This window comes from Thermobia domestica, chromosome 2 (genome assembly GCF_964235325.1).
Source record: "Thermobia domestica chromosome 2, izTheDome1.hap1.1, whole genome shotgun sequence".
Classification (NCBI taxonomy): Eukaryota; Metazoa; Arthropoda; class Insecta; order Zygentoma; family Lepismatidae; genus Thermobia; species Thermobia domestica.
In genome coordinates, this window is record NC_137455.1 from 68,219,791 (window position 1) to 68,363,969 (window position 144,179).

Below are 144,179 nucleotides of genomic sequence, written 5' to 3' on the forward strand. Positions count from 1 at the left end.
TTTTTTTAAAAAAGGCTTTTATTGTTTTGATTTTTACTGAGTTTTTGAAACCAGTTATTATTCTTTTAAAAAGTTTTTATTTTGTGTTTTTTATCGCTCTTTTGAATTCAATTATTTTTCTTTTAAGTTTTTGGTATTTTTTCATGTTTTCGTTACCTCAGTAATTTAGTTACGTGCTTCGACTAAAGGTAGGACACTAATTCCCTATAGAATGGTCTCCTTATGAAACATACGTGAAGAAATGCATAATAATTAATTATCAAAATTATTGATATCTTTTATTGTATGTAAGAACCTTCCTTGGGAATAGCTCATTACATTAGTGAAAACCGCACAAAATTTCTTGTAGTTTCAGAAGTGTTTGACTTTCCTTTTATGCACGAGATGGCGTTAGGGTTCCAAATTGAAACATGTATAAGTCGCAGGGGTTCTAGCCTAACATCATTTAACAGCTGGCAGTTCATGATTTTAGATGTACAGAAAGTTTGGGGATTAAGCATAAGAAACTGTACCATGAAGTTGAGTAAAGTCTTCACAAAACTGTGCTACATTTTACAGTCTTATCTCGATAAAGGTGTATGTGCTGCGCAGATCCGTGTAGAAATTTGTATTGTTTTTGCGCAAAATACTTTATCAAAAGCAACAACCAAAAGAGTTATAATTCGCTTTCGTTTTGCAAATTTCGATGTGCAAGGTGCTCCTTGCAGTGGGCATCCAATCACCGAAAATATGGATGCTATTCTGGCAAAAGTTGAGCTAGTCATAACATCGCCCATAACCTAAAGCTTGCGCCATCCTTACTCGCTCTTCGCATTCCCCACGGAGATGTTCCCCAGTTTTGGAACCACTTTGGCAATTAGTTTACTCACAACATTTCTGGTCACCTAATACAGTAATGGGCAAATCGTTATTCGAACCAGTGGTTCGTGGTTCAGATGGAGCCCTGTGAAAGCTTCTATCTGTCCCACAAAATGATTCCTAATCTGGCGAATGAAAAGAAGAATACTGCGAAAGGGCTGTATTAGATAAGCATGTACTGACTAATAAACACTAACTTCACTTTTCGGAATCAGTGTATCTCATTTCAAACGAGATTATGGGAAACTTCAATTACTAATAGGGCTTAACATTGCAAGAATGTAGTAAAATGTACAATTGTTGTTATTACTAAATAATATTGGCTCTCCTAAACTTTTCTTTGGCCGTCTTCTAGAAAAGTTTGTCCATCACTGGGCTAATGTGTTTGAAAGAGTCCTTATTTCTGTGTTTTCTTATTGTCAAGAAATCACCAGTATCTTAATTATCCCATAAAATTTCTACGAAACTAAGAAAGAACGTATATTTAGATCAGATTTGAGAAGCTTCATCCTTAAAACAGAATCTGATATACCTCGTACGTATAAATAGAAGGATACCTTTAATGAAAAACACCGTTATTCTAGTAGCGTTGTCATGTAATATGATTCAATTTTCCACTTTGTACCACTTTTTTCTTCTTTTTCATCAACTGACTTTTAGAAGCACAATCACTCAGCCTTGGAGCGAAATGAAACTATCTTGTTAAAATATTTAATGTCGGTTGAATAAACTCCTTCTTTAGTTCTTCCTCGAGGTCCTTTTTTCCTTGACGAGAAGTGATTTTAATTAACTCGTAGCGATGCGGCAAAATTGAGTTTGCAATCATGTCAAAAGAGATGCTCAACATTTTTTTTATCCACCCTTATATACGCCTACAAGTAAAACTCTCTCACTGATGTGTTCTTTTCGCCAGTACATCAACCTAAAAGCCAACATTTATTTGATCTTTTCTTGGATGGTCTCTTGAATGGAAGTTTAAAGAGGTTTGTATCTTCTACACAGATATCTGATTACGTACATATACAAAGGACACACTAATATTGACTGTGGTATCGGAAATGCTTCATAAATTTACAAAAAAATCAAAAATTGTCGTATCAAATGGGTTACGGTAGAGAACACAGGAATACCATGCATAACAATGTTAATTAATCAAGAAACGTCTGTAATATGCAAAAGATTGTGTTCCTCGAGGTCTATTTTGAATGGGTTGAAATTGAATTTGTTTGTCACAAACAATTTTTGAATAATAAATATGTTCAAAAATGAAAAAAATGAACTCAATAAAACAGAAAAACTTGTTAAATATATAGAAGTTGTTAAAAATACAAAGTAGAAATATTTTAATCGACTTTAGAAAGGTGGTTCTAAGTGAGGTCTATACTTGTGTATGTATGTATGGTTGTATGCGATCGTCTCGAAAATCATTGGTCATGTTTCGATGCGGTTTTCACTGATCGAATAAGCAATTTCCAAGCAAGGTTTGTACATATGAAACTTTCGAAAAATTAATTAATCAATTGGGGGCCGCGGTGGCTCAGTGGTAGAGCGTTCACCTCTGGTGCTAGGGGTTTCGGGTTCAAACCCTGCTCCCGCCAAGTGAACTTTGTGGTGGACAAACACCGTGTGCGTGGGTTTTCTCGGGGTTCTCCCGTTTCCTCCCACTTTCTTCATTCCACCATTTCATTCATTACTCATTATCACCGTCTCCTTTAGCATAACCGGCATAGATTTCATTTTAATTAATTAATTAATTTTTTTTAATAAATCATAATTTCTGCAACATCTGAGAAAAGCATATCCTAAAATATACTGCAACTACAAATCCAACACAGTAATGCGGGTTGCATACAACCAGCAGGTAGTAGAACTTTTCAGCCACCTTTCTCCGAATGTTTAATACTGGTAACGGATATATGGGTCATTGGCGATATCATGACTGCATGCTTGTCTTGCTCAACAATTGCCAGCGAAGACTATTTTACTGACTTTTGTGTCTATATTTTTTTGTTTGAACAGCCTAAATATCCACAGCCTAATCTTGTATTTCTGGACAATTTTTCCGCCGTTTGAATGCTATTACTACTGTATTTTAAAATTTGAATTTTGCATACATCCTTTTAGTTATTACGCCCAAGCCGCTATTGTCACAATTTAACTCTGCAAAATGTCTGCACGCTATAATCATCTAGTGGCATCAGGAAAGCTGTTCAAGTAACGTCATTAGGCATTAGCGTTATGACATGTTATGCTTTTATATCAAGAATAAATGATACGAGCGATCAAGTTTTGGAAAATATGACACTATTTCCATACCACTCCTGCACATTTATCATTTTTCTCTCTTCATCTAAGTGTGAAGTGTTGATGAGAAAAATGTTTTAAATTCTTACCTCTTGAGAGCAGTTGCTGCGCTCATATGTTCTCTCTTACCCTCCTCCTACTTTCCTATGCGTCCAGTACATTTAGAGTAGAGTGCGTATGAGCGTGGCGTGTGTGAAGGGCTAATTAGAAGTTTTTGTTAGAAGCAGGTCACTGCTCTGTGTGTGTGACGTTGAGTTGGTTTTCTCTCTCCATGAGGCCGCTTGTCGTATTCATCTCCCATCTAAACTCTAAACCTCTCTCCTCATGTCCTTCTGTCTCATGAGTGTTGACCAGTATGTGATGAAAATTACTGCTAAAATTGTTTCTCTCTATTACATAAGGGAAATGACACTTAAAAAAAATAAACGAACAGGAAAAAAATAAAGGAATATATTTCTAAAGTTGTTATAAAATAAACAAGTAACAGTGTTACATGTGCATTACGTGAAGGCGATTAGTTTGTATGTGTGATATTTTCTAAATTACTAATGAAACCGTAAGTCGTAGTAGGTTTCTGCTAATTCTGATTTTATTAGAGAGTTAGTGGAGAAAATGGTACCTATTCTTAGAACACTTGTCGTTTGTTATCGTTTTTGCACTATGTATATTGCAATGAAAATTATAGTAGAGTCTAACGAAAGTCCGGAATATAAATCCTTTCACTTAATTTATTTATAAGATAAATATAACAGTTTTACAAAGTTAACAAGTCCTTGACACACACAAGGAAACTCCTTCGCTCATTGCAGCCTCCGGAGTAGGTAATTAAAAGGAGTATCCTTCGCTCTTTGTGACCTGAAGAGACTATTATAGGATTTCTCCGTAGCTCATTGCAGCCCTGGGAGAAAGGTGATTATAAGATATTTCTTTCGCTCATTGCAACCTCCAGCGATAGGTTTATAGGAACTCCATAACCCGTTGCGGCCCCAAGAGAAAGGTGTTGATAGATTATTGATCAGCTGTTGACTGATGTCCCCGTCCTCTTGAAGTCTTCTTTTACAGGCGTTCACTTGAAGGGGAAGTCCGTGAGGGGAGGTCGGTCAACTTCGGTTTTCTTACAATTCTTCTTCGTGCCCGACTTATGCCGTCTGCTGGTGTTTCTGTTCTGAATATAATAACACGCTTTCGTGATTGAAGCATGTGTTTATAGTAGTTGCTTACACGTGAGGGCATAGAACCTCACACTATCAATATTGCTCCCGCCGAGTGAGCTTTGTCATGGACAAACACTGTGTGCATGGGTTTTCTATAGGTTCTTCCGTTTCCTCCATTTTCATCTTTCCGCCATTATCATCCATCTCGATGTCACCGCCTCCCTTAGCCTCCGTGCATAATCGGTGGGTTATTAAAGTCAAAAAAAAATTATCAATATTGGAACCGGAAGTAGCAGTGGATTTCTATTACTTGTTGTTTTAGTAGATATTTAAGAATGGAGATGAAATTTATTCTTAGGATGTTTAAAAAATTGCAGCAAAACGCTTTTCGCTACCTATTATCATTTTTGCTCTATAGTAATCAACGTAAAACCCGGAAATTGTTGATTTCTACTACTTCCGGTTTGAATATTGCTTTCAGGAACGAACTCGATTCGTAATGTGTGACCCTCAACATCCTAGCTAAAATTGTAGAAATCACCCGCGCGCTTTCTCACAGTACGCCTTCGGAATGAGGCGACACCAGTTACAGTCGTAGGCGACACCAGTTAGCGTCAGTGTGTATGGTTAAGCGTGGGCAGTTGAAATGTTTCGTCAAATTGAGCATCCGGCAAGTGTGAGATAAAGTCCGTGATTCGATTTTTGACAGCAAGGACCGTGTCAGCAATGGATACCAACACTCAAAAGAACCGTGTCACTTTTTAACACCGGTAAAAAAGTGAAAACAACTAGTGATAGTAACTAGTATCACATTAAAAAATAAATTAATTCATTACAGAGTACTAGTATATCACAATAATGGAACGGGTAGTATCGGTAGTATAGTTATAGTGTATTGCCTGTCACCTTGGAAACCAATACTCAAATGATCCATGACATTTCATTCAGATGTGACAGATACTAGAATAAAAGATATTAAATAAAAATAAGAATGGATAATGTAAATAATTAATTTTCAGAATAAAAGAAACAATTACATATAAGTCAAATTCAAAGAAGAAACACACACATATACTGTAAAAATGTGAGAATGCCAATTGGATATACAAGTTGTCATACTTTACCCATACAATGCCATTATATTTATTCTTTTCTTTCTGAATTTATAATTAAAGTCCTGATTGTTATTCATAAGCTCCTAGATTGTCATTTCGAAGCTCTGACGAATGATCAAATGAGTCTGAATGGACTCTGGAAGAAGAATGATGGAAGTCTAATGATGCCTTGTTTTTTTTTTTTGTTGTTTTTTTTAACTGTCTTTTTATATACGTTAATGTCCTGGTTTGTTACAACTAGTTTTGCTTTTTGAAAATTATATATTTTTGAATTTTTGAAGTACAAATATTTGTCCCTGATAAATATTGTTGTTGTTAGGTTTAAAAATATAAAATATTGATTATTTTTGTTTTTCTGTCCAGTTTCGGAAAATCCAATCTGTTATTTATCAGATCAGAACGTCACCAGGTATTCTTATGTTTTTAATTTTTCTTGAAGACAACAGATCACAGAAGCACAGATCGAGGTCAGATAGATGTTATGTTATAGTTTTAGTAGTTGTTGAAAAGTTTATTTTTCAATTTCCACAACCTTGGCCTCAGGTTACTCTCACTTTTGCCTGCTTCGATTATTGTACGCAAATACTTGTATTGAAAATATGATTTTAACTGTTCCCTTTTAATTATATAGGGAAAAAATACCCTTATGCATTATTATAATAAATCCCTTATTATATGTCACTAGCTAACTCGATTGTCTATGGAACCTGAAGGTTCAATGCCAGTTTAAAGCTCCTCACTGACTTTTGTTCTTAGCCAACTGGATTAAGTTTCTACTTTGTATTCCTGTTTCTGGGACATCCATCTTGATATTGTCCTCCCATCTGTACCGAGGTTTTCCTAATGGTCTTTGTCCATTGAGTTTCCAGTTAAAATTTTGAAAGTGTTCTTACTTTCTTTCATTCTTGCTACCTGCCCTGCTCACCTGAGCCTCCTAAACTTGATGAACCTCACAATATTTGGTAAACGGTTTAAAGTATGCAGTTCCTCATTATATTCCCGTTCCTCTTGAGTTCGAATTTTCGTCTCAGGATGCTATTCTCAAATACTTTCAATCTGTGTTCTTCCCTCAGATTAAGCGACCATATTTCTCAACCATACATTACAACATAATTATCATTTTATATATTTTAAGCTTCTTTGACAGAATTCGCGAAGACAAACAAGTTTGGGCTGAATATTAACACGAGTCTCTTCCGTTCAGATGGCGTTTAATTTCTTTGTGGGTAAGGTTTTGGTCTGTTAATGCTGATCCTATTCCTAAGATCTTACCTTATTGTGCTCCCACCTCATTCTCTTCTCAGCTCATCTGAAGGTCCTTAACCAGAGACTGTAAAACCTTCACATGTATTTTTCTAATGTGAGCATATCCCATCGCGTTATATTCAGTGATACGTTAAAAAAAAAGCAATGACATAGAGAATGTTACTAGCTCCTATATTCGGAATAATCTGTGTGCGCTGTATAGCCTTAATTCTTACGGCATGATCACAACCCTTGTCAGTTGTGGCTGATCGGTGATAGAGCAACGAGAAAGCAAACCAATAAGTTATCCACGTGTGTTTGCAGGCTGATTGCCAGGGTGTGTCGAATAGACACCCTACTAGCGAAGGAGCTATTGTTTTATAATTTTCTCGGGTAATAGTTGAAAGAGTATACTAAGAATACGTAATCACTGTCGGACAATTGCGGTACACATTATTTGGATGTGCACCCATATCAGATGCAAGAACATAATCGCCTGTGGCCAATTGGGACGCACGAAGACAAACTCTTAGGCAAATAACAGTGGAATAGAATGCGACAATCAGCGTACTAGGCAAGTCACACAGAACTGCTTGTGGTTAGGTCGGACATCGAAATTGGATAATGAAGGACTGACAACTCTTTACTAGTCTGATTAATATTTTTTCGTATCTTTGAACAGATGGCGACCACATGAGGCTATGGATCAATCGTGTCAGGAAGGTGTGATATCTTGTAATAGGGTGGGGTGTATTTAATTGGAGAGAACAGGTTTCATAATGAGAATAGTTTATCTTGATAAGTGTGGTTTACAGAAATCCTCTGGCTGACATTCCGCAACCCTTTATGCTCCTATATTCTCCTGTGGCGATAGTTTTTACCAGCAGGATAACACCCGGGATAACACCACACTTCATAAGACACTAATTATACTAACGTGCTTATAGGAAACCTCGACAGAGTTTCAGGTACTATTATGGTGCCCTCAGTCGCCAGAAGTAAACCCCATGGAGTGAATGCTACAAGAGCGAATAGGGAACAAGCACAATTAGTAAGGATACTCGGTGCGGAAATGCCTTGTTTACCCGCTACGTATAATACATGTACCAAGCAGTGACCGAGTGAGACTGTACCAAGTTATACCCCAAAAACACCGAAAAAACAGAAACTAAAAAAAATGTGTTAAGGAAACCTGATACCTACGAGAGAGGGAAAAATGGCAATATGTTGGTTTTTGCAATCGACCAGACAATAAGTCGCGACTGAACAGATTGCAATCTAGAATAAAGCCCCCACTTAAATTTTATTGCCCCCTTTTGTACAAAAGTCTGAATTCAATACTAAGTTCAGCTTTCATCAAGTACTATACTGAATCATTAGAATTGCAATATTCGTACTATACATGTGTGGATTCACAATGTGATCAATATGCACATATACACAAATAATTGGACAGACAGATAAATAGGTAGATTGATGGAGAGGTAGAGAGCTAAGTAGATAGGTAGATAATACTGAAATTGAGAAATTTCATTCAATACTAAAAAGTGTCCCATATAACAGCAATAACTCAAGAGAGGCTTTTTAAATATATAAAATTGAAGTGAACCCTTCACTCTCCCTACATTTCTCTTACATAAGTAGATTTTATTTCCCGCTATATAGCCTCGGAAGAAGCATCTTGGGGACGAGATGGAATTTTCACCGATGTCAACTAGACCTTACATCACGACACACCCTCTTTCCCCACCACGCACGTACACACCTATCTTCTTCTTCATATAAGAGGGATCAATCACCACAAAATCGCCCTCTAACACTTATCTACAGCGATAGAGTGGAATACACCTCTAGAAATGTAGAAGATGGTACATCGGAATGTCAAATGAAAAAGAACTGTTGAAAAAGTGCTTTGAATGTAATATTCAAACAGTCATTTAATACACATATATATAAAGCACCTTCAATACTACAATTGACTGAAGAAGAAAGAATTTTTTTCGGTTATCGAGAATATCATAGGTAATGTAGAAAAGAGCTACAGAAAATTAAATTCCTTCAGAAATCAATATGGAGCTTTTGCTTTTGGAACGCGAAGGGGAGTTTAAAGCAGTTGCCCAGTTTTAAGTTTTTGTTCTGTTGGAATTTGAAAAGAGAGTTGCTGTAAATTCAAGCAAAATTGAATATTTAACAAAAAGACTTTTCTATATTGTGTAACATGTTTCCAGTTTCATAACAAATGGACATTGTTAAAAATTACCTTAATAAATAGTTCAACCTGATTCTCCACATACCAACGTTATATCAAGTGTAGGCGTTTCAGATAGAATAGATAAAGAATGGATTAAAAGTATGATTGATGTAGCTCTATGAATAGAGTATTACGAAAACAGAATTCCTAGGAATTCTCCGAGCAAACTAGAGAAATACCTTGACGTTCATAGAAAATTCGAGTCATCAGAATTCAGTCTGTTCCATACATACATAATTTTAATATGAAATACCGATGGTAGTGTTATATATATATATATATATATATATATATATATATATATATATATATATATATATATATATATATATATATATATATAGTTAATAAATACATTATAGGTAGTTTTAGGATTTTAGAACAGAAGTACGTGAAACCTCAATGTTAGTCGCATTGAGTCAAATATTATAAATACAAGCACACACAATATTATTGTTTTACTCCTTTTAACTCGCGGTTTATTTTTAAAGGAAATTGTTAACTTTCAATTAAGTTGTTCTTACTTCAGAACTATTAATACAAAATTCTTTGTTCAGAACAGAACCAGGTTTCAGATGGTATAATACCCATGCAAACCATTTAACACAGGGTGATTTAAAAAAGACGAGTCGTTGACCTGGCGAAGTGAAACCGTAAACTATTTTTTTTTTGTTCTTGGCACATTCTTTTACACAATAGAAGAGGAAAAAAGAATTTGATTGGAAAATTGTAGTCTATAAAAGGTGCTAATTAAGTGTAATAATTGATGACGCACAAAATGCGTCAACTGAGTAGAAAGGGTTAATAATAATAATCAGTGTGCGAATTAGACAATTTATATTGGGGGGATAAAATTAGGCCAACTTGAAGTAGAGTCTAAAGGTGCAATAATTCAAAATGAGACAATAATACCTTAACCCACCCGACACACATAAATATGATATGACATCTGTAATAAACAATTGATTTATTAATTCAATAAATATACCGACAATAACTATGTATATATTGTTTGACATGCATACAAATACCTAACCTTTCTGAACGTGTTTAAATATTATACTGACTTTTGCGCTCGTAGCTCTCTAGGGTTTATTTACTTAATAATTCGCCCGAGCGATAGCCATGATCACAAGCATATGTTAATTTTCCACTTAATATTGAAATCTTCCACTTTGCGTTATTACACACAGCCTTGCGAAAGAAAAACTACTTCAGTGTTACGAAAACCACTAAAATTATCAGTTAAACCGGGCATACTTAAAAAAAAAAAAAAAAAGTATTAGCCTACCATACGTGAAATGGATTGTTGCTGGTCCCGATTTCTGGCTTCAAGGTCAATTGAAAGCCAAATACTTAAAAACTCTAAATTCAAATTTCAAGCTTGCGCTTCTACTCCTCGCTAATACTGCACTCTCCATTTTTTTTTAAATATCGATTCCATGACGAAGCTTAGGAAATAAACACTTATAATTACTTAACTGTTAGGTTACAGTTGAGTTGATTCTCTATGTGCTACGTTATCAAATGAAGTGCAAACATTACATTGAAGTTTTCCAGACAGCATTATTGGCGTTGATAGCAAACTGTACAGGAAAAAGAAAGATATTAAGTGAAGGGTTACCTTTAAACAGCCCGCTCCAGTTGATAGAGACACTGACAATGAATGAATGGAGAATCAGTAGTATTAGCAAATGCTGAAACAAATCTTATGCGCTTACTCACCTTCACTAACATGTCTGCTCACTACGAACGCATTCAGAATTTGAATACAGTTTCAAAAGTTAATTTCCGTAAACTGTTAAAGGCAATGATGTTCAGGCAATAATAGTCCAGTTATGTTCTATTAAGTCCACTTGTTCTATTTATTGGATATTACAAATATTATGCAAACTTGCAAACTAAAATGAAATATAACAAAAATTAAAACAAGATGATAGTCGATACAAATGTAGATGATGGATATGACATGTCCGAGTATGATGGAAGAAGCTATTTGTTTACTTCTTGGCCAACCGTTAAGAACGTTTGTAAATCAATATGCTACTTTGTTATGCGCAATTAGTACATTCAAATTCTCGAACGACGACGAACTGAACGGTATGAGGATACCGTTGGAAGTAACAACTGTAGTCATAATAATACGTATAGTTCAACTAAGCAACGGTGAAAATAATGGGGAAATTAGAAATGATCAAAACTGAACAGTTACGTACATCGCTCATTTCTTTTTTGGGGAGGAACAGAATGTGATTGAGGGGGGAAATCTCCCTCATCCCCCGGTAATTCGCACCCTGATTATAATTATAATAATAATACACGCAATGCGTATCGTTTTAGCTACGTAACAGAACCTTTCTTAGACGATTATATCACCCTCTATCTTTCATATAGCAGAGAAAGAGAGGAACGGACGTCAAAAACTAGAGACACATACATTGATTTGTTTTTACGATTACAAAAATGTAGAAGAGAAATAAGAAAATGAAGAAGAAAAATAAGAATTGCTTAAAATATCCTATACGAGAAATAACTATCTTAATTTGCGTAGTTGCAATACTTTTATTTTAAAAAAATGTTCGTCACTTTCAGCCGAATTGTATTGTTGAGAATCCGGCCTTGGGTTCAACTCCTGTTGAACCCACACCAAAGAAAAACTCTGTTGTTTTTTTTAATTACATCAATGTAGTATCAAGGCTCTTAGAGCATTTTTGTATAATTTTCTTTCTTCTATCATTAAACTTGGCACATAAAGCAAACGTCCTATAAGTTCCTTACCTTTTCCCATTTAATTTCCGCTTATGCTTTACTTTGCCGTTCATTGACAAGCATAAAAAATGCTAAATTCTGTCTGAAGACGATTGCTTCCGTAATCAACAACGAAAAAAAAAAAACATTTTACTTAGGTATGTATCTTCCGTGTTTTCTTCAAAAATAAGAGGTTTTCATTAAGCAAAACATAGGTTATACACAACAGCTAAAGGTAATGTACCTTTTCGGCAAAACAAAACTTAAACACCAAACAACATAAGCGCATCCCTTATTACCTTTGTATTTAGCTCTACCCATCCCTTTTCTAAAGTTTGCTGAGCTATTCTAAATTACAAGTTTGTATTTTATTTCAAAATAAAAAGATAATTAATTAAAATTAATTAAAACATTAGCTAATGTTATAAAATCACTGTTAGCATAAAATTTATCTAATATAAGTAATGTGCATAACTATTAACACAAATTGTTTAAACTTAATATACCTTCCCGACATTCATCCCGTAACAATTTTAAAAATTCGGCCACAAAACCTAGCTAAAAATGTCCGAATTCCAGTCACGTTTGAGTATATAGTCGCGTACCTGTATCAATGATTTTCAATCACGGTCCATATTAGTGAGTGGTCAACTTTAGCCTATGATATAAGCGGAGCCAGAGTTTTACATATGGGTGTGCACAAAGATAACTAAAACATAACTTTTAATATAGTTGTGGACAAAGATAAATAAAACACAACTTTTAATATTGATGTGGACAAAGATAACTAAAACATAACTTTTAATACGGGTGTTCACAAAGATAATTAAAACATAACTTTTAATATGGGTGTGCACAAAGATAATTAAAACATTACTTTTAATCTGGGTGTGGGCAAAGATAATTAAATGTTAACTTTTAAAGTAGGTGTGGACAACGGGAACCAAAACATACACACCCTTTTATTATAACGTTCTTACAGGCTCATATTATTGGTTTTTAAGTGAATTAAAGCTTCAGATAAGATATTTTCTTCAGTGCATTGAAAAAAAATACATATAACATAGTTTTAGAATGCACGACAATTGAACAGAAAAGTACAATTAAATAATTTTATTAGGACATGCACACGTGCACTTGTTAGCCTCTCTTCTTCGTTGGTCTTCTTCTGTGGTCTTTAATATAGTGCCATGTCACCCATGAAACTTTTTACTAATGCAACTCTCAACCGCAGATTCAGAAACAAGTCACTAAATCAGTTCTACCAGTAGTTATCTGCGAATGAACAGTATCCCGATATTAACACTTTCTTGGGTTACAATATGTGAAATTATGCCGAAACCTTATTGAAATTTTTAGTGACTTTTTAAAATTACGTAGCTATGTAAAACAACTTATTCTGCTGTCTGTGCAATTAAGGAAAAATACATAAATGGACTGGACTCTTGCGTCGCTCTACTTTTTCTAGTTTCAACATTGAGTTAACGAATCGAGATGATCGAAGAGACCCGGTAACTTAGACAGACCCGTAATTAGTGCTCTCAAACGGGTCGGGTTGTCGGGTCGGGTCAGTCGGATCAACTCGGGTCAGGTTGTCGGGTCGGGTCAGTCGGGTCAGCTCGGGTCGGGTCGGGTTATTCGGGACGGGTTGTGGGTCGGGTCAATCGGGTCAGTTCACTTTGGTCAACTGAGTTTAGGTTGAGCTTAAACTTGGCTGGAGTCGAAAGCTGCTGTTTTTCACTAGCTGCCTAATTAAAAATAGCAATTTTCAATTGATTTTATAGAAACCATAAATCTATTTTGAACACTTACAGCTAGTGTTTTATGGTAAATGCTTATTTTTGTACTTGCGTGTACTTTAATTTGTAAATGTGGAAGATTGATTTTACCAATCGACTGTAATATTAATATCTACCCCAATATGAAGTCTGGGTTTAGAACAAAACTAGAAGTTGTTTAAGCAAGGCAAAAAGAAAGATTGGATATGGACGACCAAGCCGAAGCAGAGCTGCGGTGGCTCAGTGGTAGAGAATTCATCTCTGGTGCATGGTGTCCATGGTTCTATCCCAGCTTGTGCTAAGTAGGCTTTGTGGTGGAGAAACGCCGTGTAGTGGGTTTTCTCGGGGTTCTCCTGTTTCCTCCCACTTTCTTCATTCCACCATTTCATTCATTTCTCATGGTCACTATATCACTTAGTCTCGGTGCAGAATCGAGGGACCTTAAACTGAATATTTCATTTTATTTCACCAAGCCCAAGGACATCGATACAGGAACAAGATAAAGATTGGATATGCAAGACGAATTGCATAGTAATCTTGCTCTTGGCCTTGTTTTGGTGATCACCAAGTAGCGATGAGCATATTTTCTTGCTTTCCGTATAGTATGAAAGACCATAATCAAAATCACACTTTTTCTTCATTTATACCGATGAGTCGAGCATTCTTGGCTTTTGTATAGCATGAAAGACCACTAAGATTACGAAATGCAGGACCCAGACTTGACTGCAAGACAAAGAATAAGACGCAGTATTGATGACCAAGACCCAGGGAGCGAATTGTTTGAATTTCATTTGTTGGGCTGAAAGTGATGAAATAAAATTAGTACTTTATAATCAAATATCATACTGTAATTTAAATTTTAAATTACAAAATTGATATTATGTGTCTTCTTAGGTGCAACTATATATACTGTAAAATACGTTTTAATTACCGAGAAAGAAAAATCAAAGTGGCACGGGTCCCGGAATCATAAGAACCTATTTTGGAATGAAAGTTGAAGGGTTGGAAAAAATCACAGGTGTTCTCCTGTTTCCTCAACCCTTATCATTGTAGTTAAACGATTTCCTTTTGTCTCCGCCAAAATACTCTTGCTACTGCCTTCCGAGAAAACCCCCTGCCGTCCGAGCAGGTGAGAACACTGACCTTGAATAAAAAATTCGTCACATAGGACTAAAGCAAGAAAAAAAATAAATTTCTCCCACGTCGGACATTGGTATCAGTTATAAAAAGAAATAACCAAACCTCAAAAGTGCCAAATATTCATTAAGATGCATATACAAATCCCCCACTTGATCTAGCTAGTGGTTAACGTGTAAGACTTCGGTACACGTGGTCAGGGTTTAATTCCCAATGGGAGTGCATTTTGACGTTCACCCAGTGTCGTGACCACACTGCTCTCAAACAGATCGGGTTGATCCGACCCGACACGTGACCCGACTCGGGTCGGGTCGGGTTCTCGGGTCGGGTCAATCGGGTTGTCGGGTTGGGCTATTCGGGTCAGGTTCTCGGGTGGGGTCAACCGGGTGAGCTCGGGTCGGGTTGTCGGGTCAGGTCAATCAGGTCGGATCACGGTTCGGGTCACGGGTCGGGTCGGGTCGGTCTTCAACCCGACCCGACCAGACCCTTTGAAAGCACTACCCGTAATACTTAAGGATCCGGTCGAAGCCGTAACCCGGCCAGATTTGGAGACGAAGAAATGCCGTGAACCACATGAAGAGTACATATAAGCTTCTAATGCAATTCTAACAAATACGACTATCTAGTATCAGCCTTCTCTAGTGGCTAGTACACAGTCTCAGTCGATTCCTGGAAAGAGAACTTTAAAATTTGGACGCATTATGAAGGTTCGGATTCCATCCTAAACTGTAGGTCCGCGTATCATGTAGTCTTCGTGCTAAAAGGGGATGCAAAACTACAACCAATTAAATCCTCTCTCTCTCTCTCTCTCCCATCTCACTAAATTTGTAACTTTCTCTCTTGTTATGTGTATCTCTGTGTGTGTATTTGAAAACATTGGAGTGAAAGATAACTACAAGATCTGTCAGCATATAAACAGGTCATAATCACAGAAAATAAAAACTACATGTTTTCCTTATGAGAGATTGTCAAAATTTAATCGAGTGAGCTTGTAATATTAATCATGTAGAATGTAAGAAATGTCGTCGACATCAAACAGTGTTTTGTTAAATATGTGCTTTGTAAAGCATATGTTCAAAGACAGGGGATTATTATTCAGTACGGGAAGGCGAATAAACATGAAATTATATTTGGACAAGACGTGGAAGCTGGATTATGAAATATCACACCCCGGGAGAGAAAGTCGTGAATATTCGAGTTTGAGTAATGGAAATCATTAATCCACTCTATAAAATGCTTTAGAAATTCTATAGACCTAATATTTTGTCGGCTTTCGGGTCTATCCGGCCACCAAGTCAGACCAGGTCTGAGGTATGAGACCTAAACACGGGTACCCATGCTAGAAGTCGTGATCCAAGTAACCTGATGATCAGGGAACAGTGTCATCAGTTGCTTTTATAGGTCAGTGACTAGGAAGTCCGGGCCACCAAGTCAGACCGGGAATAAGGAGTGAGGCCTACACCCGGATGTCTGTGACAGAAGTCGTGATCCAAGTAACCTGATGATCAGGGAACAGTGTCATCAGTTGCTTTTATAGGTCAGTGACTAGGAAGTCCGGGTCACCAAGTCGGACAGGGACTAAGGAATGAGACCTAGACCCGGATGTCTGTGACAGAAGTCGTGATCCAAATAATCCGATGATCAGGGAATCATACCATCACTAGTTCTTGTAGCTCGGTGACAAACAAGTTATCGTAATGAGTTTTAAGTTGGAGATTACAATCTAACCATTTCGCGAACTTGCCACAGCTTTTAGGGAGCTACAATGTAGGTACATGTGGGCCGTTTTGGTGCCAAGTAGTGTAACTCGAAAACAAATAATTTCCAGAAGAAAACTTTGGAATGTAATCACATCGAGAGAATGTTATTCACTGTCAGCAGCAAAAACTAAACTTTAAAATTGTACTTGCAACCATAAAAGAAATATGATGTTTTCATATAAAAGTTCTTGAAAGATCTCTCATGAAAAATTTAAATTTTAGAATTACACCACTTCGCATGTAGGAGGTCCATTCATTACTATCTCTTTGCCATGCGTTGTTGCATATATCCGATTTAGTGTATTATCTTAACTAAAATCAATAATTTCCTTGCATAAACATAAATTTAGATTTGCTTTATTTTTGAATGTGGCAAGACAAACCCTAAATTAACTGTTTTTCTTCAGTTAGTGTCTACGTAATTCCTACTTATGTTGCTTTTAGCTTTGGAAAGAGAGAACAAGAGAAAAAATAAAATAAAGTGGGGGAAAGTGAGAGAGAAAGAGAGAGAGAGAGAGAGAGAGAGAGAGAGAGAGAGAGAGAGAGAGAGAGAAATACGATATTATTGAGCTACAATTTAGGTACTTAACATTCTTTCATTCCACTGGTGTCCATTTTCCTATTGTTTACCAAAGCATTAATATTCCTTCCTTACCGTTATGCTTTTTGAATTCCAAGCAAGCCTGCTACTTTGATCCCATAAGCAAACGTTTTCTACCCGTACGTAAATCCCCTTTTTGTATGTCGCGTAATTCAAACAAACACTATGGATTTACATCGGGTGCTTTTTTCTTCCTTTCATTATTATTCAGCAGGAGTTAAATCAGAGTAAACAATAGTTTGGAAGGGAAAAAATAGCAGAAATAACGTTAGTTTCTGTTTGTTTAGTTGGGATATATATATATATATATATATATATATATATATATATATATATATATATATATATATATATATATATATCTGTGTGTGTGTGTCTATTCATATCCGTTTTTAGCCGTTCATGCATACTCACATTCTGACAATCAAATTTGAATTACATCGCTAATCAGTTCTGTCGACAAGCTCTTTTAACTTATTCGCGTGTGTGTGTGCACTAATTGTAAATGGATGGTTGTAGGAAGATCGATAGAACAATCTCTGGCTACACATATGTATATACACATACAGACCATTTCTTTTTGGTCCATGGTTAGTGTCACATTAATCTATATAACATCTAGAGTTTATGCGTTAGAACACTTCAGTAAACATGATAGCAATGTATTTAAATACCTGTGACAAATGGACATGTATATATATATATATATATATATATATATATATATATATATATATATATATATATATATATATACAGGGTGTCCAATATACAATGCAACCAGGAGTTTGGGATAGTAGAATTTTTGAACCTGAAGCAATATACAAATAATGGTAATACCAAAAAGAAACCTTGTTCATGCATATATTTTTAAACTAAGAAGCAACGATTGAAGTACAATAGGAACCACCCAGTGTTGCCAGATGTAACCGAAGGTGTAAATCTTTTTTTTTTTTTTTTTTTTTTTTGCAAAACACGTAAATTGACTCGTAACTCATATGTATGGATGTTCTGTCGTTAATTTTCAGTTTGTTTAGTTGGAGTAGCTTGGAAACTTTGAAGCAGAAAAAAAGAACTTTTCATTTCCACCGATAACTAATCGGATGAAGCCTCTGAAAGAGGGGACTAGGAAAATCGTAGTTTTCATGAATTAGCATTCTGAATTGGCAACACTGGTGATGTCCCAGTGGATCAAAATGTGTGTTAAGGGTCTGTCTACATTATGCAATTCTTGGAAACAACGAGAAAGAATGTTTGAAATTACCGTGATAAAACTTTTACTTACATGCACCCGGCAACGCTGCTATTCATTTCTATGGGAGCTACTTAAAGCAGGAGGTATACAAGAACAATCCTCGAACTATACAAGACCTGGAAACGAATACTTACAGCGCAATTGAGAACATTAACATTTCTACTCTTCGAAAAGATGCTGCCAACATAGTGAAAAGTGTGAGCCAGTGTTTAATCAAAACAGGGGGTACTTCCAGCATATGCTGCAGAGCTGATAACTTCTTTCGTGATAACAGCAGTGTTGCCGGGTGCATGAAAGTAAAAGTTTTATCATGATAATTTCAAAGTTTTTTTTCAATGTTTCCAGGAATTGCATATCCTTAACAGACCTTTTGATGCACTGAAACATCAGGAGTGTTGCCAATTCAGAGTGTTAATTTATGAAAACTACGATTTTACTAGTTAACCCTTACAGAGACCTTATCCAATTGGTTATCGGTGGAAATGAAAAATTCTTTTTTCTGCTCCAAAGTTTCCAAGATACTCCAACTAAACAAACTTACAATTAACGACAGAACATCTATACGTATGAGTTATGTATCAATTTAAGTGTTTTGTAAAAAAAAAAAAAAAAAAAAAATATTTGGTCTAGGAATTAATTCGTGCGGTTGGTACGCACACATTGAAGCTGTAGTACAAACACAAAATACATAAATACCTTAAGAAAAATATTGTCCATCGCTAGCCACCACTTTCGCCCATCTGTCAGGCAATGTACTGATTCCGTGGCGAAAGAAGTCCTCATCCTTGGAAGCGATCCAGTCAGAGACCCATGTTTCGATATCTTCTGAAGAAGTAAACCGCTGTCCAATCAAATCGTTGTTCATGCAATCGAACAAGTAATAGTCCGAAGGAGCAACGTCTGGTAAATACGGCGGGTGGGGTAAAACTTCCCATCCGACATTTTCTAAATAGCTTTTGACCGGTTTTGCGACATGTGGGCAAGCGTTATCATGTTGAACAATAAGTTTATCATGTCTGTTCTCCCATTCTGGTCGTGTTCTGGCCAGAGCTTGCTTCAAACGCATTAATTGTCGTCGATAACGTTCTCCATTCATAGTTTCACCCGGTTGCAGCAGCTCATAGTACACCACACCTTTCATATCCCACCATATGCACAGCATAACCTTTGCACAGTGAATATCTCGTTTTGGTTGTGATGGACCTGGTTCACCTGGTTTCACCCAGGCCTTTTTTCGTTTAGGGTTCTCGTAATGGATCCACTTCTCATCACCCGTAATAATTCGATGCAGAAACCCCTTTCTGCTCTGTCGTTGAAGCAGCAATTCGCAAATGGTTTTTCGTCTTTCAACGTCTCTGTCTTTCAATTCATGTGGAACCCAATGTGACATCTTTTGAATCATTCCCATGGCTTTCAAGCGTTTGGAGACTGTTGTTTGATCAACGCCTAATGCTGCTGCAAGTTGTTCCTGCGTTTGACACGAATCCTGCTCGAGCAATGCTGTCAATTCTTCGTCTTGAAATTTTTTTGGCTGTCCAGCTCGCTCTTGGTCTGCCAAGCCGAAATCACCACTTCTAAACCTTGCAAATTACTTCTGACACGTTCGCTCAGCTAGAGCATGGTCACCATACACTACCACCAAAATACGATGACTTTCAGTCGCACTTTTCTGCATGTTAAAGTAATGCAGCAGGACACCCCGCATAAACACTTTATCAGGCACAAATTGCGCCATGTTCACTTAACTACAAACTGGTGTTGTTGACGCTTTAATCCACTGCCCTATACTACGAACGATACGCGATGACAGGGGTTTGCAACACATGTGTGGATACACGGAACTGTGGGACGCTCCGTTCGTTGCGCCATCTCTTGTCCACCCGCACGAATTAATTCCTAGACCAAATATTAACACATAACTCAAACTCACACATAACACATAACACATAACTCATAAGGATTAACTTTCGGTTACATCTGGCAATATTGTGTGGTTCCTAATGCACTTCAATCGTTGCTTCCTAGTTTAAAAATATATGCATGAATAAAGCTTCATTTTGGTATAATCATTATTTGTGTATCGCTTCAGTTTCAAAAGTTCTACTCTTCCAAACTCCGGGTTGCATTGTATATATATATATATATATATATATATATATATATATATATATATATATATATATATATATATATATATATATATGGAAGCATTCTACTATTTTTCTCGTACAAAACTACCTTATGTTGGACATACACGTGATTTGATTGATTATAGTTATGATCAATAGTGAATCGCGAGAGAAGTTACATCTGTAAAAATTGAAATTCTACTGCTTTAAAATTATCTAAAATACTGAACAAATTAGTGCATTAGTTAAGTTTTATTATACTAATTTATGACATATATTTATTTACAAATGTGTGACTTCCCTCATGAACTGCCACAAATTAAATAGTTTTTTTTTATTTATTCTTATTTTTCACTTAGCGACACTGTCACAAATACAGGGGGAATAAGAGGACATGTCCCCTCAAATCTTGGAACTGGAGGGACTGTCCCCCCAATTATCCGATTTGAAATGTGCTTTTGGGGAGAAATATGATGATCTGTGTCCAATTGCCATAAAGAAAAGTGCCATATGAAATTGATGTCTTCCCAAAATAAGCCTCAAATCTGCACATCTAGCATTGTTCAAGGTAACTCTGCTCCCCTGATCCTCCATAGCATTGTTTTTCAACTTCATAAATACTTTGAACATCGCTTAAAAAAAATGGAGAAAAGAAAAGAAAAAAGGGAACGGTATCACCCGTCACCCCCTCCCCCCAATGTTGAACATAGATTTGCGCCGGGCTAGAATTAATCTAGGATACCTTGCTCTTCTGAATATTAAACTGACCTATCATATTTGTAGATGGTAAACTGAAGAATCAGACACTTCCAATCTGTACCTGTCTATCGCAGTATCGGTATTGGTTATCAAGTGGGTTTTCCGCAGTCGACCTTAGTACTCAAAATCTCTCGAAATTCTGGTTTGTGTTTTCTCATCTCGTTTTATAAAGTTTTGTAGAAGTTTCATCTTGTCTCCATTCTCGAAAAGCTTTTTTTCGTATCACCTTGAAAATTAACCTGGCTTGGTTTTTTAAAATTATGCACAAAATTTGTGCCCATTTTGTTTTCTTAATTTCAATTGAAACTTATTAGAATTTTTCCACGTCGCAAGAGGTTCACGAAGAGTGTGATATCACAACATTTAAAGCATATTTATTACTTTGTGATATAGTGTAATGACTTGCGTAACTTTAAATGTTGATAAATGCTCTTCGTTATTTTCGTACAATCATTTTACCAATTTTGTAAATTTTTATATTACGAATCATGTAACGCTAAAATAGTGTTTGAGGTCTAAGACTTGGATGAACTAATGTTGCTCACGTGGTTTGAGAAATGTCTCGTCTCGTCTCGTTCTCGAGACGGGAATTGTCACGTTTTTTTTGTCTCGAATATAAAAACACATGTCTGGTCTCGATTCTTGTCTCGTTTCCAAGACGACACGAGACATTTCTCGTCTCGTTGGCAACACTACTTGTGCCTAACTGAAATCCAAAATCTGAAGGGTTTCATGATATGTATTTGATATTTTGATAATAGGTTGTAAGCTGAAATTGCAGAACATAAGATAACCTGCCGTGTCATTAACTTTGTTGAGTTAGTAGAATTACATATAAGGTAACTGCAGGTATATAGCCAGTACAGCTAAATACGCCAAGTGTTCAGTCTTGGGATGTTTCCGCTAAAATGTGCCTTCAATACGTGCTACAAGTCCGATTTCATGACACTCCTGGAGACAGCGCTGAAACCGCCACGCCATACAGTATTGTTTGCTTCGGGAAGGTTCCGTGGAAGGACGTTATTATTTCAGTAGAGGTAAGAATCCGTTATTACTACCGTGCTGAGAACATTACCAATTACTTTCAGCAATGTACGTCTTATTTCGTGTCCGCCTAGGAGCACTTTGTTTTGTAAGTGTAATTTCAGTATTTGTGATTCCATGGCAACTAAATCAATACCAAGCATGGTGCAGCTAAATACGCCAAGTGTTCAGTCTTGGGAAGATTCCGACCAAATACGCCAGGGCTTGTGCAGGACTGATTGCAGAAGACGAGGATGTTTTCATTTGTCCCACACGTTACATGTAATATCGGTGTAGTTTTTTTTTTTAAAGTTACAGTGCAGTGACACTGTTTGTTTATCTTCTTATGGACTAAAACATTTTAGTTTGGCACCATTTTAACTTTGGAGATTATCGTTTTTACATTTTATCTTTTTATCTTCGTCTTGCGCTTGGTTATTCTATTTTTTGCTTCAGCCATTTTGTGTAGTAATATTTGAGTTCGTGTAATACAGACGATGTTAGTAGTTGCAAGATTTATTACAAGTTTCTAGTAGTATCCTAGACTTGGCGTAATTACCTGCAAGTGTTGGTAAATACACCACTTTGTAATCATTTTTTCTTTTACCTTGAGTACAAAATGGAAGTGAGTGGTATGATTCCACATGTTTTTCTACATGCAGAAAAGGCTACTCTGCAACGCACATGTCTTGTTCTTTGTGTTCTATCAAAATTAAGGCAATGCAAATTTAAACATCCTTAGCAGGGCGTATTTACTTGCCCCTATCTTACTACTCAGTTTAAGGGTACAATTTTAAATTTCAGTCGCGAGGAGGTGCAAAGTCACTTGAGTATAAATTTGAGAGAAACTGCTGTGTATACAACATTCTTAAAGAATTTGGAATACCGAGAAAGCTAATTAGACTAATTAAGATATGTTTAAATGAATCCCAAAATAAATTCCGGGTAGGAAACTTCTTTTCCACGAGCTTTCACGTCAAGAATGGCCTGACACAAGGAGATGTACTGTCACCATTATTATTCAACTTTGTCCTGGATTAAGCTATAAGGAAAAGCAAAGATAGCAACCATACCCTAGACATGAAAGGTATTTACCAGGTTATTGCATATGTTGATGATGTAAATTTAATAGCGGATGATAGGAGAACAATAGAGAGAAATGCAGAGGTCTTATTAAATACTTGCAGGGACATGGACTTAGAAGTAAATGCAGAGAAAACTAAATACATGGAAGTTCGTCGGGATCATAATACTGCAAATTATGTAGGCATTAAACTGTCAAATAATACTTAAGATAAAGTGGATACTTTCAAATATCTAGGATAAATATTAACAGACCAAAACCATATTCACGAAGAAATTAAATGTCGACTGAAAGTATTGAATTTGTGTTATTATTCAATTCAAAATCTTTTGTCGTCGCGAATTCTGTCGTGGAATTTGAAGTTTCAAATATATAAAACGTAATCATGCCTGTTGTACTGCATGGTTGCAAAACATGTTCGCTTACTTTATGGGAAGAACATAGACTGAAAGTATTAGAGAACAAGGTATTGAGATGAATATTCGAACCCAAGAGAAACAGGAATAAGGAATGGCGGAAACTTCATAACTAGGAACTACATAATTTATACCGTTTACTGGATCCAGTTAGCTAAAGATAGAAGTCAGTGGAGAGCTTTTGTGAACACGACCTGGAACTTCCAGGTTCCAGAGGCCTTAGAATTAATTTAGTTCCATGAATAGGTTCCATCTCCTTTGTTAGTCCTGTATTCAAACCGGAATTGATACAAATTACCCATTTCCGGTTTCAACACTTATCGCCATAGAACAATAATCCTAATAGATAGCCACAAACGCTTTTCTGCAATTGATTCATAGTCTCTAGAAAGCATATAATCACAACCCCCAACATTCCACCAAAACCGGAAGTAGTTCCGGTTTCAATACTGATTTTCATAGGGCGAAAATTGTAAAACATATCGAGAAGCGGTGTTTTTCAATTGATTCAGCTTTTTCTTTTGTCTTAACCCTGTATTTAAACCGGAAGTAATTCAAATTAGTGATTTTCGGTTTCAACTTTTGTCACCATAGAACAAAAAAGAGTAAGGAGTAGCGAGTAATGGCTTTTTGATAGGGATTCAGCATTCGAGGGACAAATTCAATCGTTGATCTTATTAATATATAACCAGTTATTAAAGAATGTACTATTGTACTTCAGGTTTGAGTTTTGAATTCGGATAGCATAAAAATCTGCCGTAGTTTCACATCGTGAAACCAAACTTACTTGTTATTATTATTATTATTATTATTATTATTATTATTGCCCCATGAAGTAGTCGAATGCATCTGTTTATGTTTGTTTCGCATGAACTTAGGTCTAATATTTGTTAAATATGTACCATTTTTTTTATATTGATCCAGCATCATGAAATATTAGGATTGTCTAAATTAAGATGTAACAAACTCATGTGTGGTAGAAGATTACAGATTAGAAGCAGAGATGACTGTAGCAACCACCTTATCGTCAATCTGACATTCCATCTTAATGATCCTCTCTTAACGATGATTCCCTTCGTAGCCTTTAATGCCATGGGAATAATAATACGCATTTGATAATCATAAACCACTGATTAGTAGCATAACTAACTACACATTCCTCCCACGACGAAAGTGTCAAAATGGCCCCTCTCTTCCCATTTTCCTGAAGACACGTAAAATATACTGTATACAGCAATAGAAAACTTTTTTGACTTTGGATGATTCAATTAGCCAGTCTGTACGTGCTCATAATACAAAAATTGAACATTATTATTATTATTATTATTATTATTATTATTATTATTATTATTATTATTATTATTATTATTATTATTATTATTATTATTATTATTATTATTATTATTATTATTATTATTATTATTATTATTATTATTATTATTATTATTATTATTATTATTATTATTATTATTATTTTTAGCTTGATTTTATTCTTACACCATGGCTCAGTTGTACCGGTGGCAATAGCCGAGTGGTCTCGGGCGTTTGGATTCGGATCATGAAGCACAGTCCACTCGGGGTTCGAATCAGGCCGGAGCAGCCCAAAAATGTAAGGGAGGCCCGGATGAAGTTATGGGGGCCCGATCCAACCATATTATAGTTCATCACTATATTATAGTTCATTTGCAAGCCTACCGTGAAAATTTTAGACGGGGCCAGCAAAAATTTAGGGGGAAGGCGCCCCCTAGACCCCTGGATACGGGCCTGGTTCGAAACCCTCTGAAGAGCATGGTCGGAATGTTAACTGTCCTCGATATTTCTGTGTTCGTTTCCCTGTCGTGTGTGGATTACGTCGAATGTATGTGAGATGACAATGGAGACCAATATTCCACTTGGGACGAGCTTTTTTTTTTAATGGTAGAATGCTTACCTCTGGTGCGTGGGGTCCTTTGTTCTATTCCCACCCTAGTAAATTTGTAGTGGACAACATCGTGTCCGAGGGTTTTCTTGGAGTACTCCCGTTTCCTTCCACATTATCATTCTACTGATTCTTGCATCATAATTCACTTGCTTTAATCATCGTCTTCCTTACCCTAAGGGACATAATTGTGGGACGTTAAACTGAAAGATTACATTTTTTGATTTTGTTCTCATTCGTACAAGCAAGAGAATAGTGATAGTGAGAATAGTGATATAGTTTATTCTCATCTGAAAATTATTGAATATTATCAAATTATTGAATACTATCAAATACTTTCTGCTTATTGTTCCAGTCTCTTTATAGTGTTCGTGGTAAATTAAATATGAGGCGCTAAACTTGTAATATTGGAAGACTTCAGAACAATATTGAGAAAAAAAAGTGTGAAATAATATGCAATCTGAAAAGTGGATTTTAATATTGTACCATCATGAAGTTAATCATCGAAATTTAAATGCGTCCACTTTGCCTTGCCTCCTCCAGTGCATTGCAGGACCTGCGGTAGAGGTCTACACGGGCTCGGATCGAATCCGCAGGCCTAAGTCCGACCCTGGCCACGGGCCGGGTTCGGGGCTACAAAGCATATATCACTTCGGGCTCGGTCCTGGCTCAGGCTGTAACTTTTTAAATATACAACCATATTTCTCGGGCCTTTTCGGGCCTAACTTTGTAAATATACTGTACAATGATATATATTGCACCATTCTTTCTAGAGAACTCTTAAAGCATAACTGTAAAATTAAACCTCTAATTGTAATTAAATTTGTAAATAAAAATACAATTTTGCGTTAATTATTAAGTTTCTGTAATTCTGGCTTATTCGGGCATATTTGATTATCACATGAGTTCGGGCCGGCTTCGGGCCTAAATGCTGAAACATACTTCGGACTCGGGTCGGGCCTCACATTGTAAATTCAGCCGACCCGTGCAGACCTCTACTCTTCAGTTCCGCTTACTTCAGCACTGCCTCTAATAATTACTATTCTTTACCGAATGAAGTCGAATTCAATATAAGACTTAATTCATGGTTTTCCTTTTGTTTTTCGGGACATCAGAACGAACCCACAAACTGAAAATGAAACGTATCCCTTCGATGTAATGGAAAATACACAAATAGAGACAAATAACGAAAATATACACTTTTGTCCAATGTCTTAGTCAGCTGGCCAAAACGTTTTCCCAATATAAAGATTTTTCAGCTTAGAAAGAAAGAAAAAGGCGATTCCAAAGGCTTCGGTGCAGCTGTGTATAATCAGTTTGTTGCTATTATTGGCACCACGACAGTAATATAAAGAAAACGTTTCTGGCTACTATGTCAATGTGTATATTCTGTGGAGTTTAAAAATAGCTTTGCTTACGTCATGTCGCAAATAGGAAGTGCATGCGAGGTTTTGCTTTCTATTTCTTCTGGCAAATGTGGTAACGACAAGAAGTAAATGTAAGTAACAAAATTTTTTTTATACTCAACCTAATTACGTAATTCTTATACGGATATAGTATACGAGAGTGCCTCATCATTTAGCGAGGACTCACGAAGTGCAGTCTTTTAAGGATTATTCATTGAGGATATAGGAACTTGAAAATTAGGTAAAAATGCGACTTTCATTTAATTACTGAGTAATATAAAATAAAATGTACGTCGGTTTGCGTTGCGTTTCGTTGTGTTTTATGGTATGCGAAGAATAATAATGTGCCCTTGTACGTAGTGTATGAGTATATGTGGGGGATTTGAAACATATCGCATGTCACGTGCACGTGGATGCTTCTTACTACTTCTAAATGTAATAAAATCATTTTTATACGTAGTGCAACAGTAGGAAGTATCCACGCGCACAGATCATGAGGCACTGTTGTATACTATTACCCTTATACATATAGGCGATTAATGTTAATTTATTTGGAAATAGTTCATCGAGTGGCTTATTCACCTAACAGTTTATTTTTCATCCCTGTATTCGTGTGTTACTCCTAAACACTAGGGTTCACAATTTCTTTGTAATAAGGCTTAGGATGCCGATTCTCATTTCTGAATATTATCCGCCTCTTAATGGGGCGTTTACACTTGGTCGATTTAGTCGCACGACTAAATCGACTCGCTGCATTTGCCACTAAATCGAAGCAACTAGGCCGAATCAGATCGATGGATGTGTTCAATTATTTCAACCACAGAAAATAGAACGTCTTTCAATTCAGTTGCCAGTCGATTAGTCGCTTTCGATCAACAGGCGATTAAGTTGAATTCCCGTTTACACGGTCGATTAAGTTGAAAGTGACGTCAATTCAACTGAATCGAACGCAAATCGACTAAGTGTAAACGCCCCATAAGCATACATTATAAAAAGGACAATGAAAGTTGTCAGTAATTTTGGTCAAGTATCTTACCATACACTAAAAGCCTATGCGGTTATGGCATTTATTCCGAAATTGATCTTTCGCTTCATTTTCAACAAAAAGCGTAATAACAGCTACGAAAATTTAAAAATCACAAATTTTTAAGACCTCTTTAAAAGAGTGTAATGAAGTAGGGTAGGGTAGAGTGAAGTAAGGTAGGAATAAGTAGGGTCAGGTTAGCTTAGGACTAGAGACGTTTGTATCAATTTTGTTTAAATTAATAGAATGTAAGTTCTTTTCTCTGCGTAAGGATACCAACTGGAGTGTCTCTGTATACCTGCAGTCATACTTAGAATACAAATTCTCGTTACTTTCGCACAATTCAAGTATCCCGTAATCTTGCACAAAGTAGTTCCCTCCGTTTGCCTAATAGTTCCATGATTATATCCGCGGGTTAAGTTCCAAAGCTGGTCGTTCGTTTCTAGCAAAATTTTGAAAATTTACAGGGGCGGATCCAAGGGGGAGCTATAGGGGCTATAGCCCCCCTTCAAGCTCAGGTATACACTGGATAATATGGATAAAACTGCAAGCTATGGTTTAGCCCCTTCCTTGATCATATCCTCGATCCGCCACTATATATATAATAAAGCAAAGTTCTGCTCTCCTTACATATTATTAAACACACAAACGAGCATATTATTCATTTCTTTCTGGTAAATTTTCAAAATTTTGCTAGAAATGGAATATCACATTCCCTAAGATTAAGTATAATTTACTTAAGAGTAAAAGTCAAAAGCTGCGATTTTCTCAAAAACATCTCTGATGATATTTTAAAAATATTTCATAAAACAATTTTCCAAAAGCAACCCCGTTATGTGGTATAAGTCTTTTCTCTGATAAAAATCAAGAAGGAAACAATTAAGAGGAAAAGAAATTCCTTAGAACACTGAGAAGACATTAGGTTCTGAGAGACGTGAGAAAAATCCCAGAAAGACAGAAGACTACTCTAATTGATTATTAAATTCACTAAAACTTGAGAAAACGATGGAGGGAGAGAAGCTGACTATGATGACTAAATTGTGATAGACGTTAGAAAAACGATGTAATCGTACTGATCAACTCATTGCTTTTAATATTATTTCTTCTTGTTATCCATCAGGTAGACTTAGTTTCTTTATTATTTGTTCTTAATGTCTTTTTACTTATATTTTAAGCTCGGAACAGCCGAAACAAATAAATCTATATGCCAGAATGTTATACTTGATCAATGCAGTAGTGTATACCTACTTTTGGGTCACCCTGTATTGTATTCTTGGGGGTGAGTTTTTTTGGGCGATTTTCTCAGAAACGAAATGTCGTGCTTGCTTAGTGGTAGAGCGTTCATCTCTGGTGTGTGTGGTACCTGGTTCGACCCCAGCTCGTGCCAAGTGGACTTTGTGGTGGACAAACACACCGTGTACGTGGGTTTTCTCGGCGTTTTCCCGTTTCCTCCTTTATTTATTCCAGCATTGCATTCATATCTCATCATCACCGTGTCCTTTAGCCTAGGGGACATACCGGTGAAATATACAACTGAAAAATGTCAGTTTATTTTAATTTTCTTTCTGAGAAACGACTCAGACAGTTTTGTTCATGTTCATAACTAAATATTTCATTAATAAAGTGCCAATATGGCATAACTCATTTGTTCTTAAAAATCTACAAGGGGTAATGTATTCTTAGGGCATAGTTTTTTCGGACGATTTTCTCAAAACTACTGAAGCCATTTTGTTCATATTTAATTAATAACTCTATAATGTTCTGTGAATTATTCCTTTTAAAAAATCCACAAGGAGTAGTTTATTTTTGGAGATGAGTTTGTTTTCAGACTATTTTCTTGGAAACGACCCAGGCAACTTTGGTCGTATTTCACAAATAAATTATTTATTATTATTATTATTATTATTATTATTATTATTATTATTATTATTATTATTATTATTATTATTATTATTATGCATAAATTCACCACATGGGCTAGTTTACTCTTGGGGCGAGTTTCCTTTTACGGTTATGTAAAATAACACACATGCGATGATGTCGTTTTATAAACAAATATTTCATTAATAAGCCTCACATATAGAATAAATTATTTCTAATGGAAAAATCAGCAAAGGGTAGCTTACTTTTGGGAATGAGTTTTTTTTCGAAAGTGCCTTATAATTTTACTCCGAAAGTGCCTTATAGGTATTTCAGAAGAAAATAATTCATTAATAACTACAGCACTACATGATTTAGTTTAAGGAATTAAAACGGGAAAGTTTTATGCAGTGACCCATACCTTTTTTTTATAATTATTGCTTTAATTGATGAATTATGAATTATAATTATTAGATGTAGCTCTACCGCTACATCTGAACGTATCTAACTACGAGAAGGCAGACTTTGGTAAGTGAACTTTGGAGCCATTTTTTGCGAGGTGGTAGTGCACTTTTAAAGAGTTAATATTACAAACTGGGAGAGCGCAATGGCCAAAAATAACCGAGAAAAACCGTCTTAAAATTTTCTGCTCACCGCATATATCGGTGAGCAGAACGCGTATATCGGTGCGCAGTATAAGACGCGCAAATTTATTAAGTGACGGCGTGGCAGATTGAGAAGAACCTGAGACTGAAGTGTAAAGGGTCCCGGGTTCGATTCCCATTCGAGTCAAACTATTATTTTTGTTTTTTTGCTTCAACCAATAAAGTAGCCATTTGTAACTATAAGTAAAATATTAATTCACCATATGTTTATAATGTATTTAAAAAATAGAAATTTTTAATCACTTGTAAAATCTTTCAATTCCATGTTAACTAGGAACAAAATTTAATCTCTTCCGTAAATATTATTGTTACCGCCGTCATTGTGTAAAAATGTTCTGGAAGCTTCGTGTCTACATCTGATGACAGTGTGCAAATTACAAGGGGAATGAGGGGGGAAATCTTTGGTTATAGCAACATCCAGTATTAGCAAAAGGGACTTCCCCCTCAACTCCTTTGTAATTCGCACTGACAACAGATGTAGACAAGAAGCGTCAAGAACATTTATTAGACAACGACTGTCGTAACCATAATATAACGCGTGATATCAGTATATTTACGGAATAGATTAAATTCTCTTGCTAGTTAACATTGAACATTGAAAGATTTTACAAGTGATTGAAAATTTCTATTGTTTTAATACATTATAAACATATAATGAATTAATATTTTACTTATAGTAACAAATGGCTACCTTATTGGTTGAAGCAAAAAAAACGGAAATTAAAATTCGACTCTACCTGGAATCGAACACGGGACCCTTTACACTTGAGCCTCATGTTCTTCTGAGTCTGCCACGCCGTCATCTGACAATGTTGCACGTCTTACGATATATGCGGCGAGCAGAAACTTTAAGAAGGGTTTTTTGGGTTCCTTTTGGCCATTGCGCCCTCCTAGTATGTAATATTAACTCTTTAAATGTGCATTACCACCTCGCAAAAAATGGCTCCGAAGTTCACTTACCAAAGTCTGCCTTCTTGTAAGTGTATTCTTTGGTATTTTAAGATTTCAGGTATTAATTCTAAGCAATACTTGATGGTGGAGATATCCTCTATATTGTATGGTGATCTTTGTATTTGTTTACAGAAATTTTTTATTTGTTTTCGGTTTTATTTATAGATATTTGTGTCCAATTTATGACACAAACCTAGTACTATTTTATTATTTAACACTACATCGTGACTCAAGGATAATTCTCACCTTTTCGCTGAAAAGATGTTAAAGGGTAGATATTGTATGCTTATGTTTAAATTGAAACATGGGAATAAAATAAGACATTGAAGGCGAGACAGAGCATGACATCATGATATTCGTTCCTTCATGGCCAAGAGCCTGGTTCCTTTCCATTTCCAGTGAAGGTACTCGTATTTACCTCGGATGAAGTCACGAGTAGTAGTTCGGATTAGTAGCTCACTTTTATATAAAATTGATACTGAACAAGATCACAAAGCACCAATCAGCCATTATCATAACATCTATTACGTCAACTTTTGCGACAAATTGAAAGGTTTCCATGTACCAAATTTCACATAAGTAAATCCCCACGCTAAGCGGGTTTGCATATCCAGGCTCCTAACTATGAAAATATTTACGATCACTCCAACCCCAATCATTTCACAGATTCAACCTGTTGTATATAAGTTATTAGGACAAAAATTTAATGTAATTTATACGAAAAACCCTTTTATGCATTGCAAGACCTGTAACGTCCAAATATTCACCACGAACTTATAGTCGTATCGACATAAACAAAGAAAAAGTGTGGAGCAGGAAACCACTTTACACAAAAGTCAAAAGAGAGCCATTGAAAACATACGAACTGGCCGAGCGGTTTGGGTCACTAGTCTATCAATCAGAAGCTTGTGTGTTCAAACCCTGTAGAAAATATTCGTTTTGTTTGTTTCTTAAAAGTGTGTTCCTATTTTCATCAGAGGACTGAGAACATTTCTTTGAATAAATCTTTGGAAACTACTTTTCTCTGAAATTCGATTAGAAGCGAACATTATATGAATTGCAAATCTAAAAGCCATAGCTGAGAACAAAATATTAAATATGTTCAATGTTTCATTATTATTCTTTGATTTGTAATGAAAAACTAATTATAAGCATTGACGATTTCAGAAGATTCTCCCCGGGGGACGGTCAATATATGAATGAGAGAAAACTGATAAAACATTATTAGTCCACTTTGAGCATGATCGAAAATAACTTATGGCCGCGAAGGGAAATTTATGTCGACAAGGTCTCAAATTCTCCCACCGGTCATGCCCTGAAATCATCAGTGTTTGAAAGATTTCCTTAACAAATAGAATATTATATTTATTTCTCGTTCTACGTTTTGAAATGGAAAAATCATAATTTTAAAGAGAATTATAATACAATAAGCATAAAGATTTATAGAACTAATGAAGTAAATATTCTTGTGTAAGTTATCGATTTCTAATCGGATTAAAACTAGAATATTCTTTTACATCACACTTTAAAGTAAATCCTTTCTCTATATAGTTCTTACTGGAAAGCATGTTTAACTCCAATTACTTGATCAATATTTTTAATAATATATTTTTATTGTAATACTCTTACTATTCAATGGCGTATGCACTTCATTTCCCAAAGCAAAACCTCACAAATGTATAATTGACTAGTGAATATTATTAAATAAATTATCATTTAGTTTACGTCAATACAGCATCGCCCGATTCGAAGCTTCGTACTTTAAATAATAATAATAATAATAATAATAATAATAATAATAATAATAATAATAATAATAATGAAATCATAGCCATATCTTTATCAGAATTTCAGGCTTAGTCAATAAATGAATTCAACGTGGTCTCTATTCGAAGCTCTATTTAATCGAATCCGATAGAAATACGAAGAGGAACTTCGAGAACAGGTCAAAGAAAAAATGTTGCTTTGGTGGAACTGGAACTAACTTTTAAGAGTTCTTTACAATTTACAAACAAATGCCTTTGACACTTTTTTCTTTTATTTAAGTTAACTGATTCACCGGACCTATCGGGGTAACTTACCTCTATTTTCTACAATCTTTTGCATTAACCTTGAACGACAAGAACACGAACACAAAAACATCCATCTAGGTATGACAGTTAAAATTCCAAACTTTCCCCACGGGGAATCGAACCCGGGACCCCATACACCTGAGGCACACATGCTAGCCACTAGACCAGCGGGGAGAGCGAGTGAAAGGTATTTTGTAGTGTCTGAAGTTTATGCCTATTTCGCCCGGATATAATATGTCTATTGATGTTTTTATGTTTACCGTGTTCGTTAGTTTGAGGAATCAGGTTCTATTACATATTCGTCCATAAATATTATACAAATTATCAGAATTATTCATGATCTTCCATGGAAATTCACTGGTGCATGCACAGTAGACAGACAATGTAATTGGAAGGTGAGTTCAACAGAGATTATATATTCCGCCGATTATATTTTATTTAGTAGCTATTTAGAAGAGAGCGAAAACGAGTCTACATAATGAAGATGGAATTTCGGTAGAACATAGAATGGTGAGGTGTATACGGTTTGGGGTTGATATGGCTGTTGTTGCAGAATCTAAAAAGAAAATTAACAAGATGTAGGAAACTTGAGAAATTCTTGTGAAGAATATGGGATGGAAATAAATGTTAGAAAGACAAAATCCATGATGATTGAAACGAAGCGATCGGTGTCAAATATAGAAGTAGGAGCGGGAAAAAACAAGTGACTAGTTTTCGATATCTGAGTACTATTGTTAGTGATGATATGACATGCGAACGTGAAATAAAAGCAAGGATAGAAATGGCGAAACGAGCCTTTAGGATGGAGGAAATAGTATTTTGTGGGACCACGAATAGAGTTGAAAAGAAAAAGACTCATAAAATGCTTCGTGTACTATATTTTACTGTATTTATCGTATGTGAAGATGGAGAGGTTAACAGAAGATCGTGGAGCATGGCAGCTTCTCAGCTGCGGTAAGTGACCCGCTGGTAATGGCGGAATACTTCTGATATAATGATGCTGATGATGCACAGCAGAAACAGAAAGATCCACTTTACTGTCATTGCTAATACGAATCACAATGCAAATTTCTACAGGTTGTCAAAATACCTCGCTCTAAAAGCTGTAGAAAACTATCTGTTACTATGCGAGGGAAAAATCATAGGTCGAGCAACAATGAGGCAAACTGCCGCTCAGATAACTGTGACGAGAAAACTGAAGAAATTGATTTAGCGATATGAAGAAGGTAGTGAATATTTCACATCTTGGCTAAGAAGTAGGAGACCAATAATAATAATAATAATAATAATAATAATAATAATAATAATAATAATAATAATAATAATAATAATAATAATAATAATAATAATAATATCAGAAATTAATATTTATTTCTAACAAGACTTTTGCATACCCTCGTAGTGCAACATTATGTTTTTATAAAACGGTCATTATAAAATTGTCAAGCTAAATTTGAAAGTCATTATGAGTGGTGCTTTATTTATTTATTGCACAATTCATTTCTGTCAGTAGCTTTCGCCACTTTACTCCCTCTTCATGCTTACTCAGGCGGAAGCTGCGCGTCCCCAGGTTGGGAACTACTGCTTTCTACTAAGGAATTCTGACAGCCAGGTTAGACATTTGCATTCTGACTAACATCAGTAAACTGCGTTCTTCTGTTTCTACTGCGGATGCACCAGTGAATTTCCATGGAAGATCATTTATATAATATTTATGGACGAATATGTAATAAAACCTATATCAATAATATATATCATTCCTCAAAGTAACGAATACGGTAAACATTAAAAAATCAATAGACATATTACAACAGGCTGAAATAGGTATAAACTTCAGACACTACAAAATACATTTCATTTGCTCTCCCCGTTGGCCTAGTGCCTAGCAAGTGTGCTTCAGGTGTATGGGGTCCCGGGTTCGATTCCCCATGGGGAAAGTTTGAAATTTTAACTGTCATACCTAGGTGGATGTTTTTGTGTTCGTGTTCTTGTCGTTCAAGGTTAATGTAAAATATTGTAAAACGTGTATAACCGAGTAGAAAATAGAGACAAGTTACTCATATGTCAGATACGTTCGGTGAATCACTTAACTTAAAGAAAAGAAAAAAGTGTCTAAGGCATTTGTCTGTAATTTGTAAAAAAAAAAAAAAAATTAAAGGTTACTTCCAGTCCCACCAAAGTAACATTTTTATTTTATCTGTTCTGTAAGTTTCTCTTCGTGTTTCTATCTGATTCGATTAAATAGAGCTTCGAATAGAGACCACGTTGAATTCATTTATTGACTAAGCCTGAAATTCTGATAAAGATATGGCTATGATTTTATTATTATTATTATTATTATTATTATTATTATTATTATTATTATTATTATTATTATTATTTAAAGTACGAAGCTTCAAATCAGGCGATGCAATATTTACGTAAACTAAATGGTAATTTATTTGATAATATTCACTAGTCAACTATACATTTGCGAGGTTTTGCTTTAGGAAATGAAGTGTATACAACATGCTTTGGGAAATGAAGTGTATACAACATTGAATAGTAAAAGTGTTACAATAAATATATATTATTAAATATATTGATTAAGTAATTGGAGTTAAACATGCTTTCCAGTAAGAATTATATATAGAGAGGATTTACTTTAAAGTGTAATGTAAACGAATATTCAAGTTTTAATCCGATTAGAAATCGATAACTTACACAAGAATATTTACTTCATTAGTTCTATAAATCTTTATGCGTATCGTATTATAATTCTATTTAAAATTACCATTTTTCCATTTCAAAACGTAGAACGAGAAATAAATATAATATTCTATTTGTTAAGGAAATCTTTCAAACACTGATGATTTCAGGGCATGACCTGTGGGAGAATTTGAGACCTTGTCGACATAAATTTCCCTTCGCGGCCATAAGTTATTTTCGATCATGCTCAAAGTGGACTAATAATGTTTTATCAGTTTTCTCTCATTCATATATTGACCGTCCCCCGGGGAGAATCTTCTGAAATCGTCAATGCTTATAATTAGTTTTTCATTACAAATCAAAGGATAATAATGAAACATTGAACATACTTAATATTTTGTTCTCAGCTGTGGCTTTTAGATTTGCAATTCATATAATGTTCGCTTCTAATCGAATTTCAGAGAAAAGTAGTTTCCAAAGATTTATTCAAAGAAATGTTCTCAGTCCTCTGATGAAAATAGGAACACACTTTTAAGAAACAAACAAAACGAATATTTTCTACAGGATTTGAACACACAAGCTTCTGATTGATAGACTAGTGACCCAAACCGCTCGGCCAGTTCGTATGTTTTCAATGGCTCTCTTTTGACTTTTGTGTAAAGTGGTTTCCTGCTCCACACTTTTTCTTTGTTTATGTCGATACGACTATAAGTTTGTGGTGAATATTCGGACGTTACAGGTCTTGCAATGCATAAAAGGGTTTTTCGTATAAATTACATTAAATTTTTGTCCTAATAACTTATATACAACAGGTTGAATCTGTGAAATGATTGGGGTTGGGGTGAACGTAAATATTTTCATAGTTAGGAGCCTGGATATGCAAACCCGCTTAGCGTGGGGATTTACTTATGTGAAATTTGGTACCATGGTCCAAAGACAGGAGTAATCTATGACTTGAGAGTAACGTCCATCAATTGTAGTCACCTTATCTCCAGTCGTCATTCTTCTCACGTGTCAGAACGTAATAATATTATTTTCATCTTCTCACCCTCCGTAATTCTTCTCACGTTTATCAGAATTTAATCATATTATAGTCGTTTTTCTCACGTCTATCAGGGTTTAATCATTACAGTCGTCTTCTCTTCCTCTGTCGTTGTTCTAATGTTTATCAGAATTTAATCATATTATGATCGCTTATCTCACGTCTGAGTTTAATCATTATAGTTGCCTTCTCTCTCTCCATCGTTTTTCTCACGTTTATCAGAATTTAATTATATTCTAGTCTTTTTCTCACGTGTGTCTGTATTTAATAATTATAGTTGCCTTCTCTCCGTCCATCGCTTTTCTCACGTTTATCAGAATTTAATCATATAGTCTTTTTTCTCACTTCTATCAGCATTTAATCATTAAAGTCGTCTTCTCTCTCTCCGTCATTTTCACACGTTCATAAGAATGTAATCATATTATAGTCATTTTTCTCACGTTTTTCAGAATTTAATCATATTTCATCGTTTCTCTCACGTCTATCACAGTTTAGTCATCTCTCCCTCAGTCATTTTCTCACGTTTTAGAGAATTTAATAATCAATTAGAGCAGTCTTCTCTCTTTCTGGAATTTTTCTCACGTCTCTCAGACTCTAATGTCTTCTCAGTGTTCTAAGAAATTTCTTTTCCTCTTAATTATTTCCAATGTTATTATTTCCTCATCTACTATTCTCTAATACTTTCTCCTTCAGTTTTCATTTTTGCTGAGCTAATCTTCTACCATTTCCCCCTCTATAACCACGTTTCAAAGCCCCGCAATATTTTTCCTTTTATCTATCATAATGTATGTATTTCTACTCCATACAATATAAACTTCAGAACAAACACCATGAGCCATTATGTTTTGATTATATTTCTTGTTAATTCTTTACTCAGTACAATATAAAACATTTCGTTCTTTCTTCTTTAGTAGTTATATCACATTACTAACTTTTTTTTTTATTTCACGCCCACACTTTAGAACTTTACTCATAAAACTACCTACAGATACCAGTAAGTGTTTACTCGATAGGAAAATAAAGAGACAAACATAAACGGAAAAGAAAGGTAAAGAAAATACTTCTGACAGGGTTGGAAATTACTAAGGAGAATTTAGAAATTGAAGTTACTTGAGAAACCGTGTCTACTTTTTAAGTTACGGAGTAATTTAATGGCGGTATGGGAACTTGGAAACTAGAAGTACTAAATAAATAAAAGCAAGATCTTAACTTGATTTATTACCCTTTGAAAGAGAGAAAATAAAAGTTCAAGATCATATTGACATATAAAACTTTAATGGAAAATGTTTCTACTGATAGAAATCTGAAATGTTATTCAATATCAGTTCTTTTTTTTTTGTTCTATCACTCACATACTCAATGCATGAAGGAAGATGATACGTAGAATTCAATTGACTCAGCAAAAATGTTTTGAGATGCAGAAAGAGACATGAAAAGGTTCCTCGATATCTACAACGAATAAATACATGTACTGCTTTATTACAAGTGAAATAACTCTTGAGGAAACTATAAATATACAAGGTGTTTTGAAAACCTTTTTACAACGTTTGAGAAGCGAATTGCTCGCTTGAAGCCAAAAAAGGTTTCGGAGATAGAAAAAAAGGAAGATCGTCTTTTAAGTAGACCCATAGTATGTGAAAAATTAACTTTGACATTGCAATGTAAAACATTTCGTGAGGAAATGCACAAGAAACAAGAAGCGTTGCAATCTGCTTGCCAGGGAACTCTGTAAATCATATTAACTAGCTAAAATTGTGAAACATACATCTTTCATAGCAAACTTTTATTACCGTAGTATTTCTATTAATCAAATTCCTCACTAAATATTTAAAGTATGTGACTCACGTATTTAAATAAATAAGAAACTACCTACATTTCTTCTTGTTTCACACATAACTTCAACATACTGAATTCGATTATACTATTTTAGTTACAAGGTAGGATCAAAAAGTAAGGTAATGTTTTTTTTTTTTTTTTTTTTTAGAAATCTTTATGTCTCGGTTGCCTATACTGTTACAGGGTATACATGACACTGCAAACTAACATTCTACATAGTCGCCATATTTGTCTAAGCACTTGTTTCAGCGGGTGACGAATGCATCAATGCCACTATGGAAGAAATCTGTGTCAAAACTGTTCAACCAGGTTTTCACTGCATCCTGTGCCTCTTGCACTGTGTTGAAGCGTTGTTCTTGAAGATGCTTCTTCATTGGTCCGAAGAGATGGAAATCGCTGGGTGCAAGGTCCAGGCTGTATGCAGTATGTTCCAAAACCTCCCAGTTGAAACGTGTGACATGATCACGGTTGAGATGGGCTGTGTGCGGTCGAATATTGTCGTGTAACAACAAGACACCCTCCCTTAGTGCTCCAGGTCTTTTCCGACTAGGGATGCGCACGAGTCGAGTCGAGATTTAAGCCTGTCTCGAGAAAATGTCTCTCGACTCGTGTCTCGACTCGAAAATGTGTTGCTGTCTCGACTCGACTCGAATTCGAGTCGAGACAAAATATACGAGTTAAAATATATACACACATCAGCCAGACCGTTATGACTACCTACCTAATTGTTAGTATGTCCACCTTTTGGCACGAATAACAACGGCAACGCGTCTTGGCATGGTCGCAATGTTCCTAGGTGGGTCGCTAAAGAGAGTTGGCACCACATATGCACACACAGGTCACCTAATTCCCGTAAATTCCGGGGAGGGGGTGTTGCCCCCTCACGTCACGTTCAATCACATCCCAGATGTGATCGATTGGGTTCAGATCCGGAGAGTTTGGGGGCCAGCACATCACTTGGAACTTGCTCCTGTGTTCCTCGAACCACTCCATCACACTCCTGGCCTTGTGACATGGTGCATTATCTTGTCGAAAAATGCCACTACCGATGGGAAACATGGCCGTCATGAAGGAGTGTACGTAGTCTGTAAGCAGCGTGTGACGCCTCGGCCGTCATAGTGCCTTGCTTGAGCTCCACTAGACACATGGATGCTCACCTGAATGTTCCCCAGATAATAATTAAGCCGCAGCCAGTTTGTCTCCGTCCCGCGGTACAGATGTCAAGGAGCTGTTTCCTTTGAAAATGACGGATTCGCACCCTCACATCGTCATGATGAAGAAGATATCGGGATTCATCAGACAATGGAACGCTCTGACATTGTGCCAAGGTCTAGTGGCGATGATCACGTGTTCATTTCAGTTATAGTTGCCGATGTCGTGGTGTTAACATTCGCCATTGTTAGGAGTGTTCGGTGCACTGTGTGTTCAGACTACTGTTGTGAAGGCCTGTGAAAAAAAGAAAATTTTGGGTAAAAAACAGTTTTTTTTACTGTTTTCCCGAGCTGGGGAAAAAAACGGAAAATTTGGGTATCATTAGAATCATCATTTTTGTTAATCACAGAATCATTTTAATTAATAAGTTAAATCAAACATATATTTCATAGAGATATCTTCATTGTTCTATGTAAAATTCTGGAAATTTTGAAACCATTAGAAAAAATCATTTGTTCGGAAATATTGGCAAAAACAGGAAAATGTAATTTAAAAACTATTTGTTGGCCTGATGCTAGTAATCCTACTTGCTGTAACATGTCTGCAACATATACAGTGGGAAGTCGGAAACCGAACTAATTGGGACCACAGGTATTCGGATTTTCAAATTGTTCGGATTTTCGAAAATGACCAAGAAAATGCCATTTAGGCTTACATATACTGTACGGTATGTTCTTCTATCGATACAGTGGTTATTCAGTAATTACAATACCGTACGTAAGGCTACTTACATTTAATGTTTCTGAAGAACTTGCTTGTACTGTAAATAACACTGTTCTTGTACGTCACACTTAAAACTTATAGGCCTAAGAAAAAATAAAAATAAAAATACATGACAAACTATAACATATAAATGAACTTTTGTAAAAACACTGACTTCACATAATGTCGATGGACACGCTATTGTTTGTTTATCGCTAGCGTTAAGACAAAATGTAAAAAGCTTCTAGGGACTGCGTTCGGATTTTTGACGTTACGATTATCGATGTCCTACTGTATATACAATGTATTTCGCTAACGGAAAAATATTAAAGCAACAGGTTTTAATTCCACTTTACACACATACACCGCACAAGTAAGTAAATTTGAGCAGCGAGAAATATATTAAGTGAAACTTTCGTTAGTTATTATTACAGACTAGCAGAATATCCGTTCTTCACACGGGGAGAATACGTTTCATTTTGGACACAAAGGGCACCAAAACTGTCACCAATAAACTTGTGGAGCCCCAAAACTATGAATTTGACATTAATATCGATAATTTTCAATTATCTTTACATGTCACCATCCTCCTTAGAGTACTAATGGGGCTGAATTTGTGGATTTAAACGGCATCTTCTGTTCATCTCAGCGAGTATGGATTCGAGGCCATTTTCGATCATGTATATACAGTATATCTATATATGTAGTGGCGGATCCAGGATGTGATCAAGAGAGGGGCTAAACCATAGTTTGCAGTTTTATACAGTGTAAAGCAGGATTGAAGCTCATTTTATGCAGTGTATACTTGAGTGTGAAGGAAGAGCTATAGCCCCCTTGGATCCGCCTTTGTATATATATAACGCAGAGGTGAACGCCCTACCACTGAGCCACCGCGCCCCCACAGTACTTCTTGTGTACCCCTATATATGTAATAAAGAACTAATGGCCATGTTTTTTTTTTATAAAAGTATTCAATTAGAACTGAACAATTTACATAAAATTTGGAATCGACAAATGAAAACGGCACGTTTCTAGCACTTGTGGGTTCGAGATCTCATTGTTGAAAGGATTGGAGACAAACATATAAACTTTTCTGTGAGGAGAAACATATACGCGTAAATCTAGTATTTTAATATATATATAATAATTGGAATAGTTTTAATTTTCGAGTGCTATTTTTTAATATTCACAATATTGAAATTTTTGAACTTACATTTTTCGCGTGTTTGAAAAGAAAATAGATATCATTACTAGTAAAATTAACCTAATACAAACATATTTACTTTTTTCAATTTTTCCGGAAAATCGAGAAAAAAAACTTTTTTTAAAAAACAGGTTCAAAATTTCCGGAAATTTGACAACACTAGTTCAGACACTTGTACTTTGTCCAGCATTAAACTCTGATCTTAGTTCCGAGGCAGTTCACCGCCTGTTCTGTTTTACCAGTCGGACCAGCCTACGTCGTTCGACATCTGTAATGAGGTGGGGGACACCCAACCCCTCGACATTTGGACGTCTTTTCCCCTTGGTTGCGCCACTTGCTGAAGACAATCACCACAGCAGTCCTCGAACACCTGACAAGTCCTTCAGTTTCCGAAATTCTCGTGCCGAGTGTTTCTGAGCGAGCACTTTCTTCAAAATAATATTAAAAATTATAGAAAAATTTTCGAGACATTCGAGTCGAGTCGAGATTTTTACCAGCTGTCTCGACTCGACTCGAAAATTCGAGTCGAGAAATACGTTTGTCTCGACTCGTCTCGAATTTTACAAAGTGTGTCTCGACTCGTGCACATCCCTATTTCCGACGTATGGCCTCTCTCAGTCTGTCCAACGCCTAGCAATAGGTCCGAGTAATGATCATGGTACCCAGTGGAACGAATTCCAGGTGAATCACACCAAGGTGGTCCCAAAAGACAGTGGCTATTATTTTCCTTGCACTTGTTACTGTTTTAAACTTTTTTGTATGGGGGCGATGAAGGATGTTTCCACATGATGGAGGAACGTTTCGATTCAGATGTCCGCAATGGCACAGATGTCTAATCACCTGTAATCCGTAGGGCATTAGTATTCGTGAGCGGAGGACAATGACATATAAAAATAAATGAAAATGATCTATATTAATGTCGAATCCATGATTTTCAGAGTTCCTAAGTTGATTGATAACAATGTAAGTGCCCTCCAAGGCCAAGGTCTGCTCTCAGTTATGGTAATACCATGCCCAGCATTCCTAGGGGAAAGGGAGAAGGGATATATAAAATGATCGAAGCGACCGATATTAGTGTCGAATCCATAATTTGTCACGGTCGCTTAGGTATATAGTGACACGAGTCTGTTTAAATCCGATTTAAGCTCCATTAGCACTCAGGAGGAGGGTGAAATGGCTACGAATGTAAAAATATCGATCTTTTTCGATATTAGTGTTGAATCTATAACATTCGGAGTCTCTAAGTTGATTGATAGCAGTTCCGATGGCCTTTAAATTTAACCTCCAACAGTGGTAAGACTCCCTAGCACATTTAGGAAGAGTGGAAGGCTTCCCTAGTGGGGTGGGAAGGGGTTGGCTTAAAAAATAATCCAAAATGTCCGATATTAGTGTTGAATCCATAGTTCTTTTTGTCACTGAGATTAATAATTACAATCCCTATAGTGTTAAATTCCAAGTTGAGGGTGAGAAAAGATGAAAATAAAATGTCTGAATTTGATTGAAATTAGTGTTGAATCCATTGTTTGGGTTCGTTAGGCTATGAGGCTACAATCGCAATTATATTTAATCTCAAGTTTAGGCATGAATGAGTATGTCAGTTGGATTAGGAGTTTACAGGGGCAGCGTCGAAGATATTGCCTGCACTTTATGTTTTTGGATGTATGTGTATGAATGTATATTCCAGCGTAACTCCGGAACGTCTGGAGCAATTTTAAGCAAACTTGATGGACAAATAACTTTCAATCTGGAAAAAAAAAAAAAAATACTGTGAGAGTGTGACATCCCAAGAGGTGAGAGTTGAAAGGAGCGAGGAGTAACACGTAAAATAAATACAAGACAACTGATGTTAATGTGCGATCCATAGCTTTCTGGGTCACTGAAATGAATCGTGAGGATGTCAATGGCGTTAAATCCAAGTTCATCCGCATCGGCATTGAGTTGAGGAGAGGGGAGAGAAGTGAAAAGAAGTAAAATGTCAAAAATGACTGAAATTCGTGTCGAATTCATAGCTTTTGGGGTCGGAAAAATGTTTTATCAATTTGATATTAGTTTTGGAAGATATTTAGTACCCACTTCAAGCTGGGCTTCTTAATCATATCAATTTGATTTAAAAAAATTTGTGAAGATAGAGTGTTTCAATATTTATATCAAAAGTAGAGTATCTTCTGTACTTTTTCATTGAAGTTTCATTGAAATAAATATTTTTTTTAGGGGAAGAGGATTCAAGATTTTCCACAAATTTAGGTTAGGACGCGGATTCACACTTCTTGTAAAAGAGCGTAAGAACTATTTAGTTCCGGTAACTTAAAGCCTCTCTCCACTGTATCAACGTTATTTCTATATTTATATTAGTGTTAGTCACAAGAATTGAAACTTCCCAATAAATAGAGTCATTGAAACAAGTTCGGAAATAGTTCCTTTCTAAATGCTTTGATTGATGTATGGCCGTGTGATCGTGAGTCGTTAATGAATAAACTGAACTTTAATTAGCTTTAGAGTTACCAGATTTTAATAAACAATCAAGGTCACTGAACCCAAATCTGAAATCAATTTCTCTCTTTGTTTCAATTAGGTGTTAGGATGAATTCTTAAAATGGAGGAATCTAACCAAACGGAAAAGACCTGCTAATTTCAGAGTAATGATATTACAAGTGGAATCATAAATTAAGGTAGTGAAGCAGCCATGTCTCACGCTAAACCAAAATACAGAAGGGACCAGTTATATTGTTTCTCATTGTCCATTTCCCAAAGGGTGTCGAGTTCGATATCTGGTAGGGTCATGTGTTTCCTCGTTAAACAGATGATTCCAAACTTAGAAGTCAAAACTCCCTTTGGAAGAAACACTTGCATCGTCCAATTATTCGCAAAATAAATTCGTGTGCTAAGCTTTGAGTTATCTTGGTGTTTAATGCAAATTTGCAAGCATCCATAATGGATAATCGGCTACTTTTTCCTACACTTAGAATTGTATTTATTTCAGTAATTATCAACCGGCGTACCGCGGCACACTAGTAAGTCTGGAAGTTTGATCAGAGCCACAATTTTAAAGAAATTAATTGTCAGTAGTATTTTACTGATCTGACATTAGCACACCGTTATGAATTCTCGTGGTGTAGTTAGCTTTTCTACCATGGAAAAAGTTTTGTAGACTATTGGCACAAACTAGCAGAAATCTCTTGATGATTGTACTCTTTTGAGGATATTACTTTCGGAACTTTTTCTCTCTGTAAAATTGTGATTGTTCCTCAGGATTGCTAGTGAGCCTGGAAACAAAGGTAAAGGCATTAGGGCTGCCGCAAAAAATAGGGCGAGAACCACTGTTCGCTTTTACACCATATCTCGGATATTCAACGCCAAATCCAAATAGGATATTCCTGCAATATTTTGTGCTATGTGTGTAGTGAAGATATCATTCCGAAAAATTTCAGTCAAGATAATGAGTAGCGGGGTAATTCCAATTTCGAGACGTTAGCCACTAGACTACAGGATCAGGATAGTACAGTTTGACTTTTTAATGTATATACGATTTTTTCAAATTTTAACATTTCGGTAACGTTGAGGGTTTTCGAGTTGTAAGTTTGTTACATATTTGTTCATGACACAGAACCATTAAGTTTAAAGACTGCTGAACCATTTACACTTGACCGAAATCGTTGAATTTGAATTTAATTCATATGTCTTTAGGAATATTTGGCTCAGGCCAGACGGATGATGAAGGAATGAATTGCTAGAGTAAAGAGAGTGGGAGAACCTTGAGAGAAAAACCACGCACGCGGTATTGCCCATCACAAAGTCCACATATCATAAACAGGGATTAGACTGACGATCCATAGCACCAAAGGTGGGCCTTATTGAAATATTATGGCCCTACACAAGAATTGTCTAAGATCTTAATATTACTGATATAATTTAGAATTTCTTTATGGTCTTTAGGAAATTTCACCCTAAGTAAAATGTTGACAGACCGCTCTCACAAGTAAGGGACCATATGGTTGTCGCGCAAATCAGATGCAGACATACGCCATCTGATTGAGCATGAAAAGATATGGAGAACACAGAAATTTAAGGTGCTAAGGGCCATAGGGAGCGGAGCAAGGAAAGAGGAAACATTGAATGTCGGCAAAATTGAAGAAAGTCAGGAATGACGGGAAAAGTTAATTTCTTGCAAACAGGGAAAGAAAGTCAACCAAAAGAAAGAAACTAAACATAACAAGGGCATCAAGGACGAAGAAAGATCATAATCAGGGTTGCCATCCGGACCGCAGTGTTGCCAGCTCTGCATAACATTGATATGAAAGATATAGCACAGTATAGCAATTCATGCTAAGGAAAAATATTAGTAACACAAAAGACAATTGAAAAGACTCTACACGTGCGTAAAAAGGTTTAACGATAGTCGTGAGTGAATAATGTACATGAGGGAGGACAAATATAGACATGAAAGTGAAGGGGGTACACATGATAACACAGAAACGAAAGTGTTCGGGAGCATCGTTCCATGATGATGATCGTTCATCACAGACACATTAGTGTTCTCCAGTATTAATGTGTGGCAACGTGAGAACTTTCTCCGCCTTCTGTCATTTGTTCATTACCAGTTTTCCACTAGGCGATTCCAAAAGATGATACGCTTTGCGTTTTTCAAATGTGGCTACTCCAATGAACATCCTGGACAGTTTGAAACACCTTCCGTATATTGCTTTAAAAAAAGACTCACAGAAGAATGCTGCAGAGACGCGTGTGATCAGCTTGCTTTTATCCGCTGTGCTCACTGCGAGAAATGTTTGTGTGTTGACCATGCATTCATTCGTGATCTTCACGTCAACTGCAATTAAACTACAAATGGTGTGTACTGTTCTCTATTTTCCTCCATTTGTATTCACGCGGGTGTAACATTCACTCACGACTACATTAAATCTTTTTACGCACGTGTACAGAGTCTTTTCAATTGTCTTTTGTGTTACTAATATTTTTCCTTGTGCATGAATTGCTATACTGTGCTATATCTTCCATATCAATGTTAAGCAGAGCTGGCAACACTGCGGTCCGGATGGCAACCCTGATTATGATCTTTCTTCGTCCTTGATGCCCTTGTTATGTTTAGTTTCTTTCTTTTGGTTGACTTTCTTTCCCTGTTTGCAAGAAATTAACTTTACCTGACATTCCTGACTTTCTCCAATTTTGCCGACATTCAATGTTTCCTCTTTCCTTGCTCCGCTTCCTATGGCCCTTAGCACCTTAAATTTCTGTGTTCTCCATATCTTTTCATGCTCAATCAGATGGCGTATGTCTGCATCTGATTTGCGCGACAACCATATGGTCCTTTACTTGTCAGCTCTCCAAATTACACTAATGTCACACAACATATTTTTTATAAAGTTATTTTTTTCTGTTTTCCTCTGACGCTAGTTTCTGTTCTTCCCAGAAGCTAAGAATATGTTACCATTGTTTAAACAGAAATAGAAATTGGATAAAAATCTGAAAATTGGGTTTCGAATGGAAACTAAAGTTAGAGTAACCCGCCGCTATAAGCGTGTTTCATAATACATCATTACACGCAGTTTAAAAATATTAAAGTAGTAGGTTACACACATATATTTAGTTGCTATCTTCTGCTTTCTGACATTCCACAACATTGCGGTATTTAACCGTAGCTATCCATATTCCATTTTCTACTATTGAAACAAAAGTAGCGTTCTGATGGAATTTAATCCTTCATCACTTGAATTAATATTTCTTAAAACAACATTAGTCGTTATTTTAATGATTTTAATTGTTTTCCTGCTTTTCAAGTGTCGTTTATTTCCTCTTCATGAATATTGTGTTTCGTTGTTGTTTTAACAGTAAATGATAGTCCTATCCATACAGACTCTGAAAATTAGTGAGCATTAAAATCGTTAAAATAGTGACTGGCGTTGTTTTAACAAATCATGATTCAATTGTAATCTTTTCCCATTCTCCTTTGTGTTCGTGTAACTATACCTTCTACCACGTCTTAATGGTTACAATTCTCTCGCAAATGGCGGCCTAACCTCATTCTTCTTTGTTCTTATTTACCTTATCGTTATTTTTAATCGTCAGTATTTCTAGCAGCTCCTCACTGCTCAACCCAAATATTCCCTGCACATATTTTGAAAGCTTCAAGCCTCTAAACAAATTCTTCTTTTTTTTCTCAAAGGCTTCTTTCACCATTCCTACCCTTTTATTTACAATTTACAATTTTTGTAATCTTCACTAATAACACTATTTTGATATCTAAAACTAGCCACTGTTCTACTTTATTCCCTCCAAGTTCTATAGTAGGCACCGGGCTTTTTGTTCCTATCACGGATACTTTCGTTCTTCTACATTCATTTTCATTCCAAATTCTTCAGTTTGGTTTAATTATGTTTTGTAGAATAACTATCTTGTTAATTTTCGATTAGCTTTACATTACATAACACTAAGCTATTTTATTATCTTCAACTTCTTGGTTACAGATGGCAGGATCGATGTGGCAAACCATGAAGTCAAGGGCTCAGAGAAGTAAATATATACTTGACACGGCTCAGTGGAGTGATTGCAAGTTCCTGGTGGGTGTTGAACCGAAACAGGAAGTGAGTATACATTCCTATTGAATAAGTCTCAGGAAGTAAGTATAATTGAATAATACATACCTATCGAGACCTATATTGAATAAGTCTCATTGTTATTCAAATGCTTCTTAAGCTTTCATTTTATTAAAAGCGTCATGCGTCACAGTTGGTACTATTGTGTCATTATTAAGAATATGTATGTCACCGTTAAGACACGAGAAACAATAAATACTATATTTTATTTAACAGTACATTATATTTTACATATACTGTAAACAAGTTCTACATTATTACAGGGTGGGCCTATGAGACATATTTATATTTTGAATACTGCGAGCAATGACAGTCATACCTGTTTCTCATATAACTTAACAATAAGCACAATAATGGGACTTACTGATACATGTTCTATTTATTGTAGCAGCGAATCATCGTGATGTGGACTGCCGTTGAAATTTCGTACGTCATATAGGCGTTCTTAAGTATTGGAAGCTCCATCATCACAGAACAACTGCGTTTTAATCAACATTTTAAGAAACAGACAGCACCATCTCGAAACGTCATACTGCGTGCTGTTCACAACTTTCGTGAGATCCCAAACGCGAATAATGGCCTCCTGGGAAACCTCGATTGTTGCATAGTGCAATAAACATTGAGCGTATGTTTAATGCCCTGGACCAAGGTCCAACTCGGCAATCGTGTCTTCAAGTGCATATTCCAAGTACCAGTGTGCGACTAATCTTTAAAAAGAACTTACAATAGTACCCATACAAGCTACAAGTGGTACACAAATTGTTAGACCAAGGTAAGGTTTAACGAACCATATTCTGTGCTTGTCTAATCATCAAAGGTGATGACTTTGAGCAACACCTTATCAAGTCCGACGAAACTTATTTCCACCTTAGTTGTTATGTCAATAAACAAAACTGTTCATTCTGGACTAGACAAAATACGCAATTGTTGCAAGAGACACCATGGCACAGTATCAGGGTTACTGTGTAGTGTGCAGTGAGTCATGCCTGTGTGATAGGTCCCTATTTTTTTGAGAACGAACATAATGACACCGTCACAATCATCTCCGAGCGGTAAAACACAATTCCCGAAATGAGACAGCTTGGCCTAAGAGACATGTAGATGCAGCAGGATGGTGATATCAATCATACTGCAGTAGTGTCAGTGACACTTCCCGGGACGCGTCATCTCCAGATTCGGTTATATCCATTGGTTAATAAGATTTTACGATGTAACTCCAGTGGAGTATTTCCTGCGGGTTATCTAAAGAAGAAGGCGTACACCACAAAGCCCACTACCACCAATGAACCGGTGGACAGAATCCGAAGGGAGATAGCAGCAATCTCTGTCAAAACTCTGCATCAAACTGTGCTTAACATGATTGTTTGGGCCTTTTTCGTGTGCTCTGATATTCTGGAATTGTTAATGCTTTGGCTTCCTCATAAATAAGGGACACCCTGATTTATGGAGCTCTTAAGTTCACCACCACAGAAACAAAACATCTTAATTACATACACTCTGTACCAAGCTAATCCTGTTTGGATTATTATTATTACCTTGCTTCGTTACGATCACGGGTTTTATAAGATTGTAATGCTAATATGTACACTCATGTCCAAAGTGATTATCGCATATCTATAACTGTCTTCTTGTAAGAATATAATTTGAGAATGATTTTGCAGGGTACTTTTAATACTGATATAATCGGGAAATGTATATTTGTGGTAAATTTCATAGGAAAAGAATTATAAATACGAAAATTAGAATGAGTAAAATAAAATAATTCTAAATGAACAAGAAAAAATTTATTTTCGTTTTATTGTTCTTATTTACTGCTCTTTTGACATGAAATTTGCCACGTATATGTCTTTCTCGATTATACACATACTAACATTATAAGAAATACCGGACGAATTCGTTATCAAATTATATCCCTGCAAAAACATATTTATAGACATGCGATAATAATTTTGGACATGAGTGTACATATGTACGTTATTCTGCGATTACCTCGGCCAAGTATGGTACACTGAGAAAAATCCATTATCCGGACAGCGGTATATTGTACAAATACAAGGATTCGTTATGTTTACTAAGGAAATCTGTACGGAGCGTACTTTATACATATACTACAGAGGTACTGCCTTTTACCCGCTTAGATGTTACATCATGTCGCTGCAGGATGTCTGACATCTAACAATTTTCCGTATTTTACATACGTATACGTATGTTAAATACTTCAGCTATACGTTATATACGTCCATCTGTGTGTAAGATCCAGACCGCCTATAGACACTCTTTCTTTCGCCATGGCTGACGTCATTGAACTATCGTCTTTTGCTTGCGAAACGAGGTTGTTTACAAACGGAACAGAAGAGAGGAAGGAAACAAAAGCCTGGGTAAGTACAATAGTTAACTATTACTTTAGTTAAATATTCCATTAATTATATATTCTTTTAGTGTAACTTGCTTTAATATAGTACTAAGTAAGTAATGTAGTTTATGACTACAATTCTTACTATTGTAACTCGTAAATGATTGAGGAGAATGGAATGGGTGAATCTGAATTTTGAAAAAACTTTGAATATTAATGTTTTGAAACATATTATGTTTCAAGGTAGCAAAATGAATGTTATGTGTTTATTCATTCCATTTTATATGTGACGATTTATTACTTGGTGCAGATTTACTACAGGACTGCTTAACATAATTGCTAATAAACCGTTTTCAGCGCGGAAATTTCCTTGTGTAGTGAAGATTTAGGATTTAGATTTCTGGGCTTTCGGCATCAATGGCCTTGTTACCCCATATGAGGGATGACTTTCCTCGGCGAGTACACTATCCGGGGAAAGGAAGGGAAGAAAGGATTGGGGAAGGAAGAAAACGGCCTGGGACCTATATGTTAGGTACCACTCCGGCATTTGCCTGCTGTGAATGAGGAAAACCCAAGGAAACCTCATTCAGGATGGCTGGACTTAAAATCTTTTGATACTTTTTCGACCGAGTTCTCCCCCGGGATCGAACCCGGAACCGTTCGCACCGAAGGCGAGAGCGCTAACGACTACCCTACGCGGGGCCACTTGTGTAGTCTAGAAAACTCATTTTTACTAGGATATTTGCAAATTTTTTTTTTTTTTTTTGCTTTTAGTTTAACGCCCCATGATTGTACATCAATGTAAGAGAGAAGGTGACAATGAGATACATGATAATGGTGGAATCAAGAAAATGTAAGGAAACTGGAAAGTCTTAAGAATAACCACACCTACAGTGTTCACCAAAAGGCTATTTGTCGGGAGCAGGAATCGAACCAGGGACCTAACGCGTCAGAGGTAAGCGCTCTACTACAAAGCTTTCTTTTGTTTAAAGAACTTGTTTACATTGAAATATATATATTTTACGAAGATACTGACATATTTTACAGCCTCACTGAAATTTAAAAAAAAAAGTAGTCAGGGAGAGTTTACTTGTCAGATTTTTATTTTTTAATTTAATTTATTTTTATTTTTATTTATTTTTGCTTTGTTATGTTCCCTAGTTAATTAATGTTTGGGTTACTGAAAATTAAAACCTTTTTAGTATTATTGTTATGTCATCACTTTGGAACCAAAAAAGTTAGATTTTTTTTCTTGTGTTTTCATATAGGAAGTTGGTAAGTTTGTGCCTTAGCATTGGTTTCTAGAACGTAATTGAAGGTCATGTTGAGTTGAGTCTTGGCGGGTTTAGAGTTCGTGAAGTGTCAGGCACTGCTTGTGCCCCTGTCTTCTGTCTGTGATGTTTCCTGGCTTTGGGCTGTGAGGTATTTATGTTGAGGAGTACCAACGCAGGCCGCGTGATATACAGGTAGCTACAACACAGCTTCAACAGCTACGAGTGCCAGGTGTTCATCTTTCGTTACGGCGTGACTAATGCAGTATAGTACTAGGTTCAAATTCTATGGGTGGTAAAAATGGTCGTGGTGTGGTAAGAAATACAACGTAATTGTTATTAGTTTATTAGTGTTTCTTCATAGTATAGTTTCACTATTTCTAGAAGGAATTAAGTATTAACGAAGTAATAAATAAGCAAAAGCACACTTTGATTGGCGTTAACTATTTCTCATACTCCATTGAGAATGTTTTGATCCTCAGTTGCGCAAACATTCAGTGTGCGTTTTTTTGTTTGCTTACACTGCCTTATAGATGAGCTCCCTCGTGGCTAAGTGGTTAGTGAACACGCCTTTGGCGTGGGACACCCGGGTTCGATTCCCGGCCGGGGGCCGCGGTGGCTCAGTGGTAGAAGGTTCACCTCTGGTGCTTGGGGTCCCGGGTTCGATCCCAGCCCCGCCAAGTAAACCTTGTGGTGGACAAACACCGTGTGCGTGGGTTTTCTCGGGGTTCTCCCGTTTCCTCCCACTTTCTTCATTCCACTATTTAATTCATTACTCATCACCGTCTCCATTAGCCTAACCGGCATAACCGTAGGACATAAAACTCAAAGATTTCATTTCATTTTTTCGATTCCCGGCCGGAGCTTATGTGGTTCGGATTCCACGTTAATCTGTAGGTCCACGTCTCATACAGCCTTGCTGCTGAAAGGAACGTTAAAATCAAATCAGCACTGTTTTACAGATGCAATTGTTCGATTCCGAGTTCGAATGAAGCTTTTTACGGGCAGGGGGCGACTTTTATATATACAATCCAAGGATTTTAGTTATTAGTCAGTGATGCAATATATAGACCTATATATATTACAAAATTGAAAGTGACTATGTTTGTGACTCTTAATCTCTTAAGAGCTGCGGTGGCTCAGTGGTAGAGCGTTCACCTCCGGTACTTGGGGTCCCGGGTTCGATCCCAGCCCCCGTCAAATGAACTTTGTGATGGACAAACACCTTGTGCGTGGGTTTCCTCGGGGTTCTCCCGTTTCCTTCCACTTTCTTCATTCCACCTTTCATTCATTGCTTATCATCAGCGTCTCCTTTAGCCTAACCGGCATAACTGTGGGACGTAAAACTCAAAGGTTTCATTTCATTTTTTCTTAATCTCTTTGGAATCTTGTACTTAGGTTCACAGCGGAAGCGACGAAATAACTCGACTCATCCATTGTAGCTCTCTTCGCAACCAGTTTCCAAAATGTTGGCAATAAGTTTGCGAAACGGGATATGACGACTCCAATTTTGGGTGAAAAGTCGCTATAAAAAATAATAGAGAAATTCATTGTCTATAAGCATTGTTTTAAAGTTGTAGATGTAAACTAAACAATATGTTCTACTCACTGGCGCAAATCCGGGGGGGGGGGGATGACGGATACATGTCCCCTCCAATCTTGGAACTGAGGGGGACTTCTCCCCAATAATCCGATTTGAAATGTGTTTTTTGGGAGAAATTTGATTATTTTTGTCCGATTGCTACAAAGGAACGTGAGATAAAATAGATGTCCCCCAGAATAAGCCTCAAATCTGCAGCCTCCCAACGCTGAAGACAACTCTGATCCTCCACAACATTGTTTTTCAACTTCATAAGTATTTTGGACATCGTCAAAAAAAGTATGGTAACGGTCTTACCCCCCCCCCCCCCAATGTTGAAGACAGATTTGCGCCGCTGGTTCTACTCACATCTTTGTAAATAGGGCGCAACCAATCCTTTAATTCAGGGATCATTTCAGGTTGTTTCGGGTACTTTTGTTCATATTGTGGTCAAAATAGTTCCGAAATAATTAACACTACAGTACTTACGTTAAGCAATTTTTTTGTAAAAGAAAAAGTGCAGAATAATTAAAAGACCCCAAAGGACAAATATAACAAACATCTTCTTCGCCTTTATTCACGCAATCTATAGCTAATCTTGTTGCTATCGGTAATGATGTATTACGTGTGTTTCTCAACGGAAACTCTGCGAACTAAAGGACATCAAGTTTGTAGTTGTTCTTCGTTAGAGGGCAAGGGTAACATAATGCAGGATTGTGGGGCAGTGAGTATGCTGTATTTCCAAACTCTTCATCAGTTGCGCTGATTAAAACAAACAGACAGAAAAAAAGAACGTAAAAACTGTTTTGAACTAATAATGCTTCTCTACAGATGAACATTTTGTTTGGAGCAAAAAGTCGCTAAATGTGTAAGTAGGTAAATCGTCATTTAAAAATCACCCAAAAAAGTCTCCAATCGGAAAAAAATATTTTTTGTCGCTATCGTAGGGCGACCATACGTCCCGTTTTGACCGGGACAGTCCCGTTTTAGTGGCGTGTCCCGGCCGTCCCGTCAGTAGATGGAAAAAGTAGTATTCGTCCCGTTCTATGTAAATGAAAGAAGTAAATAACAAACCCAGTATCTTTACTCCTTTTAAAAGTATTAATAATTAATAATAACAAAGAGGCAAAAATTGAACTGAAATTCCCTATATTAAACATACTCTATAGTTCGCAGTACTGCTCGAAAGGCAGCAGAGGTTTTAGCAGTTGGTTGTGTGTTGAGCAAATTTCAACGTGTCTTTCCTTTTTCATAAGTACCCGCTCTGTAACAAAGAGAGAGAGGAGGAAATCTGATATCAAGGCACTGATAAGAACAAAGGTAGATCTAAAAGTCTACTCGCTTTTTCACGTACCTTTGCACCTTTCAAAAACAAACCGCGTAACTCAATTTGTATCACTCCGCGCACGAGTATGCAGTGATTGGTGCAGGAGAAAATGCTTCGTCTGTTTCCCGCAATATTTCTGCTTCTGCACGTGCATGTAATCCTTCACTGGTAACCTTCCTGCCTGCATGACAATCATCAACTATAGCGCGCGCTCTGGGTATTTGTCAGTGGTTGTGGCTGTTTGCTTGTTAAATTTAATATTTTTGTGTAAGATATCAATCCACATGTAGGGATGTGCTTTTAATTGAAACTAAAATGTTCTTAGTGTGATTTAAAAATACAATAATTGCTACCTAGGTTGAACAAGTGGAATTTCTTGGGGACTATTTTCTTATGGAAGAATAATGGTCATTTGGCTTATTGTCAGTGTTGCTCACTTCTGATTATATTTCGTTTTTTTTTTTTTTTTAATCGTAGTCAGACTGTTTAGTCAGTTTCAGTTAACTGGGCTGCAAATGTCCATTATATTACCCAAAAGAAAAACTGAGCCCTAGTACTATATGTCTATTTAATATATTAAATGCATTATACTTCGGATAATTGGATATAAAAAGTTGTAGGCCTATTATTTTAAAGATAAGTAAGAAAGAAAGATAAAAGCTATTTCACCGATTCGAAGTAGCGTAACGTCTGATGTTAATTCTGTATGTTATAATTAGGGGTAAAAGTGGATCTGTAAAGGTAGGGGGACGGTAGCAAGCGGCATGACGTCACGCCGTCCCCCCGCCTATCCTTGCCCATTTTAATTTTTTAGGAACTGAGGGACGCCGTACATATTTTTCCGAGGTCGGGGATGGCGTTCTTCCGCGTTCCCCCACACTTTTACCCCTGGTTATGATTCGCATATCGATTAAAAGAAACGATCGGGTTTAACCCTTAACATACCCTCTAGGGACCCCAGAGAGTGATTCAAGGTGACCAGACGTCCCGTTTTAGCCGGGACAGTCCCTTATTTTCAACCGCTGTTCCGTTTTTTTCTGAATCTCAAACGGGACGCCTAAATGTCCCGTTTTTAAGCAAAAATGACCTTTTTGTCCCGTAATTATTCAAAATTTAAATGGTCAATGCAAATTCTACCTCTTCCGTACCAACACTCACTGGGGAGGTTCAGCCGTGCCTAAAACTTCTGAATGTTCCAGTGGGAATTGAGTGTTCTGTGGTTCATGTGGAAATTGAGTTGGAATTCTGAGTGTTCAAGTAGTTAAAAGTATTGTTGTGCTGTACTTAAGTTGGAAACGCTGTGTTATCATTCTTACTTGTATATTTTGTAAATTGAAGTCCCTGCTGAGTCCCCCTCCGCCCACCCCCCGTCGCCGATTCGTATGCGTCCCGTTTTTGAAAGTTAAAGTTCTGGTCACCTTGTATTTAGTGATACTGCTGCAACTATAAGAATCAATTTATTCTCAATTTTTATGTGTGTCCTGCATCCGTTTGGGATATACTATCTATTACATAATTAGATCAACGATGCGTTCGTTAAAAAAATACAAAAAATAAAAACATACTTGAAAATGTAAAAGCTCCATTGCTAAACTTGTATTTCAGATTTACGAACACAAAAGTATAAAATTGTACGAAAAACTGAATATTGTTAAAGTAAACATAATATTTGATGTCAACAATGCACATTTAAATTAGGTAAGCTTTTAGACATAATAATAATAATAATAATTTGAGTTGCAACACTATGTTGAGAAATTAAAATAATACTTGGGGTCTCCAGAAGACCCCAGCTTTGTAAACAACGTTGACGAGTTAGGCTTGGTACGGTAAGGTTTAAATGAACATTTAAGAGTCGCAAGAATGATTGTCCGTTCTCAGGAGTAACAAAATATCTGAAAAAATCTTCAAGGGATACTAAAATTGTAATATATTCAATAAATAAACTCTCTCGCTTTTTTTAAATGAACAATTATTTGATCCACATGTTCTCTTGCCTCTACTTGAGAGTTACGTAGTGATCCGAAACAGTCTTGAAATGGACAGGAGTAAAGAGCATATGTTTTAGTAGATCTGCTAGTCAAGCTAATAAACATAGTAAGACAACAGAGACTAGAGAACATAGTAAGATCCAATAGCTCTGATTCTAATTTTCCATGTTATCCCTTGACGCTATGGGCAGGCTAAATAAAAATTAGTAGTGATAAATTGAATATTTTGAACCATTAATGCGAACTCCCTGATATCAAAGGACGAGGATTTATCGTCAACCACGATTAGCCATGATTTGCAGTTACAGGGAAAATTTAAGAGATTGTTCAGCCCGGCTTCCAGGCATGGACATCCGCAGGACTTTTTCAAGGGGGTAAAATACCGATTCCAGGGGAGGACAAAAGACCGACACACAAACTCAGTCGCGAATACACAATATTTTGATACACGAGGGCACATAATACATCAAGTAAAACAACAGTTATTTACGCGCGTATGCTTTTTAACTAAAGTAAATAATCCGTAATACCAGATACTATAGTATTTAATATGAATATATTAAGTGTTACAACATTTAAGTAAGCAAATTAGTATGTCTTGACATGCACTTCCAAAAACCTTTCAAAACAAAGGGAGGCAACATCCCCTTTCCCCCTTCCCCACTGCGGGTAGCCATGCTTCCTAGTGTTCTGTGTCTATATTTATATGCTACTTCAAAGATTCAGGAGAAAGAAGATGCATCTTGGTAATATATCAGAAGTCATTGCCATTTCATTTTCAATCTCCCGCTCTTCGGTTTGTTTCTTAACTTGTTAGCTCGAGGTTTTCTATAAACTTTTTAGTCTGTTAGTTGGCAACATTTACACACTGTCGTCTGCATTGTTTACAAGGGCTGCAAAGCTTCGTGAAAAAGCGTATAGGGTTGCAAGAACCTGTCCCGTTTTTAACTGAAAATTTTATGGTCAACCTACGCTATCGTTGAGGTCGAATTCCCCTTATTTAGCGACTTTACCCAAAATTGGCAACATTGACCCCCACCGAACAACCAGGGTTGAATTCAGGGGGTAGCCCGGGGGGAATCTCCCCCCCGAAGAAAATTCATTCCCCCCCGGAGAAACTCCCAAAATTTCAGTCACAAAATGTAGAAATTACTTCACCCAATTATTTGCTTTTCTGTCCGTGTACGTGCAGACGAAATCCGATCTCTCAATATACATATAAATGACGCAGACCCATTCTATATAAATGTTAACATGTAACATCTAAGATAGAATACCAAATAGTGAATAAAACTTGTATTTCTTAACGCTATGACTGAGTTTGGCAGAACATGAAATTGTTAACTGTTGAAGAAAGGTTTGTATTTTAGTAGGTACTATACTCTCGCCCTATATTATATATTAGTAGGTAGCACTAGCACAGGTTGAGATACGAAAGGAAAGATCTTTCGATCATTCCATATAATCTCTCATGTCAGCAGACTTCAGTTCTTGAAAATATACAGTTCCTACATTATTTGAAATAGGGCGCCTAAATCCCATTTCTCGCATCGGAAGTAACAGACGTAAATGTGTTTTACGATTGTTAAAGTAAACACATCTTTCTTTAATTAAAAATAATTCAGTTAAAGGGTGAGATTCAGTGGGCGTCATTTAGAGGGATCAGGGAGGAACAGTTATCCCTCCTTGATTAGAGACTTATATAGAATTTATCAATATGATAATAGTATATAAGTGAAAGATTGCTATTGAAGGTGGCCAAGATCCTGCTCAGTGCCGTTCCATGGGGGAGGGGCAAGCGGGGCGACGGCCCCGGGCGCCGAAGTAAGGGGTGAAAAATTCGGGAGGGAAAAAGAAAAGAAAAGAAGGAAAGAAAAACAGAGGAATGAAATACATGTGGACATATATAAAATGAAAGGAAAAAAGTAATGAAAAGTGCTCAAAATCAAGGAAAAGCAGGGTTTACTTTTTAAAATTTTCCCACCTTTGGCGGCTAGTCTGTCGACCTCATTCATATATACGGGGATGCCGTCGTATACTCTCGCGCCAAGCGCTGATTTTCCACGACATGGCACTAATCCTACTGAAGATTTCGTCAACTAAACTATTGATGTATATGCAGTGAAGAAACCAAGGCTAATATGTTTGATTTAGAATCAGAAGTGTGAGAAAGAATGATAACTTTTTATTAAGATATTCCTAAGTATGTTTGTTTTAGGAGAAAAAATATTTCAGTTAATTTAAATCTTTTTAAAAATTTTTACATTAGTAACAAACAGTAATTACTGAATATAGGAAATAATAAAAATAGTTACTGTAAATAGCAGGAAAGTTTAGTGTAAACTATTTTTGCCAGTCTTTATTTAATGTTTTAGATGAAATCAAACGATTGTTTTCTTAAAATTATAATCTCATTGAATATTTATCAGCAATTAGTCTCAATATTAGGTAAGATGTGTATGTGAATGGAATTGTTAAATATGCTGCTTTCTTGAAAAAAATACAGAAAAATAACCCTCCCCCGAGCAGTTGACATTCCCCCCCGGGTGTAAATGTCTGAATTCAACACTGCGAACAACACCCCGTTATCTTTAGCCTAGCCAGCATAATAGTGGGACGTAAAACTTAAAGATTTCATTTCGAACAACACTCCCAGAAACCTATTGTTATACCATTCCCAAAACACCCTTTTGTACAGTTCTCCCTATTCGAAAAAAAAAATTGTAAATAGCAGTGTTCATACATAAATATGGAACTCAATTTCCCTGAATTTTCCAGGTTTTCCAGGTATTAATTTTTCAATTTCCAGGTCTAGTGGAAGAAACTAATAGTACGAGAACACATAAATTTTAAGAATACTATATTTATATATTTGAGAATGGCCACCCTTCTCCCCAATGAACGATTGCAATTAAATATTGAGTCACAAGAAAATAAATAATTAAAATAAATAAAATTTAAGTTGAAAAATATGAAGTTGAGAAACCTACTAAGGGAATTATATAATACTTTTGTTCCATACTTGAATACATTCAAAATATACAAAAATATTGGCTTGGGGAAGAAAAAAGGGCCCGCGAGATTTTAACTGATTCTTATAGTACTCGACAACAGAAATAAATTACTGAAACAATTTTCAAAATCGGCGCAGGTAAACATGCAGAAAATCGCATTTTCATGTACCGGTTCAAAATGGGGAAGAAAAGACGACCGCGAGATTTTAATTGATTCTTGTACACGACGAGAGAAATCGATTAGTGAAGGAATTTTCAAAATCGGCGCAGGCAAACATGGAGAAAATGGCATTTTCATGTACCGGTTCAAAATGGGGAAGGAAAAAGGTTCCGCGAGATTTTAACTGATTCTTGTAGTACTCGTCGAGAGAAATCGATTAGTGAAGGAATTTTCAAAATCGGCGCAGGCAAACATAGAGAAAATCTCATTTTCATGTTCCGGTTCAAAGTGGGGAAGAAAAAAGGGCCGCAAGATTTTAACTGATTCTTGTAATACTCGACGAGAGAAATCGACTAGTGAAGAAATGGTCAAAATCGGCGCAGGCAAGCATGAAGAAAATCGCATTTTCATGTATCAGTTCAAAATGGGGAAGAAAAAAGGGCCCGCGAGATTTTAACTGTTTCTTGTAGTACTCGACGAGAGAAATCGATTAGTGAAGGAATTTTCAAAATCGGCGCAGGCAAACATGGAGAAAATGGCATTTTCATGTACCGGTTCAAAATGGAGAAGGAAAAAGGTTCCGCGAGATTTTAACTGATTCTTGTAGTACTCGTCGAGAGAAGTCGATTAGTGAAGGAATTTTCAAAATCGGCGCAGGCAAACATAGAGAAAATCGCATTTTCATGTACCAGTTCAAAATGGGGAATGAAAAAGAACCGCGAGATTTTAACTGATTCTTGTAGTACTCGACGAGAGAAATTGACTAGTGAAGAATTGTCAAAATCGGCGCAGGCAAGCATGAAGAAAATGGCATTTTCATGTATCAGTTCAAAATGGGGAAGAAAAAAGGGCCCGCGAGATTTTAACTGTTTCTTGTAGTACTCGACGAGAGAAATCGATTAGTGAAGGAATTTTCAAAATCGGCGCAGGCAAACATGGAGAAAATGGCATTTTCATGTACCGGTTCAAAATGGGGAAGGAAAAAGGTTCCGCGAGATTTTAACTGATTCTTGTAGTACTCGTCGAGAGAAATCGATTAGTGAAGGAATTTTCAAAATCGGCGCAGGCAAACATAGAGAAAATCTCGTTTTTATGTTCCGGTTCAAAATGGGGAATGAAAAAGAACCGCGAGATTTTAACTGATTCTTGTAGTACTTGACGAGAGAAATCGACTAGTGAAGAATTGTCAAAATCGGCGCAGGCAAGCATGAAGAAAATGGCATTTTCATGTATCAGTTCAAAATGGGGAAGAAAAAAGGGCCCGCGAGATTTTAACTGTTTCTTGTAGTACTCGACGAGAGAAATCGATTAGTGAAGGAATTTTCAAAATCGGCGCAGGCAAACATGGAGAAAATGGCATTTTCATGTACCGGTTCAAAATGGGGAAGGAAAAAGGTTCCGCGAGTTTGAACCGCTACGATGTATGTTCACGAATGTCCCCGTCTTCTCAAATTTAGTTAATTACTGTGACACTGAAACATGTGACACAGAGTCACATTGTGGATGACTGCAATCGGCAACCACTGCACATATACTCCTCCCGCCCCACAGTTTGATTATTTCGATCCATTCCTCACGTGCTAACGGCATGGTTCAACATCTGCAAGAAAGAGGTAAATGTAACGTTCAATTGGCAATAGCTTTTCACCAAATTAAGCTGCATGAAATCTGATTGCATATTTGACATACTGAGAAAATTCTAGTCCGTGGCCATATGTATCACATATCCCATCAATTCATAAAAATTTTGAACACAAAATTACGGTCGTCCGTGTGACGTACTCCCAAAAGGCCTAATGTGTATCACCCACCTCACATTCAATGAAAGCACATCCGTGTAGAATTTAGAAAGGAACTTCTTATGATGTATACAGGATGTCTCAAACGTTCCCTGACATAGGATAACTCTGTTATTATCAGAGTTACAACAAAATGTAAGAGGAAAAACATCTCGAAATATGACGTTTTCAATCTAAAGTGAACACTTTTTAAAAAAAATCGGACGAGATGTTTGTGCTGTATACTCTTTATGCACCCAATTTTAAATGAAAATGCAACGTTGTCATTTACCTGGACCCACAACATAAGTGAATGAAGTTACTGTTTGAAACGGGGGCTGGCCATCGACATGTTAGCGTAAATGACAGTAACTTCACTCACTTACGTTGTGGGTCCAGGTAAATGGCAATGTTGCATTTTCATTTCACATTGGACGCATAGCGAGTGTACAGCGCAAACGGGTCATCCGATTTTAAAAATTCCTTCACTTTAGAATGAAAACATTATATTTGGAGACGCTTTCCAAAGTAGTATAATTTAGTTTGTTTAAATTTACAATTTAATACAAGTAGATTCGGATTTATATGCGTAGGATTTTGTATGCATCTAACTAATGAATTCTTTATTTTCATGCTTAACTTAGTGACTTGGCTTTGGACTGCAACTGATTATTGTAACCCATTATTGCTTGAGAAGAAACAAGATATCCGAATCTTCATTTGGAGAAATCAAACGTCTATTGGAAAGCTGGGGATTACAATCATTAATTTCTACATTTCAAGGTGCGTAAATTATATATTCTGTGTTTGTTGTTAAATTACTATTACTATTATTGGGTTTAGAATCAATCAAGCACTTCATGATATTTTATGGGGATCAAGATGGGTGCCGGATAAATAAGTATTTGAGCGTCAGGCTCTTATTTCTTTTCAATTTAATATTTAATCAATGATTATTTTTCTCCCTCATTATTCCACCAAATCGTATTCCAAGATCATATATCCATTTTTGATCGATATATCCATATTTTTGATCTCTTTCATATTTCTATATTTTCGATTTTTGATATTGTTTATATTTCGATATTGCTGTATTTTTCGATATTTCGAACAAGTTTCGATAGTTTGTCAATATCGATTATCTATATCTAAATTCGGATATCCCAAAGCCCTATCGAACCCTCTCCGAAATGAAGTTTTTGGCTATGGACCTGATTAGGGATGCGCACGAGACAAGACGAGACAGAATTTTTGTTACGAAATTCGAGACGAGATAGAGCTCTTCCAATAGAAACGGATCCAGTTTTAGAGACGAGACATAATTTTCGCGGCACCTTTTCGAGAGGAGACAATCTCAAATCTTTTCTCTTGCGCATCCCTACACTTGATCATGAGGTATCAAAAAAAAAAAGTTAATGAGAAATACCGGTAACATGTAAATACAATATAGGTAGCTAAAACATTTTTGTTTTCATTTTTCAGTAATGCATTATTATTAATCTCAGGGGGGCGCGGTGGCTCAGTGGTAGAGTGTTAACCTCCGGTGTTTGGGGTCCCTGGTTCGATCCCAACTCGCGCCGTGTGGACTTTGTAGTGGACAAACACCGTGCTCGTGGGTTTTCTCGGGGTTCTCCCGTTTCCTCCCACTTTCTTCATTCCACCATTTCACTCATTTCTCATTATCTCCGTCTCCTGTAGCCTAACCGGCATAATCGTGGGACGTTAAACTTAAAGATTTCATTTTTTATTAATCTCTGTATTTTATAGTGTATTCTCAAGCTTAAGGTGATGTATAATTAAATTTTGAATTCAGTTAACTTATTTTGTTTCTCAGATTGTTTTTAAAATGTATGTACAAACGTTTATTTTGATTCTTGAGAGTTTAAAGTGACGTATAGTTATTAAACATAGTATTTAATATTGTACTCTTAACGTGGAAGTGATATACAGTTAACTTTTGAATTCAGTTAATATTTTTCTCTCTGAAATTGCTTTAAAAAGTATGTAAAAACGTTTTTATTTTATTTCTTGAGTGCTAAAAGTGATGCAAAGTTATTAAGCTTACTACTTTATATTGTATTCTTAACCCTAAACTGATACACAGTGCGTTTTTTGAATAAATTATGTCAAGTTACTTGAGTGACGAACACTGGTAGAAAATCCTGACTACTACTGGAACATTTTGATTTTAAGGTGACGACTACTGGTGCAAGGATTTTAAAATATTGTTTTTCCTCCAACGGCTACTCCTTTTTTAATTCTAACTACATGGTCATTATAGGAAGGGTCAGTGAGTCTTTCCAACTATGGTACAGGTCCGACAGATTCACGATGCTCAGAGAAGAGACAAAATAGTATGTTTTCAACCTTAAAGTGAGAACCACTGGCGTTTTTACCCTGCTATGCAAAAGTAAGTGAGTACTCCAATGGAGTTCCAATGCGGTACTTAATTTCTGCGTTTTAGATATATGGAAATACATGTCTCTAAAATGTAAAGAACTGTTTTTTTTTTTCTGAAAACTGCAACTCGGTAAGCCTTATGGATACCGAGGTATGGGAAAATAAACTATAGGTATGTGGGGCTTGCATACTTGACGCTACAATTCGGAAATTGAATTAAAATATGACTAACGGCTATCAAGATGTTGTCAAATAAAGGGAGGACCAACACAGTTAAGGGGTTTTCGTGTTAGATGCTAAAATTTCCGAAATCGGTCATGGAAAGTTAATAAACACCAGTAGCAATTTCATCTTAAAGTAATTAGATATCTTCATGGAGTGTTAGAACATCATGGAGTCTACCAAAATTAAATTTTAAAAGCTTTTGAAAATATAATCTGACATTTGTAAACAGTATTTGAAATATGTGTTTACCCAAAACTTCCAGCTAGTACATCTAACATCTGGAGAAACACTGTGAAATAAAAGCGTACGAGATCTTGAAATTTCGGAAACAATTATTGGTGGCAACAAAATTAAATAAGATGGTACTTCTATGGGTTAAATGAGTACCTCAGTACAATTTCGATCGAAAGATTAGTTCAGTCCTAGGTTTTCTTCAGGCAATTCCAAGGGTTCATCGAGCTGTGCAAAAGAATGAAAATTCGCTGTCAATATCTAAGATAGTAACCAAGATATAAGGAATTATATATTTTATGACGTAAAAATAGAGATCTTTACGGATTTGTACTTTTGGCTCTTTCCTATAAGAAAAAAAATTCAGAAAACTACTGTATATACCTTAATAGACAATTCAGTGGGCGGGGACACAGTAGCTTAGTGGTAGGGTATTTAACTAATCTTTTTTTGCAGAAACTATTGGAGTATTCACTTAACCTGTAGAGATACGATCATACTTAGCTCCCTATTTAATTTTAAAATTAAATAAAAGGAAATATTTCAGTGTAGCGACCCACGATTATGCATTTTAGTCTCAGGGAGATTATGATTAAAGCAAGTGAATGTTGTTGACAGAATTGATGGAATGCAAAGGTGGGAGGAAAGAGAGTACCCCGAGAAAACCCACGAATACGATGTGCACTACAAACTGACTTGACCGTGGATCGAACCAAGAACCCAATACACTAGAGGTAAGCACTCTACCCCTAAGCCATCGTGCCCTCGCCCATTTAATTGTCTATTAAGGTATATACGGTTGTTTTCTGAAATTTCTTCTTCTTACAGCAAATACTCAAAAGTACAAATCCATGTGGGTCTCTATTTTTACGACGTCATAAAATGCATAATTCCTTATATCTCGCTTGCTATATTAGATATTGACAAAAAATGTTCACTTTATTTCAGAGCCCGATGAACGCTTGGAATTGTCCAAAGAAAATTTAGAGCTGAATTAATCTTTCGATCGAAATTGTACTGACGAGTCTGAGGTACTCACTTAATCCATATAAGTACCATCTTATTTAACTTTTGTTAGGATCAATAATTGTTTTCTGAAATTTCAAGATCTAATACGCTTTTATTGTATGGTGTCTCTCTAGCTGCTAGATGTACTAGCTGGAACTTTTAGGTAAATACATATTTCTAATACTCTTTACAAATGTCAAAATATATTTTACAAAACTTTTAAAATTTAATCTTGGTAGACCCCATGATGTTCTTAAACTCCATGGAAATACCTAATTATTTTAAGATGAAATTGCTACTGATGCTTATTAACTTTACATGACCGGTTTCGGAAATTTTACCACCTAACACGAAAACCCCATAACTATATGGATCCTCCCTTTATTTGACAATATCTTGATAGTCATATTTTAATTAATTTTCTAAATTGTACTGTCTAATATGCAAGCTCCACGTACCTATGGTGTCGCTTTTTATTTCACCATATTTCGGTAACTGTTAGGCGTACCGACTTGCGGTTTCGGTAAACACACACCTCTAACGTTCTTTAAAACGTTATTAAGACATATTTTAGAATATTTAGAAATGAGAGTTCTGGGAATATCATGGTACCCGAAAACCCCCATCAGGGCGTGTGTGTAGTGTATTTAATTGAAACTACTTTTGAGGTTGTTGTAAGCCCTCGTAATTACTTTTCCGAAACTGCACCATCTAGTACGCAAACTCCACAGTTCTGTAGTGTCGCTCTTTATTTTCCCATATCTCGATATCCATAAGGCTTACCGAGTTGAGGTTTTCGGTAAACAGATGTCAGTTCCTTACATTTTAGAGACATATATTTTCATATATCTAAAAAATACAGACATTAGGTACCCCATGGTAGCCCGAACACCATTGAGGTACCCACTTACTTTTGAATGGTAATACATTTTGAGTTGTTGTTCAGCATCAATAAACACTTCATAGTTTTTCTACGTGCAACCCAAAAGTCCATACCTGACCGAACAGATTTTGTCCATTTAATCTCAAAAATGTTAAGATACTTTGTATTGTTAAGTACAACCAAATTAAGCACACTGAATATAACATTTTAAATATTTTCTGATTTTTGTTGCAGGTATTTCGTGCATCAAACCAGGATTCTGCTTGAAAGACAGTCAAAAGAAGCAGTGTAGGTTGTGGCTAAAAGTACGTCCTTTCTGAAGACAGACTCAGTTGTACTTACATTATTTTGTACGAGTATATAACCCTAATAAAGATACTGTACTACAAATTATTTCTTTCTTCCATAAATTATAATAAAATATTATCTCTGTTTAAAGAAAATGATTGTTAATGTTAAGTCATTTTAATTCTTTTTCTCTGTAATAAGAACATTATCCCTAGCAATATTTTTTATCTTTGTGCTATTGCGATTGGATGAAGTAAAATTCTATACGAAGCACTATTATTTCAGACATGCATTAATAACTAATGTATTGTTCTGTATGTAAGACAATGTGTATACTGAACATGTCTAGCGAAGGTGTTGTTTTAATACAGAATCTATAACTCAGCTTTTCAGTAGTCAACTTTATTGGGAATCCGAAGAAAGAAGTTAAAAAAAAAAAAAAATGTTGGACTTACCAGCGTGTGTGTGTTCGAATTCTGGACTAATCCAAATTATCCAGAGAAATCATTATATATTTCTTTGTTGCTATTTCAGATGTATCCTTTATCCAAGTCGTATGAAACGGAGACTTCATACATCGCTATACTTTGTATGAACTATGTTCCGTATTTACTTAATCACTTTGTAACTTTCTCTAGTGTTGACAAGGCCGCAGGTGTCAATCGAATAGTTTAGTGTTTCACTCATGTCACCTTGTGACTAAGGTACGTCCTGTCGGTATATATATGGTACTGGGTTCAATTAGCGATAAAATACATTTTTAGCGTTAAACAAATGCAAAAATCTACACGAAATGAGATACCGTGATCTCTGACTTACGGATAACACCAAGCAACTAATGGTACTGAGTGTGATTGAGTTTACTAATTACTATTTGGCTAAAATCAGTGTTCCTTTATCTATAGTTCTTTTCGTGCTTTGAATTGCAAAGTTTGAAATAACCGTTTTAAATTATTGTGTATATATATCTTCCGAGTAATTCTGAGAATCATTGCTATTTCTTTAAGCAATGTATGAGACTGTTAAATTGCTCTTTCCTTAAAATGTTGCACTAAGAAAGATGCATCCAGGAAAGTCCAAATTTGCAGAATGTCTATAGCAGGGAAGAATAAATATGTTTAGTCGATGGCTGCACAACGCCTCCGCTGTCACCACGTTGTCACACAGCGAATACAGCGAACGTTTAAGAGTATTCTGCACTTACTATTAGGTATCGGCCTGGGAACTTTGGCGCATCTACCCAGTCTCCTTCTTGGTGTTTCATTTTTAATGGCGAGTACTGAGTAGGAATCATATTGTAAGCGAATACGTTTCCGGCTGACACCACACTTTTAATTATTGCGACATTTAAAAAAAAAAGACATACCTGTTAATTAAAATGTACAGAGAAGTTATTTCTGGAAAATTCTATTCAGGCCTCTTGTGGTAACAACTGCACTTTAGTAGAAGATACTATTAAGGAAAAGAATGAGGTAAAATAATCTTTATATCGTACAAGCAATGGATGATAACAGCTTAATAAATGATTGTACGTAAATCTTGTTTGAGTTTGAATATAGGATTGTATAAGGCTGTGCATTTTGCATTATTATTGAGGTGCTGCAACTAACTAACTGCAAACCATATGATAAATTCTTACAGTAATATATCACATATTGATTTACTCTGTATGGAAACGAAAATAGTTTAATATATGGTTAACCTCCTTTGTGTTGTGCCCATAATTTTAAAATTAACGCTTGTGTCACTTTTCAACACTTGACTTTGCAGTAGCTTTCCAACGAATTAGCAGGAAGCCCAAACTTATAGGACACCCTGCAGGTAAATACATTTCTTTGGACAGTTTCACTGCTCCAAACTAAGATTTGAAAAGTGTAGTATTGTTAATTTTATTATTATTGGCACAAAGGAGATCAACCATATTTTAAGCTATTTTTGTTTTCATACAGAGTAAAACAATATTTGACAACATTACAGTAAGAATGTATCATGCACTTTGCAGTATGTTGCAGCACTTTAATAATGGTGCACTATACGTACACTCTAGATCCTGCATATGTCCGATCCATACATTACAAGAAGGCAATACGTATTCGATACAGGTAAAATCTGTATATTTCATATGGACAACCTATTAGCTATATACATCCAATCTATACATTACATATGGCCAACCTGTACGCGACATACGTATAATCTATATGCTGCATGCAGACAGTCTGTAAGCTACATATATGCACTCTGTATGGTGCATACGGATATTCTGTATGCTGTATCTGGACAAGCTGTGTGCGACATAAGGAAAATCTGTATAATACATACGTACAATACGTATACTGTATCTAGTCGTACGTATGGGGCACAAGTACAATATAGATGCTGTCTCGGGGTTGAACGCAAGAAACATACGTACAGAACGTATATTGCATACTTCTTGAAATCATGCTCCGTCCTGATAGTCAGTGTATGTCGTCATTATTAACCCACATGCTACATACGACCCTGACGTCACAAAGCTAGATATTACCTCCGTATATACTTGTTACTGCAGATAACGTCACACGAATGACGTCATTGCACTTGTGCAGACAGTACGTATAATACATACTTTTTCAGCTATACGTTTGCTGCAGGATGTTATATACGGTTGTACGTTAAGTCCAGAAACTACAGGAATTACGAATGTAACCTACGTTTTTAAGTATGCCACCTACATTTTTTTTTCTCAGTGTAATAGTGTCAATCGATCAACATCTTCACGAGCAATGGTAATTCGTTAATACTGGCCATCCATACATCATATTCCAAATATGTGAAGAAGTTAGATTTTTTTAGGTAAAATGTAGGCCATATTTTAGGTTAAATGCGTTTTGACGTTAACAGATTTTTTTGCTTAAACCTACAAAAATGTATGGGTTAAAACCTTACATACTTGGGTTGCGAGGATATAAAGCATAGAGTATTGTTGTTTAAGCTGATGCTAAACAGATGTGTTTCCCAGAGTTTACAAGATTTTTATATAGTTAAGCCTCAAAATGTATTAGTGAGGTTAAAACCTCACATACTTGAGGTGTGAGAAGATATATATATGATTATATGTCCAATCCAATCCAATAATCCAATATATATATATACCAGCACAGACTAATTCATTAATGTAAGTTTTGATTAGTATGCATTATCATCCCTCTTTCTGGTTAGTATGGGATCTCTTCCCAACTATTGAACTTCATGCCCTCCGCGCGTATTCACCTTGACGCTCCCATCTTAGACTTTTTGATTTTAGTACCTGCTCAATACCCTTCGATGTGTAGCTGTTACAAAAGTCTGTATTATGTAACTCTTTATATTCACCATTTGTTCGCCCGATTCACGTTCTTTTCAAAAGTGTTCCAAACAATGGTTTCGCTATGGTTGTGTCCTGCGTCTGTAATGGTAAAGTCTCAAAATTTAACCTTTAATGTCATACATGAGATATTTTTGTTTTACATATTGTTTCCAAAGTCCTGCTGTTTTTCTGTTTGAATAGATTTGCTCTAAAAGAAATTCATAGAAGATATTGTATAAGTGCAAATGATGTTTTTAGGGTTTCTAGAATGCACAAACGGTGAGTTTAAAACTAGAACGTATGAGTTTTAAAACTTATTATTTTTTAATTTACTAAAATAATAATAAAACTTTTTCTTTATCGTTGTGAAAAGAGAAACTCATTAAACAAATAGTCCATCCACAATTTAAATTTTTAAATTTGCAGTAAAAATAAATGATAACATGCATATAAAGCCTACAGTAAACGTAGATTAAAATGTGTAAATAGGGATTCTTAGTTCACTGTTTCTCTTTTACGAAGCTTTATAATGTTAATAATATAACAACTAAAAATACTATTGGCTACAAATACATCGAATCAGCTTAGTTTTAACGATGGGAGAAGAAAATGAATTATTTAAGATTTATTCATTTACGCGAGTTGAGCAGTATGTCAGTTCAGAAGAAAAGTCGGTTTTCGATAATTTTGTAAGTGATAAAAGAGAGCAAACTTGCCAACTGTTGTTTTTCTATTCTATACTCAATATTGCTTCGGTGACTTTTATTTAACCTTAAAAGAAAAAAAAAAATATTGGTTGTTTCATAGTTGTTGAAAATCTATCGATATTTCTTTAATGTTTATGTTTGTTTAATATTTCACTATCAGCACCAAGGATATATGAGATGGTCTCATAGGCGCCCGAAGAAAATTTTCTATGGAGGGGGCCGTCTTCCTCGTTGCTATATTACATTTGGTATTTTTTATTTCTATTAAGAAAATCTTAAGAAATTTATGTTGTTTTCGTGAGCCAGAGACGGATCCGGGCCCCACCCTGCCCCTTTTTCTAGCGCCCATGGATGGCCTTAGAGTTTAACAGAAAATCAAGACCACAAGCCTTTCGTTCCAAAAGCAAAATCACTACACACATAAGTAAAACAAAAAATATTATACTAAAAATAATAGAAAACTTTCAAACTTTGAAATATATAATAAATAAATGAACTTAATAAAAATCAATAAATTGAAAAACTGCACTCACTACAGTGGTGTTAGAACATGATTTCTAAAGATTTCTGTGGGATAGCGAGGAAATTATTGGTAGAAGAAATACGTTTATTATCTATTCTTACTCGCTGAATTATGTAAAATATATTATATATATAAGTATATATTCAAACTGATCGTCTTAAAAGCTAATTAAATATAGAATATCTACAAGCAGAATCGTATATTCCAGACCCTAGCCGAACAGAAGTAGAAATTGCTAGAAAAAAAATTAAAGAAATACAAACCTTCGGGTGTTGAAGAAATTCCTACTGAAGTAATTTTAGCTGGAGGCATGAAAAAAGCGGAACAAGATACACAAACTCATTCTTCTTATCTGGAACAAGGAGGAATTGCCACAAGAGTGGAAAGAATCAATCATTTTTCCAATTCATAAAAAAGGCGACAAAGCTGATGTAATAATTACCGAGACTTTAAACTTTTGTGAACATCGTATAAGATCTTCTCAAACGTTCTATTAACAAGATTGACCCCATAAGCAGATGAAATAATTGGAGATTATCACTGCGGATTTAGCCGAAACCGATCAACTATGGACCAGATATTTACTATTCTACAAATACTCGAAAACAAATGAGAATACAATACCATTGATTTTAGAAAGGCTCATTCTCTATTAGGAAAGAATCATTGTATAACATTCTTACCGAGAAAGCTAATTAGATTAAGATATGTTTAAATGAATCCCGAAGTAAGGCCAAGTAGAAAATTCTTGTCTGCAAGGTTTCAAGTGGAGAATGGTCTGAAACGAGAAGATGCGTTGTTGTCATTATTATTCAACTTTGATCTCGAGTACGCTATAAGGATAATCAAAGATAGCAAACAGGGCCTAGAGCTGAATAGTATTCACCAGGTTACGGCGTATGCTGATAATTTAAATACGATACAATAGGGGATGATAGTAGAACAACAGAAAGAAATGCTGAGGTGTTATTAAACTGTTGCAGGGACATGGGCTTAGAAGTAAATGCAAAGTGTTACGTGCGGAAATTTTATCCACACTCTAAAAATAATCTTGGAGTGTATTGCCTGAGGAGTATGCAACCCGAAATAAAGATTTAATTTTTTTAGCGCCTCTTGCGGAAAGTTGTAAATTACGTACCTACGACGGTGCTTGAAGAGGATGGCTTAGCCATTCGATTTCTACTGTGCAAGTGGGCACTATCTGTTCTGCTATAGTCAACTGCGTATAATGTTATTATATATCACGCGTTTTCAGAATGAGTGAACTTTACAGTTTATTCCTGAAAAAGAAATCTATATTCAGATATTTTCTAAAGTATTGGTATCTAATTTTCGAAAAGTGTTATTTCGGTTTGGCGATATTGTGTGGATGAAAAATTCTGTACTGTGACACCAACTTAATTAAATCGGGAGTGAATGGAATCATATATCACTTTTGTAAATGGGTGAGTTGTTATACTAATTTGTTATCTTCTCTGATTCAAGGTATTACATTAGTTAGGAGTAAATATATTTTATATCTATTTGAATTATTTAACAGCGTGTTATTAGAACAATTTTGATTATATTTTTTTTTATAAAGAAAATTAATGCTCTGGAATTGTGGTAGAGTAGATGTTGCTACTCTATTAGACTCCTTAATTATACTTACAGAAAAACATTTTTTCTAGTATAAAAATATATATATCAGGATATAAATTTACATATGAAGAAACTACTATTCTTGTTCAAATCCATTGAAAGTATATATTGCTTGATTGAATTATTGTTATAAAGTTTTCAATTTACATATATAAGCTTTTATTTCACTATCCTAATAGCATCTTTTTTATTATTTATATCATGGTGTTTTGTTTTGCTATGCTGAAATACGCAGAAATCATATAGATGAGAATTATTATAGAAAATTAGTTAAGATTTGCACTAGGAGGATCTCGCCTAATTTCCCTCATTTAACAATTATTACTGTAGGGCATGTTTCCCTTTATAGATATTTGTCCTGGTCATTAACGGCCGGTGGCCCACGACGGAGCCATACCTAAGACACGTTACAAAAGGAAACTAAATATATGGAAGTCCGTCGGGATCGTAATACGTCAAATTACGGATGAGTTAAAATATCAAATAAAGTGGATACTTTCACATATCTAGGATCAATATTGACAGACCAGAACCACATTCACAAAGAAATTAAATATCGACTAAAAGCAAGGAATTCGTGTCATTCAGTTCAAAATCTTTTGTCGTCGTGAATTCTGTCGAGGAATTTGAAGCTTAAAATATATAAAACGATAATCATGCCTGGTGTTTGGAACGATTGTGAAACATGGTCGCTAACTCTGAGGTAAAAACATATACTGAAAGTAATTGAAAACAAGATCCTGAGATGAAGATTCAGGCCCAAAAGAAACGGGACTGAGAAATGGCGGAAACTTCATAACGAGGAGCTTCATAACTTATACCGTTTACCAAACATTGAAACATTGTTAGAGTCATCAAGTCTAGGAGACTCAGTTGGGAAGTCCTGTGGCCAGAATAGGAGAAAGTAGGAACGCTTTCAAACTTTTAACTGGAACTTCAAAGGAAATTTACCATTAGGATGACCTAGGCGCAAATGGGAAGACAATATTAAGATGGATCTCGCAGAAATTGGAATACAAAGTAGAAACTAGATCCAGTTGGCTAAGGATAGAAGTCAATGGAGAACTTTTCTGAACGCGGCATCTTGAACCTCCGGGCTCCATAGGATATGGAGTTATATATCTATAACAGAGAACTATTGAGGAAGCGAAATTATTTTATTTAGATTTTATTGTATTGTAAATGTTATCATTATTTTTGGATGACTCCTCATATACTGCAATTATAAAGGTAAAAAAAAAAGTTCTGTCGTCTTTTATGGAGGTCTCACACCGTGAGTTGAATGCGAATGGAGATAAGGCGAAGATTAGTTGTTGGCGTGGGTATATCCAACATACTACCCGGTTGTGGCAGTTCAGTTACACCGTGAACTTGCGTAACGACAGAATGAGCATGGGACCTGCACAGAGCATTATTAGAAAGTGTATGCTGTACGAGTTCAAACTGGGGTCAAACGCTGTTCCTGACGTGCGGCGGAAGATATACCAGGTCTTTGGTGAGGGTGTCGTGACTACACGGACAGTGCAGCGTTGGATTAACAAGTTTAAGGACGGTGACGAAACACTCGAAGATGCACTACGTGTCGGGAAACCAACACGTGTACAAAATGGCGATCTTTTGCAGAAATTGAGGCGATCAGCGGCTAGATGTGTGAGGAACTGGGACTACAATTCAGTGTGAGTGGAGAAACCATTGGGTAGCACGTCCGTCAACTTGGGAAGCGCTATAAGTTGAGTCGATTGGTCCCACATGATTTGACTCCGGGCCGAAAGGTAACGCGAGCAGACATCTGTATTTCTTTTGCTGTCTTGTCTGAGGAAGAAGCCATTTCTGGACAGGTTGTTGACGTGTGATGAGGACTGAATTCTGTACAAAGCTTCACGGCACCGTCACTTATGGTTAACATCCTATGAACCGGTTCCAAAGCAGACGAAACCAGCACTGCATTAGAAGAAGGTCCTCCTGTGTGTTTGGCGGACTGCTCGTAGCATCGTGCATCGGAAACTGCTACCAGCTAGTCAGAGCATCAATGCAACTGTGGACTGTCAGCAATTGAGCCGTGTTCAAGAAAAATTCAAAACTCTTGAGCCAGCATTTCTGAATCGCAAAGGGGTCCTCCTGTTAAAGGAATGAGGCTAGGCTTGAGTAAGACCTTAGGGCTGAAAGTATTTTAGTGTTAGTACTGTATCGAAAAAAAGATAGAGGTAGAAGAAGAAGTGAGAATGGTTGCTATGTGGTTTGGAAGATATCAAATGAGTTGCTTATGTAGTGTGGAGAGATTCAAGTTAGTTGATGTAAGTTAAGAGTTTGTTACAGAATAAGGTCGGAAAGTGATAAGCAGAATTAAGTTAGAGTAAGTGGATGTAATTAATTCAAGATTTGAGATGATGTTCAGAGAATAAAATGTTAGTACTGGAGAGTGAAATAAAGAGTATACTAAAAAGTGCAATGTTATTGTAGATGATTGGTGAAAAGGAATGTTTGAAGTTTTAAAGGAGGAAGTTTATAGCGTCTTAATTAAAGGTATTGATATTGTAAGATTGATTAAGGCAAGAGTTTACTTAAGCAGATTAGCAAGGAAGTTAAGAACAACAGCCGCCTGCACAAAAGCTCTTCATGGACTTCTGTCCTTTGCCAACTTTATCCATCTTAATATTGTTCTATCTGCGCCTAGATCTTCTTAATGGTCTTTTTCTGGTCGAGTCTCCAGTTAAAATTTTGGAAGTGTTCCCTACTTTGTTTATTCTGACCCGCTCACCACTTCTGACCCGCTCACCTGAGCCTCCTAGATTTAATGACACTCACAATGGTTCAATATGTAAAATGAGGGGACCATGTCGCTCATATGGCATACTCTCGAGGGGTATAGACTCACCGTTTCTCACAGACAAAGAATATACTAAAATAAACTGATAAAATCTTGAAATGTCGTGGGGAGTGAATTAGTGGAAGATTCTCGATGCAGAAGAACACAGTTACAAGAAGAAAACTAGTTACATATAAGGCGCAAAAGGAAAAGTTTCTAGTATGCTCTCAGGGAAAAGTTACACAATGTAGTTTATTAACTTAATATATTTATTACCTTCTTCCAATTTCTTCCCCCTTTTTTACTTCTAAAGCTACTAACTTGTAAGCCTGAAAGCAGCAGATTTTCCCCCCTCCATTACTTGTGAAATCAAGAGACACAGCAACAACAGCACCACAATTTCTCAACATCTTCCAAATCTGATTAGTGCCTTGTAGTTACTTTTGCAACTTTGGGTTCGAATTTCAACGGAAAATACAGGAAGAAGTACGTCTGTATATTCCTTGACTATGAGAAGGTATTGATTTCAGGAGGTCTCTAACAAGTAAAGGGTCCAAATGGATGAATCGAGTTGCGGGATGAGACATAATGCACTTGATAGAGGATGTGAAAATATGTGTATGTGCAAAGTTATAGCGACTGAGCGTCATAAGAAACGGAGGGGGAGGGGGTCAAAGTTGGTGGGAGAAGGGCTATGTTATGTTATAGAAATACCTCAAATAAACTGTTAAATCGTAAAAATAATGAAAGATAGACAATGCAAACGGTGGTAGTTTTACATATTGGCAAAAGAAGAATTGGCAGAGTAGATCGAAAACCTCCGCCGCCATCTTGAAATCCACCATTTTGAAATATGTGATATTTTTTGAAATGCAAAGGTAGTCAGGTGATATATCAGTTAGGGCCAGAATGTTCTCAAAAAGCCAATTATGAACTTTAGTAATCCTTATCTGCGCTTATTTGTAAGATGTAAGATCATCTTTATAGTTACGAAAATCTAGGAGACTGATAGGCCTACTCGTATGTTGAAAGATTGAATTATCACGAAGACATAAGTAAGTTAAACATATCTACAAGTCAAGAAAACGAAAAGTGAAATTTGATATCCACGTTGCATATTATTACATTGTTACTTATGACATTACTTTTAATTTCCATCATATAGTACCGAAGAGAACTGTTCCGGTCTGAAAGAACCGCTTCCGCTTGATTTTTTTTTGTTTTGTTTTGTTCCTGCGCTTTTGGTCGAAAACAATGTCGAATTTATATAGCTACATTTTCTTAAATTACATACTTACCAATATAGACCATAACACAATAAAATCTGATAGATTGGAATGCAATTATTACGTATTGCACGTAAACTACAGTATTTTTTCACTCAACTTTCTTTGTCCATTTTCGTAAGCAACAGCAACTTGGGACGAGCGTAGCATGTGATATCTAAATAGAGATGCAAGGGCTCGGAAAAAAACCGGCTTTTTGGAAAAAACTCGGTTTTTTCTGCTTCGCTTTTTTGCTTGGGAAATTTTGGGCTTTTTTTTTTTCAAAATTCTGCTTTAAATTGATAAACCAGATTTTGTTTCGCTTTTCTATAACACAAAAAGTCATTTAATTACTGGTTGATGCCGATAATAATATAAAACCTCTAAAATAAACCATGAATTTCGAAAAGATATTTCAAACAGTTTTACTTCTCAACATATTTACATTATGAATTCCAAAGGATTAACCAACGTATATAATAAGATTTTTTAAACCTCATACATACAAAAGTAAGCAGGGTTGGTAAGAACCATGGTTGTTTTTGAAAATGCCAAAAACCCGTTTTTGGGGGGGAGTTTAAACTAGTTTTTTTTGTTTAAACCAGTTTTTTTGGTTTAGATATTTTGCTTTATATATTTATATTACATATTGACAGAAATGCGTTTGTTTCGCCTTGGTGTTATTATGCAACAACGGGGTTATGTTGGAAGAAGCGACATAAGCTTAAAGAAGTCCGGTCAGTAAATTTCTTAAATTGAGAAACTCCCGCTCTAGCCATCGGGAAAATCCCGTCATTACTCTAAATGTAAAACAATAACGGAAAAATCCTGTTATTGCTTTGCATGTAAAATTTAAAGGTCAACGTATCATAATCAGTACGCTAAAACTGAGGTATTAAATTACAAATTTAGTACGTACATATCATTGAAAGTACAATCCAAGCTAATGTTGGAAGCTACGTAGGCAATCGATAAATTTTCCCAATTTATATCAATATATTTAAGTAACCTTGGCTTCTTTATAAAACAACAGGCGTTCAAGCATGCAGAAATATACAATTTAGTTTTGTTTCGTATCTTCAGGCTTAACATCCTTACGTAATACCGAGGTTATCAAGGATAAGACTTTCGCTTAAAGTTACATCCGAACCGCTACTTTGTTTACGCATGAAAGAAGTATTGTGGTTCGACCGAGAATTGAACATGGGACACCTTGATTAAAAGGTGAAAAGGAAATAAAACTAATGCAGATGGTTTGATGTGGGGAAACGTCATCATGAAGTTCACACTATTCGCGTTTTTCGTTCTTTTTATTTTTTGGTTTAAACCAGTTGTGTATTAAAAAAAAAAAATCAGCTGGTGTAAACCAGCCAACCCTAAAAGTAAATACTTCTTTAGAAAAATACACAAATAAGTAGCAAAATTCTATGTAGTATTTTTACTTTAAAATATTCCATACCCTTTTTTTTGGAACAAAATAAAATTAAAATAAAACATAAGAAAAATACTTAGATTTATATGATACACTTAAAAGGCAGCACATCTAGAGCTTTTGGTTGTGTATATTCTTGAAATTCTACAGTTTTATATAAGCACCATTACGGTTTACTCAGTCCTCAAGTTTTCTGTATTTTTAACAAGAGGGATTCAACATATGAAGGATGTGAGATAAGAACATGGTAACCCACAGTTTTACTATTTTAAGAAAGTAGAAATTTTCTGCTGCACAATCCAAGTCGGAAAGCTGATTTTTCACATAAGACTATAAATGAAGGATTAAACGAAGCGGTATGCGTTGCGTCTATCTAGTGCTGCATAACTCAGCAATTGAAATTTTGTTAGTTACCATGTTCTTGGCTCACACCCTTCGTATCATTATGGAACTCTCCCCACCCCACCAGCACAAAAAAATAAATAAATAAAATAAAATAAAACAAAAGGACTACGGAATATATTTAAGATAAATACAACTGCACAACAAACATAACTGAGTGGAGCTTTTGCGCTTCTATCGGGAAGTCCGGGATTCAACTCAGCATTCAACCATTCTGAAAAAGCTTTTCTTCGCTCCATTTGTGAAGTAGAAATAGTGCGTGTACTGTGAGTTGGCCGACTTCCTTTCTTATCGTTTTTAAATCGTTATTATTACTAATTACCAGCAGTGACGGTTTTGCGAAGGTTAGGGGGGCGGTCTTTCGGACTGAAGCCTGTTCTCCAAAATTACGAAATGTCTAAAACAAACAAAATATCTATAAGTTATGCCTTTACTCAAACTTTAAGCTACCGTCAAATAAAAATTACGAATGTTTAGAAAAACTAAACATTAGTAAGAAAAGAAACTATCCCAAAATACTTTTCTAAATCCGCCACTGAGCCTCAGTATAAAATGATCTTCAAGGTTGTATCCGGAAGATTATCGCTAAATATATAAACGAAACGAAATACTGTATTAGTTATGCCTGTACTCATAAACTTCAAGCTCCTCCCAAATAAAATTAGGACATTTTAGAAAACGAAACAATCAGAGAAACCCGTCCCAAAGTACGTTTCTAAATCCGCTACTGATTATTTGTATAAATTAGTATTCAAGGTTGTATCCGGAAAATTATCGCTAAATCGTTGCACAGCTACAGTATAACAGAAATGTGGAAGTACGGTTAGTTGGATATATTGAAAAACGTACGCTTTGACGGATATATAGAAAAACGTAAGTTTAACTTTTGCGCTAGAAGCTAGAGTACTAAGCTCTTAGAAATGAAACACGGATGCCAAACTAAAATGATCTAGACAAGAAAAAAAATATCGATAACTCGAAAGTTAAAATAAAGTTAAATAGCATCTAAACTTGCCCTCAAATATTACATTCTTCATGTTAACTTTAATTCGTAAAACATGTGCTCCATCCATCTTGATGGTGAATTTTAGAGCGAAATATGGCATTTAGGTAATGAAATTCTTATCTAACTATAGAATATACTATAAGAAAGCTATTTAGATAGAAAAATCATGAAAATGAAAAAAGCCAAAATTTCCAAAATTCTCGTTTTTTTCCAAAAAAGCCGGCTTTTTATGTGAAAAAAACCATCGATTCAAAAAAGCCGACTTTTTTGCATCTCTATATCTAAATGAAAAGTGGAACTACTGCAGTCGAATAGAGCAATGAAGTTGTAGCGGAAAATAAGTTATCGGGTGAGGTGGCTTCCTCGAATGTCTATCGTGTAGCATTATGTTTGATCGGTTTGTTTGAAATATGAAGCCTTCGATTATTGTGACAATGTTGGCACAGAACGCGATAATTGTGTCCTCTCCTCGATGGATTATTGTTGCATGTTCCGAACTAGTGAACCAACATTGTCACAATAATCGAAGGCGAATCAATTACGAACCAAACTTTCAACTTACAAGTATCAGTCTCCTAGATTTTCGTAAATAACTATAAAGATGATCTTAAATCTTCCAAATAAGTACAGATAATGATCATTAAAGTTCATAATTGACTTTTTGAGAACATTCTGGCCCTAATTGATATATCACATGACTATCTTCCCATTTTTTTTAAAAAAATCATATTTGAAAATGGCGGATTGCAAGATGGCGACGGAGGTTTGTGATCTACTCTGCCAATTCTTCTTTTGCCAATATATGAAATTACCACCGTTTGCATTCTCTGTCTTTCATTATTTTTACGATTTAACAGTTCATTTGATGTATTTCTATAACATAGCATAGCCCTTCTCCCACCAAATCTGACCTCTCCCCCTCCGTTTCTTATGACGCTCAGCCGCTATAACTTTGCACATATACATATTTTCACATCCTCTATCAGACGCACTATGTCTCATACCGCAACTCGATTCATCCATTTGGACCCTTTACTTGTAATTAGGTCTAGTAGAAGACCAGATAGTAATATATATAAATCAAGACATTCGGAAAGTAGAGTGTACTCGTCCTACTGAATCGAATTGGGATACATGCTAAGCTACTTTCAAAAGTTTCTGGTCTGGTTGTAAAATATCTCCCCATTGGTAATGAAGCATTCATTGCTTATAGCGTCGTTACGGAAGAAATAATATACCAATTTAAATTGCCAAGCTGCGTCAGTTCGCTGGATTCAGTCGTTGTAATCAGTCCATCATACTGCATGACAACGCGCCAGTTCTCACGTTGTTGTGATCAAGATTGCAGTGCTAAGTCTGAGTTGTATGATGGATGCTGAGTCTCCTCGAAGGCAGAATATTTCACTGCAACCTTGGCAAGAACAGCCATAAAGACTAGAATATTGTCATGTTGTATGCCAGCTCAATACACAACGACTGATTGAAATGAGTCTCCCAATGAACTGAAACAGCTAGCCAGTTGAAAGTGATACATTATTTCTTCCACAGATGGCATCATAGGCCATGAACGACTTATTATCAATGGTGCGGTAATTCAGTGTCAAAGCAAAAGCTTTTGGTAATACTCTCATAGGATCTAGTGGCACTATTTAGTTTCTGAGACGAGGTTTCCTTAAGCCATACACGTAAGGAAATAATCTTTTGGGAACGAAAGGCTAAAGGTTGATCTGTCACGTACCAGAATAATTTGTATCATTACTCGTATCTGACAAGTTGACATATAACCAAAGCCAAGGGACTTGCCCATTTACTTTCATTTATGTTACCTATTTTTCTAACCTCTCTAATGCTTTGAACACAAAAGATATCGTCTATAGAAATACTTCATTGACAACTAAATAAATACAGTGTTGTTTGTTTTTCAGACAATCCGGGCACACAAGCTTTTATTAGCAATGACCAGCCCCGTATTCGAAGCAATGTTTTACGGGGATCTGGCAGAGGAAGGGACTGTTACGATATCAGATGTGCAACCTGATATCTTTCGTGATCTCCTCGAGTAAGTAAAGTGACATCCTTAAAGAAAGTTTATTTATAGAAGTCACTTCCAACTGACGTGATAGCGGGGTCTTTTAAATATCAGAAAAGCAGAGAGAAACATCGTGTAAAGGAGGGGAAAGGAGAAGGTAGGCGCATGGAATAGATGTTATTGAAAGTGCAAGCGTAGTCATGAAATCAGGAGTAGTATGCCAGGGAAACGATCGACTACGTTAGCGATGTGATTGTTTGCCTGGCATCACTGACGTCACATCTTTCATGTGTTATCTGCTAGCTCCTTTCTCTCTCCTTGTGGTTTAGTGAGAATGGATGCAGAAAACCGTGACCTTACTGAGTATTCAGTTGGTCGTGGCTGATTTAGTGGATATTTCCATTGGTTATTTAGTACTCAAAGATAATCATTAAATTATTAAAATAATCTATATTTATTTATTGTTTTTCGATGTGATTGCTTGCTTTTCATGAACTACATTTCAACTCCTTCTCTCTCCGGCTGGTTTAGTGAGAAGGGGAGCAGAAAACTGTGACTTTACTAAGTATTCAGTTGGAAATGTTTGATGTAGAGTGTATATTTCCATTGTATATTCACTACTCAAAGACAGTCAGTTGGAAATGGTTGATTTAGTGTGTATATTTAAATTATTGACTACTCAAAAATAATCAGTTGGAAATGGCTGATTTGGAATGTATATTTCTATTGTTTGTTTACTACTCAAAGACACAGTTGGAAACTGCTGATTTAGAGTGTATATTTGCATTGTTTATTTACTACTCAGTTGGAAATGGCTGATTTAGAGTGTATATTTCCGTTTTTTCTTTACTGCTCAAAAACAATCAGTTGAAAATGGCTGATTTGGAATGTATATTTCCATTGTTTGTTTACTACTCAAAAACAATCAATTGGAATTGGCTGATTTAGAGTGTATATTTCCATTGTTTATTTACTATTAAAAGATAATAATTAAACCATTAAAAACAATATTTATTTATTTATTTATTGTTTTGAATTTTCATTTTTTGTCAATTAGTTATTGTTGAGAAGAATTACGGATATTGTGTTACGGAATACTACCATATGCCTCTATATCGAATGTTAGTTGTTAGGATAGATTCTGTGCAAATAAATCATGTTGAATTGAAATCAGATCAAGATGGATAAAGTATTCTAGAAATCTTTTGTATATTCTCATGTAGTGGAATCTATCTTTCATTATGTTAATATGGTTATGTGAGGATAGTTGGATCATATTTAGTAAAGGAAACTCTTAAGGGGAGTATGGAAGTATAGTGCAATAAATGGCTTATGAATCATAAATGTATTTATGTTTTGTCTTATAAGGACGTTTAAGCCTAACTAAGGGTTAATGAACACACTCTCATGAATGATGAGTTTTCTCTTGTGAATGTAGGATAATATTAATTAGTGACGCAGTTATAGTTTATACATTCACTTACAAATCTAATATTGGATTAGGCTTTAAGTTTGTAACTCTTTTGAAAAGTTAACTAATATTAAAACAGTTCCAATTTTATTGATAATCTTCTAATAGTTATATAGACGAGATTTACATTTTAAGGCGAAATCTGAAGCACTTCCGTTCATTTGATGCTCCTCAACCGGAAATCGAAACCAAGACCTGCACAAGTTTTTGCTATGTGTGAATTTACCGAAGAATACGATTCATTCAAACATAATGTACATAAGACAAGAGATTTTCAGTCCTTAGAATATTACATAATTCTGCACTTAGAATGTAAAATACTGTATATCTTATTACTAGCAATTCACGGCTATGAACCGAACCTAGGGTTACGAATGATACAATAATTATTTTAAATGGCCACGGAGGGTTCCGAATTGATTTACGGAGTTCAAACTTCAAAAAACCTTCCAACTCTCTTAGTTAAACCCAACTTAAACAGATTAAAACTGCAAGTGAGGTCAGGGTTAAAGATTACGCAGTTACATATTTATTACATAGATATTTATGTTGTAATCCAAAACTAACATCCCTTTTGAAACAACAAATTAGTTTTCAACTTTTTATGCGAGTTCTTTTTCTCTTTTCATTTCTTGCAGCTAGTATTTATAACCCATTCATATAACCTCGGTAACAGATTGTTCTTGAAAAGTTTACCAATGTTAAAAAGTAAATAATCGTTCTTCAAGTGCTGAGCTTTGTAATTACTTTTGAATGTGTTTTTTTTTCCACGAATCCATTTCACAAAATAAATATATGTGTATATTTAACTGTTCTCTGAAGATATACAGCACTCTCTCTCTCTCATGGACGTTGCAATCAATACCCTTCCGGCGATTGTTTGCTAAGTTCTCGTTGGTTCACCATGTACTACAGGATCAGCAATCAAGTTAATCCTGAAAATTACCGTTTCGCTGCGAGAGCTATTAAGTAGTGGTGGTAGAAGATTCCCGTAACACCAGAAGCAGAAACAAAGATGTGCTGATTCAGCTGTCGATAAAATCTTTAAAAAGGTACCATTAAATAAATGCAAGGAATAAATTAAAGGGGACATTTCCGAATATTTTCTTTTTCACTTAATTTCTTACAGATTTTTGCTGTTATAAAATTCAAACATTGAAATTTTATTTACTTTAAGATTGGGAAATTGTATTTGTGAATTATGCTAAAACACATTTCATTCTAAAGTCTTGTCACAAATAATATCTTTCTCGTTGGTCGGAAATAAGACTTAATAATAATATGCATATGAAGAAGTAAACGGTTCTCGTAAGAAGTGAACAATGGCTGAATCTGATTATACTTCTTTCTTACCAGAGATTGATTGCACTATGAGTCATCCTGAAAATTATGTCATCGAGATAATTCGTGGGAATGTCTCCTTCCATAGAGACACGTTTTCGTGAGTATATAACTTTAAAACTTCTACCACATAAAACAAATCTTTATTCGAAATATTTTACAGTACGCACTATATAGCTATGGAATGCATTTCTCTAAGTAGAAGGTAACGAAAGAACGTCTCATTCAGACAGGTTAGAATCAATGCCTTCTAATATATTTCCTCGTGCATTTGCTTCTCTAAGGCTCCTTCTTGACTAAGCGGTTAGGGTACGTGTCTTTGGCGTGAGAGATTCGGGTTCGATTTTCGGCGGGTGCTCATGTGGTTCGCGATCCTATGTTAAGAGCCTGACATACTGAAAATAATTCAAAATTTACCATTTTTCTCTTGCTTGTTTTTCATAAGTGAAAGGAGATAATGAAATGCAACTTACCACAATCATAGGCAATGTTATTCTACAATAGAAAATATGAACCTGAAGAATTTTCAGTGTCACCTGAATAATATTTTCAACAATATCTAAGTTAAGGCAGCTACAAGAGGGGCGAACTCATTTGCATTTGATTACGTATCATGTTGGTTGGAATCGTGTGAACTACTTTTTAAATAACATTGTTATTTAATTTTAATGTCTATACATTAAAACTATTTTTTATTACAAACTAATTACAACTATTATTTAAAAAGTAGTTAACAGGGCACCAAGATAGCATGATACGTAATCAAATGCAGTTTGAGTTCTTTCCTCTAGTCGATGACTTAACTTAGATTTTGGAGGAAATGTTATTCTGGTAACACTGTAAATCTATGAATGGCAACTCTGAAAATTCATTAGGTTGATATAGGGCCATATAAAAAGTGTCCGCGGTTTTTTATTACATTTTTGAACAAAAAATCTTTATTGAGAATCAATTTTAAGTACATATTGACCATTATTATCTATGACCTTTTGCCATTTTTCGAGTAGCTTCGTAATTCATTCGGTGTAGAACTTCTGTGGTTTATCATCGAAAATTTTTTGGCCAAGTGATTTTCAGCGGCGCTTCGATGGGACAATTTTTATTATCAAAAGAGGTTTGCAGAGACTGAAACAAATGGTAGTCAGACGATGCAAGGTCCGGGATATACGGTGGATGCATCAGAACTTCCCAACCAAGTCCCGTCAATTTGTTCCGAGTCACCAAAGATCATCCGAGAATTGGCCAACAAAAAGAAAGCTGTTTTCCATCAAGATAATGCCAATCTTTAATGATCCAGAGCAATTTTTGGCCAAGTTTTTCGGCCATAAACCACAGAAGTTCTACACCGATGGAATTATGAAAAAAGGCAAAATGTAATAGATAATAATGGTCAATATATATGTGATTAAAATTGATTTTCAATAGATATATATTATGTTCAAAAATGTACCAAAAACCGTGGAGGTTATTTATATTACCTTTTATTTTCTGTTGTGTAATAACCCCTTTCTGCATGATTTTTATCTTTTAGCGAAAAAAGAATTATTGGAAATCCTCATATGGGAACTTGAAAAATGAATTAAAACTTGAATTTTAGATTTTTTTTACTTAATTCTGACGAGAAATAAGTAAGTGTCTTATATGACACACTTACAACTCACAAAGAACATGCCAGATGACACCAAAATCTCTTATTCATACACGACAATATCTCACACAGCAGACAAAGCAGTCATTTGGTGCCTTTGATATATCACAAAAAAAGCTAAAGTGAAAAAAGAGTATGTGCCATATAGGGCACGGCCATGCAGTAAGAGGTTAACTACAATTGTGGTAAGTTGCATTTTATTTTCTCCTTTAATTTATGAATAAACAAGCAAAAGAAAAGTGGTAAATTTTGTATTTTTTTAAAAAAAATATGTCAGGCTCTCAAACTGTAGGTATATGTCTCATATAGCCTCGCTGCTGGAAAGGGATGCTAAACTGAAAATCTAATCATTTGCTTCTGTATTTTAGAATTTATCTTTTTTATTATTTTACTTCTAATTCTTTTTCTATGTGTTTAGTATATGTTCCCTTGCATTAGCTATTCCCATATGAATTATTAAATGGTTAAATATAAGAATAGGCAAAGTGCCTTAACATCGCTATTTAAATGACATATTATACATAAATTCTACAGTGCTATTAGCATTTAACGGAAAAGAATGCCTAAAGATCAGAAGTATATCAATCGGTAGATGTTACCTAGTAGAACGAAAAAAAAAAAAAAAAACGACTCAGTGTAAAAGGCCATGCGTAGTTTTTGAGAAAATTGAGAAAAGTAAATCATTTTCAAAACCTAAAAGTTGATGTTCAACAAAAACCATAGTGCCTATTAAGATGAAACTGATACACCCTCATGACACTAGCAGCATGACCGTTGTAGCCCAAAATTTTAAAAGGCTCTTATACTTCATTTGGTGTTTAACGAGAAACAAAATATTCGAACAGGAAACATATAACAATCGATAGATTTAATTAAATCCAACAAAATGAAATGAGTGAGTATCAATCCTCATTTCGCAGAAAATCGATAGAAACAAGTTTCATATGGTAAATCTAAGAATGAATGCTGTGTGTTAAGCTAAAACTTTTTCATTTTAATGCTTACAGGACTACAAGCAAGACGTTAGTATGCAGTATGGTTAAGAGATAAAGCATACAATTATGGTTTAAATTGTAATTTTTATTTTACTATGATATTATCTATAGATAATACATATATTGATCGAATATCGCATTGAAATCAACAAAATGATATGCTTGCAGGTGAATTATCATGTGCCATAAAAATTTGTTTCTCGCGATTTTCTCGTAAACTACGCATGATAATTCACCTTCAAGCATATTATTTTCTTGCCATTCTGATGCAGTTAGTATACAGAAGTTTTTATTTTGCTGCAAAAGTTTTTGTTATTATTATTAATTTATGCACTCTATAAGAAAAATATAAACCGTTAAGTGCCAGATTGTATCTGGTGCCTTCCATTTCAACTCAGGCAAAAACATTTAAAATTGTACCATCACCATCTCAGATATTGTTGAAACTTCTTTTATAGCAACTAGACATGTTTATAAGAGACCCATATTTTTTGTTTTATCGAAAAAAAAAAATTCCGCCAAGTAATGGGCCATCAAAGACGGGGAGTACAATTTATGAATTGTAGAAGACATGGAAAATGGTCAACTTCGGATCCTCACCGTTCGGCTATGGAGACAGGTAGAGTTATAATTGTTCTTGTTGTATGTACATAGGGATATAAATAAACTATATTTTATTTTAGTTTGATTTCCGCATGCGTATCTTTTTGTACATAAATTAACAAATGAACGTCAATTTATCTGAAAAGTCGAAGTTTGCGAATTTTTTTCGAGCACTTTAGGTTTGAATTTTAAAATTCTGTTTTCACGGTTGGTAAGACCTAGTTATCCGCTTTCCGAAAAAAGTTTTGTATCGCTTCTGTGTGCAACCATTTTGTCGCAAAAATCGAGAAATTGTAAAAGTTTCAAAAATCGCCATTTTCGGGCGCCATTTTCTCGAAAACACCATCTTTTAAAATTCTGAAATTTTGTCAGATGGTTCAACTTCACATTAATAATAAACACACCAAATATCATTCTTGACCAATGTTTCATGAATTAACTGCAGCCTTTTAAAGTTAGAGAAATTTCATTAACTTTGATGTCACAGTTAGCAACACTGGGAACAATAAAAGTGCAATGATTTGATGATGTTTGTAGTTCACATTCATTAAATGAAGAATAAAAGGTTTTCTTGACTTTTTTTTATTATTTTGATCAAGAAGGCTCTCTGAAATAGTAAAATGAGCTTCCCCCTACTCCTCCGTTTTCTTAAACCGATATAATCTGAGGTGGAAATTACGATTACGAAAGGCACAAATTTCAAGTTCACTTACTTAAAATGGTCTTCGGAAACAAAATTTCACTGATTTTTTTAATTTTTTTTATTTTTTTACATGGACCAATCATTTGCTTGGTTGGTGTCGTCTTCGCTAATAACATGTAACCGTGCAGGTGCTCCAATAGGTGTTGGCTCACTCACAATTTGTCCAGAAGTGGATCTAGGGGGAAGAAACTTTTTTATTTTATATATAAATAAAACTGATCTCAGAGTTTGGAGCTCTTAAAAGTAGCTCTAAGTAGCAGTATTACCCCCCCCCTTCCAGAAGTCCGTCCTGGATCCGCCCCTGCGTAGAACATTGTCGATAGTCACAAATGTTGAAGGTCCATGTGAAAGCATAAACAGCACTTCAACTTCAAGTAATTCATGATTTATTCATAATATTTCTGCTACGCACCACTGGTTATCATACATATATGTATGTAACAAAAGTTCCTTTTTGCAGATTTCTTAAATCTACACTTTGAATTGCAGAAGTTCGATTTTGGGGAAAGCATGAGGTTAGTTCATGGTGACCCGTTACTGCAATAAGAACTTCGCCATTTTCCGAAAGCCAAAGATGACTTCGTTGAATACCAGTTACCGGTCGCATACTTTCCCTTTTTTTCTTCCGGAAGTCGTCGAATTCAGTTCCAGGCAACAAAACGAGAGTAATACGCGGAGTTTGTACTTGCACTATACTCACGAATTCTTCTGCGGTTTTAGTGGGGGCGTGGTGGCTCAGTGGTAGAGCGTTCACCTTGGGTGCTTGGGGTCCCTGGTTCCATCCCAGATCGCGCCGTGTGGGCTTTGTGGTGGACAAACACCGTACTCGTGGGTTTTCTCGGGGCTATCCCCTTTCCTCCCACTTTCTGCATTCCACCATTTCATTCATTTCTCATAAATACCGTCTCCTTTAGCCTAACCGGCATAATCGTGGGACGTAAAAGTTAAAGATTTCATTTCATTTCTTCTTCTGCGGTTTTAATACTGCGTATCTGTATTTGCCTAAGGTTATGCCGTTTTGCCAGATTCTTTAACCACCCACCCCACCTCAATACCGTCGCAGAGACCCTTGCATGGCCGGTTTCACTGCAAAACCACTGCTTTATCGGACCTGTCTGCATCTCGAACATCTGAAAGCGATTTTTAAAGTGGGATGCAGCACCATCAGAAATCACTGACACGGTTTGGAAAATTGTAGACACTTATTTTCTCGTATTCAAACCTTTTTCTATAAAATATATTTTCCCTTTTCTTCGAGTATTTTTAGAATCTTGTCTATGGCTATGAGTACATGAGCCGAATCGTGTGTTTTATTGTCGTTTGTTACAACAAAACTGTCAGTTGTTTTATATTCCGGTGATAACTCTGAATTTCATTTTGCAGAATAACAGTCCAGTTTTCAGCGAAGACCACATGAAGTAAAATAGAATTTGTATCTTGAAATTTTATACGGTGCTTTTCGTTAGCAATGAATCCTCTTTGGATTTTCTTGATGTAATCATGAATTACAATTCTTACAGTTAAACCAGCAATGTACGATACGAAAGCAGAAAGTGGCACAGTTTTTTTTTTTTAACGAGATTATTGTTTTCCCATATGGCATACGTAACACTTTTATTTTCATCAGGATCAATAATTAAAGACTCCACACTTATTCCTTCCACTCCAGGACATTCACCACATTCTTGAAAGAAGACAGTAGTCATTTTCTACGGATCATACTACTAAAGGAAATAGATCACTCATGACAGCTTCAATACAGGCTGCACCTTTGATTTGTAGCAATGCAGTAGCAGCTAACTTAAAATTTGCACAACACACACACATACACACTTCCCTCGCAAGTTGGGGACTGACCCCTTCAGTCGAATACTGTAAAATTCCAAGTGAACCATTCTTATGTTGGGATTGTTCTGTTTAAAAAGTTAGTAAATTTCTTTGGAACGCGTAAGAAAACGTTTCAATTTTTTTAACTTTAGTCCTTTTTTGATCACTGTAATGGCATCGCACTTAATTGAGGCTTTGTCTTGAGCATTCCAAATCATCACTGAGGTAATAGTTCAGGCTTTTTGTAGATCATGAGAATTTATTGGATGGCCATTTCAAATTTGAATGGCCGTTTATTGGAGTAAACTTAAAATTTGTGTTTCGTAATCGTAATTTCCACCTCAGATTATTTCGGTTTAAGAAAACGAAGAAGAGGGGGAGGCTCATTTTACTATTTCAGAGAGCCTTCTTGATCAAAATAATGAAAAAAAAAAAAACAGTCAAGAAAACCTTTTATTCTTCATTTAATGAATGTGAACAACAAACATCATCAAACCATTGCACTTTTATTGTTCCCAATGTTGCTAACTGTGACATCAAAGTTAACGAAACTTCTCTAACTTTAAAAGGCTGCAGTTAATTCATGAAGCATTGGTCGAGAATGGTATTTGGTGCGTTTATTATTCATGTAAAGTAGAACCATCTGACAAAATTTCAGAATTTTAAAAGATGGTGTTTTCGAGAAAATGGCGCCCGAAAATGGCGATTTTTGAAACTTTTACAATTTCTCGAATTTTTTGCGACAAAATAGTTGCACACAGAAGCGATACAATTTTTTTTTCGGAAAGCGGGTAACCAGGTCTTACCAACCGTGAAAACAGAATTTTAAAATTCGAACTGAAAGTGCTCGAAAAAAATTCGCAAACTTCGACTTTTCAGATAAATTGACGTTCATTTGTTAATTTATGTACAAAAAGATACGCATGCGCAAACCAAACTATAATAAAATATAGTTTATTTATATCCCTATGTACATACAACAAGAACAATTATAACTCTACCTGTCTCCATAGCCGAATGGTGAGGATCCGAAGTTGACCATTTTCCATGTCTTCTACAATTCATAAATTGTACTCCCCGTCTTTGATGGCCCATTACTTGGCGGAAATTTTTTTTTCGATAAAACAAAAAATATGGGTCTCTTATAAACATGTCTAGTTGCTATAAAAGAAGTTTCAACAATATCTGAGATGGTGATGGTACATGCTCTGTCTGAATTGAGATGGAAGACACCATCTATTGTTTGGTTTCTGCTGACAGTGACTCATATACCACTCGTATATAAATAAATACACTTTTTAATTTATAAAGCATCAGTGCATTTTAATTCTCAATATTTGTATTCATTTTTGTGTTTGCTATACTAGCGGAATACCCGTTTTCCACACGGGAAAAATACGTGTCATTTTGGACATAAAGGGGTGAATTTTGATTTAAACAGCATCGGAAATGTCACTATTAGTCTCATCAGCGACTCCGAAAACTAGCGTCTCATCAGCGACACTATCATCGGTCATTTTCAATAATTTTTATAGGCTATCAAAGTGAAATGATAAAAACCATCGCAGGCCAGAATCTCATGTATGTTGAAAATTTGATCGAGATAGGTCGAGTGATTGAAGAGTTATTGTCACAAACATAGTCACTTTCAATTTATATGTATATAGATTAAAAGAGAATTTACGACTGTTTTACAGCTGAAGGGCACTTAAATCCTGATAAAAAATAGGTAGACTACAATTTGAGAAGGACAACTACTGTATAACTACGTACATCATTTTCATTTTAATTACTTTGTATTTTTCTTCCAGTATATTTTCTTTATTAAAACGCAACTATCTTGTCCAATACTATCTGCTTACAATATTCTCTATTTCTAGGTTTGTGTACACAGGTAATATTGCCCTTACGTCATCTGACCAAGCACGCCATCTGTGTTATGCAGCGAAAAAATACTTGCTACAGGATCTAGTGGAAGAATGCATAAGGTTCATGTGGCAGGATCTATGTCCCGAAAATGTTTTGCAAGCATATGAGTTTGCCAAGTTGTTTGATGAGAGTGTTATGATGGAAGTTTGTCTTGGAGTAAGTAAACTACGATTTTTCGTATTTCATTTCTCATATGTAAGCAAGAATAGTTACATGTAGAATACATGTAGAATAGTTACATGTAGAATACAGAGCGGTGCATATTATTTCTACTAATTTCAAGTGGCAATTATTTTTAAATAAGAACAAGAAGAAAGCCGTGAAATGGAGGTTCACACATTTGCATTTAATTCAGTACGTATGCCAATGTTAACATGTCCTGAAAACAAAACCACAATATGTTCTCCGCCTGCATTGAAAGACGTCTATCACGTATTTAACTTTTTTCATGAGGGAAGTGTCATCGAAATTTCCGAAACTGAAACCGATTTTCGGAACCAGTTTTCGAAACCGATTTTCAAAACTCAAAAACCATTGCCGATTTTGATTGTCTCCCCATTATAAAAGTACTTTGAGGCAAATAAGAATGCTCGAATTAGGAGGAACGGTATTCTCTTTCTTTTAATTAAGATTGCTATTGCCTCAACACAACGTTCCCTTTATAACCAGTGTTCGAAAATAGAAGTGAGAATCTCTACGCCTTCTCATATATATAGGTTTTGCATATGAAAAACTACTATAAATATGCCACATTGACTTGATTCCTAGTCTTCCGTTGCAAGCGCTGCTATCGGCTGAAGGAATTCCAGTCGCTTTCTCTCGCTTAGCAACAGCTGAACCATTATTGGCTCAACACGTGGGTGTGTGAGGGTGTGAGTGTTAGTTCGCATTTTTGCCACGGCACAAGACATTTTGACAGCACAATAAATCTTGTAATTGCTAGATATTGTTGCAATTAGAACTAATAATAATTGTTATTGTAATGTCTAAGGCACTAGAGACTAGAGACTGCCAAAGGCACGACCCGAATTTTTCAGTCAAGTCCTATCCATCCCGAAAGTATCTAGGCCTAGCCCATCTCGGGTCCGGAAAATGTTTTGAGGTCTTTGGCCAGAGCCCGACCGTGCCCGATAAGTTTTAAAAATTCTTGACCTGAGCCCGGCCCTTTCAGATAAGCAACTCCAACTGTAAATATTGCATTGTTTGTAATGCCTTTCACTCCACATGCGTGCACACAGACTTCAACTTTTGACTTCATTCCAGTTATCCTTTATCGAAAGTCAATAATTATTTTAAAAAAAATGCAATTAATCGACCCGGGCCTATCCCGACCGGGAGAGAATGCAGTTTCGTCTCAGCCAAGCGTGGCCCGGTTCGAAGAAATAGCGAAGCTGGCCCGCCTATTCCAGGCCCGTACAGCTCACTAAAAGACACAAAGAAGGGCAACAATCGTGTTAAAAATTTCTCCTAAATGCGTCTTTTTAAGGAGTATAGCAACCATATATATAAAGAGATATATGAAGAGATAAGTATAGCACTAAAGCAACATAAGCAGCAGCTTCGTTATGTTTCCACCACTTTCCCTTCTATTATTTGGCGTTAAAGAGAGCTCCATTTTATTTCATTGCACTTTTTTCGGTGATTATGAACCAGAACTTCCTTCTCTTCTCTACTTCTCTGCTTCCTTTCCAAGTATACTATTCCAATATCGGTATTCTAATACGAATTCGACCTTATAAAGAGGAAAGGAAAAATGGAATTTCGGTTTTGACAACCGAATATCGATTTTGTAAACCAAAATCGAATTCTGGGTTTTTGAAATTTCAATGTTTTCAAAATTTATTTTCCGTTTCCTGAGAAATTGATTTGATATCACTAGCGCGTACAGCAACCATTATAGTCACAAGAGAGTTCCATGAATCTGTACTTATGTGTACCATTCTGTCATTGTCTTGGAATTACCAGGGTGTTCGCTAATTCCTAATTGTAATGCCTGTAATTGTAGCATGAAGAAATTTTGAAGCATGATACTGCGCGGTGGCATTCGATCACTTTCATTCCTCGTTCTTGGACCTCGTTCCAACTGGAGATAAAGTCATCGCCGCTTTGATCTGTGTTTCCACTGGTCCAATTTTTCAACGTGGAATGGTTACGCGCCTTTAAGCATCACGCATGTGTATCTGCAGTCCGATAGGAATGCCAACCGTAATTGGTAAATACAATGCACGCCATCCAGTATATTAGAATTGGCTCAAAATGTTGACTTGAAGTCACCAATAGAAGATAATGTCAGTTATTTTTAATAAACATCAATATTTGGAATATCTTCGGTTACTTGTTTTAAAAAATGAAATGAAATGAAATCTTTAAGTTTTACGTCTCACGGTTATGCCGGTTAAGCTAAAGAAGACGGTGATGATGAGAGATGAGTGAAATGAAGAAAGTGGGAGGAAATGGGAGAACCCCGGGAAAACCCACAAGCACGGTGTTTGTACACCACAAAGTCCACACGGAACGAGCTGGGATCGAACCAGGGACCCCAAGCACCGGAAATGAACGCTCAACCACTGAGCCACTGCGCCCCCTTTACTTGTTTTAAATAATAAAGGTGTATTTTGTAATTAATGTACAAACTTGAAGTCTGACAATCGTGTAAGCCTATCTAAGGCTTTTTCAGTTTTAGAAAACGGTTAGTTTTTCAACTCTATACAAGAACAGAAATAGGTTAGAGCTGGTTTGTTTAGCAATTATAATACTGATTATTGTGTATCCTGCGTATAAATACAATTCAAAATAATTTATAAATAATCATAATGGAATAGTTTGCTAATTCTTTGATAGGATAAATAAAATAGATAAATATACAATCACGTAATTGTTTTGAACACCTTACAATGATATTTACGCAGGGAGTATTTAATTGCCGTAGCGGAATAGTTTTTGACAATATGTTAGAAAGTTCTTTAGACATAGAAAATTAAGATTAAAACATCACATTTCAATATGACTTACGAATCTTGAATAGAATGAAATACTAGCGTTCGGTCGCCATTAGGATTCTTTATTTTAGCGGTGTTTAAATACTTATTGAAAATTGATATCAAGTTACCGATATCAGAAGTGCTCTGGCGGACTCTGACAAGTCATTATCAACTACTTTCAAGTAGATCTATAGATCGAAATGCAGTCGTGAAATCCTAGAATGCAACCCCTTTAGTGTAGAAATAAAATTTAGCACCAACGATAATATAATACCGCAGGATCATTGATTAAAGGTATGGAAATTGTCGAGACTTCAAATACTTAAGAGGCCGAGAAACTTTGTGAAGGAATTATGGATGAGAAAATAATCCGCAAGGTATAGACTATTGATACTTGTTCAAAAACAAATCAAAATGCGAACTCTGAACAGAAAGTAGCCCTTTGCAGTAAGCTCTAATTAATTTTATGCATAGGTTTGTGATACATTATATTTCACGTGAGAAACGAAACAACAAATAACAGTAAAACCTGTGTAAAGAACGCGATTATTGGCCTCCAATTAAGGTCGAATGTGTAAAATTGATCGAAAAAGATAAAAAAAAATTGCTTACTAAATTTCCAAATAGTACAGCCATTACGAGTGATATTTTGTTTTCTTTTCCTTTTGGAATCTTTTCGTCCAATTAAAAAATATGTATATTGACTGTGGTAATAAAATATATCATCCATCAAGACATTTGTTCGATCGAACAAGTGTGCCGTTACATTGGGTCATGATTTACTGCTATGCTCACGATTTTCTCCTGATTTGGAATTTATCTGACTTCGATCTCATCTAAATTTGAGAAAAAGCCATAGTGGACACTCATTTTAACCGGTTTTAAAGACTGAAACATTGTTGAGAAGTATTTTTTAGCTTCGATGAATTCAATTTCCTTATGTCATCAGTGGCATGGCATGTATGTTGGCAACATATGGATCTAGAACATTGTATATCAAAAAACAAATGCATTAGTGTTGTGTGAAATTATCTTCAATAATAAAACTAACTTCATAAGAGCTAGAAGTCCTTTATTCCATCACCAACACCATTCCTGCGACACAGATAAGTGAAGAAAACGTATCTTCAGATTTTCCTCGCAACTAAAGGTGATTGCCACCAATGACTGTCATGTGGACAATTCTTTGCTTGAACTTAGAGTTTAGAACTTTGTTATATTAGTAGTTTTGTAAAGAAATATGCACTTCACATAATATATATACACATGGTGGCGGCGATTGGCGGGGGAGGGGGAGGGGCAAGACAATCTGAATATTTGTATGTCAATGTTAGTTTTCTTGGTTGTTTCTAACATTTTGTTTAACGAAAGGTTGTATAACTAAAAGGATACTACCTTTTTCAGTTACTATGCCGTATATCGTATTTTATATTATATTAAGTAAATTGACAAGAGCAATGCAAGTAGATACTAACCCTTTGTACTCTTAAACAACGAAGGTGTAAGAAGAGATTTGATTCCTTGCCTATGAACATCTTAAAATTCTGCCTGAAAAATTGAGTGATCAGATTATTTAATAAAAATTGCAAAACAAATAAATAGAAAGGATAATATTAATCATAGTAATGAATAATGAGGCTTGTTTTGTAGAAGTTACATTGGACTGGGGATTAATGAACAACTTATATTTTTAATTCCATACATGCCATTAAATGTATGTTATTACTGTTAGAAAATGAAAGACAGTAAACACTACAAGCATGTGAAACGACATTTAAAGAAATACGCAATTACAATATTAGTTATTTCGAATTGCATTTAAAACGCGATTCCTGTAGCTTTCTTAACTCTACGGGAAGACAAATAACCAGTACGTACTCACGCAACGGCACATATTATGTGGCATCATTTTTTCTATGAATCAGTAATACATACAAAAATTTTACATTACCAAATGAAACTATATACAATAAGGCGTCACTTCAAAAAAGTGGGGGAACTTCCCTCTCTTGCCTCTCTAATCGCCGCTCATGTATTTACAGATAAATTGTACTATAAGATCAAGAAACATTGGGGGATTGTTCGGGAACGAGAACAATCAATTTTGTATTCTCATTGTCACGAGGTTATGAGTTTAAGAAATATCATGTTAATATTTCAATGAATTTTGTATTTAAAATTCATTTTTCCTTATTGATGAATTTTTCCCCCGTTTTAGATCCTACGAGAACAATCGAGTGCAGTTTTGCAATCTTCTTCATTTGAGGATATTTCACCAACCACTCTCGATTTCATACTGGAGCAAAAGGAATTTCGGGTGAAGTCAGAGATGGAAGTGTTCGAAGCTTTGAACAACTGGGCGAATAAAGAATGTGAAAGACGAGATCTTCAAGCTACACCACAAAACAAAAGACTTGTTTTAGGAAATTCGCTTCAGAAAGTGCGATTTCTCACGTTAAGTGTTACCGAGTTTGCTGAAGGCCCTGTAAAATCAGGTATTTTGACCAATGATGAAAGTTTGGCTTTATTGCTAAGGTTGGTGTCTGGACAGGGTTCCGTTCCACCAGGGTTCTCCACAGAATCTCAGCCGAGATGTACAGGTCATTATTCCTCTGAAAGTAATTGCTGCATGCGGAGAATGAATTACCAAATTAACTTCAACCTTCTGTCAATGTGTCCTGGATATGTTCAGTATTTGTACCGTAAAAATGCATCCAAGGAAGAACACTTTTGTCCCATAATGTTCAGTAAGGAACGAAAAGTTTCTTTTGTGGCTGGAAGAAATTTGTGTTTGTGCAGTGTTGTACTTGCTACACAAATTGTTGACATTGATGCATGGAAACGGATGAACCCTCATCGCGATGTTCACGAATATGAGGAAGATATTACAGTGTATATCAGAGATGAAAATGACGAACAGGTGAGTTGTGGATCATTTATAGGACGTGCACAATGGAGTTCTTCAGTCAACGTTCAGATAGATCCACCAGTTTGTATTGAGCGACTTAAGCATTACGTCGTGCAAATCCACTTGAAGAAAACTGGCTGGTACCATTTGAGGGACTTGGTGAAAGAAGAGCCACCATTTTACCGTATTGGTGAAAACAGTGATCATGATAATGGATTTTTAGTGGGATTTGGATTTTTCTAATTGTAATTTGCAGCTAAATGTTTTTAGAGTTTAAACCAGTGCGAACATACAGAGTCCACCAGATAAAAAAAAAAAATGTATACATTCTTTGTCATCCTGTATCAGCATACGGGCATTCACAATTGTTCTGAAATATAAGTACGTTGTAATATGTTTTTTCGCCCAACAAATGTCGGCATTGCCAATTCTTTTCAGTTAAAATTATATTGTAGTAAGGTTTTTCGCCCAACAGATGTCGGCACTGTCAGCACGGTTAGTGAGATAAGAAAATGGCAGGAGCACGCTTGACGTCCGAGCAGCGTAAGTACGTTTTGAAGGGTTTTATCAGGTTTCGGAACGCCATCGAAGTGCAGCGTCAGTGGAGAGGAGATTTTGATACTGAACCACCAGCCCGCCTAACAATCAAATGCATTGTTGATAAGTTTGAGGCGCACGGAACGATTTGCGATATTTACAAATCTCACAATCTTATCTCACCAACCGTGCTGACAGTACTGATGTCTGTTGAGCGAAAACCGTACTACAACTTTAACTGAAATCAATTGACAAAGGCCGACATCTGATGGGCGAAAATCATACTACAACATACTTAAATTTCAGTGTCAATACCAGTATTCTGATACAGAATGACAAAGAGTGTATACATTTTTCTGGCGGACTCTGTATTTCAGCTAGAATTTCTTTGGCATCATCTGGTATAAGCGTTGTTGCTTGCAAAAGATCATTGAATGGTTGAAAACTCACGTTGAGTTCCGTTTATGATAAAGTTATAATAGATTCAAAATAAGTGCCTGATAATTATGTTCAACATATAGAGGAATATAATGAGTTTTGCTTTGTAATTTTAACGTTGTGTTTTTAAGAATTGCTATTCCTGCAATGGTAAGGTGCACTTTGAAACCACGCCCGGTCGGTTCCATCCCAGTGATACTTGCGGTAAGAAACAATTTTTCTATAGTACACATTTGCCAAAATATAGCGAATTTGGGAAAGAAGAGGACTTGCACGCAAAAGAAAGATTCCTGGGAGCGTAGTCAAGAAGTCCCGGGTTTGATTTCTCTTAGGGGCAGATTTATCCTCGTCTTCAATCTTCTTTTCAATGGATTAAACGGTCCATTTAACCTATATCAAACAGGTTCCTGGAAAGACCTGGGGATAAAGATGACTAGACTTCGGTGCTGATTACATCGCCTCTTAATTTTTCGAGACCATGGAAAGGCAGAAATTCACTTTCACATTACTTATAGACCAACTTGACTTTACCGTGAATGAGATTGTATCTTTATGCAAAATAAACAATTTAACTTTATATCCCAGACCTTACCATTTCAAGATTAACATATGTTTAGGCGCTATGTAGTGAGGTTTTCATATCATCGTCTTGCAAAAGCAATTTGTACTTTAATAAAGGAAGTTTTTGCATTACTTAATTGTGAATAATAATTATATATATATATATATATATATATATATATATATATATATATATATATATATATATATATATATATAAACTTTGTATACTATCAGAAGTAAAAGCACTAAACATATAAGGATGTTTCAGAAAGTAGATATTTTAATTTTAACATTCTTGAATACTTTATATATCTATATCTATCTATACATGTTTAAATATAGATATACAGATATATAGATATACCTGTACATATATAGATATAGATAGAGATGTAGTGCGTTCCAGGAGGAAGTGACTGCTGTTGACACGTGACCGCTGCTGACACATGTATAATTATTCGCTAAACCATCTGTTTTGGCAATAGTAGGAATCTTTAAGATGTGGATGAATATTTAAATAGATAGAATGTAAAATACCGTTGGTGTGTTCACTATTGCCGTGCTCCTTTATATATTTAGTCTGTTAGTATGGGTCAAACAAGGAGACATAAAATCCTAAGAGCTACTCGATTGATCATCAAAAATTTTGGCCAGGGTGCAGAAGGTGTAAAGTTCGTTGATGGGCATGATCCATTCAGTTAATCCCAATCAAGAAGGATATGGACAATTAAAAATTTATTCCATGTATGCCCATGAGAGTATAACCGCTACCAGGTTATAGAAGGATTTTTGTGGACACTCTGTATATTTCGTAAAGACTGTGATCATTATTTTCGATTTATACTTTATTTTGCAACGCACATAAGTTCTTTCTTTGGTGGGAATTGCTTCTTTCCCACACAATTGGACAAAGAAGTCTTTCATCGTTTTTTTTTTCATATATATATTTAAAACATTGCTTTTAGTGAGAACATTTCAGTTAGTGACTAACCATTTCAGTGTTTCTCCCTGACTCATTATATACACAGTATATATTCTATAGTTATTGGGAACTGAATTAAGTGCTTTCGTTAATCGTTTATGGAAACATTACAATAGATTAGAGAAATACGGGCTGACCAGATGTCCCAGTAGCCAAAGTGGCACCAGCCTCACAGTTTTCGTAGTTCGTTATCTGTACTTTCTCACGCCAGTGTTATCGCCGTGTCTAGTGCATTATAGGCAGTTGACTAAAATTATCATAAATTGTTTTCTATATTCTGTTTGTGTGTGCATACAGGTGAGTAACTGAGTGATTTTTGAAATGAACTGCCAACACTTTTCTGTTGACCATTGCAACCCGTAGCTTGAGCTTGGATGCTCGAAGAGTTTGACTCCAGGTCTGGAAGATGCAACCACGCATCTCGCGTTGAACTTCAAACATAAGTTGTGTTAAGGGGCACAAGCTATTTAGCCGGTGAAGGACGATTTCTTACGGCTAGCCCCAATCAGTGAAATCCCAGGTCCTCAGACCTTGTGCGTTTAAAATGTTATATACGCGCCCTCCAATATCTGTATTCCATTGTGGAGATCTTCTTTTGTGTGTTGGCTGAAGATTCACCTTTACGCTGCAGGACTGTTCAGCGTAACAACTGGATTCATCGTGGGACGATCCAGACAACTTTTCCCCAGTGCGAATCCCCCAAGTGTGTTAATGGTGTGAGCAAAGTATTTATAGTGATACCTGAATTATAATCATATATATAGAAAGGGCTCTATTTTCCGAAAAGAGTAAAACGTAATTTCAGCGGCAAAAATTTATTAGTGTCCAGTGTTGTGTTCATTTCTCTTCGTTATTTTTTGTTCAGAATAGTGTTCTAATAAATAAGTATAGTGTCATTTAACCCAGTGTGTTTTCGTTGTATGTATGAATGGTGTTTGTGTGCGTTATGGTCTGGATGACCGTTTGATCGTCCGTGAGGTTTTCGAGACGAGACACCCGAACCTCTCGGCGCCTAATGCTCATCTCATTATTTAGACCGACGAGCTTTTTGGGAAACAGTTTGTAACCTTTCTTGGAGAGGTCTTCGTCGTCCTGTCCAGGTAAGTTAAAGTATCAGGAGTATACTTATTGGTAATACCACGAGCCGAGGACAGCGAACAGAACTACAGGCGGTATAGCTGCCCGAACATGGACCACGAACTTGAGATTGGTTATAAATAAATGGCTGCCCGAACACCGACACGAACTCAAGATGGTTACAAATAAATGACGCCCGAACTACCGACCCGAATCGAGACCGTTGGTGCTCGAATATACATTTAAGATTAATATTTTAATATATCACTTCTTTTCCAGCTTAGAACCAGTAATCTGATAAACAAAACAAAAAAAAAACTTCTCTTTCAGGTGATTTTAATAATGTTTTGTGATAGCATATTTTATTCTAATTGTATGTTTTAAGCTTTATCTTGTTCAAGATGGCATACAACGAAGCAGATTTGTTTACTAAGATAGCTTCAGTTTTTCAAAGGAGTTTTGCTAGATTAGAACGAAAACTAGATGAAAATAATGAAAAAATTGAGAGATACATAAAGGAAGGTAAAGCTGATTTTAAAGAAACTTTTACTGAGGTAAAGAGCGAATTAGGGCAAAAGATAGACGCTTCACGGGACGTGTTCCGTGAAAATGATCAAGAAACAGAGAGCACTGAAAGCAAAACACCGGAATGTGAACCCCAGTTACAGTCAGATGTTCCTACTGGATACGAAACACCGGAATTTGAGCCTCAGTTAGTAACTGAAATTCCTAGTGAAAGCAAAACATTGGAATTGGAACCTGAGCTAGACACTAACATTCCTAATGAAAAGGAAACGCAGGAATCTGAACTCCAACCAGAGACAGGTAGTCTAAACCAACCTCGTAACAAATCTGGCAATGATTTTATTCATTCAGTATCTAGCAACACCACTTGTAGTGTCAGAAGTAGTGAAATCCACGAACATATGATTGTAGACGACAGAGGTCGTAAGCGCACAAAACAAACTACCACAAACTACAGAGAGGAAAAGCGTAAACGAAGTTACAGTTATCGTAATAAGCAAAGATACCAAGTTCAGATCGTAAACAATACGAAATTTAAAGGGAATCAGAACCAAGACCGCACTCGAAAAGGTAGTAACAGATACAAAAGAAGTCGTAAATCACGGCCACGTAACCTGAGTTCTCACAAACGAGACAGGAACCGCAATTTGTGTGACATTAAGCATAGATTTGTACGTAGAAGTAACCATCGTAGAAATAAACGAACAAACCGTAATTATCAAAGTAGAAACAGTAATCATAGAAAAAAAAAAGTAACCAAGACTTTGTGTTGATACAAATTTTTCTGCCAGGAAAGCAATGCATTTCTTTTAATCTTTCTTTCAACTTTTAAGCGATAGACATTCATTCATTTTCTTCCTTTTTGCTTTTAGTTTTTGACAGAACACCTGGACACGAAAAGAAAAACTACGCATTTCTTTTAAACTCATTTTTTGCTTCTAGCTTTTAACTGTTCAGCAAAGAATAGATAACACGTTTTTCTTCCTTTGTTTTGATAAGATAATCGCTGCATTTTCGATCACCTGTTAATGTCGACGAATGACGAACGACACACAGCTGATTCTTTTCCGCTTTTGGTCTTTACTCCGTGTCGCGCCTCACAATTGAATACTAATGTTGCAAACCTTATCACTGACTTACTATTAGTTTAATGTCATTAATTTTTTCTTGTTTTCATTTCAGATGTTTGAATTTAGATCTTTTAGTAAATAATTAACGTATCTTATACGTAGGGAAATTGCATTATCCAAAAGCAATTTGAACTAGTGGCGCAGTTCCGTATTCCTAGCTAGTGGGAAGATGTTTTGGCGTTATAATATATATATTTTTATTGTTTTCAAATTTAAAAAATAATAATAATAATAATAATTTTTTTTAGAATTCCTTCCCACTTTCCAAATCCTTAAACATGTTATCATACGTATGACTCACAATTAATGTTTGATTTTCTTTTCAAAAAAAAAAAAAAATATCGAGATGCTTAGAATGAGAAAATTTTTAGTTGTTAGTTATGTATATATTTCTGTATTTGTAAATGAAACTTAGTATGTAATCTCATGCGTAGAATATGGAATTTTACACTTATAATCAATGCTAAATTTCTTTTCAGTGTTAATCTTAGATTTTCGTTTCCATTTTGAAGTGTTTACTGTAATTTTATTGAACCTCATTTACGTCATTTACCCGATTTTGACTTATTTGAATTTCCAGGATGTGACATGATATATTTCGTTCGAAGAGAAAAGTTTAGAACGGAAAGTAGGCTAAGCCTTAAACAAGTGATAACAGACATTTCCTTGTTGGTAATAGAATGTGCAGGAATGTCGTGTGAATAGTATAACTCTTCCGAACGAAAGCAGTAATCTTTTTATTCTAGAAGGAACTATATGAACAGATATTCTGATGGTGAACGGTCGTTTTTCCCCTCATATTAATATATATGCGGAAATATGTTTAACTTCTATATTTTCTTGTAATTTCTAATTAACATTTTTTTTGTGTCTTCTCTAGACCACTGAACGACCGTAGGGAAACTTCTTCGGGTAGGATATTTTATGGGGATAAATATAAATATTTTTTTTCAGGGAGGCAATATTTCCTGGAATTGCAGATCTCTTGCAAAAATGGATGTGGCTAATCCATTGGATATTCCATAGCTAACTGTATTTTCACCATCAATCGCAAAATATAGTTTTTCATTTCTCTTCTTTTATAGTAACCCGTAACTAAGCATGCGTATTCTTAGGTTAGATTTTTTTTTGTATGTTATCGTCTAGTAACATTTCAGCGAATATTTTAACGTTTATGAATCGTAACTATTTTGTGTACTTGTATGCTAATGAGTTGTAATGTTTATTTTTCATGTTAATTTTGAGAAAAGTATATTTTAATTCTAGTATGTCCTAGAAACTATTCGGATGCGATATAGATCCCGAATAATAAACTTATTTTCTTTCCAACAGCATGAAGCCATAACGATTTTTTGAAAATGACTTTGTCAATTATTTCGTATGCTCGATGACTGAATTTTAATGTGTTAATAAGACCATTTCGAATATTTTGTAGCGAAGATGCCTAAGAAAGTTTAACTGTCGTGGAGCGACATAACTGTTTTGTAGGGAATTTAATTGGATGTTTCAGACCAACCAGAAAGTTGTAATGTCGTTGACTATACTTTTGTGTTTGTATCCCATGTTTTTCTTTTCACAGGTCTCATGTATTTTGTCTTATAGAGACATATCTTTACGATGCTAGGAGAGCATTTGTATTTTGTGTGTTTACACATCTTTTTCCAGGTGGATGATGTACGTTATGTTCCAGGGAACATACGTGTATTTTACTGAATATTAGTGTTGATATTTCAGTTATGTATAGAAACATTTTGTAAGTGCCTATGGTTGCAGGCCTTTCCACGTTTCTAGTTTTTTGCCTCGCAGGTGTCGATGGCATATTGTGTGTGTAAGTACGTGTAGTATTATACATTTTTCCCACCTATGGTTTTGGTCAATTCATGGTGTAATGACCATTTATTTTCAGGAATGTTTGGACTAGTGAGTCAACTTCCTTGATTCAGACCTTTGAAAAACTTGGATCAATATTAAATAGTTTTCAACACTTTAATTAATAAATTTTTTGCAGATAATACCCATCTATTTTGGTAACCCTACAATGTTTACGTTTATGGAAGTGAACAACAACCATTATTCTAGGCTTAAGCTAATAATAACTTTGTTTCAGAATGAAACCATTTGTTGTATTGAGCATTATTGAATTAAAGTCTCGATTTTCACGACGAGCAGATGGCATTTGATCTTACGGCGTGCCAACTTTTCTTCATACATGTCAACGAAATCACGATCTTTTCTTTGATATGCAGAATCATGCTTATTTCTTGGAATTACTATGAACGTCAATTTTGACACTTAAGTTTATTTTTTTTATTTTTGAAAAACGATTTTTCGTTTTCTTTTGCCAAACAACACGAGACACAGTTAAAAAAAAAGGACATACAGGTGAAAATCTTATTTTGTTTATATATTGTCAGTTTATCATGTGTTTACATTTCCATTCATTTTACTTTTTCAATGATTTTGATATTTTTCAAATATATTATAGTGATATCGAAACTTTAACAATAATTTTAATATTTTAGTACCTTTAACATGTTTTGCTATTTGCTTATTCATTCACATTTTGATATTTTAAATACAGATATCAGTATATTTACTAATTTTTATTGAGATATTTGATAATTCTTCAAGTCGATGTTTTCATGAATAGTTATCGTGTGTGTATATTTATTTCATATTACACAAAATAAAGTGATCGAAACGGAACACTTAAACATTTTATGAAAAGAATTTATTAGTGTTTAAAAAAAAAGCATTTAAATAGCCCTATAATGTATTTACTTCATATTATATCAAATAAAGTGATCGAAACGGAACACTTAAACATTTTACGAAAAGTATTTGTATTAAAAAAAAGAAAATAATAATAAGAATTTTAATAGCCCTACAAACGCTTTTTGCGCTTTTTTAGTGAAGTTATCATACAGGTGTTATAACCATACTTCGTTTCTCACACCAGTGTTTAAAAAAAAAATCTCCCCTTCTCCCCTCATCAACTCATCGTTGGAGAATCATGGAGGATACTCACACAGGAAGACAGCATGGTTTCAACATGTGAAGAAACGGAAGATAAGGAAACCCAACTGCACCAATTGTTCAAGAGGATCTTATTACTTTATGGAACATTTGGATTGGACATTGCTCATGCAGGAACCTCATCATGTTGTAGTGAGTGAACAAGATATTTAACTATTTTAATAGCCCTTTTTCAGGTGAAAAACCATTCATCGTTCATACACGTAAGTCTCACACCATATGACAGTGTTGCCAACTAACTGATTTTAAATTTTTGGTGAAAAACCTAATTTTATTCATACTTCGTCATACGGCCAAGGGTTCTCAACCTGTCTACGTGTGCACTTGACAGGTCGTTCCACGTTTCAGACGCCATATATAACCGCTACCAGGTTATAGAAGGATTTTTGTGGACACTCTGTATATTTCGTAAAGACTGTGATCATTATTTTCGATTTATACTTTATTTTGCAACGCACATAAGTTCTTTCTTTGGTGGGAATTGCTTCTTTCCCACACAATTGGACAAAGAAGTCTTTCATCGTTTTTTTTCATATATATATTTAAAACATTGCTTTTAGTGAGAACATTTCAGTTAGTGACTAACCATTTCAGTGTTTCTCCCTGACTCATTATATACACAGTATATATTCTATAGTTATTGGGAACTGAATTAAGTGCTTTCGTTAATCGTTTATGGAAACATTACAATAGATTAGAGAAATACGGGCTGACCAGATGTCCCAGTAGCCAAAGTGGCACCAGCCTCACAGTTTTCGTAGTTCGTTATCTGTACTTTCTCACGCCAGTGTTATCACCGTGTCTAGTGCATTATAAGCAGTTGACTAAAATTATCATAAATTGTTTTCTATATTCTGTTTGTGTGTGCATACAGGTGAGTAACTGAGTGATTTTTGAAATGAACTGCCAACACTTTTCTGTTGACCATTGCAACCCGTAGCTTGAGCTTGGATGCTCGAAGAGTTTGACTCCAGGTCTGGAAGATGCAACCACGCATCTCGCGTTGAACTTCAAACATAAGTTGTGTTAAGGGGCACAAGCTATTTAGCCGGTGAAGGACGATTTCTTACGGCTAGCCCCAATCAGTGAAATCCCAGGTCCTCAGACCTTGTGCGTTTAAAATGTTATATACGCGCCCTCCAATATCTGTATTCCATTGTGGAGATCTTCTTTTGTGTGTTGGCTGAAGATTCACCTTTACGCTGCAGGACTGTTCAGCGTAACAACTGGATTCATCGTGGGACGATCCAGACAACTTTTCCCCAGTGCGAATCCCCCAAGTGTGTTAATGGTGTGAGCAAAGTATTTATAGTGATACCTGAATTATAATTATATATATAGAAAGGGCTCTATTTTCCGAAAAGAGCAAAACGTAATTTCAGCGGCAAAAATTTATTAGTGTCCAGTGTTGTGTTCATTTCTCTTCGTTATTTTTTGTTCAGAATAGTGTTCTAATAAATAAGTATAGTGTCATTTAACCCAGTGTGTTTTCGTTGTATGTATGAATGGTGTTTGTGTGCGTTATGGTCTGGATGACCGTTTGATCGTCCGTGAGGTTTTCGAGACGAGACACCCGAACCTCTCGGCGCCTAATGCTCATCTCATTATTGAGACCGACGAGCTTTTTGGGAAACAGTTTGTAACCTTTCTTGGAGAGGTCTTCGTCGTCCTGTCCAGGTAAGTTAAAGTATCAGGAGTATACTTATTGGTAATACCACGAGCCGAGGACAGCGAATAGAACTACAGGCGGTATAGCTGCCCGAACATGGACCACGAACTTTAGATTGGTTATAAATAAATGGCTGCCCGAACACCGACACGAACTCAAGATGGTTACAAGAGTACTTATCGATAGCATCCTTACTCAACAATTTACCTGCAGTATTCTTGAGATTAACGGTTTAGTATACTGTTCAGGATGCAAAATATTAACCTGTCGGTTAAATATAACGCTAAAAGGGAACCAAATGACTGTTACTTGACAAATCGAAAGATATAAATCTATTTCGAAAACACATATTTATTCATCTTACTAAAGTTTTTGAGTGAGGGAAACACAAAAAATCAAACTTCAATTTTTATGTTGTGTATACTGGGACAAATCAAATTCTTCCACATAATGTACCATACACTGTGATACTGCTACTTCCCAATAAAAAAATATCTATGTTAATTATTCTTATAGATTTTCCTACACCCCAACACCCCCTAGATAATTTCAGGTAATACCCCCCAAACTATCAAGGAGAAACTACTACGTGTGCTTGGTGACACATACCCCAAGTGTGGTAACTTGCGTGAAGTAAAAGGTAATTTATTTTAACCTTAAGTTATGTATGACTAAACTGCAAGCGAACAGTGATGATTAGTGGTTGGATTGCTAGCTGCCTTTTGCAAATAAAGTGAAGTTCCAGCATATTTGGTATTAATCTGTGTTTATGGATCTATGTGTGCGTACGAGGGGTGGTCGAAAATCTAATTCTGCTTCCAGAAATTATAAGTGCTAGTTTTTTAATACTTGCAATAGATTAAAGTTAACGGTATTAATGTGAATCGAGAAGTAGGCCAAGCAAGTAGCCAGCAGATTTTAGATTACATTCATTTAAAATATTAGCTCTTTAATACATTTTAACATTAAAGACGTATAAACATTAAGTGTGTATTTGATAAAAGATATATAAAGTAGAAGCTTAATATGCAGTAGTCGGGATACCCCCAGGAAATCTACAGCCCCCCTGAAATCAAAATCCTGTGGAAATCCCTTAAAATCCACATCAACAATCCATTACTCGCTATCTCTTAACGTTTCATGGTCTATGGAGATACATATTAAAACAGGAAGTGCTAATTGATGTCTACCACTTCCGGTTTCAATAGAGGAATATAAACAAAGGTAAAAAATTTCTTGAGGTACTGAATCCATATCAAGAAAACTGCTTATCGCAATCTACTTCCATTTCATCCATTATGTAATCAACGTTGTAACCGAAAAATCCTAGATTTTCACCACTTCAACATACAGATAAAAGTTTAAAATAAAATACATCCTTGGAACGTTGAATCTGTGTAAAGAAAACGATTTTGAAATCTCTTTACCATTTTCGCTCTATGAAAATAAGTATTCAAACCGGAAGTAGAATATGTGAATTTCAACCACTTCCGGTGTTAGTAGTGTTGTGGCTAATGATGGTAACTTTTATATTTTCTTAAGACGCTGAATTGATTGCAAAACGAAAAAAAAGGTTCTCGATATGTTATTACTGTTTCTATTTGGATAACGTTGTAACCGAAGACTGTTGATTTGTACCATTTCCGGTTTAAATAGAAGATTATGAATCGAATGCAAAAAGTTGCTTCTCGATGCACAGTATTTTACAGTTTTGTTCTATGGGATCAACATTGAAACTAGGAATGGCTATTTTGTACAATTTCTGGTTTGATTAGGTGGCCGGAGAAGATGGAACCGATTCTTGGGATGCTGAATCGATTCGAAAGAATCGCTTCTTGATATCTTTTACCGTTTCTGCCCTATGAAATAGAGTATTGAAATTGGAAGTAATAGTAAATTCAAACCACTTCTGTCTCCGGTAGAGTGTTGAAAGTGGTAACGACATGCTCTTTTGAGACGCTGAATCGATTACCAAGAAACAGCTGGTCGCCGTCCATTACAGTTTTAGTTCTGTGTCAATGAACTAATTTCATCCACTTATGGTTTGAATAGAAGATATGATGACGTACATAGAACCAATTAATTGTGACACTCAATCGATTGCAAAAAAAAAAAAAAAGTTTCTCGATATATATATATATATTTTTTTTACTGGTTTTGCTCTGATACCTGTCAGCAGACGGACAGACGAACGAACGGACATAAACATTCTATAAGATTTCGGACACTTATACACAGCATAGTTTGGAAGTCTAAAATGAAGGAGGATTAGAAATTACGTGCGAAAGACGAGAAAAATTAATTATGAAAAAGGTATAACAAACTCATTAAGACCTGTTTGAGAAGGAATTGCATTTCTCAGAATATAAAGTAAGGAGGACAAGGTTTTAGTAATTTATGGACTTCTTAAAGAGGATAGACTCTATATAATACATTTCAAGACGATAATGATAGGGGAAGCCCGAAGTACATCAACCATTCTGAGTTTGCTGCAGCAAATATTTTCTTAATGTCTGGTGTGCTTATACCATCAGATCGACTGTTATCTAAGCAAACCATCATTATAAGTTGGTATATAAAGTGGTTAATTCCCTGAATTGAAAATGCAATAATTTTCAAATTAGTAGTACATGTTAAATATATTCTCCATAGATTAAAGAGAAACTAACCAAAGTTTAGATCTGAAGCAGTTTAATACAATTAAGCCGTTCTGTGCATTAAGGAATAATTCAACAGGGCATTTTAAACTTTCTTTGATAGACCGAACTCAACAAAATGTTCCTCTATCAATTATTATTATTATTATTATTATTATTATTATTATTATTATTATTATTATTATTATTATTATTATTATTATTATTATTATCAGAAAAGGACCAACACGTATAATTTACTTACATACTAGTGCGGTTTCAGCCATGCATTACTTTGTGTAAATTAATAAATAAAAGGAACTAACCGGTTTGCCATAAGGACCAGACTGTGTCAGGTGATCAGGTCAAAAGTCACGTTGCGTGCTAAATCGAGCCTGGAGATTCCAAATCCAGATGTGAGAGATTTCAAGCACGTAAACCTTCGCGTAGGTCCCTGGGTAATTCGAAGAAGATGCATACACTTTATCATTATTATTGATTTTACTCAGACAACTTGACTTTTGACAATATTCTATTACCTTACATGCTATATTTCATTTTTAAGCTCTTCAATATGACTTTGCAATAAGCTTTCAATTAGCCATCTCCTTATTATAGTTTTTGAGAAATGTAGACGACTTCATTTTTTCACTGATTTTCCATTGAGTTTAATATTCATGTTTCGTGAACATTTAAGTACGTTCCATCCATTTCAGGACAATTGTTTTAAAAATATAGCATCTACGTAGTCTATTCTATATTTGAGCTGAATTTCAGACATTTTCCTCTTTTGGTTTTTGAGATAAATAGAGAAATTGTTTTTCACTGATTTTCCATTGACGTTAATGTTTCGTTCTTTGTTTGACTATATTCCATCTATTTTAGGACAATTTGCTTTTCGAATATCGAATCTACATAACCTCTTCTACACTTGAGCTGAATTTTAGCCATCTCCCTCAAAATCTGTTCACATAATTGTAATGGGATAAGCCCTTACCCGATATTGAGTTCGCTGGTATTACCCGGAATACCGCAATTGAACAGGTCGTTGAAATATCATTTTTGGAAGAGACACAAAGTTTGGAGGTTCCAGTACTACAAGATACTATGTCTAGGTAGTATTGGATCGGTTCTATTCTACACCGAAAACGACGGCAGTAATTGATAAGCCTGCCATCTATGTTCCCAGAAGAAATGATAGAACTAGATAGTTTTAATAAGGAAAGAAAGAGTACAGGTGTATAATGTAAGAGTAAATATTTATGCTACATCAATGATTTCTCCCCTAAACTAGTATAGTTTTATTAGGAAAGGTATACAAATATATGTTGAGTTACAATTTTTGGGGTGAAAGAGTCCCTACCCAGTAGATCTCCCGCATGGGTGCATCCCTGCTCTGTAGCTTATGAAATCTACATGAAGTAGGAGATACAAACAATGTTACTGATATTTTTCTGTGATTTTTAAAATTATTTACTAAGTAGTTCCAGATATAACAACGATACTGTTTCTACTACAACGTACTAATGATGAAGCATGTAAAATAATTTTGTAACGATGTTAGTCAAAAGCTAATATATGAGCCTGATAAGACTCTAAAGAGTCTAGGGAAAACAGACAAAATGATCTCCAGCGAGGAATCGAACATGGGATGTGCTTGTTAAAAGGCAAGAACGATAACTGTTAATGAGAGCTCGCATATCTTTATAATTGTAAAGCATAGGGGATCTAAGCCTGAAGACAATTGAATTCAGGATTTCCATATGTTTGTAGTAAATGATTAGGTACGTGCCTTCGGTGGGTGTAGTGAATTTTCAGGCTTAATAGTATACCAAGTATAATGAGAAAATTCGGGAGCTGATTATGCGAGAATTCGGGAGAAGAAACTTACATCTAAAAAGCCAGAGTTAGAACCATAAGAGCCATATCTTGACCATATAACCGAACCATAGGCTTTCTAAAAGTACTGGAAAGGTTTGCGGGGTGTCTTTGGGCCTCATTCTAAACAAAGGGAAAATCCCAATCTACATCTCCTCGCAGGATGTCTTAGGTGGCTAACGTATGTGAGGAATGCTTGATTCCTGGAATAAGAAATCAGTCTCTACAAGGTGCCAACGGCCTCTTCGGGGGGGGGGGATAAGCTGGTAGAATTCAGGGCACCTTCGTTCGCTTAAGACGAGAAACTGTCCTAAAAGACAGAAGAACCACAAGGTAGTCAACGGCATATAGATGCGGAAAGGGAATAGGAATACTTCCACATTATTTTATCCCAGGAGGGACGAAGGAAGAGAATAAGTACAATGATGGTACTTCCTGAGGCAAAACCATTAGAGATCTACCTATCGGGATCTCCAGGTACTCCGATAATAATAATAATAATAATAATAATAATAATAATAATAATAATAATAATAATAATAATAATAATAATAATAATAATAATTATTATTATTATTATTATTATTATTATTATTATTATTATTATTATTATTATTATTATTATTATTATTATTATTATTATTATTATTATTATTTCCATTTCAGCAAAGGAACCTGAAACTTACGCACTTTACGATGTGCAGTTAAACTTGAAAATTTAGAAGTAGAAACGGATAAATGTAAAGCGAATATAATGGGTTTGAGTGAAATGCGAAGGTAAGAAAAATAGTTAGATAGTATCGGAAAATTACACATTCTATTCGGGTAGCGTTAGTAAAAAGTATAACCGAAGTGCAGTGCTGCAGTGACCGTTTGATGTTTGTAAAACAAGTGCAAAACCAGTATATATTGTGATAATATAAGTGTGTATGACAACAACTGACCATGATGACAATGAAGTAGAAGTAATATGTGACGAGATTAGTGACATTGTATCAATATGGGAGAGGTAAGGTCAACGCCATAGTAATGAAAGAGTTTAACAGTAGGCCTATAGTTGAGAAGGAGCTTCGAGTAAAGTGGTGGGACCATTTGGACTAAGTAGAAGAAACACACTTGGCCAAATGCTTATCAAATTTTGTAGTAACATGACGTAATGGTGACAAATATGTGGTGTGAGAAAACCCGGTTAACCACAATCTCCTAGTGATGGGAGTACAAACCTGGTTGAAGAAAATAAAAAAGAATGGAAAAAAATCTAAAATGGAACTTTGCGCAACTAAAATTATTGAAGGCAGTGTAGAAAATAGTTGCGCACAAGTTAAACAGGTTCTAAAGGACACAGTTCACAACATCATTGGAAGGATGGAAAGAGTACCGAGAAACCATGGATAACTGAAGTAATTCTTAAGAAGATAGTGGAACGCAGAAGGGCGAAAACCACATACATCAAATAATACAGAAGACTGAATAATTAATTAAAAGAGAGACTGACAAAGCCAAAGAGAAGTACATGCTACAAATATTGAAGAAAATAATGGAACTTCAACGGCGTGACAGGTCTGATCTGATGCATCAGAAAGCACAAGGATTAGTTGTGAAAGCTAATAAAAATATACGCACGTTTGGGTTCGAAGGTCAACAAGGTCATATTGTCATTCCCATCATCGCGATGCATCGGCGCAAATCTGTCTTCAGCATTGACGAGTACGGGTAAGACCGTTCCCATAATAATTTTCTTTTTCTTTAAAGTGATGTTCAAAATGTTTATGAAGTTAAAAAACATTGCTGTGGAGGATCAGGGGAGTAGAGTTGTCTTCAACATTGGGAGTCGGGCAGATTTGAGGCTTATTCTGGGTGGGGAGGGGGAATGATACTCATATTACGGTAGATGAATGTGATTTCTGAAGTGAACCTGTTGTATATTATATATCAGACGATGTAGATGAAGTAGGGGTACATATCAGTATTACAAATAAGTGCCGTGAACACATTCTGAAATCTGAATACATGCATATTTATAATTGTATGTTTCTACTTAGGTAAAAACACATTTCAAATCGGATTATTGGGGAGAGAGAGTCTCCCCAGTTCCAAGATTGAGGGACATGTCCCCCTCATCCCTCGGGATTTACGCCAGTGATTCCCATTAAAGAATCCTTAGAACCTGTGAATAATACATAAAGGATCTAAATGATCAGAAGAACTGCCCAGAAAGTATTGGAATCGAAGTAGAAGAAGAGGCTTATAATGAAGTAAAAGGGTCCAGTATATTGAAAAGTGCTCTATATGGAGTATTAAATTGCACAGTTCGGAGACTTGAACATTATGGAGAGGAAATGTTTAGAGAGCTTCGAAATGTGATGTTTGAGGAAAATGGAATATATAAGATGGACGGAGAGAGTAACAAAGAAAGATGTTTTAAAACGAGTAAGAGAGAAAAGGACACTTTTAGCCAGGATCCTCCAAAGGAAGACCAATTGGCTTGGACAGAGTATGCGAAGAAATTGTCTTCGACATACTGCCATATAGTGAAAGATGGAAGGAAAGCGAGGGATAGGAAGAAGAAAAACCCAACTGATAGATGATTTGAGAAATAGAAGAAAATATTGGTAGTTAAAAGAGGAAGCTAAAGATCGAGAAACGTGAAAGAAACAGTTTTTAGCCCGAAAAACACTCAACAGTCCCAGAGCCTGCTAACAGGGAGCATAATTAATAATAATACGTCTGGTCGACCGTAGTTTTTCGTAGACTATAACCAAGATTAATAGCTTTAGTTTCAGATAGTTCACTACTATCAATGTAATTGAGTCTAGTATTACCGTGTGTCCTTAGGTATTGCATTCACCCTTGTTGGTGGATTTCAGTGTATTTAACCTAACTAGCTGACCAAATATCTATTTATTATTTTTGGACCCTATTTGTTATCAGGTTTGACCATAAACACAAAGAAACATCGATTCAAGTTGTTGGCTACATCCACTTGTAGCTCAAAAGCCTTGAAACTCCTAATATTGTTCACTTCATTTAAATTGCAAACCACAAGCGTGGAGCACGTGTGCTTAATTTGTTTTTAGTTTGCTGACGTCGCTTCAAGGAAGACATCCATTACACTGAAATAGGCTCTTCGCTACGCTTAACGGTTCTTGTTTCTATCCAATGGTAGCAATAAGTCTGTAGCACTTATCATTGATTCTAATTTGACATTAATAAAGGAATTTCACCACTTCAATGTTCGTAATTTGATTAAGTTTTGTTATTTAGAAGTTGGATGACTATATGCAGGGTGTAAAGGAAATAGGCTTTATGCAAAGAAAAATTTTAAGAGGAGAAATATTTTTGACTAGCCCTTGGCTAGCTACGGATTTTGCCCCCAGACCTTCGTATTTGCTCGATCTACGGTTTCGCAATTCTCATATTCTTAATATGTCTGTAACCTTAAGGTATTTCGAGATACGGCTATCTCATTATAATAGTTGCCATCCCACCCTTTTCTTCCCGTCTTTTTCTTCCCTTCTAAGAAACACCAAACAACACTGAAACACGTCTTTAATTAACATGTCTCTATTCTTAAGGGATTCCAAGATATGGCCATGTTATTTTAACACTTACAATCCCCTCCTTTTTCTCCCTTTCTATATTTTAAATTAAAAATCAAAATTCTAAATTTCATATCTCTAACCTTAACGACTTCTTCACACCACCATAGAAGGAAAGATGGAAGGGAAGCGAGGAATAGGACACAGCTGATCGATGATTTGAAAGATAAGAGAAAATATTGGGAGTTAAAAGAGGAAGCTGAAGATCGACAAAAGTAGAAAAAACATTTCCAGGCCCAAATCTAAAATTGAAAAAAAAAATCCTCATTTCTCCCAGGACCTGCCCAAAACGCAGAATACTTAATAATAATAATAACATTAACGAATTTCGAGATGTGTCCATCCAATTATTTTTTCTTCTAGCGCAAATATCAGAAAACGCTCAAATACATGTCTAATTATTTTTAGTGAGAATTGCTTATACCAAATTTCACATCCCTACCCTTGAGATTCGGAGAAAATATGGATATTTTACTATAATAATTGCCAGCCGCAATTCTTCCCTTACGTGATTATCCCAATACAGTGTCCACAGTTCAAGTTTCTAACTAGCTTAAATGGTTTGGCCTGCGCGTTAATCAATCAATCAACCAGTCAGTCGGGAGTTCTTTTATATGTATATAGGTATACTGGTGGCTATTTTGGATAGAAATAATAAATCGATCTCTTATCACAAGTGTCTAAATGAAGTACGTCAACTCTTCTATTTTGGTTCTCCTCCTCTATTGACCTTCTCTTTCTTTCACACTGGCTCATTGGTGTAGGTAAGCTTCCTCCAGGACGATCTGTTATTCATCCATTCCACATCCAGATTTGTTTTCTCTGTGATGTCACCATTGATCACATCATTTCAGTTCTTTTTTTTAGGTCTTCCTAATTTTTTACACTAGTAGGAGGTTTTTAACGCACACTTGCTACCAAATATTTCACTGTTAGTTATTTCACCAAGTCCAGACTAGAGTGTACTTTCAATATGTTCATGAATATATTGTTCAATATGCGCACACCTTTATTTATTTATTTATTTATTTAACAATCACCAGATACAGCTCAGAGGGCATTTTACACTAGATATCTAAAACAACAATAACAATGGAAAGGATTTGGAAAGGTATAGACCAGGGCCTGTTTAGCAGGTACCATCCCGGCATTTGCCTGGTAGGACTGACGAAAACCCTGGAAAACACCAATCAGGATGGTCGGCAGCGGGAATCGAACCCAGGACCTCCCGAAGGCGAACCTACTCTACTGCTTGAGCTACTTACAATATTTATCAACACACTATCTGTCAACGCCTTGTTCTTTATTAATAAAGCTCATGAACAAATTGTGTTGTATGTCCACATTAAGTTTTAAGCTACTTTCTGTAGAATGTCTTGCAATTGTGCTTATTCAATAATTATGTTTTTCTCTGCACAGAAAATGTGAAAAAGATGGACAATTGGAGAAAGATTTACTTTTTAAAAACGAGAAAACAAGAAATTATTTATCTTACTTAAAATCTTCCGAAATAAATACTTTGTTGGTATTCAAACTTTCTGAGGGTATCACTTAACATTTTGAACTACTTTATAAATTAAACACAGCGTTGTAAAACAAAATACAAAATTCAGATAATCAATATCTGTTCAGGAATTGGTGATAATTTTACAGCGGATAAAAACTACAATTATAATAATTTACGATCAGACACGTAGAAAAACGATTATTTATATTATTTAAAAGCAATAGAAGCTAGTAGTAATACATAGCGGACTTGAGGAAATCATATAAATTATGGGAGGAACAAGTCATATCTTCAAACGTTCCAGGCATTTGAACTTGAATTAAGCATAGTTCTTTTGTACTACATTTTCAAGCTAGTTATCAGAGGCAAAGAATACGTAGCTGCTCCAAGCCTCCTAATCGATAATTGTACAGTTACAATTTTAATTTTTCTGTTATTTGATTACGCAGGATGTCTTTTCCTTTAACTGACGAACTTAATTTATTCATAGAATTTCTAACTCAAGTCTGGTTTCATGTGGTTAATGGCAAATTATCAAAGAAGGATGGAAAATTTATAGCACTATGTTTACTGATTTAAATTTATCCTTGGTAATATAGACAACGTCTCATACCATAGAAGAACACGATTCATGTAATCAATACATTGTAATTGATTGTAGTTTATTTGATAGTACCCAGTATATTTTAAGCTGACTTAACAAGTACAAAATTATATTCTAGAACTGATAGTAAGTGAAACTAGTAACATCAAAGTAGCTGATCAAAATAAAGTGAGAGCCAAGTTCTTAGAAATACTTGAGCTAGTAATTTTTTTCTTTTCTTTTTCTTTTTTTCTTTTTTTCTTTTTCTTTTTTGTCTCTAAACCTATATGTGAAAGTGGTTGCTTTGTGACAGTTCATGGAACCAGTAAAACATTCTTTAGCGGAATCCAACGAGACTTGTAAAAATTTCCGTTAAAATAGCTTTCTGGTTAATGAAGTTAGATGTAGACCAACAAAGAAACGTATATGCAAATAATTAACATGTTAAGATAAAGTAAGATGCTTTGCATATCTTACGAGGAAACGGTCTTAAGTGTAAACAATCGATTTGGCTGGGGTCCGGATATGTGTTACCGGAGACCAAAGTAGGAGACACGTATTTTGGCGTTTGGGCCCATACACAGAAATTTCCGAAAGTAAGATGCTTTGCATATCTTACGAGGAAACGGTCTTAAGTGTAAACAACCGATTTGGCTGGGGTCCGGATATGTGTTACCGGAGACCAAAGTAGGAGACACGTATTTTGGCGTTTGGGCCCATACGCAGAAATTTCCGAAATACGGGGTCCCAAAGTGGCCCTACATGCCATAACTAGAAAGCGAATGACGTTACTTGTACACAACCGATTTGGCTGGGATCCGGATATGTGTTACGGGAGACCAAAGTAGGAGACACGTAGTTTGTCGTTTGGGCTCATACGCAGAAATTTCCGAAATACGGGACCCCAAAGTGGCCCTACATGCCATAACTAGGAAGCAAATGACGTTACTTCTACATAACCGATTTGGCTGGGGTCCGGATATGTGTTACGGGAGACCAAAGTAAGAGACACGTATTTTGGCGTTTGGGCCCATACGCAGAAATTTCCGAAATACGGGGCCCCAAAGTGGACCTATATACTATAACTAGGAAGCGAATGTCTCCTACTTTGGTCTACCGTAACACATATCCGGACCCCAGCCAAATCGGTTGTGTGCAAGTAATGTCATTCGCTTCCTAGTTATGGCATGTAGGGCCGCTTTGGGGCCTCGTATTTCGGAAATTTCTGGGTATGGGCCCAAACGCCAAAATACGTGTCTCCTACTTTGGTCTCCCGTAACACATATCCGGACCCCAGCCAAATCGGTTGTGTACAAGTAACATCATTCCCTTCCTAGTTATAACATAGAGGGCCACTTTGGGGCCCAGTATTTCGGAAATTTCTGGGTATGGGCCCAAACGGCAAAATACATGTCTCTTACTTTGGTCTACTGTAACACATATCCGGACCCCAGCCAAATCGGTTGTTTATAATTAAGACCGTTTCCTCGTTAGTCAATTATAGTATTTACTTCTACTACGAATTAATACACGCAAAACGTAAAATGAACAGAAAAAATCACTGTGTACACGTTAACTTTATTTTCTCCAATAGTCAAGGAGGATTTTCTGTACACATTACAGGTTTTTTCGGTGGTCAAGGAGGGGTTATTATTGGGAGAATGTGTAACGATTGAGACCAATCTGACCTCTACCAGCAGGAGTGGGGGGCTAGCGTTGAAACAGCCCCCTAAAATAATTTTTGAATACCTTAAAATTTGCTTTTTGCACAAATGTCAGTTGTGCGTACACAAACGATACACAAACGTTTAAAACTGAAACTATTTCGGTGAAAATCGGAAGAAATGGGCGGAGGGAAGCTGTCAAATCGGACATGAACGCCAATCTGAGTTACAGGGACCCACATGCCGCACGAGGTGATACGAATAACAAACGTAATGAAATATGAATAAAAATATGCCTAGGGATGTCCTAATTGAGCTGAAGTACAATGCAGTGGTTCTTCCATTTTTAAGGAGTTTGGTTGACCGAAATTATTTTTTTTATATTTACCGTATCTACTTCTCCGTCCGGAAGAAAGAAAAAGAATTCAATATTCTTTGATGGATCAAATTAATTTTGGCCAGGATGTAGAGGACAAGAATTGTCGTAATTAATATAGTTGTCGTAATGAATATAGTTGTTTTCGGGCAACCAACCAGGTGTTGGCAAGAACAGGAACCTTTATTATATAGGTGTTGCGAAGAAAGGGCGGAATTTTATTGGTCACTGGCGACATCCAATCAGCGTCAGTCTATGAAATCAATTGTGATTGGCTGGTTGACTGGATTGGTTGGCAGGCCCTGATTGGTTGTTTTGTATACGTTTTCTTCCGATGAGGAGAAACCACATTTGGCTGAGTTAAAGACCGATATCCCTATTGAGGTTGTTGGCTTCTTCTAGTATTGCTATTGTTTTCTTCACTTTTCTCTCAGTGATTTCCTAAAATCAACTAAGAGTCTGAAGAATACATTTAATCTATTCTTAACTTTCTACTAAAACTGAGTGACAGAAATGGATTACAACTTCCAGTTTCAATATTGATCTACATAGAGCAAAGACGGTAACAGATACTGGAAAACAGTGTCTTTTGGACTCGGTTTAGCGTTCTAAGAACAGCTTTATAGTCTAGAATATTTTAATCCTCTATTTAAATCAGAAGTGGCAGAAAGCAACTTCTTCTGATTTTAACATTGGCCGCTATAGACGAAAAACGGCAATAGGTAGCGAAAATTTCTACAACGAATTAAACATTCCATCTCCACTGCAATCTCTCTCTGCTGAAACCAGAGGTAGTGTAAATCTACTACTACTTAATTGATATTAATTGAGAATTGAGAAAATAGAGAAAATATCACGCTATACAAATGAATCTCTATTACATGATATACGCGTGAAGCTTCTACTTGTTAAGAACTGTGGTGAGTCTCTCCAGAACACCCACAAGCGATAAAAAGTGAAACATTCCAGTTAGTCTCCAATTGACACGATTGCTCTGCTCTAAAACGGAGTTCGGGTTGTTGTAACCTAACCGTTAATCCACCCGTCCTGTATTTGCATTTAGCTGTGCAGTAGTTTGTTGTACACGAGGCCCACCTTCAATGTCAGTCCTTCGAACATTTCTGCTATACTTCTTTAACTCCATATCACAAGTATTGAAGTGGGATACGCCCCTGCGAGACCAGACCAAAGTCTTGAGTTTCTCCAGGTTATACCTACTGATGGACGGGACTCCTCTCGCAAGCAGGAGTCTGCCAGTATCTACAGTGTTGCTATTCGAGCGTTCAATACCGAGTTCACCTCCTGCAGTACAAGTAACGGCTATCGAAACTCACAGTATGACCATAGTCTGACAGAGTCCAATCCAAATCCGAGAACCCCTGTGCACAGTTGTTTCGTGTCCGGATCCTACCTACCCCATGTCATTCAAGCTTGTGCATAGATGCCGCGTACACGTTTAAGTACTAACAATAATGTCGAATGACACACAGTATTTAGTTCGCCATTTGGGAATACACTGTGCCTATACCCGGTAGAGTATTCCAAACAAATTTGAAACAGCCTCATGCTTACCAGGTACCACGCATAGGTACCACGTATACATCAGTTGATATGTGCTTATTCTAAACCCATTGGGTTGTATGAATCATCATTGAGAATAAATTCATAAGCACTATTCTCGCTCTCGTTAGGGGCGACGGAGTCCTTACTCCTGCATGTCTCTAATTACGGTAGAGATGCAACGTTCATTATTGGAACCAGTGACTGTTGTAAACTAACTGCATCCGCAGACGTGGTCATTTAGGAGGCTCAATTCTTCCCCATAGCGTAGGAATCATCCTTCATCAATGTCTTAAAAATGTACTGAGGGTTACATAAATTTTCCCGGACTCAAGGGCACGTGCTAATTGTCCTTTGAGAAGATAGCCGAAGTCTTATCTCTTCCAGTAGGAAAGGAATGGTAATCGCCCGGTCTATATCTTTCTATCTCGACAGTACGTCCGAGTTCGCACGTATACGTTGAAGTATTAGATATTTCCTCCTGAATCCAAAGGACCGTATCGGTCACCTTTAGGAGGACAGCCACAGCATAACAATTCGCACTTTCGATAGTGCAGGTCATACATTTCTGGGGAATCCCAAGTACCCCATTTTTAGGTGTGAGGTACCATATAGCTTTATCTCTCGGACACAAGGCCATGCCATAGTTGCCCATTTCGGAGTTAGCCAAGATCTCACCTCTGCCGAAAGAAGCAGCATTTAAAGCCCGTGGATGAACAACCGCATGAAGTCTTAATGAAGTGGCACATTCTTTCACGGATCAAAGGGCGCAAGTTAGATTCCTATTTAGGAATCGAACCTAAAATCTCCATTCCCGGTAGGTTGTAATCCGAGCCCAATCCCCATTTTGCACATGGAGTCGAGATAACGTTGGATAAATATATGTATTCTTACATGCACCCATACGATGTGTTCTCCCGCATAACTTAAGTAACAGCCATTATGGCTGCACTCAAAGAAATACGGGAGGTCTTCCTCCTTTCTCAGCATGGGCTTGAGACCTCCCATGCTACACTCATTCTTGTCACTATCGAGAGTGATCTTCAACTGGATCAGTCTTATACGTATGGGCGGTCCATAAGAATTTCCTGCTTACACGGAACTTCAGAAAAAATCCACTGAAATGTCATATAACTAGTCATTTGACTGCTCTATCCCTTACAGTCTAAACCGGTCTAAACCGAAAATTAACAACTAAGGTTTTACCATTATATGGAATGACGGCGCTTGGACGTCATAGAACAAGCTCACATCCTCCTTGGGGAACGCCATTTACTCACTGGACATTTCTGAAATATACATTTTTGAATGGCATATATGGGACTTCTTTTACTCTGATATGGACCACCACTCTACAGTTTCTCCTGTTTGAGATAACACGTGTTGCGGTGTAACTTTTACATGCATTTGGGTGGCCCTAGCTGTGAAACTAAGCACTTTTCCAATCGGTCCATATGAACTTTTTATCTTGGTGTCAGCAATCACCTTCCAAAACTTACGAGTATTGTTTTGAAACACTGAACGCTCACAATACCCGAACAGAATTAAGTTTACTCTCGATTAATCTACTGAATGTTCAGTAAAGTGTGTCTCAGTTAAATGAAGTTGGGAATCACTATATTAGAGGACCCAACTACCTGTGGATCGTTCGGTGATTCAGTTACATTTTTTAAAAAGAAAAACAGTGTTTCTTTTATTAAAAAAATAAATTGTTCCTCACAGATTTCAACAAATCTTCATCATAAATACTACATTTACCAAATAAATTATCAATAATCTTATCATTTAGTTTTTTATTATTTAAATGAACATTTAGCAAACTTGTTACGTGTCCATTTATTCCAACTAGTAAGTAGCAATTAGAGATGTTTAAAAAATACTATAAATTCGAACACAACTTTGAAGGTCCATACTCGGAAACCAGACATCTGTACAGAAAAATATCTCACGCGTTCTTATGAAGACAACGTCTACCGCTATGTTAAGTTTGATAAAGATAAGATGAATTCCCCTGAGGGAGCTTAGCGAGATTTTTGGTGGTGCCATAACACAGGAAGTAAAAGGTTGACATAGGAAACTATTTAACATGTATACTAAACAAATCAATTTCTACCATTATGCTAAATTTGATAAAATTCGGATAGATTCATCTGAGGTTGAAACAGAAAAAAAGGAATGCAAGTGTGGTAGAGCGCTCACTTCTGATGCAAGACGTCCTTACTTCGATCCCACGCCATATGGCTTAATGGTAGGTTGACAGCAATGCCTTAAAACGTAATGTTGAATCTCGAAATAGATCCATCTTTGAAAAGGCTTTACGTCTAAACATACCTTATACCGAGTATCTTATACCAACCGCCCTTTGCTTTAGATCTAAAAATACCTCGATCCATCGGACAGAACGGGACATATTAAATTTTTCAGTAACGCTCGTGAGGCACTAATGTAAACTATACTACTGTCGATCATTTTTTTAAAAATCGAGTTTTCATATAAAATATTTAATTTTTAAAGGGCATCGATCATTTCGAAGAGCTGTGCGGGACACTTTTGGAAGATATTTGCTTTACGAAAGCACTTAATTTGAAACTTGATGAAAACGTAGAGAAGAGAAAAACAACCTAAAATTAATTTTAACTAAATAAAGAACTGCAAGTAAAACAGTCGAACACTTGTTATTTTGTTCATGATTTACGTACATTCATTGCAATTATCACTGCAATTCTAATCTAATTTTTCTAATTAATTGCATGACTAACTTAGACTATTTTTAAAAAAAAAAATATATTACAAGCGAAAAAGAATTTAATATTATTTTAATGAAGCGAATTATTGAAGTAATTCTATCACCTTTCTTTCTTGTTCTTTCTGGTCTTTCGAAACTGTTAATTAAGAAATCGTTATTTATAACAAAGCCGATAGCGGAAACTGGATTGTTAGATGCTTATTGGACAAAAGTATTTCTTACCTTTCATTTTTCCATATTCTTGATTTAACTATTTTATTAGTTTTTCCTCAATTAAAATTAAAGCATTTCGACATCAAAAAGCACGGTTAAAGCTTTTAATCTATTACAGTTACATTTCCTACTGTACATTACTCGGTCGTTACATCATTATATATATAACATAAGGCTGATACATATATATATATATATATATATATATATATATATATATATATATATATATATATATATATATATATATAACATAAGGTTGATACATTATATATATATAATTTACATAGGCTGATATGACTTGCGGTTTTCCGTAATTGAGTGCAGGCAGTCTGATCACTTCACTCATAATACTTTAACGTAAGTTTCTCGATTCATGCTCTGACACTATGTCAGTTAGGACATATGCGTGAAAAATTAACGGAAAATTGGTCTTTCACTATCTGTATACTCATCACGCTCACGGAAAGATACTGAATTTTTACTTTCTGGAATGCGGAAAGTAAAATCGGAAAAATTCCGGATTTCGGAAAAATTCCGATGTCGGAAAAATGAAATTTCAGATTCCGGAAAATTTTGTCCATCCATAGCAGAAAACATTACTGACAGGATATGGAATGCAAATCACTTAACAAACGAGGTGTGACACACACACAAAGAGTTTGTTCCCATAAATCAGTGTTTTTACAGAATTAGTTTTCTGTGATGTTATCACCTTTAAAGTAGTTCCATTCAGCATTCACATACTTCTTCATTCGGTGCTACCATTGCCAGTAACATTTCTGAAACGAGGTTTCTGGAAGGCCCTTCAGGAGATTCTTTGTTCAAGCTTCAACATTTTTAATTGAGGTAAAATGCAAGATTTAAGTGTAGGAAATTAAAGGAGTCACAGGGAGACAAATCTGGTAAATATTGATGGATACTCAATCACAGTAATGTTTTTGCTGGTCAGAAACTGCTTGACAGATAGGGCCTTGTGAGCGGGTGCATTGTCCTGGTGCAACAGCCATCCATCACTTCACAACTGTGGCCTTTTTCACCCTAATTTTGTTCATGAAGTTTTTTAGTACTTCAATGTAATAGTGCTGAGTAATAGTGTGACCATTGGGAACTCAACTCAATTTTTAGATTTTCCTTAATGTCGAAGAAGACAATCTACATTATCTTGAATTTTGATTTTGACATGCGCGTTTTTTTTTGGGGGGGGGTGAGGGCCTTGGGGATCCTCGACATTTTCACTGCATTGATTTGCACTTACTTTCAGAACCATATTTTAAAATCCATATTTCATCACAAGTTAGAACAGATTCCAAATATCATGGCTCGTTTCTAATGCGCTCTAGCATGTTTACACACAAGTGTTTACGTAACTGTTTTCGGTTATCAGACAGAACGTTTGGAACAACCTTCACACAAATCTTCCTTGTGTGTAGTTCCTCGGTTAAAATGTGTCGAACATATTCCCTATTCAAGTTAACCAACTCCGCCACTGCACGAACACTTCGGTGACTGCTGGTCACTTAATGGACTTCGGCAATACTTTGATCTGTAATCCCAGGCCTTGGGTGCCCAAAACGTTCATTAACTTTCACATTGTCAGTTCCCTCTGAAAACTGCCTACGTCATTCAATCCGATGTGCCTGAGACAAAGCTTCATCTCATTAAGCTTCGGTTGAAATTTGAAATGTTTTTTGAGGCTGACTTCTTAAGTTTTACTAGAAGTTTGAAGTTGATTCACTATTCAGTTACTACATTATTTATTTTTCCCGCAGAATGCAATTGCACGTGTTCACTCACTGATGTAATACTCCTATCTGTCACGACCGGTTGAGTTGAAACTGGCAGCATGGCTAGAGGGCTCTGGGATTACGTCACCAGAACAGCTGTTGCCAAATCCTAACTTTTTTCAACTTTTTCACTTAGTCTCTTTTGTGTGTGTGTGTGTGTGTGTGTAAATTACCTCTCATATCGTATATTGTGTTTATATAGGTATATATTTACTTGGTTGATTACGTTCAAATGCATTTTGTACTCTGACAATCTTCTGCGTCCGCTTATCGTAAGTCCTGTAAAGTGCCAGTCTGGCACGTTCCAAGCAAACAATATCTGGTAATCCTGTGATCCTTTCAGAGATTCCTTGCGTCATCTTGCCTGTCCTGTCCTGTCTATATTATATGCTCTGTCTATATGACACTATTGCGTCTTTTAGGTATGAATAAAGTGACAGAACGTGTTGATTGCAGCTTCCTCCCACATTTTTTACCATTTGCAACTGCTTGTAGTATGTTAGGAAGTCGAATCTTATTTGTCACATAGGGTGTTTCGCTTGTTTTCATGTTATAAATGACTTAGGACCCGAACAGTACTACTTGGTGATAGAATCTGACTAATTATTCACATTCACGTGCAGCTTTACTAACGACCACAGTGTTCTGACTGTGACGTCTAAAATATTTCTTAGCCTGGAAAAAGTAAAGATTTACAAATAAAATTGTAAAAATAATGAAAACACTTCTACAAAATAAGTCATGTGATATTGTTCCTTTTTCAATCTGTATTCGCCATAGATTTGAGGAAAAAAAAACTTGTGAATCATTTCCTGATAAATAATGGGATTGTACGGTGCAACACTCAATTGCGTTATTAGAGATGATGGAAGAGGAAATCTGCGCCGAAATTGTTTCTCTAAAGCTGACAATTGATGTTAAGTAATGTTCCTCAAATCATACCTGAACAGATCTGGCTTTGCGTATTATCATGTTGAAGACTGCGTTAGTAAGCGTCGGAAGATGTTAGGAAACAACGTCTGTGCATCCATGCATCCATCATCTAAAATTTAACGTAATCACTGGCAGTAATTTGTTCTTTGAGATTAGAACCAACAGAACACCACAAATTTGCAATCCACTTACAGAGGTCTACCATCATTTTTGACGGCAGGAAATGAACAATCTGAAACATATGCTACTTTGCATGTGAACCATACATAAACCTGGTATGTTGTTGAATACAGGAAGAAAGATGATCTATTTAACCACATTACTCCTTTCAAATCATTGGATGTCATTATTTTATGTCCCTTTCTTTTCTCTACCACGTTGGTGGCAGCGATCAGAGATGTCAAAATTGCAATTTGACTGCAGATGTTGAGGTTATGTAACTCTAACTCATTTCGGGTGCTGATTTGAACTCTGGAACCATTTGTAACGTCTTTATTCTACGGTCGTTTGTTACCATCTTACAAAATGTTCGTCGATTCCTTACGATGAAGTGGTAGAGCGTTCACCTCTGGTGCTTGGGGTCCCTGCTTCGATCACAGCTCGCGCCGTGTGGACTTTGTGGTGAACAAAACCGTGCTCGTGGGTTTTATCGGGGTTCTCCCGTTTCCTCCCACTTTCTTCATTCCACCATTTGATTCATTTCTCATAATTACAGTCTCCTTTAGTCTAACCGGCATAACCGTGGGACGTAAAACTTAAAGATTTCATTTTTCTCCTCTCACGATGGATTGGTTTCCGATCATTAATTCAAGGATACTTTCAAAAGTTTGCAGCCTGACACTAAAATATCGCACCACTGGTAATAAGCCACTCATGACATTTGGTGCCATCTATAGAAGAAATAATGTATCAGTAGCAACTGTCTAGATCCGTCCGTTCGTTGGAGACAATCATTTGAATCTCGCTATACATTGAGCTCGCATACTACATGACAATGCTCCAGTCAACTAATACATTATTTCTTCTGTAGATGGCACTGAATGTCATGAATGGCTAATTACCTGTGGCGCGATATTTAAGCGTCAGCCGGAAACATTTGGAAATACTCTTGCACTCTTTTGTGATGATGTGTTGGTATGAATTCTGTATGCCATTACAACGTTAGGACTTATGTTTTCATAGGGTTAACGCACCGACAGTCTAGGAGCTTCTCTAATAGCTGAATACTCACAATTGACCCGCTTTGAAATTAAAGGCTTTAACCACTTTCCACCACCATCGTTTGTCTTCCTACTCATATGAATCCGTACTACATTATATTCTTTGCTCACCATAAGCAACGCACCACCAACCCGAGATAATCACAGTACATAAATATTCAGCGTTATTAACTCACAAAACTTACGTATCATAGTAGAAAATGAGGATCCAATATTTTGATAACTAATTCTAGTTCACTACTATTTTCCGAATCTAAAGTCATTTTCATGCTGCTATATGTGTCTAGAAGTAGATTTGATTCCTGCTGATAATTCATTAGCAAGATATTATGTACATGTATTATTCCTAAACAAAATCTCAGTACCTTTCATTTAATAAAATGTAACCGTCAAACCAACACTTTTTCTTAAGGGGACAGACTACTAAATATTTTTCAAAAGGTAACAATTTTTCTTTCGCCAGTTTTTCGTAAGTGAAAATAGATAATGAAATGTAATTTACCTCAATAATAGATAATGCTATTCTACACCAGAAAATACGAATCGGAAGGATTTTCAGTGTTGCCATCCATAAAAATTACAGTGTAACTAGAATTTGAATTACCCAAAAATTTAGGTTATGGCAGCGACTAGAAAAATGAACTCAACGGCAATTGATGATTTATCATGCTATCTGTGTTTCTTGTTAATTACTTTTTAAATAGTATTTGTATTTTAATTCTACTGTTTATTAAAAGTTATTTATTTTGTACTCTTTAATACAAAATAAATACAAATGTTATTTTAAAAAGTAGTTAACAAGGAACACAGACAGCATAATAAGTCATCAGTTGTCGTTGACTTCATTTTTATAATCGCTGCCATAACCTAGATTTTTGGGTAATTCAAATTCTGGTCACATTGTAATTTCTATGGATGGCAACATTGAAAATTCTTCCGTTTCGTATTTTCGGGCGTAGAATAACATTTTCTATTATTGAGGTAAGTTGCATTTCATTATCTCTCTTCATTTACGAAAAACTGGCAAAAGAAAAATTGTTAGCTTTTGAAAAATATTTAATAGTCTGCCCCCATAGCTTGTCTCTAGCTTGACCATAGAATTTATAATGGTCTTTTCTCTTTAAAGAAAGATGTTCCTTTCTACAGCGCCGCATATTTTAACTGCTTCTCAGAATCTCAACTATTGTTTTCATTTCCATAGAAGGGAAGTTTTTCCACTTCAAAGTTCGTGTATCGTGGTCTTCTTCCTTTTTAATTAAAACAGATTGGAGAGCTCGAGACGGAAAAATATGTATAATATCTATGATATGATCTTTGAATCTTAGTAAACCGCAATTGTGAACAGATGAAACGAATATTAATGGGAAAGAAAAGAGGAATTTTCAGCAAAATTCAATACTACAGTACTTGTACGTCCACCTGGATTCAGAGATTGAATTTTTCTCTTGGGATGAAACAACTTTGAAATTAAACTTACTTCTCACGAAAACATTCCTCTGTACAGGATATGGCTCCATGGTACTATAAGGAAGTCAAGGTAAATTATACTGAAGGGATAGTCATTGACGTTCAATTAACTTTCTATGTAATAAAGCTATACTTACATCGTTTCATATACAGGTTAAGCCATCAAATCGTAATTCCAGTTCTGATGTATATTTTTCACTGAAGAATTTATCGCTGCCCTATTGGCTTTGTAGTTCTAGTTTTCTATGTTAACCCTTAACTTGGGACGTTTTTGTTACGCAACCTTGGATGGGGGGCACTTCCTATCCAGTACTAAAATATGCAAAATTTCGAAATGTAAATGAGTAATTTTTATAATCGGTTGATTTTCAGTTTAGTTTGTTTCAGCAGCAAGGCTGTGTAAGACGTGGACCTACAGCTTAACGTGGAATTCGAACCACATGAGCTCATGTGGGGAATCGAACCAAGGTCTATCTCATCAAAGGCAAGTTGTTTTTACAAAATTACCTTTGAACAAATCTGTGATATCACCCTAATATTTTAAACATAAGAAAATAATTTTCTTGGGGAAAGAGTCTTCTACAGAGTGTAAAGATTCTTATCCCAAACATCTGAGTTGCAACGAATTATGGGAGTAGCTGGTATAGTATCTATCCCAATACCAGGTTATGGCCTAAGATAAGAGGACTAGAATCAATCTACAACACAAAGACAAGACATTCATGAAAATACGGGATTTCTCTTGATGTTAGTCTTTCTAGGAGAAACATCATAGTAGATTGCTATGTTGAAAAGTATTCGCGCTGTCCACATTCACATTTGTGTTACCCATGACAAACGAAATTTTCTCCTTTTCACTGTATATATATATTTGTAGGAATCTTACAAGGGACGTATGCGAAACGTGACAGCTGGAAAAACGCAGAAAAAGAAAATGTATGTAGGTTAATAACCTGATACCTACCGGAGGGGAACATGGGACCAGGAACACGGTAGTAGTATCACACAAACAGTGTTGTCATCCCAACAAAAACTTATACCTTTTCAAGTAGAACGTATATCATTTAATGGCAGTAAAACAATTGACATAAAACGTGAAAGAAAATAAGCAAAAAGTGAGTTATCAGTCTTGCCAAATAAGGGAGACATTCGGCTCTGAAGTTGAAAAATTATGGGGTCCGTACAATGAAACGAACAAATGCATAACAACAAGAAGACTGCAGAAGAGCCAAATGTATAGTAGGCAGTAAACCTGTGACTAACGGGCTTGATACGTCATGTCGAGTGTGCGGCTATAGCAGAAAGGTGCGTATTTTGCCATACTATCTGTGGCTCTTCCGTTGTTTGTATTATATTAAAATACTTTGCACCTGTATATTACTGGTAACCTGAATGTAGTGTATTTTACCTTTATCGTTGTCTCACATGCTAATAATACGTTTCCTATACTCTCGACTGACACCTATTACAGTTCATTAATCTTTGCGAGTCGATTCTGACGTATTTTCTTGTCATAGATTTGTTACCTTTCCTGCCACAGCCTTTCTTTACTCTTTTCAGACGCTACGCCTTCGTTTCTTTGGTTTGGAAGGCATACGGGATTTTATACAGTGTTGCAGCCCCAATACAGTTAGTTTTGTAGCTCTTGGGAACGGTTCGAGATATCGATTCCACATAAACGCCATTGGAGTCGCTGCGCTATAGGGAGCCTTGTTATTCAAATTTCGACATAATGTCTTCTTCTTTCTACGGCAACTCTACCTTGTGCCTGTTTTGGGTGAATCATGTATCAAGCTCATTAGTCACTGCATGGTGTGCATGCTGTGGTTTACTCTCTACTGTAAATTTGGTCCTTCTGCAGTCTTCTTCTTTTTGTGCATTGTTCATTTCTCTGTAAGGACCCCATAATTTCTCAACTTTACAGCCTCATATCTCCCTTATTTGGCAACAATGATATCCCACCTTTTGCTTATTTTCTTTCACGTTTTATGCCAACTGTTTTAATGGCATAAAATGGTATTCGTTCTATCTGAAAAACTATACATTTGTATTGAGGTGGCAACACTATTTGTGTGACACTACTGCCGTATTCTTAGTCACGTGTCTCGCTCTTGTAGGTATCCGCTTACCTATATATAGTTATCATTTTCTGCCCTTTACTGGCGTTTTTCGGATATAATTCGCCACAGCCTCACCCAGTCACTGCACTGTATATGTATTATACGTAGAGGGTAAACAAGGCATTTCCGCACCGAGTGACCATCATCACGATGATTAGCGATCCACAATTAGTCAGGGTACAAATTTTCATAAATATCTAGCTGTCACGATTCGCATACATCCCTTGTTAGTCATATCTTATGTTTCCTACTATATAACCACCTTTTGACTATTCATTTTATAATATATAGTTGTTGTTGGACTGGAGTTCAGATTTCATTTCATCATTCAAACTATATGAGATCAAACAGGTGGTCTGAATCACCACTGCATTCAAACTTCAAGACCCTTCTACCGAGAACCCACTCTCGTGAACCGAACGTGCATGCGAATACTTGACTAGCAGGGAAGGCTGTCACGGCAGATACTATTGATGTTAATATTATTATACGAGATAAATAATATCGTATTCGTATCGGTTAATATTACTATATTTTTATGAGTTTTCTTATATTTTACCATTTCGTTCTTCATCATTTTCAGTTCCAAAGTGAGTTTAAGTTAGCTTTGTGGTGGACAAACACCGTGCGCGTGGGTTTTCTCGGGGTTTTCCCGTTTCCTCCCACTTTCTTCATTCCACCATTTCACTCATCATTACCGTCTCCTTTAGCCTAACCGGCATAACCGTGGGACGTAAAACTTAAAGACTTCATTTCATTTTTTCCAAGGTGAGTTTCATAAAGTGAAAACATGATTCTTAAATACAAATGCTTTTGCAATGCTTTATCGTGATTTCATTCTATTTGCAAACACAATAATCTCCTTCAAGAAACTGGAATGTGTCTTTGGTCTTTACCTTCAGAAGCTACTGGAATAGTATGTGGTCTACAGTAACAGTGTAACTCAAGATTGACTACAACGAATGCGTACTATAAAGAATTTAAGAAATTAAAACAGGTCTATAATTCTGCACAGGTATAGTCAAGTATAGGACAAATTGAATTCTTGTTTGTGCATTTATTCACAATTTTGCTCTTGCCTTTTGTGTTGCTTTTACCAATGAGTTAATTGAAATAATGATTATTTATTATGTAATGGTAAAAAGATTAATTGTGGAGAGAATCACAATCGTATCATCATGATTACTATACTTATAAGTATTTTGCTATTATTGGCACCAACTGAGAAGGTTCCTTGCAGCACGGTTTTCAGCTAACTTCGTCTTGATATAAGAATCTTCAGTTCTAATACCGTCCATCTTCAACTCCCTTCGTTCGTCTAGGGCCGCGGTGGCTCAGTGGTAGAGCGTTCATCTCTGGTACTTGGGGTCCCGGGTTCAAACCCTGCTCCGCCAACTGAACTATGTGGTGGACAAACACCGTGTGCATGAGTTTTTTCGGGGTTCTCCCGTTTCCTCCCACTTTCTTCATTCCACCATTTCATTCATTTCTCATAATCACAGTCTCCTTTAGCCTAACCGGCATAATCATGGGACGTAAAACTAAAATATTTCATTTCATTTTTTCCCTTCGTTCATCTCTCTTTTCCCTTCCACTATATCCTCTAGCATGTCTGATACAATTTCTTCTCAACTAATGCCCTAACCAGTTTTTCTACCTGTTTTCAATTATGTCGAAAATTGTACTTTCCCTCCCTACTCTATCCAGCACCTTCTCATTTGCTTTCCGTTCGACTCAGCTAATTCTTTCCATTCTTGGCCACATTCACATTTAGTAAGCTTCCAGGTTTTTCCATCATTTCTGAATATCATTAATGTTTCTACTTCGTACAGTACAATACTGCACACGACACTTTTGAGAGTTTTTTTTAATTCTTTACTCAAGGAATAACAAAATAGGTTTTTCTCTTGAATGCATCTTTCGTCATTTCTATCCTTATTTTTATTTCACATTTTAACTTCATATCCTCACTGTTGATACTAACGAAGATCAATATTGGAGGTATATCAAAGATTAGTACCTGTTATATTTACTCTCTTCCTACTTCTGTATTTGAAACCGATCGTTTCGTTCCAACCACCATGGCTTTTGTCTTTGTAACATATCCCATATACTTAGCAACCTTTTCTCTAGTTTTCTAAGTATCTTATTAATTTTCTTTTCAGATTCCGAAAAACTACCATATCGTCTGTAAACTGTACAAAATTTAGCCATTCTATCTTGTACCGCAATGATAGGCCTATATTAAATACAGTTTAATTTTACGTTTTCTTTCTCTCTTTTCTTGATCTTTTGTATTTTTGCATCATTTATTTATATACATCAGTGACAGCTCGTAAGGAAAATTCGAAGCCATCAAAATAGGTACTAGTTTTTGTATACAGTTTGTGGCAGTGAAATTTTAATTTTTACCAGTGCAATTTTCTTCAAGAGTTGGCCATATATATATATATATATATATATATATATATATATATATATATATATATATATATATATATATATATTCTAGTCTTACTAAACACACATAATTGACCAAGTATGAAAGGAAATATATATATGATAATCATGAAAAGTAGTCACTTTATGGTATATGAGCAGAATTGTGTGCTGCACATTGGTGTACTTGTGTAAAAAAAGACATTTCTATAAATATACTTTCCTTCTCGTGTATATATACACACAAAGGACATAAAGTTTCTTTTTAGAAAAAGAGCATCAAAAGAAGAAAAAGGAAGATGTAAAACGACATTCAGCACCACTTTATGCCATCTGCAATAGCTCTTCTGTTGTGATGAAAGACGGTTGTTATGTTACAAGAAAAGAACAAGGGAAAGAGAGCTGCGGTAACTTTTCGGACTTTTTTTTCTTTTTTTCCTAAAGGGAGACAATAGATAGACAGAGGCACACAAGAAGAAGAAAAGAAATAATCTTTCTTTTGACTTTTGACCAACTTCTGTTGGTTGCAGAAACCACAGGATGATGAAACGGAGGAAAACTCCAAAGGACACACAAAAGGAGGGTAAAATACAGACAGTAAATAGTGAGTTATTTTTCCCTTTTTCAAGTTTTTCAAGGTAAAATGTTATATAGTTAGTCGCTAAATAATGTTACACAAAATGGAAGCATAAGAATGGAGTCAAAGCGGCAATAAATCCTTCTTGATTGATCAAAATCTTTTGCATTCCTGGCTGTTAAGTTTAACAATTTGCTGTCCTAAGAAGAAAAATATATCAGATAGAAACTCCATCACAAATTTAAATGTGATTTCTCCTTAAGGACAAGGGAAAACGCATTTCAATTCGTTTTGTTTCTTCATCATGGGTCTATAATATTTGTTAACGTCCTGTGACTAGAAATCAAAAACGACTATCAAAAAACGCCTGACATAGTCCAGGAGTCAATTATAAAGTTGGATGCAAGTTAGCGTTGAGAGAATCTTATTATTCTGTTATTTAGGGTTCTCGTATAATTTGGTTGTCCCAAGTGTTTTGTTTCAAAGAAAAGATAAAGATGTAGTGCTCTTTAGGCTGACGGAGACGGATTATTAAGACAAGTGAGTGATTATGGAAGAATCGGTGGAGTAAGAATGTGGGAGGAAATGAGAGTACCCCGAAAAAACTCACGGGCACGATGTTGTCCACCGCAACTTACCTGCCCGGAAATCGAACAAGGTCCCACACATACCAAGTACACAGTAAAAGATGGTTGTGTTAATTGAACTCAATTTTAACATAGGGCAGTGGTTCCAGCGTGATTATCACTATGCGGTGTTAATTCAACACAGACCCCGCGGTGTTGACGTTTAACACAGGGGGTGTGATACATTTTAAACACACAACCGGTGTTGAGCGGTGTTAAATTCGTATCTGTGTTAGTATTTTCGATGTTGATTCGACACTCTGTCAGGCTCGTTAGTGTGGGGAAAAGTGTTGAGTGTAACTTGTGGCGGTGTTGCACCAACACGAAAAAAGTAACACAGTGTGTAGTGTGTAAATAATTTTGTGTTAAGGAGGAGGGGACCCCCGCTGGTTGAGGCCCTGTGGTATGCATTGTGCCCACGGTGTGCCACTGGGAAAGATTGGTTCGAGTAGGGGCTTAGGAACAAGCTTTCTATCTCGAATGTCCTGTAATGTGATTGGTCCTGTTTTATGGACTGATTAAAGGCAGGACAACAACCTAGCGGCGGAGGTGAGGCTTCGGCAGGGTTGGCAAGGTAATTTACTTGTTACGTATTTTACATAAATTACGCGTAATTTACTAGTAATATACGTCATGTAGAAAACCAGATTTTTACGCAGACGTAGAAAACTATATTTCTTTCATTAAAACTAAGATAATTTTGAATAGTCGGTTATATTGTAAGCTTAGTTTTCTTATTTAAGCATTAAAACATTATTATCTTTTAAACATTATATTTAAAAGTAATGATTTCATGCCAAATCATAGTAATAAAAGATAATTTTGGATTGCCCCTCGCCGGCTCATTACTACTTTCCACCTATTAGCGCACACACAAGCACAACCACCCAACATATAAGCACTCATTAAAAATATGTGTTGGTTCGAATATGTTTGAAAGTATCAAGTAACCTTTTGATTATAACAATTTATTGTTATATCTTTGCAGCTTTTAATATAAAACTCGAAACATTTCAGTATACTTTGAAACTTCTATTAGAAAAGACAAAAATATTGACTGTTAGGCTCATTTCACCTTCATATTACGCACTAACACACACACATAACTGATACGAAGAATACTGAACAGAATATTGAAATAATGAAATTTTAGAATAAACTGATTTGTTTTTCTTCCACGTTCCTACGATACTATATATACCACTTCACTTAGCACTGGGAAATATTGAATTTTCGATGTAAAAGTTATTAGATTCTAATTTTAAACACACACAACTGAAAAAATATAAAAGCACCCAACAGAACATTATACCGGTACTACATTTTTCGGAATGTACTCATTTATTTTGCTCTTTTCTTCCAAGTGCAACAACAACACTAAATATATTACTTCCCTTAGCACTTGACTATCATTTGAACTTTTAATGTAGAAATATTTCATGCTTATAATAAATAGACAAAACTGAAGAAAATACTCAACAGAATATTGAACTACTTGTTTCTTCGTTGTTTTTGGAAAGAAGCAATTTGTCTTTCTTCCTAGTTCGAATACTGAATATATTTCACTTGGTTCCAATAAAACTGAGTATATCATTTCATTTAAAACTTAGCCATTATTTTAATTCTAAAAAAAAGTTACATGCCATTTCCATTATAGTTTAGTACAATTCGAACACAACACTCTTAATCACACTAATATTCATAACTTGAGTGGTCTTGTAATTTGAGGATGTAGTATATTTGAAGTAGTTTCTTCGAACGTTCGAAGCTGAGCCGGTTCCTTGTGACGTTATGGACAAAGGACCAATTTGAGAAAAGTCTTTCAATTTGCGCTGAAGATGCTGGGATGTTCAATAACTTCATAGCAAATTCCGACAACTCCTTATGTTACTGAGTAGCGAAATACCAGAATGTGCGTGGTGTTGTAATTCCCTTCTTCATAAGTTCTTCAAATTTTCCACATTTTCCCCGATATTGCTGGTAGTTAGTTATTCCTGAAAGGCCGAGGTTTTCCAACAGAAACTCCTCTACTTGTTCGTGATGCTTTTCTCAGACATTTCAGAAAGTGGTCACAAATGGAGACCACGAAGTCTTACCATTGTTGTTGTATTGCACAATAGTTTCTCCCACGGCTTCTCTGGCACAAAACTTTTCTCGATTACAGAGGTTTAAAACATGAAACACGATGAAATGGGTTTTGAACAGTCACGCGTGCAGACCGTATTATACAATGCTACTTTACAAAGCCAATAGAAAATTCCCAGTTTATGCTTACGGATTAAGTTTTGCAAAATCCAGCTAGATTCCATACAATTTTATGAAGAATTTTTTAAAGCTCAGCGCGTAGAACGTTTTCTTTTAATTTGTAGACCTGTTCCTAATTTTTTACGTACTTTACGTATTTTACGTAAATTACGCGTTTTTACGAGTATTTTACGCGTCACGTAGAAAACCTTTTTTTACGCGTAATTACCCAACCCTGGGCTTCGGCTATACACCGAAATGGGCAACTAGGCCGTGTCCTTGGGTCCGGTACATAAGACTACGTCGTACCCCAAGACGTATGAAAAGTGAGTAGCTGGTGTGTCCAGTGTGTGAGTGGATCCAGCGCTCTACCGAAAGGATGATGTAGGTACTGCCCCGTGTATTGCGTGTTCCTGGATCCAGGATGGGATACCTAGTATCCTAACGCACACTCGTACCTCAGTAGCGCTGAGGAAGTGCGTCATTCCTTCTTCCCAGGTTTGCGTCTTTACTGGCTGCAGGAGCCACGACCCCACCAGGGGAGCCGCCGCTCCCAAATGGCCATTGTCTTTAAGGTAGACAGTCTACATTAGCCATTGGGCCTGGTAATGTACAGTAACCTCTCCCGTAAGAAGATGTAGTTCCGTATTATTTGAACACCTCTATCGAGGAAGGGTATGGGTGGCCCTTCTAATGGTGGTTTACAAATACCATTAGATTTCGGACAAGTAGCTTTGCTATAAGGTGTACATGGTACCTAAACACGTTAAAGATAGGTAGCCCCGTATCGTTTGGGTGAGCCTACCAGGAAAGGCACGGCTCCCAAATGACAATGTCTGCCTTGTGCAGATGGCCTACATCAGTCACTGGCTCTGGTAATGTACGGTGTACATCTACCGTAATTAGAGGACGGTATTGCTTGGACGGCCCTACCGTGGGGGGAGGCAGTGTCGGATTCCTGTCTGCTTGGGGACTGAACGGAGGTGTGGGAAGGGCCAATCCAAGGAATGTGGGTAACGGTTCTGATCCCACGGAAGGGAGGAAACTCTGGACAGGCACCAAACTCAAATGGTGACTTAACACGTACCATTGGGTCCGGGATGAGATACGGGAGTATCTCGACGTGTGCGTGGTACCTCTACACTTCAAGGCGGTTGCCAGTTGAACGATAGAGGTAGGCAGGGTCGGGATTGAACAAACCCCCTCGGGCATCGCCTGGGGCCCCGGATTTGGGTTGGATTCTGCCGGGCTGTGGTCATACCGTGGAATTCGGTAGCTCATGGGAGCCAACCCCAGGAATCTGCGAAACGGTGAGCATGGGCTGGAGGTGAGCTTGCCTTATAACGCTCGGGCGCCATGCCTGCAGAGCATGGTAGGACTGTCTCGCTAGCAGTCTGCCTCCACCAGTAGGTTAACTGGTAGGCACTCAGGACTTTGGTCTGGCCGCGCAGTGGGCATATCCCACTCCCTCAGAGAATAGGGGTTACATCGCTTAGGCGAGTCAGGATTAGGGGACAAATCCTGGCGCTGCGCTACGTGCACGAAGATACGAGTCCATTATCGAGCAACTACTGGTGGGATGGATTCTTTGGCGGAGCTCGTCCATTAAAGAGACCGAATGGTCGCGGGCATACCCTCCATGCATGCAACTAAGCGTGGAAGTAGTAGACCACTAGCATCAACATAACTCAGCCCCTGTGTTATTTCAACATCATTTCTTTATTATTTCAACACACAATCTGTGTTATAATTCAAGGTTAAAGACGCATAAGTAACACCGTTTTGGTGTTAATTTAACACTGTGTTAAACGCCGTTTTTGGTGTTAATTCGACTCCATTTCTGTGTTACTACTACACCTATTTATGTTTTGAAATCAACTCCGTGTGCTGTGTTGATATAACCATTTTTTGTCGTCTTCCCCAACATTTATTGTGAAGTATTTCTTGATGGTGCGAAACACAACCTTCACCAACATCTTGTTCAAGAATGATTGGAAACTCTTACCTATAGTATATCCTTATATTATGTTTGCCTCTTAATCGTGTTTCTACTTGTTTTCCGCCATTTTTGAAACACAGTCCCCGGTGTTGACTGGTAAGCTCTAGTGCAGTGTAGAAGTGACACAGTAATACGGTGTTGTTTCTCACTGTTGACATATTTCTTCAGAAACATTATGTAAAACAATTGTGAACACATCGCGCGGTTTGCACGTTGAAATTTTGCTAATACCTGAATTCGTTTAAGTATTTCTTTCTACTGTGTTTTTCTGTAGCTTCAGTACATAAGCCTTTATATTCAGATGGGCAACATATTTGGCAATCGCGCAGAAAACAACACTGAAGCGTCTATACTTTTATTAATTTATCACACAGGTTGTGTGTCATTTCAACTATCGGCATTTGACACACAACTCCAAATGGAGAGTGAGTTGTTCTAACTATCTGTTTGTGTTATATTTTAACAGAATCTCGTTAACACATAGATATGTCGTTGAAATAACACAACGATTTTTTACAGTGTAAGCGCTCTACCATTGAGCCACCGTGCCGCCCCCTCCCCCCAAACCAAGGATTTTTGATAGTGACGTCATCAAAATTACACCTTTTGAAAAGAGAAACGAGGACATTTTTTTAAAACAGTAAACTGTCACTTAAATCCATGATTGGTAATTTCTTCTCCTACAAATTCCAACGAATTGAGTTCTAAATTTTGGAAAAGAATGCTTATGACCAATTTCAGGTATCTATCCTTAAAGAATGTCTAATTTCTATTATGATCATTGTTGGAATTTATCTATTATTGTAGTATTTATCGAAGGATGAAACAAGTGTTTTCAATAAAGAATGAAATGGAATATCAAAATTCTACATGGATAGATACCTGCAACTGGTCATAATTTTATCTGTAAACTTTTGAACGCAATACGTTTGATACTGACATCAACCAAGCGTTTGAAATCATAACTTTATATTAACATTAAGGTAATAATCATTTATCCGTAAGAAATTGCAAAAACCTTTGTTACATTAATAAAATCAACAAAAAGATGGTGTGGAAAGATTCAAGTGCTATGTAAGAGATACACATTAAAAATACACTTGCAACACGGTGATAACCACTTTTTCTTATTTAAAATGTTATGTAAAATACCTTAAACAAAATACATTTGTAACACGGTGATAATCATTGCTTTTTGTTGTGTAAAACATTATGTAATGAACACACATAAACAACATTCACCTATGACCATCAGGGTTGGGTAATTACGCGTAAAAAAAGGTTTTCTACGTGACGCGTAAAATACGCGTAAAAACGCGTAATTTACGTAAAATACGTAAAGTACGTAAAAAATTAGGAACAGGTCTACAAATTAAAAGAAAACGTTCTACGCGCTGAGCTTTAAAAAATTCTTCATAAAATTGTATGGAATCTAGCTGGATTTTGCAAAACTTAATCCGTAAGCATAAACTGGGAATTTTCTATTGGCTTTGTAAAGTAGCATTGTATAATATGGTTTGCACGCGTGACTGTTCAAAACCCATTTCATAGTGTTTCATGTTTTAAACCTTTGTAATCGAGAAAAGTTTTGTGCCAGAGAAGCCGTGGGAGAAACTATTGTGCAATACAACAACAATGGTAAGACTTCGTGGTCTCCATTTGTGACCACTTTCTGAAATGTCTGAGAAAAGCATCACGAACAAGTAGAGGAGTTTCTGTTGGAAAACCTCGGCCCTTCAGGAATAACTAACTACCAGCAATATCGGGGAAAATGTGGAAAATTTGAAGAACTTATGAAGAAGGGAATTACAACACCACGCACATTCTGGTATTTCGCTACTCGGTAACATAAGGAGTTGTCGGAATTTGCTATGAAGTTATTGAACATCCCAGCATCTTCAGCGCAAATTGAAAGACTTTTCTCAAATTGGTCCTTTGTCCATAACGTCACAAGGAACCGGCTCAGCTTCGAACGTTCGAAGAAACTACTTCAAATATACTACATCCTCAAATTACAAGACCACTCAAGTTATGAATATTAGTGTGATTAAGAGTGTTGTGTTCGAATTGTACTAAACTATAATGGAAATGGCATGTAACTTTTTTTAGAATTAAAATAATGGCTAAGTTTTAAATGAAATGATATACTCAGTTTTATTTGAACCAAGTGAAATATATTCAGTATTCGAACTAGGAAGAAAGACAAATTGCTTCTTTCCAAAAACAACGAAGAAACAAGTAGTTCAATATTCTGTTGAGTATTTTCTTCAGTTTTGTCTATTTATTATAAGCATGAAATATTTCTACATTAAAAGTTCAAATGATAGTCAAGTGCTAAGGGAAGTAATATATTTAGTGTTGTTGTTGCACTTGGAAGAAAAGAGCAAAATAAATGAGTACATTCCGAAAAATGTAGTACCGGTATAATGTTCTGTTGGGTGCTTTTATATTTTTTCAGTTGTGTGTGTTTAAAATTAGAATCTAATAACTTTTACATCGAAAATTCAATATTTCCCAGTGCTAAGTGAAGTGGTATATATAGTATCGTTGGAACGTGGAAGAAAAACAAATCAGTTTATTCTAAAATTTCATTATTTCAATATTCTGTTCAGTATTCTTCGTATCAGTTATGTGTGTGTGTTAGTGCGTAATATGAAGGTGAAATGAGCCTAACAGTCAATCTTTTTGTCTTTTCTAATAGAAGTTTCAAAGTATACTGAAATGTTTCAAGTTTTATATTAAAAGCTGCAAAGATATAACAATAAATTGTTATAATCAAAAGGTTACCTGATACTTTCAAACATATTCGAACCAACACATATTTTTAATGAGTGCTTATATGTTGGGTGGTTGTGCTTGTGTGTGCGCTAATAGGTGGAAAGTAGTAATGATCCGGTGAGGGGCAATCCAAAATTATCTTTTATTACTATGATTTGGCATGAAATCATTACTTTTAAATATAATGTTTAGAAGATAATAATGTTTTAATGCTTAAATAAGAAAACTAAGCTTACAATATAACCGACTATTCAAAATTATCTTAGTTTTAATGAAAGAAATATAGTTTTCTACGTCTGCGTAAAAAACTGGTTTTCTACATGACGTATATTACTAGTAAATTACGCGTAATTTATGTAAAATACGTAACAAGTAAATTACCTTGCCAACCCTGATGACCATGATTACTTT

At 35.9% G+C, this 144,179-nt stretch overlaps 1 protein-coding gene across 1 annotated transcript; it reads left to right on the top strand.

Moving 5' to 3' along the window:
* Window positions 1–26,874: 26,874 nt before the first annotated feature.
* Window positions 26,875–99,707, top strand: LOC145672610 (BTB/POZ domain-containing protein 2-like). The gene is made up of 5 exons (XM_081741771.1): window positions 26,875–27,033; window positions 48,677–48,793; window positions 82,349–82,482; window positions 92,921–93,125; window positions 98,169–99,707. Exons 2-5 carry the CDS (start codon window positions 48,677–48,679, stop codon window positions 99,099–99,101), a joined length of 1,389 nt encoding a protein of 462 aa, XP_081597897.1. The 5' UTR covers window positions 26,875–27,033; the 3' UTR covers window positions 99,102–99,707.
* Window positions 99,708–144,179: the final 44,472 nt, after the last annotated feature.

Bases quoted from the DNA above. Each gene is read 5' to 3' on its own strand.
- LOC145672610 (XM_081741771.1), top strand. From the start codon at position 48,677: ATGGCAGGATCGATGTGGCAAACCATGAAGTCAAGGGCTCAGAGAAGT. The intron at 48,794-82,348 runs GTGAGTATACAT...TTTGTTTTTCAG, and splicing joins GTGTTGAACCGAAACAGGAA to ACAATCCGGGCACACAAGCT. The intron at 82,483-92,920 runs GTAAGTAAAGTG...CTCTATTTCTAG, and splicing joins ATCTTTCGTGATCTCCTCGA to GTTTGTGTACACAGGTAATA.